General features: G+C 45.4%; 2 protein-coding genes across 2 annotated transcripts; one reads left to right on the top strand and one right to left on the bottom strand.

The window, feature by feature from the left end:
• Positions 1-837: 837 nt before the first annotated feature.
• WRNIP1 (WRN helicase interacting protein 1) lies at positions 838-21028 on the bottom strand. Its single transcript, XM_037519164.2, has 7 exons — positions 19936-21028; positions 17647-17838; positions 16245-16486; positions 6551-6780; positions 2615-2770; positions 2002-2081; positions 838-1548 (listed from the first exon to the last, which is right to left on the bottom strand). Exons 1-7 carry the CDS (start codon positions 20755-20757, stop codon positions 1273-1275), a joined length of 1998 nt encoding a protein of 665 aa, XP_037375061.1. The 5' UTR covers positions 20758-21028; the 3' UTR covers positions 838-1272.
• Positions 21029-36854: 15826 nt separating this feature from the next.
• Positions 36855-105828, top strand: MYLK4 (myosin light chain kinase family member 4). The gene is made up of 10 exons (XM_037518559.2): positions 36855-37028; positions 85781-85859; positions 89624-89729; positions 96387-96480; positions 96550-96659; positions 97672-97813; positions 100608-100678; positions 101391-101519; positions 102090-102242; positions 105735-105828. Exons 1-10 carry the CDS (start codon positions 36870-36872, stop codon positions 105826-105828), a joined length of 1137 nt encoding a protein of 378 aa, XP_037374456.2. The 5' UTR covers positions 36855-36869.
• The last annotated feature ends 1109 nt before the right edge of the window (positions 105829-106937 follow it).

The following is a 106937-nucleotide window of genomic DNA, read 5'->3' as shown; positions in this document are numbered from 1 at the left end:
CACCGCCTGCTCACCAACGAGCTGCCCACATGGTGCACTCAGCATGAGGCCAGCCTTGGCACTGACTGCATGGCTGTAAACACCAACTTCACTGGAACGCGAAGAAATACACTTCCAGATTGAAAGGGCCCAGAAAAGCCACTGAGGACGTTCTGAACACCAGGAACAGAGAGAAGACCCCAGAAGCTCGCAGAGGCCACCAGTCAGAATGTCTGCGAGTTTCCTGACAGCATCTTAAGATAATGGACATTTCATTTCTGAACTAAGTCTGCAGGCAGGATGAATGCATTTCCCGACTCTCCAGTCTAAGGACATCTTGCTCCTGTCCTGTAAAGCTGCTCAAGGACGAGTGTCACCTGAGCAGAGAAAGCTCAGAATCCTGCAGTCAGGTGAGGTGCTGGTGGAGGGAAGCTCTGGGATGACCAAAGTGGGGAGTCTCAGGATGAAAAACTTTACTGTTGCAGGAGGGTTTCCTGCCAGGCTGGTGAGCACCATCACACTGTCCCTGCAAATGGGTAACACAGGAGGCACGGGTGGCACAGAATCCTGGAGTAAGCCAAGCAGGCGGGACAGACTAGTCAGGCACAGGAGTTCTCATTCAGAAGAAAGGCAGAGGCCCCAGGATGCCGCTGAGAAGGGGCAGCGCCCCCCAGGCCGAAACAGAGCCCACAGGTGAGTGGCTGGCACCTCCAGGAAGGTGCTGCAAGGGAGCTGGAGGGGGCCCACCTAAGGCTGATTTCCAAAGCTACGAGCACTTGTAACTCAGAGCCCCTATCTTCTAATTCTTCTTTCACAGTATTTTTCCACCAAAATACGCTGGTGACAGCAGCCCTGGTGGGAAGGACATGAAAGACGTGAAGATACTTTGAAATAGTTTTATTGGCTTGTAAGACCTTTGCATATAAAAAAAATACCCAAAACACTATGCAGTATTAAATCACAATTACATTTTTTTACCAATTGAAACTACCCAGAATATACATTTTTTTAAAGAAAAAAAATCCTACAGAACTTAATTCTGAAATGACATATGACTTAAATACTATGACAAAATAGATAATTCCTTATAACATTGATTCATTGCACGAAGCTGCCGGGGGTTCCGTGAGCGGGACCACCGCGGGCGCGCGCGGCACGACCGGCGGGGCGACCGGGCCTCCGCCGGGACCCTCACGTTTCCGGCACAAAGTGTCTGAGCTCCCACCGGGCAGCCGCCCCGCGTCCTCCCTGGCCCTCTTCGCGAGGACAGCGACGCTCTCGGCCCGCCCGGGGTCAGCAGCGCCTCTGCTTGAAGAAGTCCGCGCCGCGCAGCTCGCCGGGCAGGTACTCCTGCTCCACCGGCTCGCTGTAGGCGGGGTTGTACTTGTAGCCCTTGCCGTAGCCCAGGTCCTTCATGAGCCGCGTGGGCGCGTTGCGCAGGTGCAGCGGCACGGGGGGCAGTGGCCCCTGGTGGCTCCGCAGGCAGGCCTTGGCGTTGTTGTAGGCGCTGTACACCTCGATGGACTTGGGGGCCCTGGCGAAGTAGACCACGCACTGGGCCAGGAGCACCTGCAGGCACAGGGAGACGCCGGGTTAGGAGGGCCGGGCGGCCACTCTGCAGAGCTGCGAGGGCGTCCCCCGCGGGGCCCTTAGAGCGCCCTTCACCTACATAACCCGTGGGGTGGAGAGAACGGCTCCCTGCGCAGACGAGTGGTTTGCTCCTTTTCTCTTTGGAGCTAACAATTTTTAATAAAATTTGTCTTAAAACCCCAACATATAAAACATAAATAGGAGGCTGTTCTGTGCAGGGCTGACTTGCAGACTCCCTGTGGGGCACCTTCCACACTGTGCCCCAAAAGCCCTGCGCTCAGGACATCTACCGACGACAGCGCCTCCTTGAGACCTCGGGTCCACCCCCTCAAGAGCGCAAGCTTCTAAATGGGGGCCGCGGGCCGAGCGGCTGCGTCGGTGGCCCAGCCCGCCCTGCGGAGGCAGGCCGGCGGCCGCGAGCCGGCAGCGTACCTCGCACTCGGGCATGCCGATGAAGTGACAGCCTTGGTAGGCCGCGACCGCCTGTGTCAGCGCGGAGGGGTCGGCCAGTCCTGCCGGAGACAGAGGAGGGGTCAGAACGTGCCCTCCCCACCCGCCCACGTGCGCGTTCTGGAATGCTCTGCGCCCTTGCCCATGGGTCCAGAACCGCTTCCCTGCGGTGACACGATCTCCAGCAGGAGAACCGTGTGCACACCAAGGAGCAAGGACACGAAGACAGCCGCGAAAGAAGACATTTACTAACACCAAAGCTTTTCTGATCTTTCAAATTACATCCAGAATCGTCTATATCCACCTCAGGCGTAGCCGACGAAAAGCTATGCAACTGATGCGAAGCAAATTTAAAATATTTCTTGTTTTCATACTCAGGTGGGTAAAATCGTGAACAGAAAAAACCGAAAATGGTGATTTTAGCCACAGGAACTCTCTGAAGCCACACACACAGCGAGAAGGGAAGCGCCGAGCTGCCCGCGGGTGGGTCTTCCTCGCGCCAGCATGGGAGCCCACCCTTTCCCGCCCCTCCCGCAGTCCTCCCCGCCCGCCCCCTCCCTGAGGTGCTCCCCTGAGGTGCTCCCCGCACACTCACCGATGTCCTCGCTGGCGAAGCGCACGAGCCGCCGCGCCACGTACAGCGGGTCCTCCCCGCCTTCGAGCATGCGCGCCAGCCAGTAGAGCGAGGCGCTCTGGTCCGAGCCGCGCATGGACTTGTGCAGCGCCGAGATGCAGTTGTAGTGCTCCTCCCCTGGAAGCGCAGAGGCCCGCTCAGCCCGCAGGCAGGAGGGGCCTTCGCGGCTCACGGAGGTCCCCTCAGTCCTACCTCTACTTCACTTGGTGGCAAGCGTCCCGCGTGGGGTCCTCGTGGGGTGAGCAGACCCACTGCAGCAGGAGCCAAGGGAACGCGCTGTCCATGCGGGCGTGAGCAGAGCTCGGGAGAGGCAGACATCCACTCCCCAAGGTGGCCCTTCTAGACCCAGTGGATCCGCCAGGTACCCCACTATCAATGCGAGGAATATCAACCCTGGGCCTGGCCGCAGCCCTTGGCACAGAATCAAGTGGCAGGGACAGCTGCGGCGGCCCACTTGCTCCCCACTGTCACTGCCAGCTGCCTCTGTGGTATGTGAAGCCCGCCGCCCCTTAAACCCGGGTGGGGACACCTGTGTGGCTGGTCCCAGAAGGACTGACAGGGAGTCACAGCTCGCCCCCTCCAGTTCTGTAGCCCCTCTCCACCCTCAGCCCTGCCCCATGTTTACCCTGGATGCCCAGTGAACAGCAGTTTCTCAGAAATGCATTTAAGGAGAGAAAATTACAGTTAAACATCTGCATCTGCTGGAATCTCACTATCTTCTGATCTTCCACTTCCAGAGGCCCAAAGTCAGGGTACCCTCCCCATGAGAAGCTGGGGGCGGTATTGTATTAGCATCAGACTTTACAGAGAAACTCCTGCCTGTGCTCCTCAGCTAGCCACAGGCACTAGCAAGACCGTGACCTGCTCTGCACAGCGCCTGGGCCCCGGGAAGGAGGCCTGACAGGGACCACACCGCTCAGTGGCAGTCCGCCTTCAGAGGGAGAGGGTGGCCAATGGGAGAGGCTGCCCATGGGGCCCTGAGCACCTCTCCACGTCAGAGGAGGGCCGATCCAGGGTCCCAGCCGCCTAGGTGGACAGACTGAGATGCCACCTGCTCCAGGGCTGCCTCAGTAAGTCACAACACCAGAGACGGGCTGACTGGTTCACATGCCCCCTCCACAGGCCCAGGCTGCTCTCCGGGCTGAGGCTGGATGTGGATGAGGACTGGGCAGTACAGACTCCACCAGCACAGAGATGCAAAGGGGACAGAGAAGCCGCATGTACTTCACCTTCTGCCACATGTAAAAGAGGAGATGGCAGCGAACCTCCCTGCATCAAGGCTGCTCTCTGGCGCCCACCTCAGCTGGGCATCGATGCTGAAAGGCAGTGTGGCGAGGACACCGTTCCAGGCCTGGTGGTCTGGTCTGAACGCCACGAGCAGATCATGGATGCACTCGCGCCTCAGTTTCTCATCTGAGAAACGGACTGTGAGCCAACTCAGCTCAGTGCTACTCACGCTGGCCTGCTTGGCAGGGCCCCTAGGAACACCTGCTCGCTTCCAGCTGTGCTTTTCCCAGAGTAGAACCCTAACCTCAGTGCACGGCAAGCAACTGCTCTCATTCGGAAACTTCTTCCCTTTGATGCAGAAAAATCTGAGCTATTGGATCCCACCAAGTGGGCAACTCCATATGAGATGACATGAAGACATCACTAAGATTCTGGGGGTGGAGGGCTCTTGGCCTCATCATTACAAAGGCCCAAGAGGTTAAGCTGGCAGGTTTCTAGGGCAACACTTCTCTCACCCGTTTATGGAACAAGGCCAGTAAAAGCACGACTCTCTAGGACCCAAACTGTGTGAGGGCTGATGGAGCCACCCTGGAGGGGACAGTGTGGCAGTGGGCCACCCAGACATGGAACTTGCACAGTGCGGGGTCCGCCACAGCCCCACACCCCATGGACAGCACAGAGTGTGGACCCAGTGACCCCACAGTACATGGCCCATGATGAAACTCACCCTCTAGAAGGAGGGGCCTTCGGCTGGCCATGTCTGACACACAGTGAGGGTAGCATGCACTGCGATAAGGCTGGGCACACACATGGTGTGGGCAGCATGCACCATGGTGAGGTGGGGGGCTGGTGCAGAGGCAGCAGGGGCTGGGGCTGGGACTGTGGGGGTTGGCACAGAAGTGCCAGGGGCTGGGGAGGGACCCATACCAATCCAGTCAGACTAGATCTGAGGACAAGTTTCCCACCTTGCTCTGTGAACTCAGGCAAGTTCTGTCATCCCGGCAATGGAGCTAATAGAAGAGCAATGACATTCTCTCCTGTCCCCTAATTATTTTGAGAATTAAAAAAAGATAATGTTTATATCTATATGAACTGATATTACATGGTGGTTCTAAACTGACAGTCTGACAGGACATGGATAACAGTCCTGGTGGGTCCCTGCAGAGTGTCTGTGAGGACACAGAAGGTGGAGAACTACAGTGCAGGCTCCAGCCTTTGGGCTATTTTTAATCCCTTTAAATTTTAAATTTTGTTCCTATCTCCAGCACTCGTATTTAACTAAGAGTAAAGCAAAGCGCTGTCCTGAAAGCTTGTTTTCCAGACTCCTGAGCTTTCCCATGACTTGGGGTGACAGACAGCGCCAGCACCTCAGGTGCTGGGAGGTGCCACGGGGACCCTGCTGGGAGCATTAGGCCAGGAGGGAGGCAGGACTGCTGGATCCCAGTGCTCCTTGGCCCCACTGCAGCCGAGACACACCAAGATCACAGCTTCAGTCGCCTTCTGCCCAAGGCTGCGCAGGTGTTCTGCTCACTCATCAGATGGCAGAGCCAGAACCACCGGGGTTCTTAAGATCCTCCACCCCTTCTCTACTCAGGAAGTGCTCCCCATCAAAAAGCCTCTGGAAATAGTGTGGAAGTGGCATGGCGGGCGTGGTAACTGGAATGTTCAATTATCAACTTCCTTTTCCGGCAGAGCTTTGCAATGGGTGGAAATTCTGTTCCATTTACAACATGGCCCCATGCAGAATCACACAATCGTCAAGCCCAGAAGTCCTGTAGATCTACTGGGTTCTCTCATCATCACCCACCTCTTTTATAAAAAGAGAAAAATGTGGGCACCGAGGACATTTCATGTTGCCAGGGCACGGATTTAATAAGAGCTGATATCAAGTCTGATATCTGTAAATCAGCTTTAGGAAAACAGATAAGTACACACAGCAAAATTAGTATTTTTGGAATGTAGGGGAACCAAATAAGGGATAAGAGAAAAATAATTACAATAAATTAAAAAACGAAATCAACAAGCAACTATAAATCAGAGACATTCTGCGGGGGGGGGGGGGGGGGATCAAAACCGGGGAGGGACGAGCACAGGGGACTACACCTGAGAGGAGAAAGCATACATTGTACAAAAATGAAGAATGATGTAAAATACATATAAAATTAAAAAAAAAATGAAAAGCTATTATTACAAAAGCATCAAGATCGATGTGAATTTAATTTTTAGTAGAGAATCTAGAAGTTAAGGATTTTTACTCTCATTAAGTAAAAACAAGTCACTATTGCCAAGCCTGTTACCCACATTCACCACCGCAGAAGCGCACTGGTAATTGAAAGCATGGGCACTGAAAAACGCCTGTGTTCTGGAAGTGCTACCAGAGAGGAATGGGAAAATATCTACCTTCCAAGTAAGTGGGAAGCTGCCACTTCAACCTGAAAACTCCTGTCCGTTCTAGGAGGGAGGCTTCTGTTCTGTGACCCCTGAGATAAGAAAGGCTGGGAAGCGGGTCCCGGAATCAGGCTCTCCTGGAGGCCAACTCTGCCGCTCACCAGGAGCTTCCGCTGAGAGCCACATGCACCTCTGGCCCACACGGCGGAGTCCGGGCAACGAGACTTGCGGACCCAGCCCACCTCCATCAGGTCTCACTCTCTCCCCCTCTCAGCTGCTTACCTGCTCGGTCATACAGGATGTGAGAGCGCTGGAGGCCTTCCTTCACATCATTTTCTGTGATCAGAACTCTACTGGAAGAATAGGGCTGTCCGCTCTTCTTACAAAATATCTTCCGAGAGCTTAGCCTGGCCAGCACCGCCAGCTGCAGTCCATTCAGTCCAGTCCGGGCGTCCCCGTCGCTGAGGTAAGCCAGGGTGTCCACCGCTTTGTCCTCGATAAACACGGAGGGCCTGCAACACAGCCCGTGTTAGTGATGGCTGCACCTGTCATTCCGCAGCACTCATCAGTGCGCCTGTGCATCTCAGCAAGGTCACCAAAACCGGTGTTAGGTAAAGGCTTCTACCTTTATGCTTCACCCACATCATTAAGTGTCATCAAGCCCAAGAACTGACCTGATGCTGAGTCATAAGGGCATTTTGCTAAGTGCACCCGTGGGCGTGTATGGAGGCTGCATGGAAAGTTTAGAAAGTCCCTGTTAACAACTGGCCTCTCTGGTTCTTGCCTATGGAATAGTAAAAGCCACAGAGCTGTTGGCTTCTGGCTGGAACACACAAAACAGAGATTTCCCACAGGCCACGTCCTGATGAGACTGGGAGGCCAGACCAGTTTCCACACAGGGAAGAGACAGCCCCACCCCAGGGCCATCCGAGTCCCTCCATCACAGCAGCCTGAGGCCCGAGTTACTCCAGCACAGCAGGACCTAAAGGCAGGAGTCTGGGATGCAGAGGCCGTGAGTGGGAGGTGGAAGGAGGGAAGGAGGGAGGGAGGGGGAGTGAAAGGAAAGGAGGCCCCCGAAGGCCCCAGAATTCCTTACGGTGCCCCACTACTTTTGTTAAACAGCTTGAATAAAAGCAAGTCGCATTTCATTCACTAAAAGATTTGTTCCTAGCATCTGAAGACTGCCTTACCTCCTCCCCTTCTGTAGCAAAGCCAGGCCTTCCAGTGTTCTCTGTGGGTGTCCGCCTACACAGAAGAGGCCTGTTTTTCCCTCAGGCTGACAATATCAGAGTCCCCACTGTGCGGAGCCCCAGAGGCGTCCCCCTCCTGACCAGACTCTCAATACACAGGGAGGCCTCATTCTGGCACTCTGTAAAGCCAACAGGCCATTTCTCAAGCAGATCTCAGATGATCTGGAAGGAACGGCGGACGACACGCAGTGAAGGAAAGGTGAAGGAGGGACCAGCATCAGACCCGTGTGCCTGCAAGGGAAGGGTTCGCCCGGCTCATCACTGCACATCATCTGTGCGTGTGTGTGTGTGTGTGTGTGTGTGTGTGTGTGTGTGGTGGTGGGGGCAGAGGGCGGGGGGGGGTGGGGGTGGGTGGTGATGCTGCCCGAACATCTCACTTTGGCCTGGGAAGGAACACCAGCAGCCGAGAGCCGCAGGGTCACGCGCAGGAAGAAAAGGGAGGCAAGCAAGCAGGAGCCTGGTCAATCTCCAGGGCCTGTGCCATCACCAGGGCAGGAGGTCCGCCACCCCCAAGCCACTCAGCGCCGAGCTCCTCGAGGACAGGAACGGGGTTTTAGTCTTTGTCTCCCATGTCCTGGCAGAGAACAGGCATTCAGTATGTGCACAATGACTGAACGTACTTCAATTTTCCCACAATCTCAGTGAACACGTTTTTTTAAAGTGATAACATGTGGAGAATGTAAAAAAAAAAAAAAAAAAAAAAAAACAACCCTTAGCTCCACCACCAGGACAAAACAGCTGCTACAATGCATCTGTCCAGTTTCTTGATGGCCCACCCACCCACCCAGAGCCAGCAACCCCACATCAAGTTTTTTCAGCAAAATGTTACCATGTAGAGTTCACATCCTTAACAAGTAAACTGTTCTTTTGAAAAAACAAGTACTCAGAACTCTGAATATTACTTTTTAAGAAAATGTGCACTATATTAAATTCAGAGCGAGACAAGGGGGTAGAGGTCCCCGATGACCGTGCTGCACTGTCTTAGTGCCGCGGGGCGCTTCTCCTTCCTCTGCCTGAAGCCTTTGTGCATATTTAGAGACCTGAAGTGCTCTGGGACAGAGAAAAGACAGGCAGCCTCCCATTCCCTGCACATTCTACCCGGCCCTCTTTCCAACAGTTCTCAGACACGGTCAGCAAGCAGGCCTCGTTAACATGAGATGCCCGCCAGCAGGTGCTTCCGCAGATGTACTAACGGCACACTGAGAGTCTTTACAAGCGGGTATATATTTTATGTGGCTCCCTTCCTTCGAGTTTTAAACTCTGAACTCCAGTACCTGTTATCCTGCTGCTGCCCTTTACAAGCAGGCTGGGGTCTCGGGTGGGTGGGGGTGCTGTTGCTGTCCATGAAACGAGAGCTGACGCTGCCACCAGAGCCCCCCTGCTCCCTTCTTCCTCGTCTGCCACATGATCCACATTCCAAATTTCACCCTGTCCACACCACGGCAGTATTTTTAAACACAAATGAATCTGTCAGCAACTCCGTTCAAGTAACAAAAGGGGACTTGCTGATGGCACCGCAACAGCCACACAAGTCAGTCATCAAGGGGAGGGCTGGCCCCAGAACACAACGCCCTCCCACACCCCACGCAAGTGCTGTGGCTCCAGCTCACCCCAACGCGCACACAACAGCATCATTTTCTTACGATGAGTAGGAAGCAGTACACCAGGACGCCGGTTCCCGAGTGCCTACACCTGAGACCTAGATAATGTTATAAAGCGACGTCACTTCAATAAAGAAGTCGCTTCTTAAAAACCACCCCACGTAGCCATGCACAAGACCCTCCCCGCCCCCCCACAGGCTGTGAAGTCCAGCTAGCCCTGGGAAGAGCCACATCAGCTGTGCTCAGGAACCGCGACCTCAGGAGGGGAAGTCGAGAGCTCAGGCCAGGGGCCAGGAGAAAGGGGTGTTTGCATGGATGTTTGTAGCGTCCCGCTACACAAAGTACCCCAGGGGGCCTCCCGGGCCAGAGCAATGAACATTATTTTTAAATTTGAGTATAAACTTATAAATGCTTTCTTGCAAAGTTAGACATAAATGAGGGCACATCTACTTTGGGGATGGAGTGACTGGAATGTCACAGCATCCTATAAAGAAGAAAGCAATAATAGGTAAGTTGTATCAATACAATGGGATTTTTTCCCCTGTTCCACAAGGGAAAAAAAAAAGGTTAAAATTGATGCATCGGAAAAGACATTCTAGTTAACAAGACCCAGTGGTAAAGGCCTTTGAGGGGCTCGTTTCCCCAAGTGCAGAGACAGCCTCAGTCCTGAGAAAGAAGGGGAGCCTTCTGCAAAGACAGCGCCCACCTTCCTCTCTTCCAAGGGCCTGACCGCCCTGCACACTGCGGGGTTTGGAGGGTTCTATTTAGATGACGGATCAAGACTAGAAGGAGGCGCAAGGGGAGGGAAAGGTACCTGTTATTTTGCTCTCCCTAAATTATGAAACAATCCTCCGTGGAGCTCGTCACTAAGGACAAGGCACATTCCACGGTCAGGCAGTAGGTGCTACACACTGTTCCTAAGCTGAGGCGGGAGTCAAGGCCCAGAGAGCTTCTCCACACGCAGATGTGCACACCCGGCCGCCACTCCAGGTTCTGCAGGCCCAGACTCCACGCCTGTTTACAGCACACACCTGTCAGTGTGACGGCAGAGGATGGAATCTTTTGTCCTGGTTCCTTTAGCAATCAGCACAGAGCTGCCTCTCACACACATACACAGAGAAAGGTCACACTGTGAGTCCTCTCCCCACTGTTCTTAGTACCAAGTATAAGCAGCACTTCCCACCTGCTAACTCTTCCCCTAACACCTGAGGGGTTTAATGGAAACCCCATCTGACCTGCTCCCTCCCATTCCCGCTGTGTGATCTTGGGCACATCACTTCATCTCTCTAAGCTTGTTTAGTCATGTCTTTTTTTCTTTTCTTTTTGCATAGAAGAACTGGGGTATAGGTCAGAGGTGTGGGGGGTGAGAGGACTCACCAGAGACAGAATGTGGAGCAGAGCAGGCGGACTGACTGAAATACACTGTTGCTGAGGGGAGCAGCGGGTGAGATAGGAGACGTCTGCTGCACCGTATGTGGGTCAGCTCCCTGGCCAGGGATTGAACTTAGTGGTGACAGCGCTGAGACTTCCAAAGCTCAGATGCTGGACTCAAGTCCTAGGTCACCAGGAATGCCTGTCAGTTTGGTCATTAATAAAAAGGAGCTAGTGAGACTTCACAGAGGAGTAAGTAAAACATGTGAAATGCTCAGAGCAGTGCCCGGCACACACACGCACGCAATCAAGGCCGCTGTTGCCACCAGCGGCGAGAACCCTTCAGGAGCATCTCAGAGCCCCCTGTCTCCAGGCAGGGTCCTAAGCCTGGTTGCCTCCAGGATAAGCAATCAGCGAAGGTAAATCAAACAAAACCAGATTTACTCTTCCCCAAAAAAGCGAACACAAACTTCACAGATGCGCCCTTCTGTTTACTCCCACGAGGACGCACTCCTCCCAGGTGATGCCACACCACACGACGTCTAAAGCCTAGTGCTGGAACCTGTGAACGGAACCATGTTATGGATCTCAAGATGAGCTCACAGTGGGTTTGGGGGGGGGGGCCCTACATCCAAGAACAGACGTCCTCACAAGAGACAGTGAATGAGAAGATGGAGGGACACAGGCTATGGCCTCATGAAGATGGACAGAGCTTGGAGTGACCCTGCCACCAGCCGAGGATGACGGGAGCCCGGGCAGCCAGAAGGAAGGCCTCTCTGGAGCCTGGGTGAGAGCCTGGTCAGATTTCAGGCCTCCATGATTGTGAGAGAAGACATTTCCATTGTTTTAAGACACAGCTTGTGGTCATTTGTTACAGCAGAAACAGGAAATAAACATGAGGTTCGTGAGATCTGTTTCTGGTTGCCAGTGTTTATTTTTAATGCCACCACTTTAATAGCCTATGTTAATATACATTTTTCTTTATAGCAAAACATTTTAAAGGAAAATTATTAAAATTTACTCTAAAACTATATCTCATTCAGTCATTCTGGCCAGTAACTTCTATTCTGGTGCCTCATTACCGTTCTATTCCATGTTAGATAAGATTGTTCTCAGCAGGCAGGCAAAACAGTTGTTTAAGAAACAAAACAAAGACCAAAAAAACGAAGAGAGAGAGAGAAAGAAAATGATAGCCCCTTTGTTTCAGCCGATCTTATTCTGGGACACCTGTCTGAGCCCCTCCCCCAGGACAGAAGCCGCTGCCACCACCAAGGGTCCAAGCAGCTCTGCACTGCAGGCCAGTGGGGCTGAGCCGTTCCCGCTTCTCCTTTCATCCTCCATGTCCTCAAATATGTGCCTTGTTATCTGCTCCACAAACAGCTGATCCTTGAGGGGTGCTTTCGACTCTGTGTCCTGTGATGTGGAACCTATAACCCTCCAGAGCACCCACTGCTGCAGGGTGATTAAACACTAGTTTATTTTCTCAATTCCAGCAGCACAAATTCAGACCATGCATTTTTTGCTCTGGCCTCCAAAACTAACCCTGTGCACAGATAACACGCCTCACTGCTGTGCCACACGTGACCAAAATGCTTAGAGTAAAATACATGGGAACCGGTGATTACGCCTATCAACTGAAGGAGCTGCTATAGAGAATTCACCATAAATCACCAGCTTACCCCTAGCTTACTCTTCACAACCAAATCACAACTGAGCATGGAGTGCTCTTCTGCAGCTGTCTCACTAAGGCTGGGTGGCGAAGAGGAGCAAAGAGATGCTCTTCTTTGGCTTTTTTCCTGTTGCCTGGAATGCAGACCTAAGAGCCAGAGCCCCAGTGGCCACCTTGGGCCACGAGGTAGACACCATGTGCTGAAGGTGGCAGAGCAAAATGATAAGGACTCAGGTCCTCGATGACAACACGAAGCTGACCAGGAGCTGCATGTTTATGCCCCTCTAGCTTCAGCTGCTTTGGCGGCAGAGTTCTACCTGGTTTAGAGCAGCTAACTTGATTTTCCTTTTCTACAGAATAAAAACAGCCGGCCAAACCCACCCTGAGGGGGGAAGTAGCCTGAGTGTACACCTCTCGCTAAGCGCTTCTCGGTGGGCACCCCTGGAGCTGTCCTCTTACCTTATCTGGACTTGTCTCCTTGGGCTCTTCCTTCCCTACCCAACAAGAAGCTTCTGGCTTTCCCGGGTTCCCCTGGTGGGGAGGGGGGATTATTCCAATGAATGGGCTACAGGATCTCTAAGATGCTGGTGGCTCCCAAATCTCCACCTCTTACCCACAATCCTGTTCTCCTGACCTTTCTATGTAACTGCTGGGGCCTCTCCATATGAACACCCAGAGGACCCACTAACTGAACATACCTGGACGGGGCCGTACCTCTTCCTCTGCTCTTTTCCTGTACCTTTCTTGCTCAAAAGTACATCCATGTGCCCAACCACCAGTGAGAGTCATAGTAGACCGTCTTTCTTCCCTCCTCACACACAGGCTTTCAGACCTAACTCTGCAATGTCACCGGGCAGCTCTGCGTGCTCAGGCTTCAGCTTCACCCACCCCTGCCGCCCAGGTGGGGGCTTGATTCCCTCCACCCACCCGCTCCAATTCTGCACTCATCTTCCGAAAATGTGCATCTGAGTATGCCATTCTGCTCAAGACCTGTGGCTTCTTATAATCTCCACAGGTCATTCAAACCCAGCCCTGCCTCCCTTCCTGACTATACTGGCCGTCAGCTCCTGTGCCCATGGTCCTGCCCGCTCATGGTGAACAGGCCAGGCAGTTCACCACCATTGTCCTGTCACGGGCTCTCTCTCCCTGCTGAATCGAGCCTTCTAGTTCTTCTAAATTCTGCTTATCCTTTAAAATTCAACACAGTAGCCCCTTATCGAGGAAATATTTTGATTTCACGTGTTTCAGATGCGGCTTCCCTGTGCCCACTGCTCCTTGGGCAGCCAGGGAAGCAGATTTATTTACCCTGCACTTTACCACCTGGAGCTCTCTAAGAGCTCAGGGACGAGGTGCCTAATACATGCAGGGCCTTCTATTATAACGTATAATATAGGGGGGAAATTTGAAAAAGAACATGTTTATCTCACCATGCCGGGAATTTATCATGCACATGTGTACACTCTATGAAAATCTGCAAATTCTTCAGGTAAGATGAAGAATGCCATAGGCAACATTAGTTTCTAGACCCAGTCCCAGCTCAGCCCCTCTTTGCACAACCTTAAATAATCTAGGATTTCTCTGTGAATGCTCTAGGTGCTGAGGCATCAAAACATGACCAAAGAATAAAAATGCACACTCACTGTTTCCCAGAGAAAGTAATTATCTGTGGTTCAAAGTCTTTCCTTCCAGCTAGATTAGTATAACCAAATCTAATTTGTGTCCACAAGAACCCACACGGGGACTTTGAAGTTCAATAAGGACTCTGACAGACAATAAAATATACCCCTAATTATCCACGGCAACTGGGCGCCTAGGTGTTTCCATAAGGAAGTCACTTACAATGCCAGAGTCCTACCACGGCCATCTTCCAACTTAACTTCTTGTCAGAAAAGCTACCAAGCAGCCAGTCAATTAAGCTCAATAATCTTTAGTTTCACTCTGCTTGCTGCTAGTTTGCTTAAGCAAAGGTACTAAGAAAAAAGGGTCTTGATAGCCTGCAATGGGGCAATCACTGGAGCAGTGCCTTAAATTGGACTCTACTTCCCTTTACAAGCCCCAAAACTTAAGACTTTTCCTCACAGTGAAAGCTAGGATTATCATTCACAAATCACTTGCTGGGCACAAGGTTTATGCGAGGTACTGTAGGTGCCAGGGATAGCAACAGAAGGACAAGTTCCTACCCTCCTAGCCCTGTGTGGAAGGTGGGGCTATAGAGAATCAAAGGAAGGCCTGATTAGGATCGATTCTCAATGACGGTGGAAACACAAGCCATCTTTTAGATACAGGCTTTTCTCTGAGAGTAATGCAATTTTAGGTTAAGAATTACCAGCTCATTTTTTAAAAAAGTCAGGTACTCAGTTGCAATAAGAGAAACCTTAATTCCTTCACTTGATCCTCTCAAATATGAATGTGCATGCAAGTGACCTGGGGAGCCTGTACAAAATGTAGACATCCTTTGAGAGCACCACAGTTCAGCATCATTTCACTTCCACTGTGGCTTGTCACTGATTATGGGGGCAAAGTCAGAGGGGATCTGAATTACAGTTCTGAGAAATGGTGATATGAATGAAATCAATAAAAATTCTCTGGGTAAAAAAAGCACAGGATATAAAGCTGTAGGTATGTCAGGACAGCAACATGCAGTGTTAGGCTGCCCCTCGTTTTTCTTCTCCTTCAGCTCTAGGAGTTCTGCAGTGAAATGCTAGTGAAAGAGAAAGTTGCACTAAAGGCAGAGCGGGCAGTGGCCCCGACCCTGGCGATGACAGGACATGGGGCAGCAGGAGGGCCCCCAATGACGAGAAGTAGGACCTTACTTCTCCACAGCCACAGTTCTGACGGCCATCCCGCCACCACCCGCCACCACTCACAACTCGTCCCACCCGGGGTCCTTGGCCAAATGTTTCTAGGCTTTCACGGGGTACATCTGAGACAGGAGCAAATGGGAGAGGCCAGACACATGGGGAGAGACAGTTGAAACCTAAACCCTGAGCCTAAAACTATGCCTCGCTTAATCCTCGTAGCAGAGTGACTCCAGAGCTTGGCCTTGGGGCAGGCACCAGCAGCTGTGGAGGCCACAGTGCCAGGGGCGGCCATCAGCCTCTCCTCTCACCAGATTAGGTTCCACCGCGTTATTCCAGCTGACACACAGGAATACATGACATCTGAAGAGTATTTTCTAATTTGAAGAAAACTTATGACCCACTTAGCCTAATCGATTACCCCACCTACGGCCACGCGGTGCTCCTGGAGGGAGAGACCACCTCCTCCAATGTGGTCACCACTGAATGTCCTTTACTTGCAGGAACTGATTTTGATTTTGGGGGGACAGGGGGTGGGGGAAGAGGTGCAAAAATCGCTCTAAAAAGATGTTATGGTAACACTGACATTGATTTTTTTTTTTTTTTGCTCTACCACATCTCCAATTTTCAGAAAACACTAATGTATACAAACAGAAAAATGCCTTGACTGTTTATCTGCATTTTGCCTTAACTATGCTATTTCACAGTTACAGGAAAGGCTGAGGGTGAAGCTCTTGCCTGGTTTTGAATCGCCAAGTCCTTCTATGCTATGAAGCTTCAGGGCAAGTTTTAATTTTCTCAGCTCACAGAGACACTGACATTGATTTTTAATGATTTTTAGAGTATACACTGCAGATAAAGCACTTGGAATTTGAATATAAACTTCGAAAGATTTATAAAAGTATATCGCAAGCAGGAAAATCATTAATAAGACTTCCCAAAATCATGCAAGCCTTAAAAAAAGAAAGCGTGCTAGGAAAAGAACCAAATCCCTCAGCACTAACACAGACACTCAAGAACTGAAATAACAGGGCACTCAACGTGAAAGCCCCGAGAATTACAGGTCGCCCACAATAGGCCGTACAATGTATCCACAGGAATGGTCTGTAGAGAGGTACTGTGTTGACTGATAGAACCAAGCATTTCCCTCCTCCCATTTTCACTCCGGAGACCATCATTTCTCCTCTGGCCCCACCCTCTCCTGATGGCGGCCAGCCCTTGCTGGCCCCCTGCCAGGAGATTCTCAGGGAGGTGTGCGCCTCCTGGTACTGCCCACTGTTAACTTACTCTGAACTGCTGTTGCTGCTGTGGCTCAGAGGGTCAGTGGCACGGCTGGAGTCTAGGACGTGGATTCCCAGTGAGTTGACTGCTCGCATTAAAATAGTCACCATAGCCTCTACTGGAAGCTTCTCAAGAACAATAACCCGACAGCGGCTCAGAAGAGCGGCATTGACCTGGAAGGACGGGTTTTCCGTGGTTGCCCCAATCAGAGTGATCGTCCCACATTCCACGTGAGGAAGGAAGGTGTCCTAACCATGGGAGGAAAGCAGAAGAAATTGATTCCGGTCAACGGCAACCTGCAGAATCCCACGTAAGTTGGCTACCCGGCACCCCTCCTTGCTACTTTTGAGTCCCGGAACAGCAGCTTTACATTCACTGAGCACGGCTGAGTGTTGGCAGAGCCCAGCTCTCTAAGACAAAAACACATCTTCTATGGAATGTCAGTGTGTAAGCCTGGTCCCCTAGGCTGGTGGACGAAAAGTGCTAAGTAGAATTTAGTTTCAACATAAATGGTTTCTTTACTTAGAAAGATATTGTCTAGCCCAGCTACACTTGAACATAGCTGCTTTTTATTACAGAAGTCTAGGAAAACACAAAAACAGTGATACTCCTAACATTCTCTTGTACTGCGAGCACTCAGTCATATTGTTTGTTATTCTTCCTAACAAACCTGGTGACCAGGTAACCACCAGATTCAGTCTAACATGGAAGAAATGCCAAGCCAATGGACTAGTATGAAATTTGAGGGGCTAACGTTCAGTCAGGGATCGAAAGAGTCTACATAGTCAGAAGTCAAGAGAGATTCAAATGGGGGAAAAGCTTAGTAGGTTTTATAAATTGATTGTTTCTTGATTAAAAAGCTGTAGCAGATAGCTCAAAGACATAAGAATTACTAAATATGAAAGTGGCTCTGTTTATAAATTGTTCTGTTACTTTTATTTCAGAACGACAACTAAATATGTAAATTCAATTAAGTATTAGATCTTCAACATTCACTTTTGGAAGTCATAGAAAATACACTCTTTAATTGTGAAAATAAAAAGTAACATTTATAGTGAAGTTAAAGAATATTAAAATAACAATCTTATAACCAAATTAAACCGTTTACTCTGACTCTTAATACTTAGATTAAAAATTGGGAAGGAGTCAAAGCTGATTTTCTGATCTCTGCGGTTTAAAGATAAACTAAGAATTTCATTAGCCTCAAAAGAATTTTTCATCATCAAAAAACACCCCCAAAAAGGGGGTAAATGGGCTCAAAAACAATGAGGTGACAGTCCTTGGCTTCTATGTAGAAAGGGGTGAAAACAGTAGCGTTTGTATAGGGCTTTATGCTTTTCAAAGTGACTTCACATCTGTATTCTATTGGCCACATTCAACGACGAAAGGTAGAACAATGTTAATATACCTGCTGAGATTTATTGAACCGATGAATCTCATCAATAAACAGGATGGTTTTCCTTTTGAAAAAGCTCTTTTCATTCTGAGCTTGTTTTATGACATCTCGCACGTCGTTTGTCTTGGCATTTGTTGCAGACAGTGTCACAAATCTTATGCTGTGTTTCTTGCTGTTGTTGGCTATAATATGAGCCAGGGTGGTCTAGAAAAGATGACAGAAGTTTGGGGGGCTCATCAGACACAGAGTAAAGCACCCATGGGTTCCAACACCAGGAGCACCAGTTACTACTGACCAGCAGTCTGAACGCTGTAGCATGCTCAGCAGCACAGACACAATCTGAAATACCACAGCAGTTTCAAAAATTAAAAAAAAAAAAAAAAAGTTATAAATAAAACAGGAAAGTAGCTAAACCTTAGGCTAATCCTGACCTCTTCTCCTTTGTATCTAAACCCCATTTGATTCCTTTTTTGGGGACTCTAAGATCTGTGGAATCCCATCAGAAAGCGGTTGTCTTGATTTAGAAGAGCGTGGTTGACAGCTGTGAACCCCTCCAGCCAAGAAAGCCTTGCTGCTGAGGGACCAGGCGTGCAGCTGGAGAGCAGAGCTGCAGACCAACCCTCTCCCACTGGAAGCTCACCAGCGCAGCTTAGAGGAGAGTGAGCATCTGAGTTGAAAAACCAAGGACAACTTCTCAAATTTGAGAGGCCTGCATGCCACTTCTAAATGTCTACCCGGGAAGCGGATGGAACAAGAGCATGTTGACTGCGTTACTATGTACCAGACAACAATGACAAGATCCAAGAAAAGCACGTAATTTAACATTATTAGTAGTAGTGGAAAAGTACAGGATGGGAATAAAGACAAAGGGAAGACTTTAACAAGAGAGGTATAAGACTGCTCGTGAGTGACTGGAAAGGTGCCACTTTATTCTGAAAAGCTGCACAGAACCACTGTTATTGAGGCTGCTGCTTTAGCAAATTCCCATTTTGGGCTTGCGAGCCGCACACAAGCAGGCTAGCAACCACCACCAACCAAATCACCCAGCAGTCCAGACCATAAATGTCTTGCCTGGCCCCTCCCTGAGTTCATCCTATTCATTTGTGTAGGGATGTTCTTCTTGCCACCTGGGCCCAGCAACAGTTAGCTGATCAGCCACGCACAGGATCTCATGTAAAGAATTCATGGACAACGATTAAAAACGCTGCTGTTCAATCCCCTAAAGGGGTAACGACTAAATCTACCACGGTGGGAACATGTCATGTGGGACAGAGCGGGCTTCTTCCTGACCAAAGGGAAAGGAGAGCATGCAAACGAGGCACACAATCAGGGAGCTGCACGCCAGGAACTGGAGTAAATGGGAGCTGTAGTCAAATGGTGGGAGGTGAAGCTTGAAAGAAAAACTGGAGGAAAAAAAAATCCCAAGAGCCCTGTGTGCTAAGGAGTGTGAATCTCAAAGCTGCGAGAGTGCCTTTACATTCTACACTGATTTTTTTCTTTCACACACTGGTGTTATTCTCCTCCCTGTTCTATAGATAAAAACTAAATAAACCGTTTATCAAAGACCTCTGGGCCTTTTATTTTTGCAGTCAGAACTCCTCCACTGTTTCAAATGTTCTCCCAATGCCATGTTTTCTAGACCCTCAGTGTCCTAAGTCCCCTCCTCTGGACTTTTGTGACTCCAACAAGTTAGACTGGACACCAAAATACACAGATGGTGCATCTCTAAAGCACAAGGCATTCTGAGAACAGTTATGGGCACTCTAGGCGAAGATGAATTGCAGAAGAAGAGTTAAATATCTTCTCAAGGAAAAATAAAAATCGGTGTGTGAAACCAAAGGCATAGAAGGAGAAGAAGGAAGCACGACGGAAACGTTTGGATTATAATTTTTGGATTATGGATTATGGTTTGGGTTATGGATCTCATACACCTACAAACATACAAATGTTGCCCTGCAAATTAAGGCATACTGTTTCCTTGAGAATGTGTCCTAGGCGGGTCAGTGGAACACAAAGGTAGATGGCCTCTTAACAGCCCGCACATTCGTATCAGCCTTAAGGATTCAACCATCTTCACGCTGAAAACAAGGAGAAAAGCTGTCCTGTAAATCTGGGGGGTGTGTACCTGTTCCACACCCACCCCAGACTCCACCTGCGCACCAGGCAGTGCCCGCTCGATGGCACCCGAGGCCCTGCACTCCTAGGCCTCGATCGACATATCCAGGGGGCCAGGGGCGGTTTCCTCCGGGGCGGCCTCAGCCACAGCTCTGGAACTGCGTGCGGACTGCGGACTGCACTCACCTTGCCGCAGCCCGGCGGCCCCCACAGGATGAGCGAGGGGATCTCGTTGGCCTCCAGCAGCGACCGGAGCAGGGTCTCCTGCCCCACGGCGCGGTTCTGCCCGATGTAATCCTGCAGCGTGTCGGGCCGCATCTTGTCGGCCAGCGGCTTGCCCTCCAGCATCTGCCGGATCTCGTCGGCCGCCAGCGCCCGGGCGTGCGGGCGGCCGGCCCCGAAGGCGGCGGCGGCCGCGTCGGCCGCGTCGGCGTCCCAGTGGCCGGGGTCGTCCTCGCCGTCCGCGTCGGCGTCCCCGTCGCCATCGCCGTCGCCGCCCGCCTCCTCCTCCTCGGGCGCCTCCGCCTCGTCCCAGCTCCGCGGGGACGCGCTGCCCGCGGCGGCGGCGGCGGCGGCCGCCGGCCTCTTGCCCGAGCCCTTCCTCGCGGGGCTGGGGGCGCGCGCCACGGGGAAGTCGGGGATGAGGCGGGCGCCGCTGGGCGTGGGCGGCGCGTCGTAGCTCTCGCGGCTCTCGGTCTCGCCGCCGTCGTCGGCCTCCTCGCCCTCGCCCTCGCTGCTCTCGGCCGCCGTCGGGGTGGCCGGCTGCTTGAGCGCCGAGCTCTCCGACAGCCGCCGCCGCTTGGCGCCGGGCGGCGAGAGCCCCTTGGGCCGCTCCCCCGCGCGGTGCGGCCCGGCCGCGGGCTCCGCGTGCCCCGCGGGGTGGAGCAGCAGGCAGCGGTCCAGGTGCGAGTTGATGTGCGCGGCGGGCATCATCTGCTGGCACACGGGGCACTGCACCTGGTGCAGCTGCGACAGGAACGGGTCGTCTTCCGGCCCGCTCACCTCCATGATGGCCGCCGGCGCCCGGCGCGGCCGCCGCAGCCCCTGCTCGCGCCGCGGGTCGCGATGCCCGCCGCTAGGCCCCGCGCCGCGCGACCCGGGCTCGGGCAGGCGGCAGGACGCGCGCGGGCCGGGGGAGGGCGCCGCTCAGGCCTCACGTCCGGAGCTGCCTTCCCGCGTCGGCCCGCCCTCGGCCGCCCGCCGGCGGCGCCTCGCGCGGCGCGTCGGGAAGGGTAGTCCGCGCGGGAGCCCGGCCGGCGCGAGCGGCGTCTCGTGCGGCCTGCTGGGAAATGGAGTCCGCGCGGGAGCCCGGCCGCCGCCGCGGGCGGCGTCTCGCGCCGCCTGTCGGGAAGTGGAGTCCGCGGGCGGCCTCCCGGGCCCCGGCGCGTCCACTTCCGGTCGGCCGAGCGAGCCACCTTTGTGTGGGGCCGAGGAGGCCTGCGGGTCGCGCATGCGCAGGTCTCGCGCGAAGGGACGCTCCTGCCGCGCCCTTCAAGGCTGGGGTCTCCAGGGCGCAGAGGATGAAAGGGCGCTGGGGGGCAGCCGTTTACCCCCCCACCCCGGAACCGGCGGGCGTAGGGGGGGGGGCGGAAGGACGGGAGGACCTCAGCGGCGGGATTTTTGTAATTAAAGGGAATTATAAAAGGGGAAACGCTAACCCCGAATGCTCCCCTAGGACACTGGACAAAGGACCTGAACAAAAGAAATAACAGAAATGACTGGCGGGTGGGGACGAAGTTCTCTCTGGAGGGGTCAGAGAAATGCAAATAAAGAGGAGCACCCCACCCTCTGCCCCCACACATACCACTTTTAAATGTTTGGCCCTTTGCGGTGTCTTAGCTGCTCGTCTCACATCTGCTATTTAGTGGTTAAAAATGGGAGACATTTAATTCTAATAAGGGTTAGGCAAGTACTACAGCTGTATCTGTTTACCCTATCTCTAAAATTTTGTGAGACTTGACAAAATCGTATCGTATAGTGACAGGAAATGCCCCCCTTCAAATAAAAAAATCAGATTAAAACATAAGTGATATTCTACACCTTTGAATGATAGGATTAATCGTGTCTGCTTTTCTCTAAACCTCGCCTTCAAAAGTGGATCCTAAACACACCGTTTGGATACCCAGAGGAAGAAAAGAGTGGGAATGAATGAAAGGCTTGTCTGAAAATGGACGAGAATGAGATGTTTATGGACTGCACAAGAACATGTTGAGGGTTATCCTAAAGCCTCATGAGCCTCTTCATAGGTGATGATTCTACAGAGAGGAATTGTTGGGCATCATTTAATAAGGTTAAAATCTAACCCCCCCCCCCCCCCCCCCCCCACTCCTTGACCAGCCTTTGGAAGGCTTGTATAAAGGGAACTGATAAGGTCACCAGGCCATAGGACTGGACACTCTGTACGTGAGGAAGCAGGGCCAGGACACATTCCCAGTCTAAGGTCAACACCCAAGACCTGACATCCCAGCACTAACTGGCCCAAATCGACTCCCCTATCATGAAAAGTCCATGAAGCCAGATTATAAAAGGAAGCACCAAATTCTTTTTGAGGCACAGACTGCCCATATCTCCTGCTGCTTCTCTTAGCAGTGCATTTCAGCAAATTGCCATTTCTGTTCTCCACTCTGTCTCTGGTGAATTCTTACACGCCAATTCTTCTCTAGAAGAGGAACGACTCACAAAAATTAGAATTAAGTAGGGGATAGTAAAAAAAAAAAAAAAAAAAGAAAAGAAGCAGTTTTTCCTTGACATTGAATGGTAGGTTTGCCAACCTCCTGGAAATGGTTAAGAGGAATGAGATTCAGATTTTTTATGTTTTTTTTTTCTAACTAGAAATGCTAGGTTTGAAAATAAAATCATTAAGAAATTTAAACAAAAATTTAAAAAAGCAAACAAGCATGGTTGTTCTTGGCCATCTTATAATTTGAAATTGGGCAAAAACGGAGGATTACAATATTTTATATTCTTTTACTTCTCTCCCAGAGCAACTATCTCAGGAACTACAGGGAAGCAAGTAGTTTTGTAACACCCTAAGGAAGGGAGGAGCTGGCCAGGGAGGTGAAGCTAGAAAAGACTGAGACGAGGACTGGAAAAGGGAAGACCTGGCTGAGGAGAAGTGAAGCGAGATGGAGATCAAAAAAGGAGACCTGCCTGGAGGAGGCACATGGAGCAGAGAGACATGTGAATAAGCTGCACTTGCTTTCTGGTCCTGGACTGGGCGAAACAGATGTGGGTGAGAGACCCGTGGGGAGGATAACAATGGCAGCTTTTATCTGGTTTTGATTTTGCTCTTTTCCTCCCAGACTTGTCTGGCTAGTTCTGACCCTTTTCTATTGGTCCCCCTCAGAAGATGCTTTAGACCTGTGGCAGCTTTTGGGCCTTGCTCTGGGCCAACCCTGTTTGGCTGGACATTTATACACAAGGGAATGGGTAACTTTGGTTGCTTGATTTAGAAACTTTAATTCTCCATTCTTCCCCGTTCTGTACTGCATACTAATTGATGCCGTTTTTGGAGTCAGTGGGTTTGGAGTGGGGGGTCCTTGGGTTCACTCTGGGAAAGGTTTCACCAGAGCTTCCCTTTCACCAGCACACGGCGAGTTTCCCAGGCGAGTTTCTCCAGGAGGCAAACATGTTAGTTATATTTAAAGAGCAGGTTTATTAGAGAAAGGGACAGCAGAGTAAAATACACTTGCATAGGCACAAGCGGGCTGTAAGAGCTGCCCCGAAAGGAACAGGTTTGCTGAGAGAGGCCTGCATGGTTGCAGGCAGGCGGCCTTGAGGAGAGCTGCCTCCACTGAGGGAGGTCAGTGAAGAGAAGCCCCGGCTGGTACAGGACACAGGCAGGGAGGCTGCTGCCCTGTGGAGGGAGAGAGTTGGTGAAAGGAAGCACCTACATAGTCACAGGTGGGAAGAAAGACTGCAATCCCGTTGTGGGGGCAGTATTAATTTTTATCTTCACGGAGGGGCTCATCTTTGTGGGAGGATGGTTTGTGCCCCTGGCATTCCCTATAGCAGTCTGATAGTTTCTGGGTATTGCACCTCCTGATCTGGACATTGATACCTAAGGGTCTTGGTTTCTATAACTGGGTTGATGGCTGACGCTAATCCCCTCTACCCCTACCTCCTTGTGTGAGTTAGGTTCTTGACCTTGTATTTCCTTTAAAGTTTTTCTATTCTTATCCTCCATCACTAATTGTATTAACTTTCCTTTCCATTGAAGGTCTTACGCACTAGAGTATGTTTTGTCTTGATGTGGTGGATGGCAGAACTTATTCCGAGCGGGCAGGTTTCAGGGTTCTGGGGCACTCCTCTCCTTGCCCTCTAACAGAGGGAGAAACTTGAAGGAGACAGAGGGGGCCTCCCTGGTGGTGCAAGGGGTTAAGCGCAGCACTGTGAAGCTATCCTCAACCTCTGCAGCCTGAGTTTGTTTGATCCCTGGCTGGCCAGGGAGCTACTTACATGGCGCAGCAGACCTCTCCTGTCTCTCCTGCTGCTCCCCTCAGCAGTCTATTTCAGTCAATCTGCCTGTTTTGTCCCCACTCTGTCTCTGGTGAATCCTCTCACCCCCTGCAGAACTGGCCTATACCCCAGCTCTTGTATGCATAAATAAATAAATAAATCTTAAAAAAAAAAAAAGGAAGAGACAGAGATGTGGATGAGAGACCCTTAGGGAGGCTAGCAATGGCAACCTTTATCTTGATTTTGATTTTGCTCTTTTCTTCCAGACTTACCTGGTCCTTTCTACCCCTCTCCTGTGGGTCCTCTCCAGAAGGTGCTTTAGACTTGTGGCAGGCTTTTGGGGCTCAGTGGTCCTGATTTGGGCCAACCCTGTTTGTCTGGGCATTTACCCATGAGGGGATGGGTAACCTTGGGTAATTGATTTGGAAAATATATTCTTTCTCTTCTCTTTATTGCACATTAATTGTGTTTAAGTTCTTGTTTATTGAAGGTCTTACGTACGTTTTGTCTTGATGTGGCAGATGGAAGAGCTCATTTAAAGCTGAATTTTTGGGGGTCCCGGGATGTCCCTCACCCTGTCTTGTAACAGTTTTTTGAGAGAGGTTTGCAAGGGAGGGGAAACATCTCTTTCCTCTCTTCATCTTAGGTTTATTAGTGGGGGCCTTGTAAATTAAACTGTTCTAAAAGAAAAATTGATTAGCTCCTGCAGGGAATAGCCACAAGGGAGGGCTTAGCGATGAATAACTCAAAGGATTAGAACTTGCACCTATTATAATGTCTTAACAAAACAATAAATATGTAGAGAAGCAACATGATGAAAAGGAGTTTTGAGTTTCTAATGTGGCAAATTGTGGGAAGATGAATATGTGAGAGAACTGGGTTGATAACGGTCCCTTATCAGTGTTTCCAGTGATTAACTTTCTTGGTAGAGAGGGGAGTAGAGGCACCTTTTCAAATTTATGTCCTGATTTTGGGTAAAAAGTTGGTAAGCAGAGAGCTTGTCTTGTACCTAGTGCTTCTCAATTGTTGAGCTCAAAATAATGCTTATACCACTGGAGCATATTTGGGTGAGGCACATTCTGCTCCCCAGTGTGTTCTAGCGCTGCCTTCCAAGCAGGTGTTAAAGGAAAATGTTACTATCCTGCAGGGGAGGAGGAGGGAGAGGAATTGGGGAGGCAGGGAGGAGCACAGGGGACTGAGGTGATGGTGCACAGGTGTATGGGTGAAGGAAACTCTATGGGGACTACACCTGAGGGAGTGGGGGGGAAGCAAATATTGTTTAAAAATGAACAATGATGTAAAAAATAGGTAAAAAAATTTAAAAAAAGAAATGTTTTTTAAATTTTTGTAAAATGTTTTTTACAAAAATGTAAAATGTAATAAAATGTAAAAGAAATGTTAAAAAAAAGTTAATAAATATGGGAATATAACATGCCACATCAACGTCAACATTAATAGAAAAACCTGGCCATGGGGTCACCCTTAATACAAGCAAACTATTTTAAAATAATGATGCAAATTAAACAACAACAGTGAAGTGTCTTGAGTCTCTTGATAAATGTAAAGCTTACGTTTTTTACAAAAAAAAAAAAAATACACGCTTATTATAGGAAGTGGACTCAGGTCATCACTGTATGTATTCCAGCAACCTTCCCCAGCTTTCAAGATGAATGTCAAGATGACACTGTGATTTCACATATAGATGTATTCTATTTCTGTCTTTATTGGTACCCAAAAATGTATTTTCAGAAGGAGTAATTGTAATGGGAAAATAGTCATTAGATAATATGGAGTAAAAATCGAAAAAATGCAAAAAACTGAATTTTATGGTATAGTTCTGTTTCCATTTTATACACGTCCTTTTCTCACATATACGAGAAAAAATAAGCAAAAGGAAAAAAATAAAGAAAAAAGTTCTCCACATGATTCTTTCCATATATACATCTATGCAAATTATACATGTATACATATTTGTGCACACATGTATCTTTTTTATTCACATGGTCACACACATGGATAAAATTGAGTTATTTTACCATGAGGTGAGAATAGCACTCGACTTGGATTTCAACAATCTGGATTTGATCCCTCTCCCTCCTCCTCCCCATAAATAAATAAATAAATAAATCATAAAAACATAAATCAGAATGTCTCTGATTTATAGTTGCCTGTTAATTTTGATTTTTAATTTATTATAATTACTTTTTTCCCTGATTGCTTATTTATTCCTCTACATTCCTCCTATAAGTGAAACCATCCGATATTTTTTTTTTTCTTTCTGGCTTATTTCACTGAGCATAATCCCTTCCAGCTCCAGGGACTGCACCTGAAAGGAGAAAGCATACATTGTACAAAAATGAAGAATGATGAAAAATATATATAAAATAAAAAAATCTGGATTTGAGTTGGCCACAGCATGACCTTAATTGAGCCATTTAACTTCCCAGACTCTATTTCCAAATCTGAAAGGGGAACAGCCATGTCTCCCTCACAGTCTGTGAGAATCAATGGCTCTTATAAATTCAAGAGTGTTTAGCATAGTGTCCGGACCTCTATTTTTTTGTCCTGAACCCTAACTCATTCTGTCTGAAGTTCAGAGTCTCCTCCACTAGAGAGTGATGGTAGAAAAATAAAACGATTAAGCTGTACCAGCTTTTCTAACTAAATTTAAATTTTCTCTTTGAAGCGGGATGAGTATAAATACATTTAAGCTTTATTAGAACATCACAGGAATTGAGACTGACAGAAAGCAACAAAACCGAGGCTTAGTTTTTCTCCTTTAATGCCTAACTGCCTGGTTGTTTTCAACTGGGCTTTGGCCGTTTACGTTAGGTGAATACTTCTGGAGAGGCTGTGTTCACTGGGTGACTCAAATAAGCCTGGTGTCTGGTGGGCAGAAGTCAAGTGATAGCCCACTGCAATGCCTAGGTGCAGGCATGTAACATGCCTCCTCCTATTATCACCCCTCCCCCCAGGCATTATCTTGGCCCTCCTAGTTCTACCCAAGGTACAATGGACTTTTCAAGTCCAGCTAATCCCACTGTGACGCATATCCCTTTAGTCACCACCCTCAGAGTTAGCCCCACGGCCATCTGTTCTGCCTCCTGCTCTGTCACCCGTCTCTCCTAACCCAACATCACATTCCTTTCTTTTCCTGATGTTCTCCCTGTATGCTCTGGAATCTCTGCCATCGTCCTTATTAAGTTTGTTCTACTAAATTATATGTCCCTGCTATTGTAAGACATTTCTACGGCTGTATTTTCTTACTGGTCTTCATTGACATAAAAGAGATGCACTGATTTTTATTAATTTATTTCGTATACGCCCTCATGGTAAACTCTTGTTTTAGTTTCACAAGCTTTTTAATGGATACTTGGTGTCTAAAGGGAATAAACTGACCTTTGTCCCTGGTTCCTGGCACAGAGCTTCAAAAAGCCTTGGTATTTCCTGAGTGTAGGAGGAGAGCCTTCATGATGCCAATGAAGCTAGTCCCCATGCACCCCCGAGATGGCTTCAGGAAGGGCTGGTCACCAGAAAGTCCAACTACATAATCTGAGGGTGGAAACTTCAGGCCACCATCTTTGGAGAGGGGAGGTCCCATGACCAGTGATTTAATTGACCCTGCCTGCACAATGAAACCCCAGTAAAATCTCTGGACACCAAGGTCTGGTGGATCTCTTGGTGGGTGAACACAGGGATGGACAGGGAGGGTGATCAATCCTGTGTCCCTGGGGAGAGGGCATGGGAGCTCAGCAAACTATAATCGTAAGTAGATATTTCAGAAAGTTCTGTGATTTGTTCTAGTGAGTTATGAGACCGGAGGGGGTCTTGGAAACCCACAACTTGGTAGCTGGTTGGATAGGAATGTGACTGACTCAGGACTTGAGGTCTGAAGTGAGGGTGGTCTGCCTTCACCCCTGGAGTCAGATCCTAACTGGGTAGTTGGCATCAGAACTGAATTGAATTCCAGACTGCCTGTGGGTGTCAGAAAATCGATGCCCAAACATTAACTTTGCCTCTTCCTTTCCAGTATGTTTATCTATTTTCTTTTCTTTTCTTTGTGCATTACACTGGCCAGTCCCAGGCATTATTAAGTTACTGGAGAAAAGCAAGTCTCTGTTGCTGATAAAATCAAATGGAAATAACAGAAACAAAACTCTACTTCAATCCCTGATTTTAAAACACTTCTAGGAATATAAAGACATGTTAACAAGGTTATTTTATTTTTTGGACCCTGCAGCCATTATTATGCTTAATGGTTAAAACACTGACCATATTCATTCATCGTATTCTTTACCTCTCACGCCTGAACATCTTATATCTTCACCCTGCAGTGATTTCCTAGCTTTTCGCTAAGTCCTGGTAAGTATTTACTTTTCAGCTTACATAAGTCCTGTGAGCTTTTGACCTTCAGGCTGGCTTGGTGTCTTTTCCCATGTGCTTATTTGTTACCTTGTCTAACTCCTAAAACAGATGTCCAAGAGTGCTATAGTTTCTCATTTACAAGTCTGCTTTCACTCTTTCCTCCAACCTTCATCAGAGCGGGGAGTCTTCGCTGTGTGCCCTCAGTGCCTAGCCTCAGTACCAGTCAGACATGTGTAGACCATGGGAATAGCTTGAATGGAATCGGGGCATGAGAACAATCAGACAGACTTAATAAAGTGCAGGCTGACCTCCTTCCTTTAAGTTCACCTGGAACATTCTGCTTCTTATGGAAAAACCATGAGGCTTTCACTTAGGAAAGTTTAGATTAAGATTTCTGCTAACATGGAGATCTTTAGAGAACTCTTTCAAGAAGAAAAAAGATGCTTTTATTGGGGAGGTGAGGATAAAACAGTTCTCTAGGGTGAATGGGGAGCAAGACAGAGCTGCTTTGGGGGAGGATGGATTTTTTGCATTGAAGAAAAAAGAGAAGGTGGAGCAGCTAATAAGATGTGTTTTTTTTCTTGTTCATCGAACTAAACTTGAAACCCATGGGTGAGAGTGCTGAAAACCCCAAGATGAAGGAGCTGTTTCAGAGAAACCCTAACTTTTGTGCTTAAATGAGCAGCTGGTTTCTTCTTTCTTGGTTAGATGACGAGGATAAAAGTGGCTAGGTCACATGGGAAAAAACTTTTTAAGAAACTTCCAAATAGTTTGTAAAATACCTGCACTATTTTACATACCCACAGACATGCATCACGAAGATTCCAGTTATTTCACGTCCTCACCAACATCCGTTCTCCTTGTCTGTCTGCTGTATTATGGCTCTTCTGGGTGTGAAATGTGATTTCGTTGTGATTTTAATCTGCATCTCCCTAACAACTGACTTTCAACATTTTTTTCTCCTGTACTTATTACCCATTTGTTTATCTTCTTTGATAAGAGGTCTATTCAAAGTTTTGCCCATTTAAAATGGGGTTGTCAACATATTGTGGGGTTGTAAGAGTTTGCTGTGTATTCAGGTACAAGTCCTTTATCAAACATGGGATTTGACAGTGGTTTATCCAAGTCTGTAGCTTGTCTTTTCATTTACTTAGGGCAAGTGCTCCGAATTTTGATGACATGCAAATTAACAGTTTTCCCTTCTATGGATCTCACTTGACGGTGCTTTTTGAGAGGGAGAAAATCCAACATGATGCCAATAACAAGGTGTCCTTTCTTTGCACTTGGGTATTTGTGAACGTTGCTCTACTTTTATGTGTCAACACTCAAGAGAACTTGCCCTTCTGCAAACATCCAGAATGCTGTGTACAAATAGAACCATTAGCAATTTCTGACTCGCTTTGAATGTCAACTTGTACATGCTGTTGGCAGATCCTCTGAGTGGCTCCTTTGATAACATAATATCTTGCTAGTTATTGGAATCCCTCAAAAAAAGTCACAATTCCATGACTCTGCAGAATGGTGTTTTTCCTGAGGTTAGTTTTTTTTTTTAAAGATTTATTTATTTATGCATGCAAGAACTGGGGTAAGGCCAGAGATGTGGGGGGTGAGAGGATTCACCAGAGACAGAGTGGGGAGCAGAACAGGTGGACTGACTGAAATACACTGCTGAGGGGAGCAGCGGGCGAGTCAGAAGAGGCCTGCTGTGCTATGTGGGTAGCTCCTTGGCCGGGAATCTAACTTGTGCTGCAGTGGCTGCGGATATCTTCATACGTTGTGTCTTAACCCCTTGAGCCACCAGGGAGGCCCTGAGGTTAGTTTTTGTATTTTAAGAATTATAGCTTCAAGTTTTGGTAATTCTTTTCATAAAGATGGGTGCTGTAAAGCAAACAAGGAAGTCCCTGCCTCCCCTCCCCAAGCCAAAGCCAAAGCTAAAACTTTTAAGGTCAAATAAGCCATGCTGAAAGGCATTCACAGCTGAAGAAGGAGAAAGAGAAGGTCCCTAAGCCACCCACCTTCTGATGGCCCAAGACACTGCAGCTCTGAGGGCACCCAAATATCCTAGGGAGAGCACCCCCAGGGGACAGCAGTATGACCCTGTGTTCATTCCCCCGACCATGGAGTCAGCTGTGAAGAAGAGAGGAGGCAGCACACTCAAGGCCAAGGAGCACCAGAACAAATAGCTGTGGAGAAGTTCCATGACATTGACTTGGCCAAGGTCAACAGCTGCTAAGACATGATAGAGAGAAGATGACATGTGATTGACTGGCTCCTAACAAGGGAGCCAACAAAATCGTTGCCAAAAAATTGGGATCCTCTAGACTGAGTCCAGCTGGCTAATTCTAAAGATAATTTTTTTCATCATTAAAAAATATTTATAGGGCCTCCCTGGTGGCACAAATGGCACAGCACTGTGAAGCTATCCACAGCCTCTGCAGCACGAGTTCGATCCCCAACCAGCCAGGGAGCTACCCACATGGCATAGCAGACCTCTCCTGTCTCACCCGCTGCTCCCCTCAGCAGTGTATTTCAGTAGATCCGCGTGTTCTGCTCCCCACTCTGTCTCTGGTGAATCCTCTCATCCCCTGCACTTCTGGCCTGTACCCCAGTTCTTGTATGCATAAATAAATAAATCTTTAAAAAATATTTATAATGCCAAAGTATTAAAGGAATCTAGGAATAGTATCACTGTTTACCTTTGTCTCATTGTGAAGGTTTCCAAACATAAGATCTTCTTTAAGACATTCTGACTATTTTATGGGTGTGGATTTGGGTGCCCATGCTAGACAGACAGACTGTAACAAGTATGTACCAACTACCTGGGATTTTAATGGCTTGTCCTCTTTGTCATCAGAAGTTGGAAACAGTATGACATAGCAGAAATGGACGGCAGTGAAATTATTTTAGAAGACAAATTACATGGATTCTTTTCTTTTTTATCAAAGATTTATTTATTTATGCATACAAGAACTGGGGTACAGGCCAGAGGTGCTGGGGTGAGAGGATTCACCAGAGACAGAGTGGGGAGCAGAACAGGCAGACTGACTGAAATACACTGCCGAGGGGAACAGTGAGTGAGACAGGAGAGATTTGCTGTGCCATGTGGGTAGCTCCCAGGCTGGGGATTGAACTGGTGCTATGGAGACTGTGGATAGCTTTATAGTGCCATGCTTACCCCTTTATATCACCAGGGAGCATGGATTGTTATTTTCATTGGTTTTTCTTTTCAAGGACAAATAGATACAATTGAAAACCTTCTCTCTCACTAGTAATGACATATAATTATTGAGTACATATTGTGCATGGAACTCTCTATATGGGAAGACTTCCAAATTTTTATCTCCAACGTGGACTGCTGTCCTAAGTCCAGATTTCTGTCTCCATGTCCCATTCAACTTGAATGTCTAATGGATTTGTCACAAACTGACCCTTTGACCTTTCCTCCCAGATTTGTTCCCTCCATGGCCTTCTCCATCTCACTTAGAGTCAAATTTCCCCTGTAAGTGTTCAGGAAAAGAAATCAGGAGAGCCATTCTTGGCAGCTCTCTTTCTTTCACCCCCAGATTTCATCTGTCGCAGTCCTATTGGCTCAAAGTAGAACATGAAACCCTGGATGCGATTCTAGAATAGAAAAGGGAATTTAGGGGAGCACTCATAAAATCTGAATAAAGTATGGAGTTTAGTTAATAATAACATATTTGAATCTGTTCATTCACTGTGGGAAGTGTACAGACCCCGTGAAGAGGTGAAAAAAGGGGAAATTGGGCCCGGGGCCTGGAGGAAGGCTTATGCTACCGTCACATGGGCTACTCGGGCTCTTTTTTGCCTCCTGCCTCCAGCTTCCACAGCCACTGCTTGTGGCCTTGCTTTCCCCCCAGTTGCAATACCCACACATGTACCATGTTAATGCAAAAAGTGCTTGGGAGCCCAAGCATGGGGCCTGTGTATGGATACCTGGGCTGAGGAGCAGGGAGTAAAGGGGAGACTAGGACATTTGGGTGCCTGTGGGGATAGGGCCTTGGTTGCTACCTGCCTGCTGGTCTGCCTGTGAGTCTGTTCCCCTGATTTTTTTTTAAAAAAGATTTATTTATTTATGCACACAAGAACTGGGGTACAGGCCAGAGAGGCCAGGGGTGAGAGGATTCACCAGAGACAGAGCGGGGAGCAGAACAGGCAGACGACCGAAATACACTGCTGAGGGAAGCAGAGGGGAGACAGGAGAGGTCTGCTGTGCCATGTAGGTCACCTCCCTGGCAGGGGATCATACTTGTACTGTAGTGGCTGTGGATTGCTTCATAGTGTTGAGACTTGTGCCACCAGGAAGGACCTGGTGCCCTGGTTTGACAGGGTTAAAGGCCTGTCAAATATACTGAAGACTCCAAAATTCTCTTTTCATCTGCCTGAATCAACAGTGTCCCTGCCCAGTCTGCTATGGTTGCAAAACAGCTACTTTTTCAATGTTCACCTTTTCGGTGGTGCTAAAACTATTCTAAAATAATGTATTTATTATTAAAAAGAAAAAAGAAGCAGCAGCAGCAGCAAAGGAGCAGAGCCCACTGGCTTCTGGCTCATTGGAGCCAGAAGTGGTGAGTTCGCTGGAGCTGAGGGGATGAAAAGTTCGATTCTGTGGTTTGGATGGTCTGGGTAGATAGAGGCTGTGGTTCAGTCAGTAGAAGGTCACACCGTTGTTTCCAAAGTGGAAGCTGGGTAAACCAAGGGGACTGGGAATTGACATTTCAATCATTCTGAGCCCGGGGGCATTTGTCAGCTTATCAGTATTTTTCCAACACTTAGTTCTGCTAAGAAAAGCTGGTGACCTCAAGTCAGTTCAGTCTTTCCCTAACAATTTTGTTGAATCATTGATTTTTGTTTTGGGGCTGCCCTGGTGGCACGTGGGTTAAGTTGCAGCACTATGAAGCTGTCCGCAGCCACTGCAGCACGAGTTCTATCCCCAGCCAGGGAGGAACCCACTTGGCCTGGCAGACCTCTCCTGTCTCTGCTGCTCCCCTCAGCAGTGTGTTTCAGTCAGTCTGCCTGTTCTTTTCCCCGCTCTGTCTCTGGTGAATCCTCTCACCCTCCACACCTCTGTCCTGTACCCCAGCTCTTGTATGCATAAATAAATAAATCTTTAAAAAACAAGACAAAACAAAAAAAACACATACATAGTTTTGTTTACTCTTTCTGAAGAACAAAAGTCTCTAATCCTAGAAAAAAATCCCAAATTCTACTTTTTAAAGATATTGTTATAATTCCCTATATGCTATTTAAAATAGAAATATGTGTTTTTATTTTACACAGAATGCATTGAAATGCATTGAAATGCATTAAAAATAAAAACTAATTTTTTTTGGGGGGGAAAATCGGAGGGTGATAGAGGCTGGTGTGGGAGCGGAGGCGGAGGGATCAACAACTGCTCTAAAGAGCTGAAAGTTTTGTTTGGACCTTAAAGACGTATGGCTTGTCTACACTACCAGTTCTATTTTCTAAGCAATGAAGGTTTTACGCTGCTTGAATATATTAGAATTGTAACAGGGTGGTCCCCAGAAAAGGGGAGTTTCCGGGTCCTCTGCCCCACCAAAAGAGGGTGTTGCTGAGCAGGGAGAGAAGAAGCTGGAGAGGAGACTGAGGAAGGAAGGAAGCAGGATGGAGCCAGAAGGAGACCTGGAGGAGGCACATGGAGTTGAGATACATGTGAAGAAACTGCACTTGCTTCTCGGTCTTGGACTGGTTGGAAAAGATGTGGGTGAGAGATGTGGGTGAGAGATATGTGGGTGGGGAGGTTAACAATGGCAGCTTTTATCTTGGTTTTGATTTTGCTCTTTTCCTTCCAGACTTGTCAGTTTCTAGCCCTTTTCTATGGGTCCCCACCCATAGGTACCTTAGACTTGAGGCAGGCCATTGGGCCTCAGTGGCCCTGCTTTGGGCCAACCCTGTTTGGCTGGGCATTTACCCACGAGGGGATGGATAACTTTGGGTGCTTGATTTGGAAACTGTATTTGTCCTCTTTTCTCCATTGCACACTAATTGTATTAAAGTTCCTTCCCATTGACGATCTCATGTGCTAGAATATGTTTTGTCTTGACATGGCAGATGGTAGAACCTATTTAGACTGGGCAGTTTTCGAGTTATAGGGTGCACCTCTCCCTGCCCTGTAACAGATTCAGGCAGGATTTTTGCTTGTGGGACTTTCTTTTCTTGGCCTGGGAGAGGCACAGAATCACCTATAAGGAGAGTTTATGAAAATCCATTCCCATGTTTTGTTCCTCCTTGATACTGTGCCTTTGACCTTCTCTAGAACTACAAACAGTTGGAGATATTACAAGTAATTTTAAAGATCAAGACCATTAAACTGGCTGAAAGTTTTCAGAAGTTCTTTCATTCTAGTTGGAAATGTTCAAAGTCAAGGTAACATGAGGTTCCTCCTCCACCACCCCAATGAACACTTGGTTCAGCTTGACACAGGAGAGGGCAGGAGGGCTGAGCATATGATCACCCCAGTCAAAGGCAGCTTTGTAATTCAAAGATCTTGCTGCAGGCATGAGAGGAAAAGGTCGAGGTGATATTTTATCCACTGGTCCCAGCCGGTCCTCTCCTTACCTGACCTCTGAAATGGATCCACTGGCTTAAAAAGCTCGGTGTCTAAAATTAAAAGTCTTCCCCATCTGGCTGAGAAGGCGACAGCTGAGCAACATGAGACAAGGACCATATTAGTTTAAATAGGGGCTCAGAGAGCCATTTGAGAGAGAGGCTGCTTCCTTTCTTAGGGGACACTTGTCTTTCCAGAAGTCTGATACTGACCAGGAGGCAAGACTTTCACCAGACAACTGTGAGGCTGGATTCTGTAATACTTCCCTTTATCTGCTGGAATTTATACCCGCCACCGGGAGGGTCCAAATGAGGATGTCCTCTTATAACCGGTAATTACTCTTTCAAAAAAAATTGTGAGCTCTCAAAATCTCCTTCTCTCTCTCTCTAGATTGCCTTATGACAGGTTACAGCAAACTCCAGGTAGAGCTTAGCATTTAATATTTCCTTAAAAAATTATTGCATCTTGACTTGAGCTTTTGTTTGAATTTGTTCATTGTTATGTTTCTCCCTGATCCTTCTGAGTACCATCTATGGTATCGGCATCATAGTATATTTCAGTTGTCCTTTGCCTTAAAAGTAGACAACCGTCAGCCTCCTTTCTGGTATTAATGATTCCCCCCTCCACCCCGGGCAATTGGAAATAACCCTCTAGTAATATTCCAGAATCTGTCCTACAGAGCTGAGGTTCAAAATGTTTGCATTTCCATGTTTGTGGATGTCAGCACTTTAAGGGGTGAAGCAGAATGTTGACCAGCATTGGATTTTAAATAATTGGGAACTCAAGGGTATCCCTTTACTGAGTGAGCTCAGAAAATGAAAGATAAAGCTTGGTGGAAATGATTGCAGACAATTTTCAATTGAGAAACAGCTGAAAGAAGCCATTTTCAGAAAATCCCTGGCAGGAGGCCTGAAGCATTGGCCATGAGAAGCTGCCCCAGGTTCCATTACTTTCTCTCTCTGCCAACCCCCAGCCCCCAGCCCATCACTAAGTGATATCTAGATATGAATGTGGGGGGGCTTTCTAGTATGATCCAGGAGGGTTATGTGTCTTAATTTGTCAGGAAAGTATTTCAAGGAAAGCACAAAGATTTGAACACCTTGGTAGTTAGCCACGGCAAAGATGCAAACAAGGGTATCTTCTCCACAGGACTTTGTAAGATGTAAACAGCTCTCCTTGGTGGAGACCACCACCCCTGCAGAAGGGGGCAAAGTTGCCAGATCAGAGAATTCCAAATACAGGTAGCCCTTCCCACACAGGGAGCACAGAAGCAGGAATTCCACCTGAACCCAAAGGAGCTCCATACTCTATATTTAACCCAGCCACTTGATATGCATCTTACTTATGTAAAGAGGGAGATATTTCATCACCCAGTGAAACTTCAGGTTGCTTCTCAGAGTTTTCTTTGGTAGAAAAAAGTGGGGAATAAAAACTCTTTTTATTCAGAGCCCTTTCCACAACCCACTGTGTGAAGCTTGCCCTTCACGCCAGCATTTCTCTCCCATTGAAAAAGAGACTTCAGGGGTCTCCCCATCAATTTCCTGAATGTCAAGTACGGGAGGAGGTACTGAGAACTTTCTGTGTCTCCTTTCCTTACAGTCAAGAGGCGGGGGCCATTAAAAGTCACGGCTGTGTCTTGATTTACCAGTCGGAGACGGAGGGCGATGCCAAGCACCCAGCCGGCAGTGGCTTCATGGGACTCAGCACCAAGATGTTCCAGGTGAAGAGACTGGAAGAGATCAGCGCGTGTTTCCACGGTGACCAGCTGGAGAAAATGGCCTTTGTGCAGTGCATGGGAAAGGTGGAGGGCGTGAAATGCTTTCTGGAGGAGGGTCCTAGTGACCAAGACTCCAGATCTGGAAAGAACGAGGTAAGCGTGTGCTGATTCACTCTCCCTAAACAGATCAGCGTGGTCTTCTGTTTCTCCATTGAAATCAGTCCAGATCCTTTGCAAATCCCAGTTTGTCTCTTGTGTTTGGAAGGAAGGGCCGTTTAGGAACGGGCTTGCTGCAGACCCCGCCGTAAACTGTCTAGCCGGGTCTGGTAAGTGCACTGTGCTCACTTGTCCTCCATGCAGGTGCTTGGAAACAGTGGCTTTAAGTCTAACAAATCGGTGCTGCAAAACGTTTTTCGTGCAGGGTTGACTGTTTTCTCATGGACGTTTTAACGAAATGACATTGTATCTGCTGTAACGAGGAGGCCTTGGAATAGCATGTCCACTGCAGGTGGTGCCACAGAGTAGTTAGGGCAGAAACATTCATTTCTTTAAAAAAAATTAATTTATTTTCTTACATCGTTGTTCATTTTTGTATAGTATTTGATGCCACGTCTCACGTGTGATCCCTGTGATTCTCTCACCACCATAGCAACCGTGATCCATCACCATTGGCCCATGCACTCATCCCCTGTTTTGAAACCCCCGCGTTGCCCTCCTCTGTTGATGCCTCAGATCTATCTATGGTCAACTTGCAAGTTTTGTCTTTTTCCTGTTCCTTTGTACGGTTTCTCTATATTCCATCTAGAAATGAGACCATTGGCTATTTATCTTTTCCCTTCTGACTTATTTTGCTTACCATCTTCCCCTCCAGCTCCAACCATGTTGTGGCAAATGGCACAGTATATTCTCTTTGACTGCTGAGTAGTATTCCATTGTGTCTACATACCACATCCTCTTGATCCACTCATCAGTTTGGGGCACGTAGGTTGTTTCCATATCTTGGCTATTGTAAACAGTGCTGCTCTGAATGCCGGGATGCAGGTTTCCTTTCAGATTAGTGTTTTCGTGCCTTCTGGGTAGATTCCTAGGAGTGGGATCACTGGGTCATATGACGGATCCATTTCTAGTCGTTTTTTTTTTTTTAAAATTTATTTATTTATATAAGAACCAGGGTATAGGCCAGATGTGCGGGAGGGTGAGAGGATTCACCAGAGACAGAGTAGGGAGCAGAACAGGCAGACTGACGAAATACACTGCTGAGGGGAGCAGCAAGTGAGACAGGAGAGGTCTGCTGCGCCATGTGGGACCCTCGCTGGCTGGCCGGGATCGAACTGCCGCTGCAAAGGCTGCGGGCAGCTTCACAGTGCTGTGCTCAACTGCCTGCGCCACGGAGGGAGGCCGCATTTTAATTCTTTTGAGGACCCCCCACACAGCTTTCCATAATGTGGGACTACATCAAACATCTTAAGCAGATGGTATAGAAGGACGGGTTTGCAATCTGGAGAAACCCTGTGGGGGCACGATTGCTTGGAAGCAGAAGCTGCTGACCCTGAACTCCCTCTGGGGTGGGTGGCTGAGCTGTTTAAGGTGTGGGTCAGGGACGTGGACTAGCAAACCTTATCTGATAGCCCCCCAGTGTCCTCACATCTGCAATATGGGGGCCTAAGCCCAACGTGGGGGCTTGATCTTTGACAAGTCACTAAATTTAACCAAGAGATTGCCTCATGTGAGAGGTGGGATGATAGCCACTGTGAAAATTTAGAGTGGTAACCACAGGAAAGTACCTGCCACCTCAGGGGGCACCCATTAGATGTCAGCCCCCTTAACCCCTGTGCCCAGCATGAACCCCTGTGGGGCTCTGTGGGGGTCTCACAACATTACCCACGCCTTCATTCTAGCACATACGACTGTTTCAAACATGCTGGTCATCTTGCTCTCGACAGTGCCCCATGAGGTCAGGACATGGTGCCACCCATCCTTGGTGTCTCAGTGTCTTTCCCAGTAATGGAGACATAACAGACACCCAGAACCATTGGGAGGCAATTCTCCATTCTGGTTCAGGGCTGGGATCTTTATTTTTAACCATCAGACCCAGTGGTTCTTATCAGGTTGTTTGGGAAACACCCTTCCTGTCCAGCTACTGGTCTGCTCAGGTAGGAAGGGCATTTTCAGGGATGCAACAGACGGTGGGGAGAGGAGGAAAGGAATAAACTGCAGCAGAGGCTTTTCATTGCACGTGGCTAAGAAGTGATAGAATGTCCTGGAGGGGAGACATGCAGCTGAGGCTTGTTGGAGACCCGCATTTTCCTTATGAGTCCCATCTTGTCCAGTATAGACCAAGAAGAAATTTCCACAGGCCAACTGAAGTCAGACAGGCAGGACTGCCAAATTAGGCTGTTTATCACACCCACAAACACACATAAGGGCTTCTTTTTCTGTTCATTAACCTTTATGGGACAGAGTAGACACAGCGGTCTTCTTGGGTAACATGGAAACGGCCAACTGTCTGTAATAACTTACATGGATTTGATTGTTTTCCACGACTGTTTTCCCTCCAGTAGGATATGACTTTTATAAGTAGACAATCTCTTTAAAGAGGGGGATGGTGCTAAGCCGAATGTAAGTCTTTTATTTTGTTTTTAAAGATTTATTTATTTATGCAAACAAAAACTCGGGTGCAGGCCAGAGGTGCAGGGGGTGAGAAGAGTCACTAGAGACAGAGTGGGGAACAGAACAGGCAGACTGACTGAAATACACTGCTGAGGGGAGCAGCGGGCAAGACAGGAGAGGTCTGCTGCGCCATGTGGGTAGCTCCCTGGCTGGGGATAGAACTCGTGCTGCAGAGGCTGCAGATAGTTTCACAGTGCTGTGCTTAATCCCTTGCACCACCAGGGAGGCCCCAGAACATAAGTCTTTTAAGGAAGCATCGCTCTTGTGATAGCTGGTGGTCGGCAACGTCAGTGATTGAATGATTTGGAGGGTGAGTATCTGGGGATGTCTGGGAGGGAAGACTGAGAACACCGCTCCTCAGTAACCCTAAAGGAACAGCCTTGGTGACTAGTCTGCCCTCCCCCGTGATGTGGGTCTCTGCAGCTGCTGTGTGTGGGCAGAGAGGAGGCCAGCAGCCTTGTGCTCCATTCACATTCTTTGCAAATGGCCAAGGGCCCAGGGATGTCAGTGATACACATCCCTGTCCCTCTGTTGCCTGGTGGGGAAAGGATGGACACGCACGAATCTGAGATACAGATACGGGCCTGCCTGTCACTGCCAAGACCATGGGGCTGGACGCCCTTGCTCGCCCCTTCAGCAGATGCCAGGGCCGCCAGCGGCTTGGCAGTGGGCACGTGCCAGGGGCCTTCCAGAAGCTCAGCTCTCTCAGGTGTGCAGAGAACTGGAAGACACCACTCCTTTCCCCTGGGCACACCGGGAACCTCTAGGGGACCACTCCCTACACTTCAGGGATTTTTTTTTTTTTTTAAAAAAGCTTGCCATAAATTTCTTTGTGTACTCTTCTCTATATCCCTTCTCTCTTCGAGAGGATTAGCACAGCCGATCATATGCCCGGAAAGGAACTTACCCTGAATTTCAGATACTCTGATGATATTGAAGCTCTGTTTTGAAGACTTGATGTGCAATTTATTTCTCTTAGATTCATGACTCTCCGGTTCCGACAGGGAACCTTACCTATGCGTTTAACAAGTTGGATTGATTAACATTCGGTAAGGCTCAGATTCTTTTTCTTTCCATGTCCATAACTGGGTGTTTCATTTCACGTATTTTTTCCTCCAGTAAATTTATTCTTAACTGTCTTCTATTTAAAAAAAATATTGAATTTATTTAACTGTCACATAGTCTACTTTTTTCCTTTGAACTTAATGTCGTTTTTGGTTTTACTTATTTTGCCGCCCCCACCCTCTTATCCTCAGTGCCCTCAGGATGTGTATTTATATCACTTTTTTTTAAGTATTTTATATTATTGAATAATCTGCTCTGTGCATGCCCAGTATTTGTTATCATTCTGACTTGCTTTACTACCTGTAATTCTTTCAAACTCCTGTGATTTTGTTGAAAATGACTCCATTTCACCCTTTTTTTATGACTGAATGGTATTCCACAGTGTGGCCAGACCACATCTTCTTGATCCAATTTTCAATTGATGGACATTTAGACTGTTTCCATGTCCAAGTTATTGCAAATAATGCTGCTACGAGCATTGGAGAACATGGATTTTGTGCGGTTGGTTCAGATTCTTTGGCTAGATGCCCATGAGGGGGATTGCCAGGTCATATGGTATTTCCATTTTTAGTTTTTTAAGATAAATCCAGATTGCTTTTCATATGGTTCCACCTGTACACACTGTCTCGTTCATTCAGTTCTACTTTTCCTTTTATTCTGTTTCCAAAGGTCTTTTCTCATTCTATTATGTCCAGAGGATGTTTAAACCACCAAAAGAGTATAGAATTTCAAAAGCTTTTAGCAAATGCTCCATAATAAGCTAGGTCTAAACCCACAGAGCATGGTGTTGACATCAAGTAAAGCTAAGAAATCAATCTGATATGTGAATGATGTAGCTTGAGAGCCACTGTGTACGCACCATTAAGCCACGAATGACAAATAACTCTCAAAACTAGGATCACAATTACTTCTATACAATCAAATCCAGGTTTTCTCCCTTTGCTCATTCTTTATTACTTACTTCAATTGCTCCTGTGCTGCATTTCCTTCAGCTCTAACACATACACACACACACACACACACACACACAAAGACGAACACACACAGACACACACACACTATGCTTAATGAAGACAAAGGATCCAGATGATGCTTCCAGACAACCAGAGGTGTCCCAGTCTCTCATTTGGCTCTTTCTGCCCCCTCCATACTCTGTGTGTATAATTTGTATTACATATATCCTTGATTTTTTACCTAAGATTACCTGTGCTCACCTAAGGATACCTACCTTATACCTAAGATTACCTGTCCTTGGCTCTGCCTCACTTTCCTGTGCACCCCTGGTCACCAAGTCTCCACCCACAGGCATGGTTCAGCCAGGGGGCATCAGGCAAAGCTGAGGGGGCCATGATGATAAGAACCACCGCACAGGGTTGGGGTTCACAGCTCCTGCAGTGTTTTAACTCCTGGCACAGAGGCACCAAAGCCCAAATGAAATAACATCTCTATTAACAGAATGAGCAGCGGATAGAGTGGGCAGGAGCAATGCCTGCCTCTTCCAATTTTAATGCAGTTGGTGCATTTAACAGCAGGTGGCATTTCTTCCCTAACCACTGAAATTGTACTACCAGCGCCGTTCATAACTACAACTTAGGTCTCAAAATAACTTCGCTGAGGGCGGAGGTTTTGAGATTTTTCAAGTTGTTCTTCTCCACCCCCGTCCCTTGGCTCCTCACCCGGCGGGGCAGGAGAGAGAGCTCCCTGGCAGTGACCCAGCGGTGGTGGCAGATGCCAGGTTGTTGCTGCCAATCGTCCTTGAACTGGGGACAAGCGCCTTGGCATTGGTGTCAATTGTCACCAGCAGGTCGCTCTCGCACCTGTTTCAGATCTGTCACACAGGCCATCATATTTTTCCTTTTAAAGAAGCAGGTTATGTGTAGATCATGTAACTGGAAACATTTATGGCAGGACCCTACACGAGCCTTCTGCAATTCGGCAGCACCTACAGCCCAGGCCACAGCGTAGAACAGGCTTATGGTTGGAAACGAGCTTACCCTGGAACAGGGGTGGGAAGGAGCTTTCCAGCCAAGCGGCTTCTCCAACTGCTCCCTTAGAATGGACGTCTCCCCTAGAAGAAAAGATGTCTGGCTCATAGGTAGCGTGTGCCTCCTCTCGTCCTCCTTCCTCTGGCTGGTGTTCCGGACGCTGATGACCCGGGGAGGGCCTGGACAGGCTCCCGCTCTCCAGGATGCACAGGTAGTAACTTCGCTTTGCACACATGTAGATTCACTTGACAGTGCTCCCCCAACACCTGCAGCCAGGCAGCGGGCTGTGCCAAGAGAAGGCACACCCAGCCCTTCTTACTCCCAGCTCAGGGTGCCAGCCCCAGGAGAGGGGGGACAGTAACTATGGCATGCAGTACTGGGCAGCCTTTCAGACACTTGCACTAACTTTTGGGGAACCTCCCAGCTGCCTTCCTGGTGCAGGTTCAAGTGGGCAATCTAGTTTTGTTTGTAGAGCAACAGATAATGTCCATGTTTCTTCATTCTCTTGCTCTTTGTGTGACTTAATGATGCAAATAAGAGCACAAAAGCAAAACTTCCCTTCCCTTACTAAGAGGACGGTGGCAAAAATAGATAGTCTGAAAAGTGACCTCGTCTTCTGAGAAAGCTCTCCAGCCCAGCTTCTGTGCTTTTCTCCTGCACTGCTGCCTGGTACGCCTTTCACGTGATAAGGTAGTTATTCCAGGATTGGAATTCAGTCAGGAAAATAGGATTCTGGAAGGAGAGAAAATCATTCAGAGTAAGGATTTTAGTGCTTTTTTCCAAGTCCATAAAAGTATCTGGGAAAACAGCCCTTTTCACACATTTAATTCTTTTATCAATTAGTACATGATTAAAAAAATGATCCAAGACATCTAGAACATACTAGAATATGGTATGAATCACTGCTCCTCTAGGAAGTGGATTGGCAGTGATAATCCCCAGACTATTTTCATTATCATCTACCCCCTAACTTTTTTCCTGCCAGTTAAACCTCTCTCATGAAATTTTATTACTGTAGACACTCTGCATTTCTCTTATATATTATAGATATATATCTGCTTAATACATAAAAAGAGAGAGAGATTTTCCTTCCTCCAGCACAGTCCATTATGCTCTATGTAGAATTCAAGCATCTCAACAAAAAGAAAGCAAATAACCCAATCAAAAAGTGGAATACTACTCAGCAATCAAAACGGACAGACAACATCTTTTTTTATTCATTTGTCCGTTGAAGATTTAGGACATGCTTCCATGCCCTAGATGACATTTAAAAGATTTTAGCAAAAGCAGTAATAGAACAAAATGATGACCTTGATGTGTCTACTCCAGATTTTCAAACACACAACACATGCACACACATATGCAAACTTTTTAAAGGGCTTACTAGTTTTCAACCTACAATCACCCTAAATCCCTATCAATGAGGTGAGCCCACATCAGCCTCAGGACAGCCAGATTCAGGAAGCTATTTTCAGATCTTTTCTCTGTGCTGTTTCTCATTTTCTGTCACTTTGTGGTCACAATAACGAAGACATAGGTGAAGAGCAGATAGTAGAGGAGAGGAGAGAGATCTCTTGTTTGCACTGTGATAGCAGAGACATAGAACACTGATAACAGAATTTAAGCAGTGCTTCTTATGTGCCTGGTTCTGTTTTCTCCAAATGGTCACGCATGAGGACTCATCAGAAAGCAGAGCTGAGCTGAGGCCACGCAAGGCGACATGCACGGGACAGGAGATTGCAGGTGGTTTGTGTTGGAAATTGACTTCCAGGAAACAGAATCTGGAGGAGGAATGTGATCTAGGGGAGGAGCAAAGTCCCAACAAAGGTGTACTGCTTAGGTGACCCCTGCCTAGGGCAGGAGGCCCTCAGAGCTGTCCACTGCAGTTCTGAAGGGGACACTGACCCACTGGGGCCATCCCTTCTGGTGAAGGGCCACCTGGTGGGTCGATGACCCCTGGCATTTTTTTATGCATTTGTGGCTGGTACTCAGAGATGGGGACCTCAGAGGAGCATACTTCAGGAAGGACCAGGGAGGCTGCCAGCTCCTCCAAACCCTTCTTGGAGGAAGAATTCAAAGTCCTTGCAGAAATGCCTTCTGCCCTCGTCTTCCATGTTGCCCTGCATACATTTTGTGTGGCCAGATCCTGTCCTCACCGGTGTGGGTGGAGGAAGGATGGTGCTCTGTGTGGCTTCTGTCCAGGTTCCCCATTGTTCTCATGGGGACAAGTTTAGTGGCGGCCATTCAGGGTCAGGGTCAGCGGCTCAACAGAGAGAAGTCCTACCAGTCCAGCGGATGAGGCTGACTGTTCCTGGGGTGCCCGGCCCGTGCCTTTGCTCCCACTCTTTGCAGCTGGGCAGGCACATCCACTCCCTCACTTCCTGCTTCTTCATGTTGTTTCATGTCCACTTCCGCACACCTGGGCTCTTCCTCCGAGAACCAGTCCCCCAAGACCCCTCTTTGGGAGACCAAGAAGAAGACTCAGGTTGAGACAGGGACAGGGCTGAGGATCCTATTGGTGGCTGTTGCCAGACAATTCTGCAAAAGGCAGGGACCCGGTAGAAAGGAGGAGTGTGTGGGCCCAAACTTTGGGGTTTCTAGTTGACCTTTCCCTTTGCTTTGCAAACATGAGTGGTGAACAGGATGCAAACTACTCCTCGTCCTACACATTATATATGATTTAGGGCTCAGCTGAGCTAATTAGGAGAAGGATCCAATCAATAGAAAAATGAATTAGAAAGACAGGATTTTAATTCCTAAATTCCTTTCATCAGTCTCTAGCAAAGTCCCAGTATTCACTGAGATCTTTCTGAGTAGATTTTATATTAATCGACGCAATAAGGAATCATTGAGCTCCAGGGCATGAGGGATGCTGTGTGGATCCTTGTGGGGAGCTAATAATTGTGACCCTATACTACTTTGCTTTGGAGGGCAGATATTTGAAACCCGAAGACACAGGCAGTTTTACTCCTTGATGGGTTCTGGTAACCTTAAAAGAGGCCAAATTTGATGAAACAAGAGCACTTATTTAAAAGGCAAATGGGTGACATATTTAGATTGCCAAATATGCCAAATATCGCTATATTTAGATGGCTCTTTTCCTTGACTCTGCAGCCCAACATATTAACTCAGAAACATTTTATGTTAGTGTTGTGTTAAACCACATGGCAACCTCAGTCATTTAGAAATCCAAACATTGATAATGATAACTGTTAGGTGTCCTTTCTTCCCAATCCTCTGCAATGAGCATGTTGTGTTGCTATGCTAATACAGATAAATTTCAGCCTTCTTAAAGGAGTGTTTGCTTTTCATTTATAGAGGACTTAATGCTTGATCCTTGGGTCTGTGGATTTACTTGTTTCTTCTGACAACCATGTCAGTGGTCCGCCCTTGGGAGCAGTGTATGAATAACAGCTCCTTTAAGTCGTGTGGCCACGGCTTGTAACAGGAATCGCGGACATTCACATGCTGCTTTGCGTGTTCCTGACCCTGTCCTGAGGCTTTCACACAGCGTCCCAGCTAATCCTCACAACGACCTCATGAAGTTGGTATAGTCATCACCTCTGTTTTATAGGTGAATAATCGGAGGCTTAATGAGGCCAGGAACTTGTCCCCAAAGATGGAACTATTTATCACGCTATTACTTTTTGAGTGAATTAGCTTGTCTGGCTTGAAGGCGGTAACTATGCTTATTTGTAGAAAATGTTCCTGGAATCTACTTAAAAAAATCAAACATTAAGTATTTGATCAGCAAGTTATGGCTGATGAATGTGTTAAGGAAAGTCAGTGTTATTTTCTCCTTATCTGAAATATAGCCCAAACTTGGGTTTTGGTGGCTGCTTGTTCTATTTGTTTATGCAAACACAGAGCTGGTTTGGAGAGAGGAAAACTTTTCAGGTTCTTTGTCAGAGGAAAGCAGGTGCATCCATAGATCAGCGAGGCAACAGTGCCCTCTAATGGGGACAGGTTGCAAGTGAACTCCCGGCTCTCCGGAAGAATTCTACAGCCAACCCTCCGCCCTCTGCTCCAGGCAGGGGAGAGGCCAGGAAAGAATTCACTGAAACTGAATGAGTCTCTCAAACATACAATAACCATAGTTATACATTATAATTATAAATTATATATTTATTTATATATATTCTATAATTATAATTATAAACAATGCTCTTTGTCAGCCTGCTGTAAAATAATAATAATAGTTATTATTATTTTTGCTTCGGATGGATGTGCAGCCACACTTCTTACACTGAATGGAACTGGCTTCCTTCAAGACAGGGCGGGAGGCCGGCCATCCAAAGGCCATCTTGTTCACCTTCCTGTGGTGTTTGTGCAGGTTTGCACGCTCACCTGTTTTACCTAACACCGAGACGTGACAGTGTGAGAGGTGTTTTCTGTGTGAAAGAGGTCATGTGAAACCACATGACGGCCTCTGTGATGCCAAGTGTGGTCGGTAGTTGCTGTCTTCCAGCCATTTCCTCATGGGGGGCTAGTAACCCCATCCCCACAGTGTTGTTGAATGAAGCAGCCACCACGGTGCTCGCACCAAAAAGCAAAATATGCTTTGCGTTTGGGTGGCAGCTAAACCTTCACAAAGCTCTGGGCATCTTTTCAGTGACCTGACCCCCCTCCTCCCATGAGCCCCCAACCCAGATCTTGTTTCCTGAAGGACTTTTCTCTTTCAGGTCTTTGCACTCAACAATTTCCTTCCACATTTTCCCAGCACCTGGCTAGGAACCTCCTTTGATCTTGAACCTACAATCTTGGCCCTTCCTTCCGCATCGGGTTCTGTCAGATGCCACATTCTGTGCGTAGCTTCTGGGCCCAGTGGGGTGATGGGTCTGCTCAGGGGTAGCTTCGGAGACTCTTAAGAGGGAGAAAAGCACCCCATCCAGTGGGAACATCAGAAATCACAAGACGAACTTGAAAGCATGCAGTAACACGAGCTTGATAGATCATGAGCGATGGAGAGACACTGCTTATTTTACTGGACATGAGCGACCTGATATGTGATCACCCTAGCAACTCAGGCTCAAGAGAACATGAGAAGAAACACTATGTTATGGGATATAAGAGCCCTGATGTGCCTCAGAACTGCCAGTGCAGCTAGTTCAAGCCTATCACAGAATCAAGGAAGCTCCATAAACTCTCCAATGATAAAAACGGTTCCAAGATGACAAAGGGGCAGGAGCATGTCTTTTATCTCCTGCTCAGAACCATCGTCTCTTATATTTCAAGTGGGGGTGACCAGGCTTGACTGAGGGATGAGCAGTTCCAAGTCACTGGGGCGGGTGCATTTCCCACTTCCCTACCCTGTCCTTGCTCCCTGAGGGTGCTCCCTGCTCAGAAGCTAGAGGATCGCACACAGTTGATTCCTGCACTGTGTGTTCTAGTGAAATTGGTGAGGGATTAAGGGAGGAACAGAAAGTCACAGGCGTCAGGTGTAAGGCAAAAGGTCTTGCTTAGCCTGCCAGATATGATACTGTGGAAGCCCCCCAGGGCTTTCTTCCAATTATTCTATTCTATTGTTTTTCTTTTATTTTTTTTTTTACATTGTTGTTCATTTTGCATAATACTTGATTTCTCCTCTCAGATGTAGTTCCCATAAATATCTCACCACCGCATCACCTGTGACCCATCACCATGGTCCCTCGTGTTCTTCTCATCCCTCTTTTGATCCCTTTTCCTCCCCCTCCCCTGCTTTAAGCCTCAGATCTACAGTTAGTTGTCTGCAAGTTTAACAAGAAAACGTTTTTAACCAGGCACATGGCAAGTGTCCAGTAAGTGGGCACTCATATCTGAAACATCATTAGCATTATCATTTACTTAGCATTATCATTTACTTATCATTTATAAATAAACTTTCAAAATTTATTTGCCCATGGATTTTTTCTGTTTCCTCACTTCTATGAGCATCTCAGAGGGTCAGGAGCTGTGTTTTGGGGATGCTGGTTTAATGGAGGCTGGGGATGGACCCACTGTGTGACCTTATCATTTAATTAGTCTTGGTGCTTGGTTTACAAAATGGTGTGATAATGCCAGACTTGCAGGCAACTGGGAGGATTAAATTAGCTAATGTAGCTGTGGCCAGGAGTCTACCACACAGAGGTCAACCCCCCCCCCAATTTAATTTCTGTTCCCATTTCTTTATTTTCACCACACTTTTCCTCACTCTTCACCCCTTCTGAAATTCTTCCTGTCTGACTGCAACTGCTCCTAATCTCACCTCCCCAGGTTGCTGCCACCACAGCAGACACTGTTTAGATTCCCTGTGCCATTTGTGCACAGAGTATTGACGTCCTTTCTGTAATCATTATTATAGAACTGGAGGTCCTTCCCTCGGGGTCCATGCCCCATATCCCTTGCGTGTTCACTTCACGTGTGTTCTAGTTGTTGCCAACACATTTTAGGACCAATGTCATATTTTAAGTCTTCAGAAATGAAGATAATTATTAGTATGTGGATTTCAAGTATTTGAATAAAGTAACAAGTAGGGTCATCCTCCAAGGAAAAATGGTATTGAGCTTTTCCGTGAGTCTCTAAGAGCATGCACCTGCACGACATTTTAATAATTTCTTAGGCGGTTGAGTCAGTTCTGAGAGGTCGCTGTGATCTGGCGAATCCCAGCTTTCATTTCCCCACAGATAAGAGAGCATGCAGTGAGAGGGACACCTGTACTCTGGGTACACTCTGCCCCTCTGCAGAATCAGACCAGCTTCCTTTTTCTCCCATGTCAAAATAGGTCTATGTGGCCTCCCCGGTGGTGCAGCAGTTGAGCGCTGGACTGCGAAGCTGCCTGTAGCCTCTGCAGCGCTGGTTTGATCCCCGGCCACCAGCCAGGGTCCCACATGGCGCGCAGACCTCTCTTGCTGTGCCCTCTGCTCCCCTCAGCAGTGTATTTCATCAGTCTGCCTATTCTGTTTCCCTCTCTGGCTCTGGTGAATTCTCTCACCCTCCCGTGCTTCGGACTATACCCAGTGCTTGTATAAATAAATAAATAAATCTTTAAAAAAATTTAAAAAAAAATAGGTCTATGGACTTGTACTCTGTGATAACTGTAATCATGCAGAGCGAACGCTGTGCATTATCATAGCCCGAGACACTAGGTTCTCAAGTCGCTTCTGGAATTAATTATCCAAGGAAGAGGAACTTACTTCAAAGATGGTTTATATTTGCTTATTTGTTTCTTTCACCCACATCCTTATCCTTGACAGGGGGTAATTTTCTGTGTGAGAGGAGGCTAGTTGGCAGAGCATCTTCTCACCCAGATGGTTTATGATGGGTCAGCCTCACCTGGGGGCCCTTGAGCTCTACTATGCAGGGAGCTGCAATTTCATGGTGTCCACTCGAGTTTGAGAAGCTCTAGCATATTCCTTGGGACATGAAGGGTTGTGTTGATAACATTTCCTTTCATTTATAATAGTTTATAAATTTGTCAGGGTTTTCTAAGTTGGCAATGATATTGCTTGCAGGGTATCATGGGTTTTGTTTATTCCTTTGTTATCCTCTGCTTTAAAAAAACTTTTTAGGTTGACATGTAGTATGCATACGGGAAAAGAAAGAAAAATGAAGGGTTAACTAAGATTGACTGTAAAAAGTCATTAAAAGAAAAATAAGCATTCACTGATAGACTTGTGAATATGTTTATCTAAGTAATATATGTGTATATTATATATATGCACACATATATCAGAATATATATAATTTTATACATATCCTATATATATTTATACATCACATATAATTTTATATCTATTCTGTATATATATTTCTGTATATATATTCTGTATATATATTTCTTCTGTGTTATATGCTCTCATTTTTTCTGTATATATATTCTGTGTATATATATCCTGTGTGTGTATATATATATATATATGTTCTATATATATGTTCTGTATATACATAGGATATCCATATACTCCCAGAGTCTCTCAGGCTGTTCCTTGGGAACCAAGCAGTATCCTTTTAAGAGCATATTTTCCTTGACAAAATAAATATGTCTAATAATAGTTCTTTCCATTAGATTTCTCAGGCAGACAAAATACAAAACTTGAACTCTGGCCAGCTAGATAAGCTGGGCGAGAGCAGATGTGAAGTGGCCAGCGAGGCCTGCTCTCCCTCCCCGTGATGTCCACGCTGTTCCAGATGGGTCTGGACATTGAGTTCCTCACCCGATTGGAAGGCGGTGGCCCTGTAATGAGATGCTGCATCATGGAAATTCTTTGGTTGTCCTTGTTGGTCAAGCAGCCAGGGTTTAGCTGAAAGCCAGGAGTCGCCTGTGAGATTCTCTTAATAACTGAGTTACTCCTGCAGCTTTTAAACTTGTGTTTAAATCCAAGTGGCTGAACCTACCATGTCTACTGTTGTGGGTGTTGGGGCTGCTCTTGGTTCAAAGCACCCACGGTCAAGTGATAGGGTTGCTGGTAGCTGGATTTTGTGGGTCCCTTGGGGTTTTGCCAATCCTATATCATCAGTGCCCTGGATTGAGACTTGGGGAGGAGAACCACAGTCCCAGACAGCATTTCTCAAACTCCACTGCAGATGAGAATCACCTAGGGTACTCCAGGAAAATGCAGGAGGTTCTTTTTTTCCTACTTGAACAGCTTTAAAAATGTTTATATTGAGGGCACATTGGTTTATGACACTGCATGTGATCCAGTAGGATAGGATCATGCTCTTCAGAGGCCTGTCACCTCACCCAACACCCAGGCACCCGCAGTCCATACCCTGCTTTCCACCCTCCCCCTCCCCCTATGGTAACCTCAGGTCTAGAGTCAGATTTATAGGGTTTGTTATTGGTTTGCATTTGTCTGATCTTTTGTTTTATTTTTCTTTATATTACCATCTTGTATTTGTCATTCTCCTTCTGACTTATTTCACTGATTTTATCATCCTTTTATAGCGGTCACCACAAATGGCAAGAGGTCATTCTTTTTCTTTTAATCACAGAGCATTCCTCCATTGTGTATGGAGACGGTATCTCTTTAATCCACTCTGTCCTTGGGCACTTAGGTTGTTTCCATAACTTGGCTGCTGTAAATCACACTGCAATGAACATAGGTGTGCAGATATCCCTTGGAACGAGTGTTTTTGCATTCTTGGAGTAGACAGGAGTGGAATTGCTGGAGCTCATGGTAGATCTATTTTTTAGCATTTTGAGGAAACTCCATACTGTTTTTCACTGGGACTGGACCAGGTTGTGAGAACCGTGGTTAGTTAGCATCCTAGGGAAACCGTTTGATTCCTTTCTTTTTCTGCCCCTGAACTTGCTTAGATCAGGAGATGGCAATTGACAGCTCTCAAGATGACATTGTGTCATCCCCCGAGGCTAGTTAGACAATAAAAATGGTATTCACCTTTGAAATATTTGACCTCTCTATAGGATGAGTACTTCTCACCCCTGCCTTTTACATGAAATGAGTCTTGTGACCACTTGAGTTTCCTTAGGCTAAGACAGGTAACAAGACACACATTCTAGTCTTGGTTCTGAATCAGCACTACATGGATGTCAGCTCCCATCGCTGAGTTTCCAGCCTGTCCTAATGTTTATTTCATCTCTGGGAATTGTGGATGCATGGAAAATTGTGGGACATGGATTTTCCTGTATGTATTTCCATTTCCCCCAAAACTTTCCTATCTTTGCATAGGAAAGTTAGTCTTAGTAGCACTAAGACTAAAACCAGAAATGGTTCCTGGGATTACATGTGCGGTTCTTTCATATCCTGTGGATTCAGAGATCTTTCTCTGAGAGCAGGCTGGTCTCTTTCATGGTTTGGTAAATGAGGTTGCAAAAGAGGATGCAGGCGGGCTGAAACCAGCAAATTAAAAATACTTTTAAAAGAATTTAGAGAGAGTGGGGCTGAGAATCATTTTGCATTCTGTAAAGCAGGCGGAAGGACCTGTGTCTGTCAGAACCATTACAATAAAGTGAACCTTCCTTGAATCTATTTGAGATGCTGAATGAAACCTAACCCCGGAATCACTGGCCCACAAATAGAAGAGAGCAGACGGGGATAGAGGGTGAGGGCAGGTTGTACGTGGGGCCGTGCTGGGTGGAGCAGCAAAGCGAGGTGGAGGGAAACCCACATTTCCTGCAGTCTCAGCAGAAATGAAGCACTCCTGCTGTCCCTCTGGGCATTTCTGGGAAACCTTCTCGGTTTTCAGTTTTATGGCACCAGCGGAAGACACGGCTAACCTCCCTGAGCCGCCCTCTGGCTGGATTCCATGCTCGCAGCCTCCCTGCAGTTCCTCTCGACCCCTGGAGCTGCCTGGTCAGTTGTGTCAAGACCTGGAACCTACTCGGTGGGTCTGGCTGCCCGTGTGGGCCCAGGCAGGAACCAGGATGGCCAGAAATGCCAGGGCCGGTGCCGTTTTGCCCAGGCCAAGTGGGAAGGATTGATCAATGCCCCGAGTGCCCAGACATCCAAGAAGATTGTAGAGCGGACCAGAGACCTGGCATTTCAGTGCCCACATGATGACCTGCCGGACCCTACCCACCACTATGCCAGTCCTGGCAGCTTGCCTTGCGAGTGTCTAATACGCCATTGTGACGAGTAGGACCTATATTATTTATGTGGAGTCTGAGCAGTTTATCATTCAGCTGAAGTGGAAATGTCTGATTACATGAATCAAGCAGAACCAGACAAATTCATGTATGGTCCTGGGAACGTGATTGTCCAGGGGTAGCGGCAGGGGGGGCTAGTCTGGCCTCTTGGGACAGACCTGCTGCAGCTCAGAGCGTGGTCTCCTCTCTCTGAGGTGTATGCAGAAGCAGGGTCACCCCCAGGCTGTCGGTTGCATTGCTTGGGGAGCACCTCTCTGTCCTGTGGGAGACCCAATGCCACTTGGCCGTCTACGGTCATGGCTGCCGCTTGCTACCACTTCCCCTTCACCCCCCAGCCCCTTCCTCAAACTCGCACTTCAGAGCTGTCTCCAAAATGCTCTTGGGATAAAAAGATAGAGTAGGGGCTGGCATTGCGGCTGGCATTTATCCCACCCCCTTATATTCATGGAGCAGTCACTAAGGGGGTCCCATATAGTGATGAGTATAGAAAATAGTGCCCCCCAATATGATAGAGAAGTGGGTCTCGGATAGGATGCTGTGGGCTAAGAGAAAGGAGGTACAGGGGTCTTGCCTAACCTTCAGGGCTTCAGGATTTCAGTTAATACCTGAAGGGTGAATAGGGTTGGGCCGGGGAGGCACTGCGTGCAGCCTTGCCCAGGAAGTGGGTGAAGGAGGACCTGGCAGCAAGACTTGGGGAGAAGCAGCTGGGCTCAGTGGTGATGGTGGGGGACCCTTTCACACCCACCGGCTGGAGTTGAGGGAGAGTGGCCCCTCCTAGCAGCCCCAGAGTGCAGATCCCAAAGGGTGACCGATTTCCATGCCTTTGGCTGGTCTGATTTCCTGTAAATACCCCCTATTATTTTTGTCACCCCTCCACGTTAATTCTGGCGGTTCCAGGACTCAACCTGAGACTTCTTAGAAATGAAATTATTCTTGGTGCCATTTCCCTCCCTTCTGAAATTACTATGGCTATATTTTTAGTATGTTTTAGGGGAGCAGAAAGCACGACTTACCTTTCATTTTCCATAGAAGCTCAACTAATGACTGCCCCTTTTACATACCGTGTTTTTTTTTTTTCCAGGCTACCCAGCCTGAATTAACTTTTCTGTAAGAAAAGGCCTTTCGTGGTTTATAAATTTTAATGCAGGATGCTAGCTGCCAGGCTATTTTTGGACCACAACCAGGGGCTCAACCCGCCTCCCTTCACATGAAACGAGGGACCCAGCCCGCAGCTGGACACAGAGCCTCTTTCATCGGTCACTTTCAAAGTCGTGACACCTCTTGGCTTTAACCTCAGGACATCAAGAATTCTCTTTTAAAACCTGTTTCCTGGAAATGGGTCTTTGCTGTGCTAATGGATAATTTTTCACTTCATATTTTTTTAAGGTGCATAAATTTTATTTTTTTTTCCTCTTGCAAAAAAAAATCCAACACCCCAGGGTGTGTGTTTGGGGGGGCATGGTAAGCAGTCTCCTTGGTATTCAGTAGTACAGGCCATCCCTGTCCTGGATTTTTAAATATTTCATTAGCGTCAGGGGGTTGGTACACTACTCTATTCATTCCCTGTTCCTCCACAGACACTGGGCTGATTATTTGGATTAAAAGTGCTGAGTAAGAGAATGTGGCCTGAAAATTAGCCTCTTCAGTCAATGTCTTTAATCACGTGGGGACCTGCTCCTGGCTGGTTTAGGGTCTCCTGTGCAAGGTTGCCCTGAGGAACACTGGGTTTGGGGTTGGCTTCTATCTGTTCTCTCAGCCTTTCTACCCCTACTCTGGGTAATTATCTGGGCACAGGGGAGCCACGCCATGCTGGCAAAGTATTGGTGCAAAATTTAAAAATGTCTTCCCGGGCAACAGATTCGAGGGGGACACTTTGCTATGCACCCCGTGTGCTGGCATCTTGGTCAGCTGACAATGCTGAGACAGTGGATGGCTTCAACTGTAGAAATGTGTAATGCTCCATCACAAGCATTGCACGCCTTTTGTGAATTGATTTACAAACATTTAAAATCGTGTTGCAAATATGATATGTCTTACTGTATGATGAAAAGCTGACTCAGAGATATCCACTCTGCTCTACAACTTGACAAGTCACATTGGGGTTGTCTTTCTGTACCTTGGGTTACTTGTGGAGGAAAAAATGAGCACTTATAAGGTTGAGGTGGAGTAAATAAGGTCAGTGCTAGATTTTAACAACAATAACAGGATGTAAGCTGACCCTGTTATTCTAGTTTTTAAATTTCTAAGCTACCCCTCTTAGGAAACTTTCTGCTCCTTGTGTTTTGGTGCAACCCCCAGTGACTCTTGGGCATTCTAAAATTTTGGAAACTCTGACTTCTGTTTTTGTGACCCCCGGCCTCTTCCTGTCCACTTTTGGGAAGGTTGTGCACCTGAATTAGAGGGGTCTCTTGTTCTCCCTGCCCTGTGCAGGGGAAGCCCCTTCTCCTGGCTTGCCTCTCCCCTCCTCCTTAATTTCCTTGTTTACCCCGAAAGTTTCCCCAGGGTCTTGTCCCTTCCTTGAGGTCAGAGCCTTAACAGTGTAGGGTCCTCTCTGGTGGCCTAGTCTCAGCACTATCATTGCTATCAGCTATCACAGCTAAGGCCTGCATTGGATCCCCAGCCAGGGAGGTGATCCACATGGTGCTGCAGACCTCTCCTGACTCGCCCGCTGCTCCACTCAGCAGTGTATTTCAGTCAGTCTGCTTGTTCTGCTCCCCAATCTGTTTTTGGTGAATCCTCTCACACATCCCTCCCCCACCCCGCACCTCTGGCCTACACCCCAGTTCTTCTACCCCAAAAAATAAAAAATCTTTACAGTGTAGAATCCATTGTAGTCCTGTATTAGGGAGAACAGGGGATCTGTTTTGTTAAAGGGGAGCAGCCTGACTTGGGTTAACTCTTTAATGTCCATGAGGATCAAGGGAGTTACAGTTGACCAGAGTGCACCAGTACCACTGTTAAGAGGGCATCGAATCCGACAAGTATTTACAGTCCCAAAGTACCATGTATCATGACCTTGGTCTTTCCTGCTACAGGGCAGTCATCCAGTTTGAAGACAGAAATTTGTCTTAGCCCAAGTTATCCTTTGATGAATTACATAGGAAGCAAATCCGAGGATGTGGGGGTCACTTTGGTCTTGGCTTCCTGTGAGTCATGCCTAAATTTCCCCATCTCCAGCAGTGGCTTCAGGACAATGGGTATGGCCTCGGCATCCCCTGATTTGGAGGAGTGGTTTTCTCTATGGCCTGAAAGGAGAGTGCATCAAAGATGACATGAGACCTACTACTGAGACCTGGTTTCACACAGGCTGTCCACCTTCAGTCTCCAAACACTCCAAGCCATGTCCTACCCCATGGCATTGGTTTCATGTGCCCAGAGCTCCTTCTTCCACTGTCACCTCCTACATATTCCCAGCTCTTTATTACAGCTGTAACTTGAAACCTTTTCCTTTTTTTTTTTTTGCAATTCTGCAGCTATCCAATCTCAGCGCCATTTAAGAACTTTATCAAGCAGAAGGCATTTCCTGAATACAGTGGGTGTGCTGATGATTCCTCAGCCTTTTAGAAATCTTTGATTGCTTCTTCACTGCATGAGACAGTCAGGACTGTGTGCAACTGCTGATGATGAGAAAAATCAGCCAAGTGTAGGGGGTGAGCACAAAGTCGTGTCTGGAAGGTTGGAGACCTGCAATGTCAACCTTGGTGTATAAGGCTAGACCTTGCCAACATGGAGGTGGCCCTGTCCTGGAATGGGCTCATGAAGCTGTGCACTTGGATAATAATTTTCCTGGTGGTATAATTTGGGTTGCAAATAATTTCTTTGCAAATTTGGACTGTCTGATACCATTGGCTTCTGACTTCCATGTGGCTGTTGAGAAGTCCCCATAAGTTCAGAATCCTGATCCTGTGTAGCTGGTATATGTATTTTTTTCTCTAGCAGCTTGGGACTTTCTATTTGTCCCTGATATTCTGAATTTCACAGTGATAGACATTGTGCATGTTTTATTCCTGCACAGGACATTTGCTGGGCTTGTATTTCCTTTCTCTTGGGAGATTTTCTTGCACAATTGCACGTCCTCTGTCTTCCTTCTAGAACCTCTATTACAGCTTCCCTGATGGCACAAAGGGTTGAGTACAGCACTGTGAAGCTATCTGCAGCCTCTACAGCACAAGTTCGATCCCTGGCCAGGGAGCTACCCACATGGCGCAGAAGACCTCTCCTGTCTCGCCCGCTGCTCCCCTCAGCAGTGTACTTAAGTCAGTCTGCCTGTTCTGTTCCCCACTCTATCTCTGGTGAGTCCTCTCATCCCCCGGCCCCACACCTCTGGCCTACAACCCAGTTCTTGTATGCATAAATAGATAAATCTTTAAAAAAAAAAAACCTCTATTATTTGAATGTTGGCTCTCCTAGATGTCTTATCTTTTTGCTTCTCTTCTTCCCTCTATGTGGTTGCTCTGTTTTCAGGGAGACTTCTTTGTTATGGAAGATTCTTAAATTTTCTTGTCTATGATCATATTCTTAATTTTCAAGAACTCTTTATTACTGAGTTTTTATTTTTAATGTGAAACCCATTTTTGTTATATACATTTGGTAAGCTTTCTTATTTCTTTTTTTCTTTAAAAATTATTTATTTATGCATACAAGAACTGGAGTACATGCCAGAGGTACTGGGGGTGAGAGGATTCACCAGTGACAGAGTGGGAAGCAGAACAGGCAGACTGACTGAAATACACTGCTGACAGGAGCAGCGGGCGAGACAGGAGAGGTCTGCTGCATCATGTGGATAAGCTCCCTGGCCAGGGATCGAACTCAGGCTGTAGCGGTGATAGTGCTGAGTCTTAACCCCTAGGCTGCCAGGGAGGCCCCCTTTCACTGTATTTTAAATGAGTATAAAGGAGCAGAGCATAGAATAAGATTAGGTAGGAAAGGATACTTGGAGGAGGTAAGTTTTGAACTGAAAGTTTCCTATGGACATATATACAAATAACAGCCATGGTAATTTCAGCTTCATTTCCTTTTTTCAAAACTGAGCTACAAGCTTAAAAAGAACCCAAATATAAAAAACATGAGTACTGTGTAACTGGCATCCTAGTCACATATCTAAACCTCATGACACTGACTTTACTAATTTATAATTAGGGATAGTGGACTTGGTTCAAGTTTACCTTTGTTCTATTTGGCAGGGAGAAGATTCCACTAAAAAAATTAGCGTAAACAAGATTGCAGATTGGTAACGTAGGCCAGAGAGAAAATATCCAAGGGTATTATTAGAACTCATAGGTGAGAATATAAACTAGTTTTTCCAATTATAAATACTACTTGTCAATATGCCTCTGTCAAGACACCCATTTGACCCCCATATTACTAGCTGTTAATTTGTATACTGAATTAAAAGCTGGAACAAAATGTCTGTTTCTTTTTAAACAAATTTATTTTTTTAAAAAAGATTTATTTATTTATGTATGCAAGGACTGGGGTATAGGCCAGAGGTGCGGGAGCGGGTTTGTGTGTGAGAGGGTTCACCAGAGACAGAGTGGGGAGCAGAACAGGCAAATTGACTGAAATATACTGCTGAGGGGGAGCAGTGGGGAGACAGGAGAGGTCTGCAGCGCCATGTGGGTCAGCTCCCTGGCCGGGGATCGAACTCATGCTGCAGTGGCTGCTGATAGCTTCATAGTGCTGAGACTTAACCCCTTGTGCCACCAGGGAAGCCCCCAAATTTCTTAATTTTTTTTTTTTTGTGTGTGTGCAGACCTCTCATCTACCTGAACTTGGAAGTGTTGAGGGCTTACTGTTATGCAAATAATAGAAAGACAAAGTGTGAACCATAATCTCCCATTTATAATTAGTAAATCACTAAACACAGGGCCTCCCAGGTGGCGCAGCAGATTGAGTGCAGTGCTGTGAAGCTGTCCGCAGCCTCTGCAGCGTGGGTTCGATTTCTAGCCGGCCAGGGAGAAACCCACATGGCGCGGCAGACCTCTCCTGCCTCGCTCGCTGCTCCTCTTAGCAGCGTACTTTGTCAGTCTGCCTGTTCTACTCCCCACTCTGTCTCTGGTGAATCCTCTCACCCTCCTGTGCCTCTGGCCTGTACCCCCCTTCTTGTATAAAAATAAATAAATCTTAAAAAAAAAAGAAACCCAAGTGTTTAAAAAAAATAAATCACTAAACACAGGCAGGAAATTCAATACTGTGGTTTTATTTCCCTCCCCCCCTGCACTTTTAACTCTGTAGCTCAGTGAGAAATGACTATTTTAGTTGCTTTCTAATTCACAATTTTACCTGTGAAACAGGGATCACTCTTTGGATGCTCTCAGGACCGTGACAAGAGGGGAAATTGTGTTCCAGCCTCCCAGTGCAGGGAAGTCTTGGTTATTTCTTCTCCCTCCTACCTGCCCTCCCTCCCTCCTCTCTGATAAACATCCAGTGTGTTGGTCACTAAGTCTGAAGGTGCCTGGGGTGTTTTCTTCTAAGTGTGACTCAAGGATGAAACCCAACCTTCAGCAGCATGTCCTGCCCTTTGAAGGGCCATTTTCGGGAGAAGAGTGCTGGTTTTCTTCAAGAAATCCTAGGACTTATTTTTGTCTTATTCAGTTCATCTGTTTGTTTTCTTTATATGCCTCCTGTGAGTGAAATCATGTGGCATTTGTCTTTGGTTTATTTCACTGAACATAATTTCCTTGAGGTCCATCCATGCTGTTAGAAGTGACAGGATTTCATCTTTTTTTTTTTTTTTATAGCTGAGTACTGCTCCCATGTGTGTACATACACATCTTCCAATCAGAAGGGAAGGGAGGAGGAGGTGGGAAAATCAGGGCAAAGGTGGTAGGTGAAGGGCAGATTTGGACACTTGGTGAGTTGAATGAAGTACATCCCCATGTGAATGCTCAATGATGCACACCTGAAACAAGTGTTATCATTATAAAAAGTGTTATCTCAATTAAAAAATTTAAAAATGCTTCAATTTGGTTAAAAAAAAAGAAATCCTAGGACTTTTCTTAAAATGAGCCTCCCATTTGTGCTCACTCTTTGCTTGTAGGTCCTGGTCCTGTCTCTGACAGCAGGGCAAGGTGATGTCAGGAGGATGATGGAAACAGAACCACATCATGAGTACAGAGAACTAACTGGCCTCAGAAAGTCCCTGTAAGGGTCCAATGAGACAAGTCATTTCCAGTCAACGAACATAACAGAAAACATTTCACAGACTCCCCTATAATAATTGCTGCTATACTGCTATTATTTCTTGTTAAGCTATTTTTATTCAGTAATTCTTTTTTTTTTTTTAAAGATTTATTTATTTATTTATACAAGCACTGGGTACAGTCAGAAATGCGGGTGGGTGAGAGGATTCACCAGAGCCAGAGCAGGGAACAGAACAGGCAGACTGATGAAGTACACTGCTGAGGGGAGCAGTGGGCATGGCAGGAGAGGTGTGTCACGCCATGTGGGACCCTCGCTGGCAGCCGGGGATAGAACCGGCACTGCAGGGGCTGCGGGCAGCTTTGCAGTCCAGCGCTCAACCACTGTGCCACCAGGGGAGGCCCTTCAGTAATTCTTTCAAATAAATTTGACCATATCAGTCCAAACAATCATTTGAACAATACTCGAACATTTAGCATGTGCTAATATTTTGCCAGCGTATGGCTTAGGAATTGTACGTGGCTTCTAGAAAAAGCACTCGAACCCTGGTGGATTAAATATGTAAAGATGTACAGCCTCACAATAAAGAAGGCCAGAGGGATTGGCTTAGAGCAGGGCTCTGACATTCACTGGCCTTTACTTCCTGAGCCCAAAGTGGCTGCTGGAGCTCCAGCCAGGACATTTGCTTTCCTGGCCTCCTGTATTTAAAGCTCCCAGAGTTGACGATTCTTTCTGTGGGCTGCAAGTTCCTGATTCCAGCTTCGTGCAGAGGAACACCTACAAAAGGGACATCCACTTCACAGGAGCCCAACTCAAATACATGACCAGACACAGGCCAGACAAGAGCCTTCCTGCTTCCCCTGATGTAGGCGTCTTTGCTTCACAGGTCCCAGTTATTTACAGATAACTTGTCAGTTGGGACTGACTTGTCTTTTTCTTTTTTCCCTTATTTTGTCTTTCTTCCCATACTTCAAATTCCGCTCTTATGATTTGAGTCCACCAAAGCCCTACAGCCCCCTACCCTCAGCCCCAGTAAAAGCAGGGCCCCAGGACCATTCTCTCTCTGACCTCATGTGGCCCAGATGTACTGTGTAATTTTCAGGTCTTATGGGGGATAAACCTCTCTCTATTCAAAGTTTCCTGATGGTGATCGTTGAAGGGCATCTTATCACTGTAAGAACCCCAATGGCTTAAAAAGTTTCGGAAATGTCTATGGGAAATTTACATGAGCCAGGTGAGTATGCCCTAAGCATTGGGGTACCCACTAAGCATAATCATGAGGAGAATGAAATGTACACAAAACACCACTTCATCTGCAAAGGAGGCTGACAAAGGTGGTTTTTCAGCAGAGCACACTAGCCAGGAATCTGTTAGAAGAGAAGGTGGGAGAAGGATATTGGGTAGGCTGCTGGCAATTTCTAACAAGATCAGCCTGTGGGCAATGCTGAGTGTGTCTGGCTTGCGGGCAACAGGGGGCTCCCAGTGTGTGGGTTGGGGACACAGGGCTGGATATCTGGGACTTTTTACATCACTAACACTCTAATTCTATGAGGCCAACAACTTCTAGAGCTGAGTTAAAGCATCTATCAGAGGAGGCAGCTCGTAGCAATGAAAAGAACACTGAAGGTGGCGTTGGAAGACAGAGATACAGGGGCCTTCCTGGTGGCGCAGGAGGATAGGATGCAGCACTATGAAGCTATCGGCAGCCACTGCATCGTGAGTTTGATCCCCAGCCAGGGAGGTGGCACATGGTGCTGCAGACCTCTCCTGACTCGCCTGCTCCTTCCCTCGGCAGTGTGTTTCGGTGGATCTGCCTGTTCTCCCCACTCTGTCTCTGGTGAGTCCTCTCAATCCCCCACACCACTGGCCTGTGCCCCAGCTCTTGTATGCATAGATGGTCTTTAAAAAAAAAATAGAAGTCAGAGCTACAAATCCTGGTCCACTGTCCAGGGACTTGGGGAACCTGCTTAACTTCTCAGAAGCTCAGTTTTTCATCTAAAAAAGGAAACAGTAATATCTGCTCATGGCTCTTGGTGAGGGCGGGATGAGGTGAGGTTTGCAAAGGCCTCTGAGTACAGAATCTCAACAATGACTTTCATTTGAAAAGTCCAAGGTCACACATTCTGATCCTAAATGTGGGGATAGCCACAGAAATGTGAAATGTTGTAACTTCACCCCGAACCCCATGGCGATGGCCCCATCATCAGGTCTTTCCCCAGTGCAAGCCGCGTACTGTCAGCGACGGCGCCACAGAAGCAGGTGTGAATGGCACCAGGAGAGGTGTGAGGCCTGCTCTGCACGCGTGTCTGTGATCTGGAGTTCTGCACAGGTATCTGCTTTAGAGTTCAGGATTTTCATTTTTTATACTAGCTCATTTACAGATGTTTGATCAGGTGTGAACTTCTACCAAGAAGACCATAAAAAAAGAATTTAACAAGTGAGTCTGAAGGGTCAGACTTTACACAAATTACATACTGGACTTTAAAAACGAACAGAGTTGCTCTTTCTTTTTTCATTTCCTTGAGACACTCCTGGAAGGAAAGTTCAGGAGTTCACCTGGCCTGCTTTGGGCTGCTGTTCAGGTCACTGTATCTCTTGGAGTGTTTGTTCCTTCCTATTCATCTGGCAAATACCTGTTTATCTTTTAAATCCTGTTTCAAACATCATCTCTAGGAACCAGGCAGAAGAAATCCCTCTTCTTGGTGTGGCTGCAATGCCTCTCCTGTATTTTGATGATAGCAGCAGGTATTTACTGAGAACCTACTATGTGCCAGGTACTGGTCTAAATGCTTTACATATGTCCATGCATTTAATAATCACTAAAAACCATAGAAGGTAGGGCTATTATTGTCTCCTTTTACAATGAAAATCGAGGGACAGAAAGGTTAAGTAACTTGCCAAGATCACACAGCTAGAAAATGGCCAAGTCAGGACTGGGAGTCAGATTTTTAAGTAATTATAGCACAGACATGATAATAATTTTAGTAATGTCCTTATCAGTTTCCCCTCCTAAGTTAGAAGGAATTTTCTCCCAGGGACTCTATCTTATTCTTCTGAGCATTACACAGCACTCTGTCTTGAATGAATGTGTGAATGAATAAATGACTGAATGAATATGTGTATGCACATACTAGTGTGCCTGGAATGTCCACACTGTGCAGAAAACTCTAAAATGAAGAGAGATTATGTAGCCCCAAATGCATTGTCAGCAGCTCCTTGTGATTTCTTCTGGAAGTTTTGATGTAAGGGCAGGCACATATGTATACACTTTACAGGATTTATCTCTACAGGGACACACGTAAGCACATTCTGGTCTTTACTGCTGCATACTAGTCAATTTTCAGCTTAGATAAAATTGAAAACCAGTAAAAGGGAAGATTCATGATATTTTTAATAAACTATGATCCCTTGATAATGCTACTGATTTTATGCCCTTAAAAACAGTTGATGATTTAAAATGGGGATCATCGCCCCAAATCCAGTTTTTACAACGTTCTAGCCACATGGTAGTAACTTCAGATCCTTTAAGGAGGAGGGAGAGAAATAAAGAAAGAGATAATTATCAATCATCACCCATGGCTTGTCCACAGTGCTTCCTCAGACTCTATTTCTGTTACTCTTCTGCATTGAAAGGCGGCATTCGCTGGCGTTCTATTGAAAAAGTTGGTGAGTGGAGAGCTTGGAGCAAGAGCGTAGCCTTTAAAATCCGTGGCGGCAGCTGTCCTGGAAACCTGGGTGTCGGGGTGCCTGCAGACCAAGGATTCCTGGCTATCACGGAAAAGTTTCCATGCATCTTGCATTTTCCAAGGAACTTTCATTTTCACACATATTCTGAGTTCTACTGTGCAAACAATTCATCTCCTTTGGCAAGAGAAAACACCTCCATTTTCCATATAGTTCATATGCGCACCCCTCTCAGAAGTGGAGAGAGCAAGAGTTTCTGCACAAATAAGTTCCTGCAGAGAACTTATTTGTTGGTGATTATCGATTCTTACCTCCTTGCTGGACAACTGGAGCAGGACTAGCTCATCCTTAGAAGTAGCAGAAAGGTTTGGACTCAGACGCCCTATAGGAACATGTGCCTTTCTCCTGAGTCCGGAGAATCTTTTGTACTTGGGTCTTAATACAGCAGGGAAATTTTTTTTTAAAAAGATTTATTTATTTATGCATACAAGAATTGGGATGCAGGCCAGAGGTGCAGGGGGTGAGAGGATTCACCAGAGACAGAGTGGGGAGCAGAAGAGGCTCTGAAATACACTGCTGAGGGGAGCAGCGGGGAGACAGGAGTGGTCTGTTGTGCCATGTGGGTAGCTCCCTGGCTGGGGATCGAACTTGTGCTGCAGCAGCTGCTGATAGCCTCATAGTGCTGCGTCTTAATCCCCTCTTGTGCCACCAGAGAGGCCCAAGCAGGGAAATCTTAACACAGCAGTTTTCTGTGCTGCAATTATCTGGCTTATCCTATTTTCTCTTCAGAAAGTGCCCAGGACATTCGAAGTAAATGAACTTAGTTTTTAATACCTAAAAAAAAAAAAAAAATTGGGGTAAATTACATACAGCAGAAACATTGCCTTCGAGACCATGCTTGAAGTGTCCAGTTCAGCGGTGTTAGGGCCATCCCCATGTTCCCCCTCCAGAACCCTCCGCATATTGCAAATGTGACACTCTGTTCCCATGGGACACTGGCTTCCCATTTTCCTGCCCTGATAATTATCATCCTACCTTCTGTCTCTATGAATTTGGTGTTTCTAGGCGTCTAAGTGGAATGATACAGTATTTGTCTTTTCGTGATTGTTTTATTTCACAGTGTCATATCCTCAAGGTCCATTTTTGTTGTAGACTGTATCAGAATTTCCTTCCTTTTGAAGGCTGAACACTATTCTGCCGTATGCATGCACCGAATTTTGTTTATCCATTCATCTGTTGATGGACACTTGGGTTGCTGCCATCTTTTGGTTGTGAATAATGCTGCTGTGAACATGGGTATGGAAATATCAGAGTCCCTGATTTTAACTCTTTAGAGTGTACACCCTGAAGAGAAATTGCTGGAATAAAAACAAATTGTAATTCGATGTTTATTTTTTGAGGCACACCATAGTGTTCTCTACAGTGGTAGAATTTATGCTGCCATCAACTGTGTCAAAAATTCGTTTCTCCTCATCCGCACAGCACTTGTTCGTTATAATTTTTGATAGTTGTCATCTTAATGGGTATGTTTTGGTGTTTTGTTGTGTCTTTTTTATTTTTCATTCAAGAAAAATCATTCTTCATCCTGACCTGGGGTGAGAGTGGCTGGGAGTTATTTGTGTTTGGAAGAGGGATGTACTAGAAGCAAAGCTCTGTACTGGGTGGTAGCTCAGGAATCCTTTGCAGTCTCTGCTTGGGTCTAAATATGGGATCCGACCTTTCAAAGTTGCTGGCTGGGAAACCCTGCACTGCCTGGCCTGCTGGTCCCCAGTGCTCTCTCCAGGGGATTCCTAATGGTTAAATCCTGTCTGACTCTTGGGTGGGGCATGCCATTCTCTAACATAACACCAGTGGCACCTCTGTCCTGAGTCTTATGTAAAAGGGAGAGTGTTCCTCCAAGAGTTAGGGTCACGCATGGACTCTCCTTCTGTTTCAGCTGTGGTGATAGACTCAAAGGCACCTGTGAAGGAGCTTCTCATTTGGCCACAGAAGGAGGATCTCGAGTGGATCCCGTTTGTACAGACATTTGAAAACGCATGTTGGAGGACAAAGAAGTTGAGTTTGTGTTTTTGTTGCATTTCTCTTCCCAACATCATGTCCACATTTGTCATGGTGTCCGGGCCTCACGTTAATCTCTGGACAGAGTAGAGAGTAAAGCCATGTGATAGAAAGCAACAGAGTTGCTTAAACATTAATTTTAGATGTCAAATGCCTTCCACAGGGGCACATGGTTAGTACAAATGCGAGCAGAACCGACATCTTGGTTGCACACCAACAATGCACCTTGCTGGACTCTGTCTCTCAGAATAACTGTCCCATGGATTTGAATCACCTGTGCCCATCAGGATGTTTTATGACTTGGAGTGAGGGCTCTGTTGAGCAGTGGCAAAGGGTAACTTGTGTCTGGCCCCATAAATTCATGGTCAAAGTCCAATTCAGGAGCCTACTCTGTACAACAGGTGTCACAGTGGGTGCCATTCAGTACCCCTCAGATCCTTAGAGATTCATGTAGCTTAAGTTTAGACACCATTGTTTATGCTTTTCATGGTCATTATAATCAACTATGCAAACGTGAGTGTCACAGATGAAGGAATTTGGTAGATTTTTGTTGGTGTTGCTCTCTTAGATTTCATTTGGAATTTTGCATTGCGGATGATTTCCTTGGAGTGACGGGTGGCTTCTTACTGGATTTTAAATGTCTGGAAGTAGACACTCGGGTGTGGACAGAACTCATCAAGCTATTTGCAAATACCCATATGTGTTTCATTTTCTGGAATTTGCTTGCTAGGACTGTGGTATCAGAGGTAGCACATATAGGGTGTCAGAGGTAGCACATATAGGGTGCAAGAGGTAGCCCATATAGGGTGCTCAAGCATTCAGCAGGTGAGGACCACTGATGGACAAAGAGCCAGCTGAGATGTGTGGCTTAACTCCACTGAGGTCATCCATCAGCTCAAGAGGCCTCTGCTGTATATGAGCCTCAGGACATGGTGAAGCCATGGTAACAGAGAGAGAGGGTGCGGGTTTTAGATTACCAGAGTTTAGTGAGAGCTTGTTGATGGTTTCTTTAAATAAACCAGTTAACTAGTCTCTCTTCTGCCTTAAAACTAAAGATAAGAGAAGCCTGTAACAGGTGGCCAACTCTGATATGGATTCTGATGTAGATTTGTTTGATTTTTGTGTTTATTATTTAAATCATTACCTAACAAAAGACCTTTTGTCAAGGATACCAGGATTGGAGGAAAGACCTTTAGTCATGGACAGCAACTATCATTCATATGCTGCTCCTTTGAATGAAATCTCAGAACTTACTTTAAAATCATGTATCTTAAAATCTGCCTTAATTCTTTTTTAAACCAAAGCTACTCAACTTTAGCATCACTTAAAATTATTTTAATCAGTGGATAATGCTACATATTAAATGTCAGTCTCACATATCCTTTCAAAGCATCTTTGTAGCTCATAATTTCTCAGAAAATACCTTTCTGTTAAAGCTTCTTCATTCACAATTAGATTGTTCCATGGAGCTGAATCTCACAGCAAAGTTTGTGCAGGATAACCAGAAAAGTATTTCCCAGAAAAAAAAAAAACCTTCTTCCCAAAGCAAAATCTGAAGATAAAGAAGGGACTCTTCTTATTTTATTTCATCTGGAGTCTTCTCATCTTATTTCATCTCTGCCGAGTCATAGGCAAGATAATATAATGAGAAAATTTGGAAGGAAATAGTTGCTGAGAATCTTTAGGCTGTGGGACCATGTGGCAGGAAGATAGGGGGCGCTCACACAGCACACACTAATGAGTTTGTAACTTGCATTCATCAAGAAAATGTCATGCTTGACTCATCTTATGCCTTTATCTGCTGGGTGGCTAAGCTAGTTGATGTGGTAACGCCATAACTAGATTTCCACACTCGATGTTTGTTGTTGTTTTTTTTACCATGTTGTGGTAGGAAATTTAGAGACATGTAAAGTGATAACAGAAGAGCTTGGTAAAGTTGTGGTTAATTAAAGAAGCATACATGTCAATTAATGGGCTGATGCAAACCGGGAGTGATGGTTCTCAGCAAGTCTTTTCTTGTGCACACTCTTCTGTCCTGGACTCATGTTCAGGACTGTATTCAGAGTCAGGCAGAGCTCAACAGAATGAGCACACACCCAGCCTGTCTCCCACTAGAAGCACTGGAAACCCTTGGCAGGATTGTAAATTGATGTAGTCTCTGTGGAAAACAGTATGGAGGTTCCTCTGGTAGTTAAAAACAGAACTATTACATGATTCAGTAATCCCAATTCTGGGTATTTACACAAGGAATATGAAGCTATTAATTCAAAAAGATATTTATACTCCTCTGTTCATTGCAATACTATGCACAATACTCAGGAATGAAAGCAACAATAGTCACAGTGAAAGCAACCTAAGTACCTGACACCAGATGGATGGGTAAAGATGTACAGATATCAACAATGGAATACTACGCAGTCAGAAGAAAGGTGAAATCTTGCCTTTTTTTTTTAAACCTTGCCACAACATGGGTGAATCTTGAAGGGATTATGATGAGTGAAAAAAAATTAGGAGAAAGACAAATACCATATGATTTTACTCATTTGTGGAATATAAAGAAAATCCAAAAGAACAAACAATTCAAAAATCAAGGCAAACCCTTAGACTTTGATAATAGAATGGGGGTTACCAGAGGAGAAGAAGGGGTGGGGTGTAGGTAACAGATTAATGAGGCCAATTTCATGTTCATTTCTCTGTTGTCAAATCCTAGCCTGTCTTCGGCACATACTATTAAAGCTTGGTGAGATAAACCCTAGTTAACCCAACCTGAGGAGAAGTCTTAACTGGGAAGCAGGAGTCACTTTCCACTTAAGACAAACTTCACAAACGAGAGAGCTAGAACCTTACAAACTAATCCAAAGGCAATTGTTCCCTTCCTGGAGTGCACATTGGAGTCACATAAATTGCCAGTGAAAAAATATAGGACACCAGTTAAAATGGAATTTCAGATAAACAATGAATGGATTTTTTTTTTTTTTTAGTAAAAGTATATCCCAAATAGCACGTGGGATATACTTATACTAGAAAAATTACTGGTTGTTTATCTGAAATTAGAATTTGATTAGGCAGCCTATGTTTTCCTTTGCTGCATCTGATGACTCGAAACCTTTAGAAAACACCAAAGTGCAGATTCACTCCAGAGAATGGCATACAGTCTGTTTGGGATGAGATACCAGAAATTGGTATGTTTCAAAGTTCCTGCAGGCACAGCTAGGGTTGAGAGCCCCTGCCTTGTATAGTTGTGTGTCATGTAACAGTGAGAAATGTGTTGTTAGGTGACTTTGTGGTTGTGTGAATGACATGGAGGGTGATCACACAGACCTGGGGGGTCTACCACATACTAGTCTCTAGGGCATAGCCTCCTGGGGCTCCTTGTATGCTGTCCATCAAGCCATGCGTCCCTCTAATGGCGTCTTGATTTAGAAACTTGTTTCCATAACTTCCAAATGTTCCGCTTCCCCTTCTTTCTTAGGTATCTTGTTCCTTAACTTCCCATAGGTTCCCCTCAGAGCTGTGGACTCATAGCCTTGCTGTGAAGCCTTAACCACTCTATCCTTTCTTAGACAGGGGAGCTTTTGTTTTAAGAATTATTCCCTGTGTAATTTGCAAATGTGTAACTCACTCCCGAGGGCATCCTGAATCCCCCACATCAGATCACACTGTCTTCCAGGATGCCCTAGATAGCAGGACCAGGCTCTGTTGGTCCTTATTTCAAGCTTTGGTTTTGTGTGTGAGAACTGAATCTAGACCTTGAACTTGTAAAATTTGTTGAACTTGTCCCCTAGAGACCACAAATCCATCCTTGGTATCTGGAACCTTTTTTTTTTTAAGATTTATTTATTTATGCATACAAGAACTGGGGTGCCAGCCAGAGATGTGGGGTGTGAGAGGATTCAGCAGAGATAGAATGGGGAGCAGAACAGGCAGATCTACTGAAATAAACTGCTGAGGGGAGCAGATGGTAAGACAGGAGAGGTCTGCTGCTCCATGTGGGTAGCTCCCTGTCTGGGGATTAAACTCGTGCTGCAGTGGCTGTGGGTAGCTTCATAATGCTGTGTCTTAACCCTTTGCACCACCAGGGAGGCCCCTAGAATGAGCTGGTTAGCCTTGTTAACCAAGGTTCACAGTGAGTGGTTAACCTTGTTAACCAGGTGCCAACCATTCAAAACTTAGTCTTTCTGGTTGCAACTCAGAATAATAGCTCTCTGAATTCCCATTTGTTACCCTTTGCTCACTTGCTGAAGGCCTGTGCCATTCAGTTTAAACCCTGGAACTGCATGACCTTGGATTCTATGGTGGGGGAAACTCCTTCATGAACTAGGCCCAATGGAAGCATGAGGGACTCTAGTGCCAGGCACAGGTCTGGCCCTGCCTTGCTCTGAATGGGACCCAAGCCTCACTGGCAGATCTACAAGTAAGAGACAAATGTCATAGCACTATTGATAGAAAGTGGAACACAGGAAGGCAAGCCAATCTGGGGTGTAAGATGTTGAGTCTCATTTCAGATGAGTGTGAGAGTTGCCCATTTAGAAAGAAATCAGGGAGTGTTTTCAAAGATATGAACTGGGAAGGACAATATATTGAGGTGTAGAAGGCAACCCAGGTCTTCCTATCATATGAAGACATCTATACTGAGGGAACCATGCAGAGAGGAGACCAGATTGTGCAGTTATAACTTGGGAGTGCAAGTAGGAAGCCAAAAGATGAAGTGATCCAACAACCCCTGTGAGAAGCTGAGGGCTTCTGGAATTCCTAACCATATCAGGAAGCCAATTCCCTCCTAGGTCACCAAAATCTAACGAGACTAAAAGCACACATTGTCAAAGCAAACATACATTTTTAAAAAATTTTTGCATAGAACTGGGGTGTAGGCCAGAGGTATGTGGGAGAGGGGTAAGATGATTCACCAGAGACAGAATGGGGAGCAGAGCAGGCGGATCTACTGAAATACACTGCTGAGGGGAGCAGCGGGCAAGACAGGAGAGGTCTGCTGCACCATGTGGGTAGCTCCCTGGCATGGGATCAACTCAGGCCATCACGGTGATAGTGCTGAGACTTAACCCCTGGGCTGCGAGGGAGGCCAAACAAACAGACATTTTTGATATTGGATAATTCCTTCTGCTTTGCTAACAGAGAGAATGAAAAGGTGAACTATTGTTTTTTGTGCAGACAAAACTCATGGCAAAGAAGACTCCATTATATGCAAATCTATGAAATTCAACTCTGATGAGTTAAGATCAACTCTTTGGTGTCCTCTGAGGAATAATTCACAAAATTGCTCGAGAAGGATGTAACAAAATAGAATGCTTAAAGGCAAATTTTAAAAAATGGAGTCTATCAAAGGATACCATTGATAAGCACACATTTCTGTTATTTTCTAAGCACAAGTGTTTATTGACTCACTGTCAACTTTTCCCACTTTCTGTTTTGGAGCTGGTGTTTTGGGCTAGTGCTTGAATTTAGTAATGAAACTTATTTTAACATTATTAGCTATTAAAATAAAATGTAGCTTACATCAAATATATTTAGATATTAAGTTGGGATTAATTCTATCAAAATTCCTGTTTTTAAATTTTAATAAAGATATTAGATCATTTAGGGGAAAGAAGGGCTAGGTATACTCTGCAGACATGGATTTGGTTCAATCAGTATTGATGGGGACAATATTTAATAAAATATATGGGTGATTATGAAATATATTAAATGGTATGCTATTTTATTAAGACTATATTAACCATATTATGTAATAAATCAGTCTTTTTAATTGCATGAAAAATAGAGATTTTAGGATTTTGAGTCGAGGACTGTGCTTTGCAGCTATCATCCCTACTTTATAGAACATCGATTATCATAGAAGCTGTAATCCTCATCTGGTTAATTTTCTTTAAACTTCAAAAGAAAAACTAATTACATAAACTTTCACATTTATTGTCACAAGTTTTAGTAGAGAAAAATTTTGAGGGGATACTAATTACAAGTAGAATTCGTAAAATATACATAACACTTTTCATAACATCTACCTGGAAACCAAACCGATTTGTTTTTGAATAACACTTCTTCTCTATTACATAGGAAAAAACGGAGCCAACCTGAATAATTGTGTGAGAGTGATTAGAAAATGAGCAGCAGCAAAGTAAGAGCACGTGAGGAACGTTTTATGTTCTGATCTGACCGATGTTGCTATAGTAAGCTACATATTTGCGTAAATTTACTCCACCAGTAATGAGGTCAGTTTAAAAAATATATTGCTTATAACTGAATTAAATCAAAATGAAAAATTTTATAGAGATTGTTAAACGCCAAATTGAACTGATCTCATTAAATGTGAAATTCAAGTATATTTAGACTATCACCTACATTTTAATACATGAAAATAATGAGATAGGACCAGAATAGTTGGAAAAAGTTACTTCTAGCTTTCTTTTTTCTTTTAGCAGTTTCTCATTTCACAGGTTAGCTTTATTTTCTGGAATTTGATGAAACAGCTTAGCACCTGAGTGTGAAGTACGGTCCTACTGCTCATTTAACAGAGGAGGAGCCGGGGAATGTCGACCTTGTTGCTTTATTCCAGCGTTTGACTGGTATTTACTGAAGGTGGTTACCTCTGCCTGTACGTCAGTGTTTGCAAAGAAGAAAAAGTTCATTAAGCATTTTGAGAAAGGCACAGCTGCATGTAGTAAACATAGAGGGAGCGTGGTTTTATAGGAGGTCCCTAACTGAAAACAGACTTTAATTCTGTTCTTGGAATACCCGCGGTTGAACTCGCTCCATCTGTGATTGTGAGTTCCTGCTGCCAAGCCAGCTGTCACCGTGGGCAGACATTTATTTAGTTATTGCTGTTCTGAGGTTAGGCTAGCAACAGCCCCAGAAAAGCAGAAGAGCAAGTCTGCATCATCATCATCACCATCATCATCATCATTATTGTTTCTGTTTCCTGTGGCGATGCGGATGTAGTTCTCCTTTCTCTTCCACAGAAAACTGCAAGTGGTGCCCTCCACAACCCAAGGAGAATGAGCCAGCACCTTCTAGTTCTCAGATGCCATGAGCCTCAGGCTAAAGATCCTCTAGGTACTTACTGAAGGTGCTAACAGAGTTTTCTTTTCTCCCCCATTTTATTAATGAACTAATTAATTAATTCTCACACCATCATTCATTTTTGTGCAATATTTGATTTCTTTTTTTAAAAAAGATTTTATTTATTTATTTATATAATCACTGGATACAGTCAGAAGCGCGGGAGGGTGAGAGAATTCACCAGAGTCAGAGCGGGGAACAGAACAGGCAGACTGACCGAAATACACTGCTGAGGGGAGCAGTGGGCGCGGCAGGAGAGGTCTGTGTGCCATGTGGGACCCTCGACGGTGGCCGGGGATCGAACCAGCACTGCAGAGGCTGTGGGCAGCTTTGCAGCCCAGCACTTGACTGCTGCGCCACCAGGGAGGCCCACAATATTTGATTTCTCCCCTAAGATGTAGTCCCCATTATTCTCCCACCACCACAGCACTCGTGACCATCACTATATTCCCTTGTGCTAGTCCCTTCCTCTTTTGACCACTTTCTCTCCCACTCCTCTGCTATGAGCCACAGATCTATGGTTTGTCTGTAGGTTTTGACTTTTTCTTGATCCTTTGTTCAGTTTCCCTGTATTCCTCCTGTAATTGGACCTTCTGATATTTTTAATTTTCCTTCTGACTTATTTCACTGAGTGTAATCCCTTCCAGCTCCATCCTTGTTGCTGCAAATGACATGAGTTTATCTTTTTGATTGCTGAGTAGTATTCCACTGTATAGCTAGACCACATTTTCTTGATCATCAGTTGTGGCATGTAGGTTGTTCCCATATCTTAGCTATTGTAAACAGTGCTGCAATAAACATAGGAGTGCAGGTTTCCTTTTGGATTGGTGTTTTGAGTCCTTTGGGTAGAGCCACAGGAGTGGAATCATTGGGTCATATGGTAGCTCCATTTTTAGTGTTTTGAGGGTCCTCCACACAGCTTTCCATAGTGATTGGACCAGCTTGCATTCCCACCAGCTGTGTAAGATGGTTCCTTTTTCTCCATACCCTCGCCAGCATTTGTTGCTACCAGTTTTTAAAATATGGGTCATTCTCACTGGTTTGAGGTGGTATCTCATTGCAGTTTTGATTTGCATTTCCTTGATTATAAGTGATATTGAACAAGAAACTAACAGAGTTTTTTAAATTTTGTCCATTATTAGGTCTTATTTGAAAAGGATTTTCCCCTTCCAAACAAAAACAGTCATTTTAAAGTTTTTTTTTTGACTTATGTACTTCTCATTATAGCAATCCGAAACCAAACATAGATTCAACTCCACTTATGCCAAAATCTAACATAAAGGAATTAATAGTTGCCTGCTTCTTCCAAACATCATAGGAATCTGTCACACAAAGGGAATATTGAGAAGTATGTGTACATTTCAAAAATGTATTGTGGTGGGTGGATGTCTAATGAGAGAATATAACACTAGCAAATGCATGCCCAATGTCCTGTCTATGTCTGTCTATGTATGTGTATGTATATGAAAATTAAAATATTTTTGTTTACATAGTCCACTTCATATGTTTATTTATTTAATTGAGGCAACATTGGCTTACAACATTGTATGAGATTTAGAGATATAGGATCGCACCCCTTTAGATTTACCTTACCACCCTCCACACACCACCAGGCACCCATAATCCTCTACTATAGACCATCACCATCCCACCCCCCATTATATTTTTAAGGAAAAGTGGTTATGGGGAAAAGTCCACCAGGATTATCAACACCCTTTAGCAGAAACCTTTCCAACATTATTAAAATCTCCTATAATTAGGCGAATTAGTGGGGTTGAATCTCATTTTCTCATCTCATCCGTTGAGCTGCTTGGGTAACCTACCCTTTCATGGCGCTTCAAATTCAAGAGGGTTTTTATGGTTTAGTAGGTTTTCTAGTTCTTTGTCTGATTTTGAATCTTTAAAATATTGTGTTCTTTTGTGGTAAATGGTGTAGTAGGGGATCCAAAACCAAGTATGTATCTGACTAACTGAGTGGTGAGGCAAATTTCTTCCTTTATCATCTTTTCTTCCTAAAACTTAATTTCAATCTGTGGTGTTAAGTCTCAGATGATTTTTCAAATGTTTTTCTTTTTCTGTGTCCAGTCAGCATGGAAAGTAAATAGCCGATTTCCATCATTAAAATGCTACCCTTTTTGTTGTGTTTTGCTTTAGAAAGAGAGCCTATTTTTATTTGCATTAGCAAGTAAAGCTCCCTGTTTAAAGAGAGAGGACAGACTGATGGTAGGAACTGATGTAGACCATGAATTTGAAAAGGAACAGGAGAGCCAGGTCTTCTAACCCCAGCCCCATGTCACTGTCACTCCCTCTGGGCATGGTCTGAGAAGAAATACCAGAAGAACCCCACCACTGTGCCCATAACACCCTCTTCCCTTTGAAGTAAGTGCAAATATGAAACAGTTGATGGGGTCCCTAAGAGAACTCCCTCCATATCATCAGCACCCAACACTGTAGGGAGACCCCCAAAACTCTGCAGAGGCAAAGTCCTCACCTGCTGAGGCAGGACACCACAATGAACAACAAAACAACAAACAATTTTCTTGGAGGTTGAGTTTGGGCAACTGGTAAACCCTAGAGAGAAGTGGAAAGTTCTGGTAGATGACATTGAGGTGACTCAGTCACCTTCTCTCTGTGTCCTCACATGGGTGAGGGAGAGAGTAAGAGGAACACCCTGGTTTCTCTTCTTCCTCTTTATAAAGTCCCTAATTTCATCATAGGAACTCCAGCCTCATGACTTCATCAAAACCTAATTACCTCCTAAAGACCCCACCTTCTAATAGCATTCTATTGGGACTTAGGGCTTTGATATGTGAATTTGCAGGGGATACAACTCTTCAGTCCATATCCTAATTATCACACTACAGCTTTTCTTGGAGGCTGAGTTTGGGTAACTGATAGACCCCAGTTCTGGTCTGGTACATGATATTGAATCTTGCATTCTCTTTTGAGCCCCTATAGGCCTCCTGGGTCTGTGTCAAGATCCTGGACATTCTGTGAAGCTCACTGGCAGTCTACACAGTGGCACTGCCCTGGCTATGCCCCTCAAGGCTGACATCCAAACCAGCTTAGGTTGCCTTGGTTCCTTCCTCCTTCCTGCCCTGTCCTTCCCTTCACAAACCTAAAGCAGATGGAGGCAAGATTTCATTAAACACAGGAGGCCCTGGCAAATAATATCCCTTCTTACCAAGTTGTTGCATATGTTAATCTAGGTCAATGCTTCTGGAATGCTCCTGTGCACAGGACCAGCTGGGCATTGGTTCTGACTGGATAGGTGTAGGGGAGGGGCTGATATGTCTCACAAGCTCTCAGCTGCTACTGTTGCAGCTGGTCCATGGACCCTACTTTGAGAAGAGACTAGCTAGTTAAATATTTGGGGATAGAAACACCAGATTAGTTCCTATCTGCAGAGTTTGTATCAGATCTTCCAAATTTAGAGACTTCTGAAGAGCTTGGGAACTTCACATTTTTCAGCTTTCAGAGAAAGCTTCTAAAAACCAGTCTGCCAGTGCTGTGCAGTGTGCATATAGAATTTGCTGTACTGGAAGATGTGGGGAGGTCAATAATTAGGAGGTTAAATATTTTGCTCAGTGAATCAAAGTTCAAATCTCTGCACTCACTTTACAACCCAAGGGGCCTGCCGTCACCTCACCTTAGGAAACAGTGAATTCCCCTGGAGCCTTCTCACCACCTCCACAAGCCAGCCTGTGGGGAGAGACTGAACTAAACCCTGGCGACTTTCCTGGAGCAGGAGACAGGAGATGGAGTGATAAAAGCGAACTTAAAATAAAAATTAAAAAGCATACTGAGAACACCATGCGAAATGAATGCTTATAAAACTGTCTGCGGCGGGAAGAAATCAAAGCATTTTATTAGGTGATGAGAAAACACTGTAAATTTCATGTGCAAACATTCCAAGGTTTGGTCTTGTATGGTGTAAAAGAGGAATTTTACCAAGTCAGACTCACTGGAATCAAAAGAGTATCAAGGAGCTGTAACCCCATTTCGCCACACTTTTGAGATTGGGTCCTCTCACCCTGTCTCTCTTTGCCTCTTTGTCTCTCTGTCTCTGTCTCTCTCTCACATACACACACACAGAGTTGTCATTTCTTAGCAACCTGGCTGCCTGCATTTTGAAGTGCTCAGGGACTATTCTGGAGACAGAATTCCAAGAAAGCCAAGTGGCCTGGAATGACCAATGGTTTCAACATAAGTTTTTGTGTAAAGTGTTGTAAATAATCTTATGCACTGGAAAGTGGTGTTTCTCCACCTTAAGGCTAAGGTTCACCTCCATTTTGATGGAGGAATTAAATCACTTTCAATCACTAAATTTTGACCTGGATGAAGGCAGGGAATTTCAGGCTAAGGACGGGGGCAAGGTTGGCAGATTGTATTTTTACTGGTTTGTCTGGAGTCATTTTGGGAGATATTGTGGTCTTGGGGGCAAATGGTGTGAGACTCACTTCTGCATACATGTCCCTGGGGGGAAAAGAGGGGAGGTGGCTGGATAACCCACCCCAGACACTTGCTGGTGGGTGGGAGGAGCCAAGGACTAAGAGAAAAACTGAGGTGTCTCTAGTGTTATTACTATCATTCCAAATGGTTGTCAAGCATAATAATAATTTATAATAACAATAATAATGCCACCAAAATGATGGGTGCCAGAGCTCCAGTTCTTTCAGTTGATAGAACCACTTGGGTGTGGAGCCTTAAAAAAAGAGTGTCTAACCTGAGTGGGGGAGACCCTATGCTTGAAAACACAAATAATGGTGTAAACCAATGTTACTACAATTTAAAGTGTCCAGGCTCAACCCCTTCCTTAGGGGTAGGCCCCAGGCACCAATAACTCTCTGGCAGCCCTCCCCAAGGCAGCGAGGACCCACCACGTCAGAGCAAAGGAGAGTTTAAGCTGAAAGGTGGGGGTGGCAAGCCGGACCCGAGGCCAAGCCAAGTCATGCATGAAAAAAAATGTGGGAAATTTAAAAAAGCAGTTGCAAACCAGGGGGTTCAGCATTTTCTGTTTGGGGAGGACAGGAAAGGTGGCAACAAGCAGGAATGAAAATAATATGAATCTGGTATAAGACATCATGGGTAAGTCCATCCATCTGATAGAAGATGAAGGAAAAATCATATCTTATGCCCAAAGTAATCTCATGTGACTAGTGCAGAGGCTTAATTTTCCCCAGGTGAAGTCCAACTAGTTGGTTTAAAATTGAGAAAGGCAGGCTGGAGAGCAGAATGGAGGAGAGGGAAGAGTTTCCATAATCTGGAGCTCTGATGCGCAGCCAGCCCTGATGGAGGCTGGGCGGATGGAGGGGTCAGCGGCTTGGGTCACAGCTCTGTCCTTCACCCTGCCCCTCGACCTTGGCCTTTCCACACCTCCTCAGGAACCCAACACGTGGCCCATATGATCTTGGCCATCATGGGGGGTGGGGGGTGGGGGTCATTGGGGTGAGACAACCTGCAAGTGTGTGGGGACAACATGGTGAACCTGGGGGGTGATGCCCAGTGAAATAAGTCAGAGAGGGAGACAGCTCCCTGCTTGGGTCTCTCATTTGCAGGATGTAAATAACTAAAGAGAACAAACTGGCAAAACAAGAATAATTCTAAGACTCTGAAAAATTGGCTACTGGAGAGGAGAGAGAGAAGGAAGGGGTGGGAAGGGGCGGGCAGGGGGCGGACATGGGCTCTGGGGCCTTGGTGGAGGCTGAAGTTGTATTTCCCCAAATTATTGAGCTATGTAGACTAGTGGCAAATCAATAAAATATGAGAGGGAAAAAGTCCATGGTCACTAAAGGAACCATCTGCTTGAGTAGCTCTGACAGGCATGTTCTTCGTCTTGTCTCACAAGAGGAGGCTGTTGAATGTGGTAGCAGTTTTTTTTTTTTTAATAGCATTGCTCATCCATTTTATAATAGAATAGAAGTAACATTAGCCACGTGTCTTCACCTGCCAGATGGCCCACTTAGACTTTCTAGAATCAAGGCTTTCATTTCCGGCTTTGTTGATCTGTATTCTTGGGGAGTCCGGGTCCTTGGTTTCTGAATGAAGCACTGTCTATGTGATTGTGGGTGCCTCGAAAGCCTTCCATTTTCCTGGCGGGATTATTTTCTCAGGTGACTGGTCCTTTTTGATGTTTCAGCTGCCCAGGAGGGCTGCTCACTATGGCCCAAGGTCAAGGCTAACACTCTCTGTTCCTGGATTCGGTCCATCAGATCCTGTCCTGCCTATTTCATGCCAGACCCCACAGACCATGACACAGGTGATGATTTATGAGAATTCCTCTCATCAGCCAGGGACCTGAGGGTGCTTTCTTGCTTAATGCACAGAGAATTTGAGTGTGCGCTGAGAATGAAGAGAAATAGATTTACGGTACCAGGGATGTCTAGAATGGTCTTCTGTGCTCAGGCAAGGAAATGCAGCTTGAATATTTCTTCTGAGAATTCTCCTTTTTGTGTTCTTTTATGATTTAATTTTCCTCTGCCCATGAGGAGCTGAATCAAAGCTTAACCAAGCCATTATCCATTGCTATCATTTTGTTCTCCTATATCTAGGCATTAGATTAAAATCACTAGAGTGTTCGTCTTGGCATCTCCATAAACAATAATATGAACAGTCCTTAGCTTGGGGTCTGTAATTTGTCCAGTCATGTCCCATATGTGGTGATAAATGAACAATTTTCTATAATCCCCAAATGCCTGACTGTGAGCTCATTTAACACCAGTTAAGTGATGCAAAGAATAATAATGCCAGCAACAGACACGCATTTCAGAGGATGCTGGGGCTTGTCTGTCTTTCTTCCAGTCTTATCAAGAAATAATTGACATTCCTCACCGTTTAAGCTCCAGATGTGCAGCTCAAGATAGTTTGATTGACATCGATGGTGAAGGGAGGACCACAGAAGTTTCACCTAACATCCATTTCCTCCTATAATTACAATTTTAAAAAAAGAAAGAAAAAGAAGAAAGATCCTAGTGGTTAAACAACTTTTCTGTAAGTCACGCAGCAGGGTCAGCTAGAGTCATCATTTGCTCTCTCATCTCACAACTGGAAGTTCGTTCCCGTTGGCCACCTGCCTCCACGTCCCTCTCACTTAACCCCCTGCCCCTGGGACCCACAAGTCTGATCTCTTTTTCCAATGAGTTTGTTATTATTTTTTGATTCCACATATAAGTGAGACCTTCCAGTATTGTCTTTCCTTGTCTGACTGACCTCAATCAGCATAATACTTTCCAGGTCCCTCCATGTTGGTTGTACTTACATCCTAACTTCTTTTTTTATTATATTTTTTATTTTTTGTATATTTTTACATCGTTCTTCATTTTTGTACAATGTATGCTTTCTCATCTTGGTTATAGTCCCTGTGAAATTCCCACCACCATTCACCCACGAACCATCACCATAGTCCCTTGTGCTCTTCCCACCTCTGTTTTATCCTACTCTCTTCTCCCCCGCTGCAGAATGTCTCTGGTTTATAGTTGCTTGTTGATTTTGATTTTCACTTTATTATAATTACTTTTTTCCCCTCTGATCCCTTATTTGGATCCTCTACATTCCTCTTATAAGTGAGACCATTCGATATTTCTGTTTTTCTTTCTGGCTCATTTCATTGAGCATGATCCCTTCCAGCTCCATCCAGGTTGCTCCAAGTGGCATGAGTTTATCTTTTTAGATTGCTGAGTAATATTCCATTGTGTATATGTACCACATCTTCTTGATCCAGTCATCCATTTTTGGGCATTTGGGTTGTTTCCATAGCTTTCCAATTGTAAATAGTGCTGCAACAAACATAGGGGTGCAGGTGTCCTTTTGAATTAATGTTTTTGTGTCCTTTGAGTAGATACCTAGGATACACCCCAACTTCTCTCATTCACCCATAATGGGCATGGAGGATGTTTGTTCTCAGTCTGATTTTCCAGTGATGAATGTTCACACAGTGAAAGCCAGTCCTGGAAGCACATCTTCCCTTGCTCATGGGCTTATCAAGCATTTTTGGAATCCTGACCACCCTGTGCGGTGTCCCTAGGGCAGCAAAAGTCAAGATCTGGGCCCACATTGCAGGGGAGGGGCAGGCATGTCAGTGGATGGTGGAACAACCTAGAAAATGGTGACAGCACTATGGGGGCTTCAGGGAGCAGCCAGTATCTTGGCCTTTCGGTTCTTTTATGGTGAAATCTAGTTTAGGATTTTTTTTAGAATTGATTTTTATTGAATGGGAATGAAAGAAGGACAAGGAAAAGTTGTCCAGTTGAATTCCTTTCCCTTTTGGTTATTTCCTCACTTTTAGGAAGAACAGAGTTTTGGAATAGCTCTGGGATGGGCTAGTGGTACAGGGGTGAGTCACCCTACTCAGCACACACCTGAGGACTGATGTTGTCTTACTAATCCAGTCTTGATTCTATGACAGTAAGTAAAATTGAAACACATGTATACAATGCATGCAGTTGTCAAAATAGTCATTGGAGCTATGAATCCTGAACCCTCATAAAAACTGTTGGTGGGAATATAGACTTGTCCAGCCCCTTGGGAAACAGTATGGGGGAGGGCGCCTTCCTGGTGGTCTAGGGGTTAAGTCTCAGTGCTACCACCGAGAAGGACCACTGCAATGGCCTGAGTTCCATCCCCAGCAAGGGAGATGACCCATATGGCACAGCAGACCTCTCCTGTCTTGCCCACTGCTCCCCTCAGCAGTGTATTTCAGTAGATCTGCCTGTTCTATTCCCTACTCCGTCTCTGGTGAATCCTTTTACCCTCCACACCTCTGGCCTACAGCCCAGTTTTTCTATGCAAAAATAAATAAAATAAATCTTAAAAAACACAGAATGGCAGATTCTCAAATTATTAAGAATAGATCTACCATATGATCCAGCAATTCCTCTCCTAGGTATGCACCTAAAGAATGTAAAAACACTAATTTGAAGGAATAGATGACTCCTATATTCATTACAGCACACTTTATAATAGACAAGTTATGGAAACAACCTAAGTGCCCAATGACAGAAGTGTGGATTAGGAAGATATGCACAGTGGAATACTACTCAGCTATAAAAAAGATGAACTCTTGCTACTTGCGATTAGGATGGAACCAGAGGCAATTATGCTAAAAAAGAAAGCTAAATACCAGATGGTTTCATTCATATGTGGAATATGAAGAAACAAAACAAAGGAACTGAAAAAACAAACCCTAGAAATCTGACTGTAGCATTGAAGCTACTAGAGGGTGAATATGTGGGTATGTGGAGCACAAACGCCGGCCTCTGGGGTCCCCCTGACTTCCTTTATATTGTTCTTGTGTCCCTTTACTATTTTCTTGAGGTCTTTCTCTTCCTACAGACCGTGCCTCTGTCTGGGTTCATTCTTCTTTGCATCAGCCAAAGGATTGTAAATCTCGCCAAAGCCAGTTGTGTTGCCACCTCCAAAATGGGTTCCAAATCCAAAAACAAAGGTGACAGCAGGGTTGTGCTTGCACATTTTAGCTAGTTTTCCCTGAACTTCTAGTGTAGGTGCTGTTGCCTTCAATGACCATTTATTGCTGCTGAATCAGTGGTTGCTCCACCGGTCACGAACATCTTGGTCCTGATAGTTACTGTGTCCTTCACGGTGGTGGCGGGACTCCAGGTGGCCAGGGAGGAGAGAGCGATCAGTGTTTTTAAAGTGGATGAATTAATGAATGCGTTTGATGAAATGAGACCCCTCGCTCATCTCAGTCATCGGTGTGAATCTTGCTGAGGAGCACACCCTGATACTCTTTATCCATCAACAGAGGATGAGCACAATCTTTCAGGCTCTTCACACTACCCAGTACAGTCCTGTGCCCTCCGATCACTAGGAAATATTTTCATTTTTGGACAACAAACAGGATGGCCCCACAGACTGAGGCTTCCTGTTTTAGCAGCTGATACGCATCACTTAGAAACACAAAGTGAAAATTCTTCAACTGGAAATTGCTGTCCAGAAACAGCAAAGGAGAAAGACAACTTCTGTTTTTGGGAAACTCTTTGCTCAAGTTCCTCTAGATGTCAGTGTTTCACAGGGAAATGAGAAAATAACAGTCCATGGCCATGAAGAAAGACCTCACCTAATTTTACTGGCCAGACAGATGAGAAATACAGTCAACAAAGGAAAAAACAAAAACAACAAAACACCCTCGTTTGGAAATTGGTTTCTTTTATTTCTTGGGAGGGATACTTCTCCTGTGGGTCAAGGCAGACTGCTGTCCCCAAAGCTGGCACTTAGCTTGTGGACACGTAGCTTAGACACTCAGATGACTGTGGAAGCAAATGCCATCAGCACACCACGGAGACTTACCGCTAAGTTCTCTATTCTACATATTTTGACAGACTGAAATTGATGGATACACACAAGTTTTTCTTATTAAGCCCACATGTGTTTACTGTTGTGGTCCTACCATCCAGAAGTACAACTCCTATCCACCACGAGTTTTCATTTCAAATGAGATGCATTGAGTGGCAGGGCTATAAGATAAACACAGTTTGTTCAACTATCTTAACTGATTTGGATATATGCTTTCAAAATTAGACTTCAATTTAGCCTCTCTCTGCCTCCTGTCTTTCATTAATTCTAGTCTTTTGACCAATAAATGTTTATTTCTTTACTAATTGGTTTTCACCTTCTATCCTTCCTTCTTAATCTTTCTTATCTACTGTGATGTTGACTACATGTAGAGAGTCAATAAATGTTAACAATATAACTTGGCTTCACTTCTCCCAAACCGGCTTTATTTTTTCCATATCTTTTATTTATTTATTTATTTATTCATTCATTCATTCATTTATTTTTACAGTGACATATATAGTTAAGAGCACAGACTGGAATAGGAAACAGAATCCTGGTTCTACCTTTTCTGAACTATATAACTGGGTAATCACTCAACTTCATTTTATTTTATTTTATTTTATTTTTTTAAAGATTTATTTATTTATTTATACAAGCCCTGGGTATAGTCAGAAGCTCGGGAGGGTGAGAGAATTCACCAGAGCCAGAGCGGGGAGCAGAACAGGCAGACTGACGAAGCACACTGCTGAGGGGAGCAGCGGACGGCAGGAGAGGTCTGCGCGCCATGTGGGACCCTCCTCCGGTGGCCGGGGAGCAGCCGGGGATTGAACCGGCGCTGCAGAGGCTGCGGGCAGCTTCGCAACCCAGCGCTCAACCACTGCACCACTGGGGAGGCCCTCAACTTCATTTTAAAATGAAAATGAAGAATTTAAAATTTAAAATGAAAATTTAAAATAAAACCATCTATCCTAGAAAGTTGTTATAAGAAGAAACTAAGTCAATTGCATAGTATACTTAGAATATATTACCCACCACCACTATCATCATCACCATCATCACCTCCACCATTACCATCATCTCCATCATTGTCACCATTAACACCACCATCCACTTCTTCACTATATCCTACCTCTGGGTTCAGTGCCAGGAATTCAAAGATAAACCAGCCTTTTTGCCAACTTGGGATACACAACTGAGTGGGAAATTGACAGGGGAAAAGGTGTAATAAAGTGCTGTGAGGGCTGCAGCGAGGGCTTGTGTTGAGCACTGTGCAATCATAGATCAGGGAGCAACTGGCTTAGCCTGAGGATGCTGAGGAACATCCCCCTCCACCCTCACTTTCACTTAACAGAGAAAGTTACAAATGCATAGGCTCTAATCTTGGTTTTCCACAGATTTACTAAACATGCCTCTGTGTTTCAAGGTCCCTATCTGAAAAATGGAAATACTTTGAATCCTATGGACTTCCCTTCGGATTGTTTAAAAGCACATTTGCAATTTGTCTTGATATCTTTGCACAGCTTTCCTTCTTGCAAGTCACCTTAGGGCAAATTGAAGGCAATTCCTTCCAAAAGGGAAAAAAAATAGGCCAATTCTTTTGGCCACCTATTCACTTGCATTAATTGGCAATGCACAACCACAGAATTTGTGATAAGGTAGGAGGATTGGGCTAATGCATACCTTTTATGTGGTATTTTAAAAGGGTCTGCTCAGCTAATTCAGAGAAACCAAGGCTTCGAGAAGAATGTTTATCTGCTTAGGAAAAGGACCATCTGTGCTAAGAAAAGTGAAAGCTCCATTTATAAAAGCTAACTTTAGTCTCCACTTTCTGTTTTACAAAACCCATTCCCATATACCCTCTCATTTTTCATTTGATTCATACGTGAACCATATCAAGAATATAAATAGAGGTCCAGGGTGACAATCACATTATCAACATCCTTTAATCTATTCATGAAGATGGGTTTTCTTCCATAAACAATACCAGAGTTTTAATAAAATTTCATTTAAAATGGTGTGTTCGTCTGTAGTCCATTCAAGATGTCATTAAGTTGGACTGCTCTCAATTACTATTACTTCTTGTGTGTGTGTGTTTTCTGTTTGAATCATGTAATACAGTGGTTCTTAATCAGGGGTGATTTTTCCCTGACGGAACATTTAGTAATTTCTGGAGATGTTTCTGGATGTCACAACTGGGCTGGAGGGCATTACTGGCATCTGGTGGAGAGAGACCAGAGCTGCTGGTAATCATTCTGTAATACTGATGAAATCCCCTACACCCAGGGATTATCCAGCCCCAAGTGTCGTCAGTGCTGAGGTGGAGAAACCCTGTTGTAAGAGGTAACCTCAGTGACTCAATTGTGTATCCATAGGCTAAGGAGAAGCTTTGGTCCCATCCCGGCCTGGAGGAAACCACGTGTGTCAAAGGCAAAAGGACCTCATCTCTCACAGGTAATGTCTTTAGAAGATTGGATATTTAGTGAAGGTGCTGTTGTTGCTGTTCTTTAGAGGGAGTTATGTGTTTGTAACATCCTGTGTTGTGAGCAGTGCAGTTCACATACCTTGATTTGATTGGTTTTGGGTCCTACTTGTTACAAACTAGAAAATCTTTGGGAATCCAAGTGTCAGTCAATTGGCCGTGTCTACTTTGCTTTTTAAAAGCTAATATCTGCAGATAACGAGAAACATTGAATAGTGATGTCAAAATTAGACCGGTCATATGATTCCTCCATTAAAACATCTTGTATCCCACGGTGGCTTTTAGAGACATCTTCCCAGAAGCAGCAGCCCTCCTCCGAGGAAGAAAAGGTTCACAAGCTCAACAAGAAGAATGCGGAGAAGACCAGCTTCCCTCTCGTTGAGAGAGGTTTTGCTGCATTTCCAACAGAAAGACCCCAAGACATGGTAGAAGATTTTGGTCCAAGAAAAGCCATAGAGCTAAGAGAAAACACAGAGAGAAGAGACACTTTGTGCACTGAGAGACCAAACAGAGGAGAAAAGAACAGTGCTGGAGGTGACAAGCCAGGCACTGTGGATGAGAGTGAAGGCTCAGTGTTCGAAAAGGAGAAAAATGGGCTGGTTTCCAAGGAGAAAAGTAGAAGAGAGACTGGGAAAAAAGGATCCTCAGCGAGTGCTAGTGAGACAGTGCAGGGCACGTGTTCCGATAAAAAGCAGCACTCTGAGGGCACCGACAGTGACAGCGCCTACAGAAGGTAGGGCCCCTGCATCCCATGGGCACCTCGTGTTGGCTGCAGAACCTCGTGCCTCTGTGCCCAAGGCCATGTTCAAAACCTTGTAGAAGTGAGATTTTAAAGAATGATTTACAATCCAGCTTCCCAGCTAGTGTGGATTTTTCTTGGCCACTTTTTTTTTCTTGCTTGTGCTGTTCAGGCATCTTACTGTTTTCTAAGCCTACTTCCTGCTCACATCACTCAGTATCCTCGCAAAATTACAAAGTCCTTATTTTTAGCAACCTAGAGCAATCTTTTCTGAGATCAAGAATGAAATAATGATCAGATTTATCTGAGTGCTAAAAAACGACTCCTGAAAATGTTCACCTGCCCTGTTATACTTGAAAAATATAAATTTTTGGCTTCAAAATGTTGTGGGGGGGCGGTGGTAGGAAGTATAGTATAGAAGGATTTCCTCAAACCATAAAGTTTCACATGTACATTCAGATAATGATGCAGCTAATTAAAATTAATCACTCTACAATTAGGATAAGCTACCACAAGCTGTTGTAACATTGTAATAAGCTACAACAAGTAATTGTGATATCCAAATATCTTTGGGTTTTTTTTTTTAAAGGGAATTAATTTTTTTAAAGGTTTTTTTTTTTAAAGGGAATTAATTTTTTTAAAGGGAATTTTTTTTTAAGGGAATTAAGATGTAATTCTTCTTTTCCTTCCTCTCTCTCTTTTTTTTTTTTTTAAAATAATTTGCAACCTGCTTGGGGAGAAGTCTATTTTCCCACTGTTAAACATAAATACCAAAGTTTACTAGAAAGCCCATCACAGCAGAACTGTTCCTAGTCAGGGCTGGAGCTGCTGCAAATCTGTAATGAGGTCTATTTTACCACCCAGTGAAGGTTTATTCTTTTAACAACCAGGGAGATTATTTCTTCTATTATTATTATTATTATTATTATTATTATTATTATTATTATTGCTTTAGTAATTTTGTATGGGGAAAGGAGTGAAAAAAAGAAGAGCAAATTAGGTAGGAATTCATAAAATGTCTACTTTTGAAAAGCGTCCCTGGAATAACTCCCATGAAGTCATGAGGGAGACTGGCTGGGTCTTACTTTGCCCCTTATCGCCCAGCCTGGAGTGGATGGGCAGGCATAGCACTCCGTGTCAACCCCAAACGCTGAACTGGCCAGCCTGTTCCAGAATTTAGACCCCTTCACCCAAATGCCAGAAACTGGACCACGGGAAAGCTCTCCCCTGAGCCCAGGGAGCTGCAGCTGGTTTTATTTCCAGGGGCACCCGCAGCGGGCAGGCCATTTCTCCATCGCCAATTCCGGGGAACTCCGCGGCGGGACCCGAGTTCCAGAACACGGACCCAGCGGAGCACTCTGGCCTCAGCAAGCGGAGAGTGACCGAGGAGTGCGCCACCAAGGAGGACCACAAGAAGAGCAGAACCGAGGCCGCAGGGGCTGGTGGAGAAAGCGCCTGCAGGAGGACGCAGGAGACCGCGTGCGCCCAGGGCGCGAGTTCCCAGGGCCAAGATCAGGAGTCCCCTGCGACGGAGTCCCCCAGACATCAAGTTCTGGTGACCCCACTGGGTAGGAAATGGCTTTTGCTTCAGCCCTTTAAAACTTCCTACCCTCTTCCAACAAGCATTTCCAACTAAATTTCACTTAGCCTGCCAGCCTGAAGGAGACACCCCACATCGATGCTGTCTGCCTATGTAATTCCAACACTTTTTATTTTATTTATTTTTTTTAAAAGATTTATTATTATTTATACAAGAATTGGGGTACAGGCCAGAGATGTGGGAGGTGAGAGGATTCACCAGAGACAGAATGGGGAACAGAACAAGCAGATTGACTGAAATACACTGCTGAGGGGAGCAGCAGGGAGACTGGAGAGGTCTGAGGCGCTGTGCTCAACCCACTATACCACTGGGGAGGCCCCACTTTTTACTTTTTAAGAGATGAGGGCCCCCAGGGAATTTTCTCCCGCCTTTTCTCTTTTTCAGCATATTTATGATGTGAGACATGAAGGACTTTATCAAATCAGATTTCTGGAGATTTATAACATCTGAATTTTTAAAAAATATTAGCTCTCAGCAGAGTGCTCTACACAAGATAAATGCCCAGAAATATATGTTGCAGGACTGGGGATTTTTTTTTAAAGCTAAAATTGTTATCTATGCACCTCTGTTGGGAGCTCTGAGTACATGTGAGAAGCTGTGTGCTCTAGATGCTTGAATAATGAATAAATGGAGGGAATAAATATGTCCACGTAAACAAATTTTAGCAGCAGTAATCATGGGAAAGTAAAAAGAATACCAAAAGAATATTGTTGAATAATTATGCATTTTAGAACAGACCTTGAGGTGGATAAAGAGTTTAAACACTCAGGCTGGAAGGAGCAACAGGGGAGGAATTTGAGAACTGTCGAATATACACTTTTACTGGGTGTGTTAATTCCAGCCAGCTAGGAAAAATTCATCTTTGTGTCTGAGCTGTCTTAAATAAAGCCTAAAATATTTTGAAAGGTAAAAATAAATACATAGAGCAAACATTTTAATGACATGAAGAAACTTCTCATTTTCTGTTTTCTCTCCACTTTAATTAAACTAATGAATTTTTTTTTAAGTGATGCCTTTAGAAAAAAGGATCAAACCCTAGCTCCCGTTTGAGCTGAAATTGTTGCAGGCTTTGGAAGTGTGATCTGTTTTGATAGTATTGGGGTTGGAGATTTTTGATTTGACAATTCTGAAAATAAACTTTGCCCTGAAGATGGAAGAAGCCATTTTTGTGGCCCTGAATTTCTTCCTCAAAGATGTCAGATTGTCACTTTCAGGCATGACGGATGCTAACCTAAAATGCAAGTGTATATTCCTGAATCATTAGCAATACTGAAAAGGAAAAAGGCCCACTGTATTTTATTAAATTTAGAGCAGATTTTTACTCCGAGGCCCAGTGTTGAGTGCTCCCGGGAGGACTGACTACGTACAGGCTGACCTTTCTTTCCCTCACTTTCCAGATGACGCCCCAGCGCCTCCTGCCCCTTTTAGTCACCGGATCGTAACAGCAAAACCAGCGTCCGTCAATAGCTTTTATACTGTGAACAGGACAGAAATGTTAGGAGGGTAAGTAATACTCAGCTTGAGCGATCTTTCAACAGAGATGGGAGAGAGCTTTCAAAGAGACGTATCCTGAGGATTTCATCAATGTTTGCGAGTCTTGGCCTGAGAACCAGAAAAGCCTTAGACACTGTAAGGGATCTGAGCCATTTCTGAAAACTGTCAGTGATGCAGAGAGGTGGATGTGGTGGTGGTGACTAAGCGCCCCATTTTTGACCTGCTTTGCTGCCTAAGTGGTGATGTCTGCAAGTGAGGGAGACCCAAGGTGAGTCACCAGGAGGTTCCAAAGCTTAAACCCTGCAGAAGGAATGTAGAAAGGAGCCAACACTGCGTGTGTTTGCTGCTCATGTTCCATCATTTCTTTTTTTCAAGTATTGTCAGTTTCCATGTCTGTGGTTTCTGTCCTCATCATTGCTATCCTTTACAATCAATGACCTTCTCACTCAAGAACAGATTTGGGGGCCTCCCTGGTGGTACAAGGGGTTAAGTTGCAGCACTATGAAGCTCTCCACAGCCAATGCAGCATGAGTTCAATCCCGGACCAGGGAGCTAACCACACATGGTGCAGCACACCTCTCCTGTCTCCCAGCTACTCCCCTCAGCAGTGTATTTCAGTCAGTCTGCCTGTTCTACTCCCCGCTCTGTCTCTGATGCATCCTCTCACCCCTGCACCTCTGGCTTATACCCCAGCTCTTGTATGCATAAATAAATAAACCTTAAAAAAAAAAAAAGGAATGGACTTGAAGGGCATCTAAGTGCACACTATTTCTGCAAAAGGTAAAAAAGAGTCCATCAGAGAGCAGGTTCATTGCTGGGGGTGGGCCTTACTCTTTATTTCCGTCACAACCCCGCACCATATCCCTTCATTTGAAACCCAAATCAGAGACTCCACTACCACCAGCGTGTCCACGCCAAGTAGGAAGAGAGCAGAAAACGTACCCAGCATCTACAGAATTTACTGTCCTGCTGGTTTTGTACGTGGTGCTCCGTGGGCATGGGGCAGAGTTGGTAACTGCGCGGTCCTCCTGCTCCCATTCCACAGCTCTTTGGACCTGTGCTTTGTGGAAACTCTTTCATTTTTTCCTCCTCAGCTGGCTGACCTTGAGAACTCTCAAGACCCTGAGTGTTGCCTCCCAGAGGGGCAGCGTTGGGAGAAGCACGAGGCGAGGAAAGATTACTCAGAGTCCAAGTTGGTCTGGAGCAATGAGAAGCTGAGAGAGGCTACACCGAGAAGCGATGTGCAGCCCCCAATCCAAAGGCATCTCTTATTTATTAGAATCAAGTACAAAGGTGTGGCGAGTATGTAGGCAGTGTACATGCGCGGGGGATGCCTTTTCCTCTGCTGCAAGCTAAGGTGGAGTGGCCAGGGGCTATTGCCTGGGGGGCTCCATTGTTCCTGCTGTTCAAAACATATTCTAATGTCTGCCTGCTGTTTTCAGCAGGTGCTTCTTTCCCAGTATGTTCTGATGTCGTTTTTTTGGAGTCTGTGGGTTTGGAGAGCGGGGTCCTTGGGTTCAATCTGGGAGAGGTTTCACCAGAGCTCCTGTTTCACCAGCATGCAGCAAGTTTCCCAGGCGAGTTTCTCCATGAAACAGAGATGTTAGTTATATTTAAAGAGCAGGTTTACTAAAGAAAGGGACAGAAGAGTAAAAGACACTTGCATAGGCATAAACGCGCTGAAAGAGCTCCCCCGACAGGAACAGGTTTGCTGAGAGAGGCCTGCGTGGTTGCAGGCGGGCAGCCTTGAGAGCAGCCTCTGCTGAGGGAGGCCAGTGAAGAGAAGTCCCGGCTGGGACAGGTCACCAGCAGGCAGGGAGGCTGCTGCCCTGCAGAGGGAGAGAGTTGGTGAAAGGAAGCACTTGCATAGCCACAGGGGGGCAGAGGGAGTGCTGCCCCGTTGTGGGGGGCAGCATTATGTTTCATTATCTTCAGGGAGGGGCTCATCTTTGTGGGTGGATGGTTTGTGCCCCTGACACTCTCTATAGCAGTCTGATCGTTTCTGGGTGTTGCGCCTCCTGATGTGGGCGTTGATGTCTGAGGGTCTTGGTTTCTATAACTGGGTTAATGGCTTATGCTCATCCCCTCTACCCCTACCTCCTTATGTGAGTTAGGTTCTTGACCTTGTATCTCCTTTCCTCCATCATTTTCCTCATACCAGGACTCTTGTCCTTGGGGAGAGGCTTCCTGCTTCACTGTATGCCTAGCTGACTAGCAAGACACTGGGTACCAAGACAAAGCCCTAAGAATAAGGAGGGCTAGGGATCCCACATGTGAGGATGGGCTGAGGAAGAAATGGGAGTTCTGAAACATGATAGATTTCCTAGGTGTCTGCAGAATTACGGCACCAGCAGCTCACTCAGGTCTGCATGGACTTGAGGGCCAGCCAGTGCTGATTCTCTAATGGAGGAGACTTTCCAGCAACCCCCAGGGTCTGTGCTGCTTCTGCTCATGGTTAGTCAGTGGCTCCTGAAGAACTTCCTTTCTGCCTCTTTGGGCAGAATTGGATCTCCTTGGTTGTCTTCTGTCTGGGCCAGCTGCTGTCTATCTCCAGTCCTGGGCTCTACTCAAAATCGGCAGCCAGTCGGGGAGCACACTGAATTTGTATTGTGGCCTAAAATGCTCACTGATCATCTCTGCAGTTGTAGGAGATTTGAGATTGTTACAGAGCAATTCCAAGATGAAATGTGTTGCCTAACTGTGGGTCCTCACCCGCACGCTTAAAGAGACTTATAACAAGGATCAACTGCAGGCCTATGTGTTGGGACACTGTGTCGCTGGTACTGGCTGGCATAAAAAAAAAAAGAAAAAGTAAAAAAAAAGTAAATAATCCAGTCAAAAAATGGGCAGAAGAGCTAAAAAGAAACCTCTCCAAAGAGAAATGCAAATGGCCAACAAGCATATGAAAAAATGTTCAACATCACTTGTTATCAGGGAAATGCAAATCAAAACTACAATGAGATACCATCTTACACCAGTGAGAATGGCACATATTAAAAAAACTAGCAACAACAAATGTTGGAGAGGGTGTGGAGAAAAAGGAACTCTCCTGCACTGCCGGTGAGAGTGCAAAATGGTCCAACCACTATGAGAAGCTGTGTGGAGATTCCTCAACCTACTAAAGATAGAGCTTCCATATGATCCAGCAATTCTACTTATAGGTATTTACCCAAAGGACACAAAACATTAATTCAAAAGGGCACCTGCAACCCTATGTTTATAGCAGCACTATTTACAATTGGTAAGCTATGGAAACAACCCAAATGCCCCCCCCCCAAAATAGATGACTGGATCAAGAAGATGTGGTACATATGCACAATGGAATATTACTCAGCAATCAAAAAAGATAAACTCATGCTATTCACAACAACTAGGATGAAGCTGGAGGGGATCATGCTCAGTGAAATAAGCCAGAAAGAAAAAGAAAAATACCAGATGGTCACACTCATAGCAGGATTTTAGAAAACCTAAATAAGGGACCAGGAAAAAGACTAATTATAATAAAGAAAAAATCAAAATCCACAAGCAACTATAAACCAGAGACACACGGAGGGAAGGGGGAGGAGAGGGGGGATTAGGGTCAAAATAAGGGGGGGTGGGAATTGTATGGGGAATATAACCAAATTGAAAATACATACACTGTGCAAAAATGAAAAATGATGTAAGAATTATATAAAATAAAATATAAAAATATATATAAAAATAAGACTCAACTGCAGGCACACAAAAAAGGTTAATAAAGGGTTCATTTACAAAATAAGGGGAAATGAAGAAATGAATAACTTGGGGAGAAAGAGAGGGAGATAAATTGGCGAATGCATCCTCCCAGTTCCACTGACCTGGAATCCCAGTTGCATGCTGACAGCTGGCGAAAAGCCAAGAGTCAAGCCAAGAGCCAAGAGGCAAGAGGACCCCCAAGGCCCACACGTCTGGTTTTATACCAAACCTGGCTACTTAACTCCACCCTCAGGTCCTGGCCCCCTCCCTTTGGTGATGATGGGATTTGTAGTTCTGAGTGTCTTGATGGCTTTGGTCTGGAGTGGGGGTGGAGTCCTCAAAACCTGTGTGAAGTTTGCTGAGGACATGCTTTCCCCCTAACAAGATGAGGCAAATTATCCTTCACTATTGGCAGAGATGTTACAAATGCCGAAGGTCATTGATTCCTGAAACCATGCCCCTGGTGGCAGGCCCCTGAATTTTTCTAGACTTCAGCAACCACGCTGGCTCCTAGGTAGAGTATCCCTGCTTCCAGGTCTAGTCAGCTTGAGGCACTCAAGAGGGTGGAGCAGTGGGAATCCTGTGAGTGAGTGGCCTGCACACTCAGCTCCTTGCAGAATAAACCACGCCAGGAGACAGCAAGGGTGGCCTGAGGTCAAAAAGGGACATAGCACCAGTGCTGGACAGGCAGTTCTTGAGCCATTGGTAATTAAGAAAAAAAGGCATTTTCTTAATCAGTGGCCTCCTGTGAGGGTCTTGGCCAAGGCTCATATGCTTCAGTAGAGACAAGATCTGGAGCACTGGCTGTAACTGAAGTCTCCACTGGCTCTGTGGACAGCAATGTCATTCTCCAAGACCCATCTACTTCTGCATAGGGGTGTGGCTGAGATCATAACAGGGTCATCCCCAGGGAAAGGGGGAGGTTCCAGAGTCCCTGCCCCACCCAAGGGAGGGTGGAGCTGAGCAGAGGGAGAAGCAGCTGCAGAGGAGACTGAGGAAGGAAGGAAGCAGGATGGAGCCAGATGGAGATCTAGAGGAGGCACATGGAGCAGAGACATGTGAAGAGGAAGCTGCGCTTATTTCTCACTCTTGGACTTATAATAGGGACTTGGGAGACATGGAAGGAGACACTGAAGAGAGATAGAAACTTGTATGAAAAACCCATGGGGAGGCCGACAATGGCAGCCTTTATCTTGACTTACATTTTGATTTTGCTCTTTCCCTTCCATACTTTCCTGGTTCCCACTGCTCATTTCCTATGGGTCCCCACCAGGAGGTGCCTTAGACTTGGGGCAGGCTTCTGGGCCTTAGTGGCCCTGCTTTGGGCCAACCCTGTTTGGCTGGGCATTTACCCACAAGGGGAGTGGGTAACTTTGGGTGCTAGGTTTGGAAACTTCATTCTCCCTCTTCTCTCTGCTACACACTAATTATTACACACTAATTTTTGCACACTAGTATTAAAGTTATTTTCTACTGACGGTCTTATGCACTAGAACATGTTTTGTCTTGATGCGGCAGATGGTAGAACCCATTTAGAACAGGCAGGTTTGGGGGCCCTGGGGTGGCCCCTTCCCCTACCCTATAAAAAGCTAGGCGTGATGTGGTGGCGGCACCATTTTATGCCTCTTAGTGGATGTGGATTTCGCAGCCCCCCTTGTTCTTGGGATATTGTCTTGGTGCTCCGAGAGTTCCTGCTGGTCAAGCTAAAATGTAGAGTCAGTCAGGGGGGCCTCTCACCAGGACAGAAGTCTTGTCCTGAGGAACAAACTGGAAAAACCAGTATCTGCTGAAAACAGCAGACAGACATTATGGCCAGATTAGCCTAACCAGCTAAACACCTTGACAGAAAGTTAAGTGAGAACAGGAACTAGAGATAGGATGTTTTGATCAACAGCAAAAGTGGAGCCCCCCCCAGGCAACAGCACCTATTCACTACCCCCTAGCTTGTGCCAGGTAGTTATGCATCCTCAATCCACATCCCCACCATGCACATTCCTCCCCTACTTGACCACCTTCCCTAAATCTGATTCCCAGTGAATGCGAGACTGGCCCAGGACATAGGCACTGCATCTCCAGAGGGGCAGGCCCCTCTAGGTCTCTCTCTGCTTGGATTTTGAGTTGTCTTTCCTCTACCCCATATCACTCCCAACACTGCCACCTGCAAGGCGACAGGTGGACACCATGGACCTCACCTCTGAGGGCTTCCAGGGATGCAGAGGGTCTTCAACTTCCAGTGCTGCTGTGTTATCATGGCATCTATATTCCATCTATTCGACTAAATCACTAATCAAAACCAGAAAGTCAAACTTGAAAATTGCTCATACATGGAATTATACATATAAGAAGCTGCCCAGCAACATCTATCGAAGTGTCTGTCTATGCAAGCCAAACTGTCAAATACCTATCTCATCAGTGACTGCATAATTTGGATTTTTGATTATGGGCTTCTCTATGCAATATTTCTATTTATTTATTTACATGAGTTTCCAAAATTAATTTGATGGGCCTCACCCCCCCACAGTCTGTATTGTTCACCTGTCTATAAAGCCTAACTTACGTATTTTCAGAAATGTTCTATTTTTTCTGTATAACAGAGGGGCTCAAATATTAGGATACGTATGAATCACCCAAAGAATGTTGTTAAAAAGCAGATTCTGGGGCCTCGCACTGGATTCCTGCCTCCCTAAATGTAGGAAACATGTATTCCCAAGAACAATACCCCCACCCCCACCCCTCCCCCGCCGTGAAGCTGACACCTGTAACCCACACAGCACACCTTGACAAACACTGTGCTGGAAGTTCAGTGCAGATGTACGAATAGATTTGCTTATTCAAGTTCAAAAAGAGACGTGCCCTGGGTCTGGCATGTCCTCGTGGCGGTGGCTGAAGCCCAGCCCCTGGTTGGGGAGGGACAGAGCCTCAGCTGCACTGCCTCCTCTTCCTCGGCAGGGGGCGCTTTGGCCAGGTTCACAAATGTGAAGAGAAAGCAACCGGGCTGAAGCTGGCGGCCAAGATCATCAAGACCAGAAACAAGAAGGAAAAGGTAACAGTTGGGATGTGGAGCTCCCCTGGCAGCCAGCGTTCCCTACACTAACGCATCTTTACCTCTCAGGAGGAGGTGAAGAACGAGATCAACATCATGAATCAGCTGGACCACGTGAACCTCATTCAACTCTACGATGCCTTCGAGTCTAGGAACGACGTCGTCCTGGTGATGGAGTAGTAAGTGTCCCCCTGCCCCCTCCCTCCCTGCCAAGCCATGCGCACAGGTCCAGAGCACCCAAGCACCCAGGTCCTGTCTCAGGTCCTGTCTCAGAAGTGGTAGATCCACGCATGGTGCTCAACTGATTTTGCATTGAGTTGATTCGACGATCACATCAGTTTCAGAAAGGAACTTACCTAGGAATAGACATCTCTATTTGTGATGTTATTAGTAAGAACTAGAATGGCAAGTTACAAACTAGAATAGAAAGCTATAAGCTAGAACGGTAAGGTATGAGAACTAGAATGGCAAGAAAGATCTAGCGTTCACATGGAAATTACACCGTTGGAAACGGTGTTACTGTGGTTAACCTGAAGGAAAATCATTACAAACTTGTTTCTAATTGGGGAAGTGATTTTTCAACTACATTTCACTTTCAACCTGATTGCTAATACAAAGTTCATGTTAAACTGCATGATTAGGGCTAAGAAACTTCTATTTAAAATCACCTTTACTAAATAAGTGTTTGGTAAGAACGAGTAATAACACCGAATTGGCATGTTATTATTAACTACACTGAATTGGCATGGTGATTCAGTTCATTTTTTCCACTACACATTGGGTTTTATCATTGCGCAATAGGGAATTTAAGATAGTAAAATATCTAGCACACAGAAGCACTTTATCACTGCAATTAGCATGAGGAGACCCTACCTAATCTTCACTTGGTGTTTGGAATTCCCCTCCCTGTGTTCTCTTGATCTCCCCATACGTTAGAAGATGGCAGATGTGACTCCCTCTAGGGTGGGAACTTTGAGAGAGAGACTTTGAGTCTTTCCATTTGTATGTGGACATGTGACATTGAGGTAGCGAAAATAGGGCCTCAACTAGCTGATTCAGCAAAGAAGGCAGAGAAACACAGGGGGCACACAGATTTTGGAAGAGTTACTGGAGTCTCAGTACCAAGCTGGATGGCAAACACATGTCCATATGGAACCATGACTCAGGACTTCACCCCTCTTCCCTCTGCAGTGTGGACGGAGGGGAGCTGTTCGACCGCATCATTGATGACAACTACAATCTGACTGAGTTAGATACTATTCTGTTCATTAAACAGATTTGTGAGGGCATAAGACATATGCATCAGATGTACATCCTCCATTTGGACCTGAAGGTAGAGTGTGTTTGTATCATGTGAAATGTAAGCCCTCCCCAAGTCCCCGCCTCATGTGGATCAGTGGGTCCTGTTGGATACTATACACCAGCTCAGGAAATTTATACTGTCACTAGTTACAAGTTCAGAATTTAATAAAAACCATCTTGCCATTCCCAACTTCCCCTAATATTTGCATCTTTAGAGACTGTGATTCAGGTAGTAACTTGTGTGTGTTGAAAGAATTCACATGGGAGATGGTCTCCCTAAAAGTTTAGAATTAAAACCCATCACTATCACCACCATCACCACCCATCACTGTCACCACCACCATCACTACCAACATCACCACTGCCACCATCAACCACTATCACCACCATCACCACCACCACCACCACCACAGCATCCACCATGGTATCCTTGCTGTGTCCCTTATATTAATATAAGCAGATGTGAGGATTTTAGGTAACCCAGTTCCTTTACAGCAGCCCAGCTTTCCAGCTCTCTATGAATCCCCAGCACTCTCCTCCCCTGAAATCTTGCAGAAAGCTCTAGACTTTAGGGATTTGTTTCTCTGTGGATATACTAGCACACCGAGAAGAAACCTATGGCAGAGTGGGATAGAGGGCACCCAGAAGGAAGTTGCCAAAATGCTCAGGAGCAGAGAAGGGTACCACACAGGAGATGGCAGATGCCTCTGTGAGCAGGGGAGAGCCAAACTTGCCTGCTCTTCTATTTAACGGCCCTTTGATTTTGATCTCTCTCCGATTATGAGTCACTAGATTTGGACTGTATGTACTTAGAACCAATGAAAGACCCAGGTCCAATAGCTGACCTGCTCTAATATTGAAGCTCAGCATCCTAAAATGTATCATCTTGTGTGCCTCTCCCACTTTCTCATGTTCCTGTTTGTGTAGCTTACCAGAGTGATGAAATATATATCTGACATCATATACCATAGATGGCAAGTCACCAGGGATTGCACAGCGAAATAAATTTAACTTCCTTAAATAGATTTCCATGGGCCTCTTTTCCAATAACTTGGCTTCTCTGAGTGCCTTGATTCATGCACATTGGCTGGCCCATTCACGGGGCCGGGGGTGTGGCATGTAGAATGGCACACGAAAGGTTAGTCGTCATTAGCGAAGCCCTTGGTTATGAGCCAAATTTGAAGATGCCTATTTTTGTGGAGCATTTTCACGGAGTGTGGATTCTCTGCAGATATCCCTAGAGGGACTCGATTGGCAACTGAACCTGGCTGGTCGTAAGTCAAATAGCTCCACCTGTGGCTTCTTGACATTGATGGAGGACTTGCAATAGCCGTTTTAGTTATGACTGTTACGTAGAGATAATAATAATAGCAGCAGCTGGATGGGCCATTAAGGCCAAGTCATCCCCTTCAGAAAGCTCCTTGGGAGGAGAAGAGTCAGCAATATTAGGGGTGCTTGTCACTTTTGGAGGAGATTATGCGTGACTTAAAAATGGCCTCCTTTCTATTTTCTGGTTTGCACATCTTATGCAAAGAATATACTTCAATTTCACAATCAGAAGGAAAATTCACTTTTGAAGGGTCCTCCAAACTGTTTTTTCACTTTCTGCAAACAAATTTTCATGTCCTAGTCATCTTTGACAATCGGGCAGCTTTATACATGATTGATCAGTTATTTAAGTATGAAACCAAATGTTTTTATATATCACCCTCTTCTCTATAAATAGCCTTTAGTTATAGACATCTGTTTTAGAAATATTTCAGAAAAGGGCTTTCAGAGTTATTATATGCAACCAAACGGACTATTAAATATTGATTGGGAGACACTATGTCATTTCATAAGTGTTTCTGAGTTCTGGTCTCATCTGAACTTCCTCTTCTCCCAGACAGGTAGGAGAGGGGCCCTCAGAATCCCACCTAGAGATGAGAAACGGGGGTTCGGTGACTGAGCTAACATCCCCAGCATTTAGGGCAGAGCTGGGAATAGAGTTTGAGAGTCCCGGGCAATTTTTGGACAACTTTATTTCTTTTTTATGGATGACCTTGACTTTAAATAAAATCCCTTATTGTTCCCAGACCTCAGTTTTTCTGTCTTAATAAGTGGAGGCACTCTTGTAAGACGTTCTGTAAAAACTGGGTCACAGGGCTACTGTCTGCGTCTCTCCCCTTCCTGCCAAGGCTGTCAGATGGGCTGGGTGAAGCCCAACTCCAGGGGAACACCTCGTCAAGGAGTTTAGGCGTTGAGACCGAACTCAGCAAAACTTGGGTATGGCTGAGAATGAAGAATGAACTGGGGGAACCTCCCTTCGAGTGTGACTATCCCAGAGGGGCAGGGCAGAGGGACAATCTGGGGGTTAGAAGTAGTCACATTATATTGCATAGTCAGTAAGGCTGTTTAAGAGAATCAGGCCATTTCTCTTGGAACTCATAAATCCTTGGGAAAATACTCCTGCAAGAGGGGGAAATTCATACTTAATAATTTTAGGGGGGCAGATGTCAAGTGTGAGCCGGCTTCCACCAGTTCATCTGGAAGAGGAGGAAAGCAGCCTCCTTTTCCTTCTTTCCTCCAGGAGGCCTCTGCCTGAACTCATATATAAACTGCAGAGGCAGGAGACGGACAGGCAGGGTAATGCCGGCTTGGCGGGCACCCGCAACCTCATCCACCACATAATTAAAGGAGAAAATACCCCCACAGACAAGCCAGTCCTAGAGTAAAAGGTCTGATATGTTTTTCCTGAGCATCGCTGTATTTTTAGTTGTGGCTCAAGGACAATTTGAGTGAATGATGGTTGTTTTCATTGCTAATGTGTCTCTTTCTCCTGGCAGCCTGAGAATATCCTGTGTGTGAATCGGGATGCTAAGCAAATAAAAATTATTGATTTTGGATTGGCCAGGAGGTATGTCTACTTGGAACTAGCGTGTGAATGAAGTTAAGGAGCATGATGGTGGGCTTTGCTTTGCAAAGATAAATCTGATATACCCCTTGGTTCCATACTCTCATTTAGAATTCACTTTGTAAGAATTATGTCCAGCCTTACCTTGCTGACTTTGGGATTAGAACGTTTAGAAGTTTCTACAGTGCACATGTGAAAAAATACAAGAAATTGAAAGTGTAATAGGGTGGTTATTAAATTCAGAACCATAATTTAGACTTCACAGAGTTTATCGGAGTCATTTATATTGGTTCTACCTACAAAGAGTAGATTTATTTTTCAAAAAGGAATAACGTAAACAAAATCATGAAGGGTTCTGAAACATTTGTGAACATAGAATTTATGAACATAGAATTTGCATGAGCTTCTGCATAGTGACAGTAATTATAAAATGGGTATTGTAAATTACTGCATTTGGTTCATTCATTCATTCAGTCTCATTCAAGCCATCTAATAATGTCAAGTACTGCACCAGTTTTCCTTTCGTCTTATTCTGTAAGTGTTCTAATTAGCCTGAAAAAGCACCTGGAACTTCTATATGAGTGTTTGTCACTATCTCTTAAAGTCTATATATTTTAAAATTGCTGTATGCTGAAGTTATCTTGTCTGATAGGCTGTAGCTGCTCAATTTCCATTTTTAATTGGCACTTTCTCTCCTTTGTCTCTTAAATTTCAGATACAAACCCAGAGACAAGCTGAAGGTGAACTTTGGCACCCCAGAATTTCTTGCCCCTGAAGTTGTGAACTACGATTTTGTTTCCTTTCCCACTGACATGTGGAGTGTGGGGGTCATCACCTACATGCTGTAAGCAGATACCCAGCCTCTGAATTTGTTTCCAAGTCTCATGCACATCAAATGAGTTTTTGCTATTTTGAATAAAAACCCTGATTTAGGTCTGCTAAAAATAAAGAACCCCACATCATCTCCAGTTACGTACTAGGCACTATTGTATTCTGTGGGGGAAAGGGGCACACTCCTTCCCAGCCCATCACCTGAGAAAGCAAATATATGCCTACTTCATGAATCAACAACCAGGACACCACCTAGTGCCCTTAAAATAATGTAAAAAACCTTTGTGTCCTGATCTCCTAAAGACTCCTGCTAGCCTTCCCCCTCAAGGTGACACTCCTGGTGTCTGTCATCTGAGTACATGACGGCACTTGGCAAGGATTGGAGTATAACTGCTGCCGTCATTGCTGCCATTGTTTTATGAGGAGTTGGGGTGGGAGAGGTGAGCATTTTCATGATTGCAAAAACATATCATAAAATCATGCTGTATGATCAGGTTACTTGCTTATTTCAATTTTAAATGACAGAATCAAAAGAGCAGCCCATGTATTGCAAAGTACTCACTCTGGATCCCATGTGCTGTAGGCTTAGCGGTCTGTCTCCCTTCCTGGGTGACACTGATGTCGAGACCCTGAACAACATCCTCGCCTGCAGGTGGGACTTGGAGGAGGAGGAGTTTCAGGACCTCTCAGATGAGGGCAGGGAGTTCATCTCCAAGCTTCTGATTAAGGAGAAGAGGTAACCCAAGTTCATTTCATGCTCTGGACGTGGTAGGGGTGATCAGGAAGCAGTACCCACTGTCCCAGTTTATCAGGATGCATGCCAAATAACTACTGAATTCCCTGTGACAGCTACCATACCCAGGCAGAGTTGCAGATAAAATGAGCTTGCCACTCTTGACCCAGTTTACTGAGATCTAGGACTGCTTTGCTCATGAAGCTTACATGGGTTGTGAAAACTTCCTTCCTTCTGCCTTTTACAATAAGGCTCCAGCAACTGGGGGCTCCTCCTGGGTCACAGTGGAATCACCCTCAAAATGAAGGGTTTTAGATAAGTTTCCATGATCCCTTTTGCATCTACAAGCACACATGGCTATGTGTAGCTGCACACTTAATCATCACTTCATTTGAGAATCTGTAAGGACCAGGCAATGCCATGTGTGATGAAGGCATGATATTTTAACCCTCTGCCCAACTCCACATGGTAGAAGCCACCATTACTAGTTTATGGATGAGACTAAGCAGTTTGTCCACTATCATCTGGCTGGGATGTGGTAGAACTGATTATCAAACTCAACTTGTCCTTCCACTAGACCCATGCTCTTTTCTGTTCTACATCACACGACCTTCTCTTTTCTGTCATGCTAAAACCCTATACACTGAAAATACAGTGGATGAAGTGATTTTGAACTATAGGGGTTTACAGCTTGGAATTATGGGGTGGGGAGGAGAAGACATTGTGATTAACTAGCCAAATGCATTGCTTCAGATGGTTTTATATCTAAAACTTATAATAGTATATTTCAGGGCCAAAAGGGCCAGTAATACTTGCCTTATTGTTTTTATTATCTTTGTGGTGTTGAATTATTAATTAATAAACATGGCCACAGACCAGCAGATAGGAGGGTGCAATGTGAGGGGGGGAGGAGGGTATGACAAGGGCAAAGAGTCTGGCTTACAGGAAGTCTTTTCACTGTAGCACTTAACTGATTACCTACAGTCCTCCAGGAGATGTTTCTGGGCTATTGAAAACAGATACAGAAAGGCTAGTACCTGCCTTTAGGTAACTCAGGATCTCATGGAAGACTTGATTATTTTTTTAAAAGACATAATACAATGTGGATAATGCAAAGATGGAGTGATAGACATGGCCTAGCGGGTAGAAGAGGACTGAAGCCAGGCTGCAGGTGTTAGGATCAGAAGAGGCATTAGGAGAGCTGACATTGGTTTTAGCTTTATTGGAAAGGCTCAGCAGCTGATGATGCTATTATTACTATTAATAATAGCTGATGACATTATTATTGCACGTGACCGTGGGTCAGGCAATCACAGGTAGAAAAAGCCATCAGTAGTGGACTCCCTTCCTGTGGCTGGCTTTCCCACAGGGATTCTTCCCTATATACCTACAGTTTTACTCCCTTGATGTGATTGGCTATATCCTGTTCAACCTAGTGGGCTTGCCCTACATGGAACTAATAACTAGATGTTCATTCTGCTCTTCTCCACCAGTGTGGCCATAGATTTACACTGATGCAAATTTAGACAATCCCCATAAAAGAAGAAGGAAATATTAACTCTATCAAAATCCTTGATGAATGAGAAATCCATGCTTAGTGAGAACTTTTTTACAGTGGACTTTTTTTTAAGATTTTATTTATTTATGCATACAAGAACTGGGGTGTAAGCCAGAGGTGCGGGGGGTGAAAGGATTCACCAGAGACAGTGCAGGGAGCAGAACAGGCTGATCTACTTAAATACACTGCTGAGGGGAGGCAGGAGAGGTCTGCTGCGCCATGTGTGTTTGCTTCCTGTCTGGCTGAGGATCGAACTTGTGTTGCAGTGGCTGGCAATAGCTTGATAGTACTGTCTTTAACCCCTGCACCACCAGGGAGGCCCCTACAGATGTACTTTTAAGTATTAACTGATTTAATTTTTCTGCAAGTCCTGCGGGGTATGGATATTATCAAGTAGCATTTTGTAGATGAGAAAATCGAGGCTGAGAGCAGGGAAATGGTGATATAGCAGCTCTGGGCAGATTCAGGGCCAGAGGGTGGGACTGCCCACCCACTCCCTCACCTTAGCAGCAACCAGTACACACTGGGCAGGAGGTAGACAAACTGACACTTGGATGAACAAAGACCAGAGTCAAATACCACTACCACAGAATAAATTTCTGGGGTCCAAAAATAAACTTGAAATTGTATTAAAAATTTAATTAGTAGTACGATGTTGTCAACTTTTGATAGATCTGAAAAGGTTGACATTGGCACATAGGAATACTTTTTCAGCTCTGTCAGCTATTGGGATACTTCTAGGGAGGTCTAATACTGAAAAGTCATGATATTCAGAACAACCAAGAAAAAAATAACACTCCCAACTGAGGTTGGTGGAAGTCAAGAGTTTTCTTGTTTTTATTTAATTATATCTGCCTATATAGGGTCCTTATAATTGTGATTTTTTAAGCAGTTGTGTCTTTTATTATTGACTAAAGACTTGTCTCTTCAAGTCTAACTCATGAATATTAGGTGAAGCAGTTTTATCAAAGCATTCCTACAAACTGAACCTTCCTGATGTAGTTTCATTAGCTTATAGTTTTTAGTTTGAAAGGTCATTTGGTTTGATATGATGAAACTTAATACACAAAATAAGTTTACAGATCATAGAATTGGAATATAATATGACCTTTTTTTCTTTTTCTTCATTTAAAAAAATTGCAGAGAGCTTTGTTGGGTGAAAAGGAGATAGTTTCTTTATAAAGGTATCATATATTCTCTCTCAATAGTCATATTAAGGGCCTCCCTGGTGACGCAGGCAGTTGAGCGCTGCACTGTGAAGCTGTCTGCGGCCTCTGCAGTGTGGGTTCAATCCTGGCCGGCTGCGGAGAAACCCACATGGTGCAGCAGACCTCTCCTGTCTTGCCTGCTGCTCCCCTCAGCAGTGTATTTCATCAGTCTGCCTGTTCTGTTCCCCACTCTGTCTCTGTGAATCCTCTCACCCTCCCGTGCATCTGGCCTATACCCCAGTTCTTGTATAAACGAGTAAATCTTAAAAAAATAGTTATATTAAGTCTCCACCTATTTCCTGATTTATTTAACTCTTCAAAACTGAATTCAAAAGTTAGGAATACATATTTTTCTTAAGTCTTAATACCTTAATTGCTTTTGCCACTATAAAAATATTGTAACATTGTGTTCTTACAATTATATATATATATTTATTATTTAACAGTCTGACAGAAATTTAATTAATGAAGATTTGACATACTAAGAATGGTTACTTATTAAGAATAGTTAACAATTTTGCTTGGCTCACCCGTGTGGTTATCCTGATTGGATATGATGGTAATCTACACAATTATTGGTGACACAATCCAAGGGGAGGTAAAATTGTCTGTGTTCTTGACATTCAGTCATCTGGTATACCAAAGACAGTGGTCAGAGTTGAGGTTGGATGAAGGACGAAGGCCTCATTTGTTGTGTCCTTACTAATAACTTTCTGACTTTCCTGTTAGTTGGAGAGTAAGTGCAAGTGAAGCTCTCAAGCACCCTTGGTTGTCAGACCACAAGCTCCACTCTAGGCTCAAAGCACAGGTAAACAAAGCTTGATGTTTGTCCTCTTCATTTCTAGATGGTCTCAGTCTTTTGATAATCAGATTGCTACGCCTAATTATGTGGTGGTGTTAAACTGCTTAAAATGTGTTTGTTGAGCAGTTTGTGTTTCTTAAAATAAATGTTTGCCCTCTTTACAATAGCCAAGACATGGAAACAAACTACATTCCCTTAAACAGATGACTGGATCAAGAAGTGTGGTTGGTCACAATGGAATACTACTCAGTCATCAAAGGAGATAAACTCATGCCAGTTGCAGCACCATGAATAGAGCTGGAAGGGATTATGCTAGAAGGAGGAGGATAAACACCAGATGGTGTCACTTATATGTGGACTGTAGAGAAACCAAACAAAGGGTCAGACAAAGATAGGCTTTAAAACCAACCTTTGAAAGCTGATAGATCTGAGGTATTCCAAGGGTGAGGGCACAGGGTGAGAAGAGAGTAGGGAGAGCACGCAGTGGGCCATGGTGGAGAACTATGGGTGCTTTGGTGTAGGTGAGCTACAGTGACTACACCTGAGTGGGGAAATCCTATGCTACCAAATACTAACATGATGTAATGTAAACCAATGGCAGTTCAATTAAAATTATGCTAATTATCAATATATTGTTTAGTAGAGTATTAGTTTTGGCACAACTATTTATTATGCTTATTACTAAATCATCATGTTCTAAAATGAATTACCTCACTGTTCCATGTGCATGTGTGTGAGTGCACATACACATACATTCCAGGGTACATAAACATATCAAGTTTTGGAGAATATAGGCTAATGTATATTCAGGATAAATATGTTTGCATTAAAACATAATTCAGAACTCTAATAACTGTGCTAACCTGTTTTCGTCTCTTTGGGCACCAAAAATCTTTAATACTCAGCTTGGTTCCCACACTAAATGATTGAAAAATTTGTTGAGTATAATTGAGTCCACACTCTGCAATTACTTCTTCAATAAAATCCTTGCCTGCTGTCTTCACCTTAATTACCATTTATATGTCAACCCTTTCATCTGTCCCTTCAGCACAGATTTCTTTCCTCAGCTTCAGAGCTATATACTCACCATGCATTGGATCTTCTCAGTCCTCGACTGAAATCTTCCCTCT

This window comes from Talpa occidentalis, unplaced genomic scaffold (assembly GCF_014898055.3).
Source record: "Talpa occidentalis isolate TD23 unplaced genomic scaffold, MPIMG_talOcc4v2.1 talOcc4.2, whole genome shotgun sequence".
Taxonomy (NCBI): Eukaryota; Metazoa; Chordata; class Mammalia; order Eulipotyphla; family Talpidae; genus Talpa; species Talpa occidentalis.
The sequence above is the reverse complement of the archived record's forward strand: the minus strand, read 5'-3'. Positions and strand labels throughout refer to the sequence as shown.

Excerpts from the sequence above, each read along its gene's own strand:
- WRNIP1 (XM_037519164.2), bottom strand. The coding sequence starts at position 20,757 with ATGGAGGTGAGCGGGCCGGAAGACGACCCGTTCCTGTCGCAGCTGCAC. Across the intron at positions 17,839-19,935 it reads GGCCGCCGGGCTGCGGCAAG|ACCACCCTGGCTCATATTAT; the intron begins GTGAGTGCAGTC and ends CATCTTTTCTAG. Across the intron at positions 2,082-2,614 it reads CTTCGCCAGCGAGGACATCG|GACTGGCCGACCCCTCCGCG; the intron begins GTGAGTGTGCGG and ends TGTCTCCGGCAG.
- MYLK4 (XM_037518559.2), top strand. The coding sequence starts at position 36,870 with ATGTTCCAGGTGAAGAGACTGGAAGAGATCAGCGCGTGTTTCCACGGT. Across the intron at positions 89,730-96,386 it reads AGGACAGAAATGTTAGGAGG|GGGGCGCTTTGGCCAGGTTC; the intron begins GTAAGTAATACT and ends CTTCCTCGGCAG. Across the intron at positions 96,481-96,549 it reads CCAGAAACAAGAAGGAAAAG|GAGGAGGTGAAGAACGAGAT; the intron begins GTAACAGTTGGG and ends TTTACCTCTCAG.